The sequence below is a fragment of the Theropithecus gelada genome, chromosome 8 (assembly GCF_003255815.1).
Source record: "Theropithecus gelada isolate Dixy chromosome 8, Tgel_1.0, whole genome shotgun sequence".
Lineage (NCBI taxonomy): Eukaryota > Metazoa > Chordata > Mammalia > Primates > Cercopithecidae > Theropithecus > Theropithecus gelada.
In genome coordinates, this window is record NC_037676.1 from 41,122,706 (window position 1) to 41,264,478 (window position 141,773).

The following is a 141,773-nucleotide window of genomic DNA, read 5'->3' on the forward strand; positions in this document are numbered from 1 at the left end:
GCTGGGATCACAGGCGTGAGCCACCGCGCCCAGCCCCAAGGGATTTTTGTCTTTCCTTTACTGGTGTTATGTATCCAAGCACTGGAACAGTGCCTGGCACATGGTGGCTCACTAAATATTTATGGAATGGTACTTACAAATTTAAAACACAGTGTATGGCACAGTGTTTTATAAATATTAGCAATTCCAAGGTTCACAACCACTTGGCTCCTACTTACCTTTCCAGCCTCATCTCCCTGCACTCTTCCTACCATTCCAGCTCAGTTATACTTAACTTGCTCATCTCCAGAGCCTTCCTCATGTACTTTTTTCTCTGTTCATCTATCCCTGCATTTGAGGGATCCATTCTCATTTTCAGGTTTCAAGGTAGAGGGTCTTCCCTGACTCTAGGTCAGCCATCTCTACAGCACTCCTCCCACCCGCTATGCGTTCCTTATTCATCACACTGCATTGCAGTCCCTTGCTTCTCATTTGTCTTTCCTGCTGGGCCCTGTAACCACAGGGACAATGCCTGTGACAGCAGTCATTGCAGCATCTCCAGCATCAAGCACAGGACGATACCTGGCGGTTTTCGGCAAATGTTAATTCAGTGAATGAATGAGATGCTCACAGCAGCGACTGCATTTCTGCACCTTCGACACACATTATCACGTGTTATCGTATCGTGTGCTGTTCCTTAGGGCATAACAATTGCTAGCATTTTCTAACTCAATCCTCACAACTCTAGGAGGAGGTACTACTATTCACGTCCTTATTTGAGAACTGAGGAACTTGAAGTTTAGAGGAGTTCCTTCTCACCGTCACCCAGGTTTTAAGTGTTGGAGTGGGTTCAAGCCAAGTCCTCTGGCACCAGTGTCCCTAAGCCCAACCAGCGTCACACCATTCTGCCATTTTGCTTCTGGCTTTTCTCCTTAGTTCAAAGTCAGCCAACTGTCTGCCCTTAGCAAGCGTGGAGAGAACCCCCCACCGCACCACCTCAGCAAAGGGCTCGTGTGTGGAGGAGCTGCCACCCACGCTCCATTTCACCAAAGTGAAAACTAATGCCAGGGAGGGCGAACCCCTCATCGGCGAGGTCGCCACTGTCACCAGTGCCCACTGCTGGGTCCAAGGCTGGCGACGCCTCACCGCATCTGGGCCTGACTTCCTGCGACACTGGGGCGACCCCTGGTCCTGACTTCCACTCCACGCCGTCGTGGATCACGACGACTGGGACCACTCAAAAGCGTATCCAAGTCCTGAGGTCTCCAAAGCGGTGGAGAGACCCGTCCAGCCCCTCGCTCCCCGTCTGGGAACTGAGATTCTGGAGGGTAGGCGCCCTGCCGCGGCCCAGTGGGGCTGGGGGCCTCCAGAGTAGGGGTTCAGGGCTCGGCGTCAGAGGCTCCAACGCCAGCCGCGCCGACCTGACCCAGGGCCCGGTACAATAGAGAAGGCGGCTCTTCCCAAAGGCACCGATGGAGCGGAGGGTAGTCGCCGCCCTCAGGATTTATCACCCACGAGGTGCTGTCAGCAACTCCTGCCCGGAAGCCACCCCGCCCCGGCACACACATACTCCAGCGCCCCCTCCAGGAGCACTCCGCAATCACCCGAGCGCAGCGGCCGCCCCAGCCCTTTGTGACTGGATGATTGGGGCCAACCGGCCCGCACTGTCTTCGACCTCCAATCAGAGCTCGGGGCTACAGAGCTGCACCAATCGGAGATGACCGGGGCCTCAACAGGGCCAATCGGGGTACTCGAGCCCGACAACAGGGCAAGCCGCCAACAGCGATCAATCAGAGGGGAGGAGCGGCTCCCAGATGCCCAATCAGCGGCCTTCAGGCGCAGATCGTGGGCGGAGCGGTCGCGAGGCTCCCGGGTCGGCCAATCAGCGGGCGAGCGGCTGCCTCAGCGCGCGCGGTGGGCGGGGCAGGGCCTGTCCGCGCCTAGGAGCGGTGGGCTCTGTGAGCAGCTAGGCAGGGTGAGGAGTAGTGACGACCCCGGGCCTGGGGCGGGGGCAGAAGGGGGCGCGTGAGGGTCGGGGCCGGGATGCGCGGCGCGGGGGCGGGATCTCAGGATACCGCCGGGCGACCTCTCAGGGCTGCGGGACGCGGCAGGGAGAGGTGAGGGGCCGGGTTCAGGGCTCTGGGAGGGGTCTGCTCCGGCGCCGCGGCGGCGGCGGGCGGAGGGGACACTGTTGCCATGGCAGCGCACGTGCGCTCGCTGGCGCGGCCCGGCGCCCCTGCCCTCTTCACCCGGGAACGGGCGTGCCCCTTTAGCCCGGCCCCTGCCCGCCCGCAGCCCCGCGGCCTCCGTCGCCGCCGATTCTGGGCCGGGGCCAGCCCAGGGACCGCCCGCCTGGGCCGCCGCCTCTCCCTTGCATGCCCGGCTGTCCCTCTCTCCCGCCGTCTCGTCCGGCAGCGCTGGGCACCGCAGGCCTCTGCGTTTTGACCACCTGCGCCGGTCCGCGGAATGGCCACATCCTGGGGACTGGCGCCGGAGAGATGCAACCGCCTGAGGGCCTTGGGGTGTCTGTCCCCCCGGGGATTTTTTTTTTTTTTTTGGAGGCGGGGTCTCGCTCTGTTGCCCAGGCTGGTCTGGACCTGAGCTCCAGCGATCTGCCCGCGGAGGCCTCCCTAAGTGCTGGGGTCACAGGTGGGAGCCCCAAGGGATCTTTTTAAAGGCCTCCAGTGTCTTACTGCATTAACAAGTGCCTAAGGAGTGCTCAGAGAACAGATCTGATTGGATGAATAAAGACCCCCAAGAGCAGCTTTCCATTCCTCCCACCTATTCTGGCGGGCAGAAATGGAAAGCGAACCACATATCTAATTGTACGTGTTCTGGTAACCACCTTAAAATAATAAAACAGGTTAAATTAATTTTAATATATTTGAATTAACCCAGGATATCCAAAATATTATTACAACATATAATCAATATTAAATTATTGGTAAGATTTGAAATTTTTTTTTTCATACAAAGCCTTCCAAATTTGTCGTGTGTCTTACACTTACAGCACATCTCAGTTTGCACCAGTTACCTTTCAAGTGGTCGCTGGTCCCACAGTGGCTATCGTATTATTAAGCTGCACATTTCTTGTATATGCGTGAGCTGTTGCCAGAACGTGACATCAAATTCAGTGTTCTTCGAAGCCCTCTTCAAAGAACTCTGATTGTGTTGCAGTCAGGCAACACAAAACATGAGGCACGGTCCTTTTCTTCAAGGAGCTTGCAGTTTGGTTGAGAAAATAGACACCCACAGATTAAGTACTATTTTAAATGGATGCAATTCGGGCGATAGTAAAGAGAACTGGGAGTATATGATTGACCGTCAGATGGCTGATCATTATCCTTTGGAATTCAAGGGAGGGCTATCTTCAGGCTCATGCAGGAGGGGAAGATTGGGCCTGGTCTTGAAAGATGGGTAAGTCTTGGACTGTTGGGAAAAGATGGGGAGGACGTTTTGGTTGAATGGAACTGAATATCGCTGCTTTTGTTTTTAGAGTTGAAAATTTACAGAGTCCTGAGGCTTTCAGACTGAAAAAGGCTTTCTTCTGTCACTGACAATCGCCACCATGATTCATAGTCTTTTCTTGATCAACTCCTCTGGAGACATTTTCCTGGAGAAACACTGGAAGAGTGTGGTCAGCCGTTCTGTTTGTGATTACTTTTTTGAGGCGCAAGAGAGAGCTACTGAGGCAGAAAATGTGCCTCCAGTTATCCCTACCCCTCACCACTATCTCTTAAGTGTTTACCGCCACAAGATCTTTTTTGTGGCTGTGATCCAGACGGAGGTCCCCCCTCTGTTTGTCATTGAGTTTCTTCACCGAGTGGTGGACACATTTCAGGTTCGTGAATGTGAGAAAGTTCATATATGTAAACCGTGAAGTGTCTTTATAGTCCTGTTTCCATTGTATAAAGCCTCCATTAAGAAACTTTAAAAAAAAATCGAAACTCTGGTATTACTCACTTCCTTTCCCATCTGATAAGTTTCTGGTTTCTATTTATTGAATTGGCTGCATACAAAATGACAAATGGAATACTTTTGAACCTCTGGCGTGGGAAAGCCAACCTATTTGTGATGACTGTATATAGCCTTTGTAGCTCTGATTCTACTTTTTGCTCACAAATTAGAGTTTAGGTTGTTTTTGCCTGGTGGTCTTGATCCTATTATCTGCATTGCTTTGAGTTGCATCAGAAAGTGATTGCGTAAAGTTTTAGAAAAGAACAAGTAGAACAAGCTAAGCAATGCTTAATTTAACTGTCCCAGTCGCGTAATTCACGAACCTGTACTAGTTCTTAGGTTTGGGGTGTTTCTTTTTAGCGAGAGAGTGCTACTGATGAGCTCTGCTTGCAAAGATGAGATTGGGAAATCTCATGTGCCTGTAAGAATTTAAGTGAGCCATTTTATGAGGCAGTTTTCATTTTAAGCTTTTTCTTCAGGAATAGATTTTAAGAACTTAGGGAGTGGTGTCTAAGGGAGGTCAGTGATAGCAGGACACAATGCCACTTGCAGCACAGGAGTTTAGACTGCACCGGCCCTGGATTCACACACAGGAACCTTCTCCCAACAGAACCACTCAGCTTCTAACTGTTGTGGTTATATGCATAACTCGAATGAGAAGCAAGGGCCCTTTGGTTTAAGTTCTGTGTCATATGAGGTCTGGAATGAGTCATATGAACACTGGAATTGTGGAATTGGAGAAGAGAATGAGGACTCACATACTATGATAAAAGTTAAAAAGCAAGTCAAAGAGTGATTTCTCTTGTACTCACGTCTAGAACAACTTCCCTTCCCAAGAAAATTAAAATACGTTTTGGGTTTTCCCCTGCAAATACTCTCTGATAGTACTACTATTCCGGAATTTCAATTCTCATGCAGCATACCAGCCCCTTTGCGCAGTGAAAACCTAAGTATGATAAGCCCAGTATGTGGAAGAACTAGAAGAACCCAGGAGTTGTGATCTTAAACCACTGTAACTAGGGCTTGTTATGATTTCTGCATGTGATACTTTACCCATTCTAAGATGAACAGTTCCACTGGTGGAACTGACAGCCGCTTCATATGGCCATACTAATGTAACTTATTACAAGACAGGAAGTGAGAAGAGTTGTTTGATCTAGTTGAAACCATAGAGGAATTTGGGAAAGCAGAGTAAAGGTGCTAATTTGGAAGTCTGAGACTTCAGAGCTTGTCATTTTTGAAGCACTTGTTAAAAGTCAGTGGACATCCTGATTATCAGGTCTTCTCTGACGTGTGTCCTTTCCGGCAACATGATTTTTCCAGGACCGGAATGTGTCAGGAGCAGCCTGGCAATAGAATTGCAGGCTCGCTGGCTGGCTGCAGCACTTGGCCGTATTGCGAGGCTCCTTTCCAGCTGCTTAGTTCACATGATGCCTGGTTTATAAAACCTAGTGGTGTTTTATTTTTTAAAAATAAGTCACTCTTGGGAAGGAAATATGTGACTTTTTTTTCTTTTGAATTCTCATTCAAAATGAGAATTTTTCTCTTAAAAAGAGGAAATCTTTTTGTTTTAGGAATATATTCCTGACTCTTAGGTGACCCGGGTATTGGAATCTTGTAGATAATTGACGTTATCTAATGTAATTTAGACTCTAGTAGAGTCTGTTCAGTTTTGGATATCAAAGAAATGGAAAGATGGTGAAACAACCTGGAAACCATACCTTATCATGAACTGCACAAGTATCTTGAAAGTGTGGCTCTGAGAAGAAAAAAACTGAAGTGAAAACTCATAGTTTTCAAATAATTGCAGGGCTGTTACATACTTGCTCTGTAAAACAGAGCTAGGAGGCAAATTTCAGTTTAGCAAAAGAACGAACTTTGGAATGATCAGAGCTGTTCATGAATAGAATGGACTTTCTCAAACGGGGTAAGTTTTCCTTCATTCTATGAGTTCAGGAGGGTTTCGTGACTCTCTCAGAGGTCCTGTAAAAGACATACTGACATTGCTAGAAGGGAACATTGAATGGCCATGAACATTTCTTGCTAAAGATCACACATTCCATTTTGTAGTGCTTTATAGTTTACAAAGTACATTCATGAGCGTTAGTGCTTAATTAGTCATGCCTAGTTCTTACAGCCCTGTGCCTCCAATGGTGTTATCCTAATTATACCATTAAAGAATCAAGATCAAAATTAGTTAACATGACTTAATCTACAAATGACAAAATTATAATCTAGGTTTTCGGGTTTGAAATCCAGTACTTTCCCACAATCCAGATAATTTAGCATCTAACGGTAGCCTTTTAAATAAAAGGACAGAGTTCTTGGAATCTTAGCATCTTAAAGATGATCCAGAGGGATTTTCAGGTATGCTAGCCTGTCCCCCTCATTTCATTTTTTTCCCCTCTCAACTCTTACTCACTGCATGAATATTAAGAAATAGCACAACAGTAGGGGTAAAGATTTTCATGTACTGTTCTTTGTTATATCAAGTATTGTTTTGTGTAATTCTTTCAAATTCTTGTTCATAAGCATATATAATCAAGATTCAATTTTGTATTCTGTGTATTTTATCAAGTTTAGGAAATTAACCCAAAGACTTAAGTTCCTCTTGTTTGTAGAGGAAGCTAGTAATCACAGTAGTACCATAAGCCAGTCTAGTGCTCTCTACCAAACAGACTGCCTAGGAGAACTATGGTTATGCTGCATTCCCTCATTGTAGAAGAGTAGCACAGTAACACATGGACAGGCCAGATCCTTATTCTCTGTAGGCACATTCTTTTTATTTATTTATTTATTTATTTATTTTACAGTATCTGAGTGATCAATGCATGTATTCTATCTCCATCAGGATTATTTTGGAGTCTGTTCAGAGCCAGTGATCAAAGACAATGTGGTTGTGGTTTATGAGGTATTGGAAGAGATGCTTGACAATGGTTTTCCATTGGCTACCGAGTCGAACATTCTTAAAGAACTCATAAAGCCTCCCACTATCCTTCGAACGGTTGTCAACACCATCACAGGTATGGCAGAGGGGGAAACCGATAGAGAGTGGCCATCCTGCAGCCTGAGTGACTTAGTCCAGTGTCACACATTGTTTTGAGTGTTTGTCTTTGGGGATCTCAGGTGTCCCAGTGTTTTAATTTTGCTCTTTGTAGATTTTTTTTTTTTTTTTTTTGAGACAGAGTCTCCCTCTGTCACCCAGGCTGGAGTGCAGTGGCGTGATCTTGGCTCCCTGCAACCTCTGCCTCCTGGGTCGTAGTGATTCTCCTGCCTCAGCCTCCTGAGTAGCTAGGATTACAGGCATGCACCACCACACCCAGCTAATTTTTGTATTTTTAGTAGAGATGGTGTTTCACTGTGTTGACCAGGCTGATCTTAAACTCCTGACCTCAGGGGATCCACCTGCCTCAGCCTCCCAAAGTTCTGGGATTACAGGCGTGAGCCACCGCACCTGGCCACTCTTGTAAACTGAGTACAACCTGAAATAATATTTTTGCTTTGTGGAAAATACCCTGGTTTTGATGACAAAATGAAATGTTCTTTAAAAATATTTTTTTTCTGATTACAGAAGAAACACATGATTATTGTAGAAACCTCAGAAATACAGAAAAGCACCAAGAATGTAAAAATCACTCTTAATCCCACCACACTTTTAACATATAATATTTTATGAACATTATCCCATGATGATGTCTTGTACATGGTTCTTGTTCTTTTTTTTTCTTTTTCTTTTTTCTTTTTTTTTTTTTTTTGAGATGGCGTCTTGCTGTGTCGCCCAGGCTGGAGTGCAGTGGTGCGATCTCAACTCCCTACAACCTCTGCCTCCCGGGCTCAAGTGATTCTCCTGCCACAGCCTCCCTAGTAGCTGGGATTACAGGCACACGCCACCATGCCCAGCTAATTTTTGTATTCTTTAGTAGAGATGTGGTTTCATCATGTTGACTATGCTGGTCTCGAACGCCTGACCTCAAGTGATCCACCCACCTCCGCCTCCCAAAGTTCTGGGCTTACAGGTGGGAGCTACCACGCCTGGCCTTCATTTTTAATAACTTACAGTTTTCTTTCATGTGTGGACCCAAAGTTTTTCAGTTTTTACTGAATCCCTAATTAAGATGTAACTGATATTTTTGTTCTTTTAAATAATAAAGATTACCATTCTTATACTTGAACATTGGTGTGCACATCTGGATGATTTCTTTTAAGTAGTAGAGGTAGCAATGCTGTGTCAAGGGGCGTATACATTTTAAGTACCATACTGTGTAGCCCTCCAGAAAAGTTAGGCCAATTTATACTTTCAGTAACAATTTCAAAGTGCTATAGTCAAATTGTCATTAATAATTTTTTAGAAACATTGGCAATTTGATAGTTTATTGATATCTTGTATTTACACAGTCATTTTTTGTTATTAAGGAGACTAAAATCTTTTCAAGTATTTATTGACTGTTTTCCCTCTATTGTGAATTACCTTTTCATGTCCTTTGTTCATTTTTTTGTTGTTGAAATGTTTTTCTTTTTTCATATGGATTTAAAATAATCTCTTTTATGGGAGATCTTTATGTCTTTTGATTACTGCATTACAGATATTTTCTTACAATCTGTCACTTGTGATTTAGCTTTGTTCTGGTGTAGTTTAGCCACATTGTAAATGTTTTGATTTAATCAAATTAATCATTCTGTTTCATTAAGGTTTTACATTTTGGGTCTTGTTTAATGCGTAAACGAACATATTCATGGAATTTTACAAACTGATTGAAAAATGCATTTTAAAAGCATAAATATTGCAAGAATAGCCAGGACAGTTTTGAAAAAGAATTACAAAGGGGTTGTTGGGAAGATTTGCCCTGTTAAATATCACTACAGGTTAAGTTTGTATAGTACACAAGACAAATATTCATACAGTAGACATCCTACAAGACCCAAGAGAGTTTTGAAAATAATATTTTTAAAAAGCGGAAAGATAAAATGTGTCCTATAAAATGTAATGTAAGATATATTACAGGTTGAACATCCCAAATCCAAAATCCAGAATGCTCTACAATCCAAAACTTTTTGGACACTGATGTGACACTCAAAGGAAATGCTCATTGGAGGATTTCAGATTTTTGAATTTGGGATGCTCAACTGGTATAATCCAGATATTCCAACATTTTAAAAAATCCAAAATTTGAAACATTTCTGGTCCCGAACATTTCAGATAAAGATTACTCAATCTGTATGAAGTTTGGGTAGTTTTTAAAATTTGGTATTTGTCCAGTAACAGACAGATAGATCACTGGGATAAAAGAGTCCAGAAACCGACTCTTGCTTTTATAGGAATTTGGTGTAGATAGATGTGGTCATTTATCAAATCAGTGGACCAGGGGCCACTTGTTAACTATATTGTGTTAGGACAGTCAGCTTCAATATGGAAAAAATTAAGTCCCTCCACTTCATACTATACACAAAATAAATTCCAGCTAGGTTAAGGAGCTAAACACGAACTTTATAATTATTAGACAAAAGCAGGAGAATGTCTTTTTGATCTCAGAGAAGGGAAGATCTTTTTCAAATGTCTATTCTAGTTAGTTTGTGATTTTATTTTTGGATTTAATTATTTAATCCATTTGAAAATTATTTTGGTGTACAATAATGTTTCTTTCTTCAAAATAGTTATCCTAGCACCACTGTGTAATTTATCCTTTTCCCCTGTTTTAGAATTAACATTTCTATCTTGTCCTGTCATTGTGGATTCTTGGTCTGTTTTCAGGCTTTCTTGCCTTTTCCCTAGACTGCTTTGATTATTATATCTTGATGATACATTTTAATACATAGTTCCTCTTTTTAAGGAAACAAAGTTGGTGGTTTCTTCAGTATTCTGAGTTCATTTTAAGCCTTGAAAGCTTTGTTAGTGCCTAAATCATTTACGAATATTATGAAGTTAGTTAAGCCTGTATCTCACTTTAATCTAGAAAAGGGTATCTAAGAACCACTTTTGAAAAGTTGAAATGGGCCTGACACTTTGGCTCACGCCTGTATCCAATACTTTAGGAGGCCGAGGTGGGAGGATCACTCGAGTACAGGAGTTCGAAACCAGCCTGACCAAGATGGTTTCGAAACCCTGTCTTTACAAAAAAATACAAAAATTAGCCAGGCATGGTGGCGCATGCCTGTGGTCCCAGCTGCTCTGGAGGCTAAGGTGGGAGGATCACTTGCGCCCAGGAGGTCAAGGCTGCAGTGAGTTATGATTGTGTCTGCGAATAGCCACTGCACTCCAGCATGGGCAGCATAGGAAGACCCTATCTCTTAAAAAATTTTGTTTAGCTGGTCACGGTGGCTCACACCTGTAATCCCAGCACTTTGGGAGGCCGAGGCGGGTGGATCACAAGGTCAGGAGTTCAAGACCAGCCTGGCCAACATAGTGAAACCCCGTCTCTACTAAAAATACAAAAATTAGCTGGGCGTGGTGGTGCGTGCCTGTAGTCACAGCTACTCGGGAGGCTGAGTTAGGAGAATTGCTTGAACCCAGAAGGCAGAGGTTGCAGTGAGCCAAGACTATACCACTGCACTCTAGCCTGGGCAATAGAGCAAGACTCTATCTCAAAAGAAATTTTTTTAAAGACAGAAAATAAAAGGATCCAGGTAATGGAAGAAGGAAATAGAATTTAAATTAATGTATTTTATTGTGTCGGTATAAAACCTTTTGAATTAAAAAAAAATTATGCCTGTAAAGGAAAAAACTAGTGAAGGAATTGATCTACAATTCTTAAAGACAGGGAGAGATCAAATTTGTATTCTATTCCTAAGTTTCAGTGTTGGAACTTAGGAATGAGACAGATCATGTTGATATGTACATTTTAATACCTACCATAAATGTACCTAAGAACCTACCTCAGGCTCAAATACTGTTTTTACCCATGAAATTTTTATATCTATATGTAGATTACCAACTCTACTGAAAGCCAATACATTATTTAAACTGTAAGCTATTGTGGAATCTGAGATACTAAGTTCAGGTTACTTTCAAAACCAAAATATGATATCTGTTTCTCAGGTAACTTTTTCTTAAACCTTTATTCTGTTTGAAGAGGCAGACCAGATGGCAACAAGGGGTTTTAAAAATAGACAAAGTTACCCTATATGGAAGTTGGGAAAAATCTCATCTTATGTTTGAAAAATTATTCAATTGAGTGCATGAATAATGGGAGCATAGAAACTTCCAGGGAGGTGTTCTGTGGTATCTAGAGTCAAAATGGTCTTAAAATACAGTAATATTGTCTCAGGAAGCACCAATGTGGGTGACCAACTTCCCACTGGGCAGCTGTCAGTGGTGCCTTGGCGACGGACTGGGGTGAAATACACCAACAATGAGGCCTATTTTGATGTGATTGAAGAGATTGATGCAATTATTGATAAATCAGGTAGGTGCTTTTAATATGTTCTCAGAAATATGAAAATAGAAAGGGGCCTCTTTCATATAATGCTTATAGTTTCAGAATTAACCCCCATTCAAGGTCATGCACTTTAATTTAGTGCCTACTTTGTGCCAGGCAGTGTGCTGGGTACTGGGAATGGACGTTAGTATTATGATGCAGACCAGGATTTATTTCATACTTTCACTTGCTTTATTGGTGAAATAAAAGCAAGTGAAAGTATGAAATAAATCCTGGTCTGCATCATAATACTAACGTCTTGAATAAAAAAGAGAAGTAACAGGCCAGATGCAGTGACTCATGCCTGTAATCCCAGCACTTTGGGAAGCCGAGGCGGGAGGATTGCTTGAGCCCTGGAGTTTAAGACCAGCCTGAGCAATATAGTGAGACCCTGAGCAACATAGTGAGACCCCATCTCTATAAGAAGTGAAAAAAAATAGCTGAGTGTAGTGGTTCATGCCTGTATTCCTAGCTTCGTGAGGGGCTGAGGTGGGAGGATTGCTTGAGCCTGGGAAGTTGAGGTTGCAGTAAGGCCTGATCATGACACTGCACTCCAGCCTGGTCAACAGCAAGACCCTGTTCAAAAAAAAAAAAAAAAAAAAAAAAAGTAGTAACAAATTAACTTTCTTATTGATTAAATTTCCTTCTTGAAAGTGGCTTCCAGTTTTGATGGCAGAACTAAAGTTATAATCACAAAATTCAGGGTGCCGCCTTTTCTGTGTATTCTGAATTAGGTAAATATGAGTAGAAGTCCTAGAGCTTCAGAATTTGTAGAAGCAAGTCATGGTGGTAATGTGCCTGTAGTCCCAACTGTTGGGAGGCTGAGGCGAGAGGATTACTTAAGCCTGGTAGTTGGAGACTGCAATGAGCTATGATTATGCCTGTGAATAACAGCTGCACTCTAGCCTGGGCAACATAGTAAGACCCTGTTTTTAATTAAAAAGAAACCTCTTCACATTAGTGAACTTATTCGTTCAACAGATGCTTATTGAAAACTTGCATCATAGCACAGTGCTAGAGAGTGGGCACTCGATGATGAATAAGACATAGTCTGCAGCTGCAGAAAGCTTAGTTTAGTCTAGTGAGGGAAAGAGGAAGGTAAAAAGGTGGAGCATATGAGAGGTACCCACCCCTGAGCAAAACACAACAGAGAGGTGGAGGTGTTTATGCTTCATCGGTGGAATGAAATGAAGTTATTAAGATGTGTGGATTTGGGAGCAAAGTATGCGCAAACATCACAATATTGAGCAAAAAATCAGATGCATAAGATTATAGACAGTGGGATTACATGTATATGAAGTTTGAAAACAGATGCAATTTAGTCTAAGGTAATAGAAGTCAGAATTTTGGGGATGTGGATTACCTGGGATGGGTAAGAGGGAGCTCTTGGATGCTGAAAATGTTCTGTATCTTGCTGTAGCTAGTATTTGCATAAATGTATATATATTTAAAAATTCATTGAGCTGTACACTTTAAGACTTTTACATTTTACTGTTTTACCTCAACGAAAATGTAAAATATATATGGCCAGATCATGAAGAACCTTGCCTGCCAGTTTAAGGAGGGCAGATGTGAGTGATTGAAGAGTTTTAAGTTGGGGAGTGACTTGATGAGACTTGTAGTTTAGAGCGATGAGTCTGGCTGCTGTGTGAAGAATGGTCTAAAGTGGGGTGGGCCTGAAGGCAGGGAGCAGCTAGGAGGCTGAAATCCAGGCCCAAAACATAGACGTCCATAGTGCAATGAGGACAGAGAAGAATGCACAGACCAGAGAGAGGTGAGTCCTCGAAAAGAGAGGAGCTGATCATTGGCCGGATGTGGGCAGAGGAAGTGGACGTCGTCAGGGATGTGTCTGTGTTTCTGGCTTAGGCAGCAGGATAGATGGTGCCATCACACAGGTGGGGAAATGGGAGCACCGGGTTCAGGGCGTGAGAGAATGGACTCACTTCTGACATGTGCCTCAGTGACATCCAAGTGGAGATGTCCATTAGGCAGGATTGGGGCTGAACTTGAAAAAAGAATAGGTAATAATAGGCTGTAAATGAACATTGAAGCCTTGGGAAGTAGGCAAAATAACCCAGGAGAGTGTGTAAAGTGAAAGAAAATAGAAGTTCAGAACTGAAAAAGCATTTAAGGGATGTACAAAGAAAGAGAACCTGCCGAAGACACGGAGGAAGAGGAGCTGGGAAAATAGGAGGACACCAGGAAAGGTTAGGAGGAAGGGATGTTTGAGAAGGCAGAAGTGATCGACAGTGACACATGCCACAGAGAGGACCTGTAGGATAGAGACCGGGAGTGGCCACTCACTATAGCAGCAGAGCTCACTGGCGACCTTAGGGAGAACAGTTTCTGATAGGAAGTTTTCTGAACTGTTGGCTAAAATAATGGTGCTCTGTTTAATTCTGATACTAGACTGAAAACTCCTTTAGGCTAATAACTACCTCATTAATCTTTTTATCACCATTTCCTCACCATAGTGTCTCATACTTGATAAGCAGTTGTTAAGTGTTCAGAATGATGGATAGATGGATTGTATAAATGAATTGGATGGCTAGACAGAAGGAAAGAAAGGGAGAGAGAGGAAGGGGAGGGAGAGAGGAAAAGAAGGAGGGAGGAGGTAAGTTTGTTGAGAAGGACAGAGAAGGTTTCAGTAATCTGTTCTTTTTGTCTTATTCCTGTCTCAGGCTCCACAATTACTGCCGAGATCCAGGGGGTGATTGATGCCTGTGTCAAGCTGACTGGCATGCCGGATCTTACACTTTCCTTCATGGTAAAATCCTGGGCCAGAGATTGAGTTCTTGGGATGAGAAATTAAATGCTGCTGGAAAGACAGAGCAGTGGGAATGGAATAGAACAAGAAAAAATAATTAGGACAGCCACGAAGCTTGTCTCAGGCTTGAATTTTCTAGAAGTTACCACATGATTTCTGTGTGTGTGGTGTGTGTTTTAATAAAAAACGGCATTTAAATTGCTTTCCTGAAAGCACAGCGGGTGTTTAATGCCCACTTCTTGCTTCTCCTCTCCTGGTGACTGTAGAACCCTAGGTTGTTGGATGATGTCAGCTTCCATCCTTGTGTTCGTTTCAAGCGCTGGGAATCTGAGCGCATCCTCTCCTTCATCCCTCCTGATGGAAACTTCCGCCTGCTGTCTTACCATGTCAGTGCACAGAAGTAAGCAGCTCTTATAATTAAGAATGGAATCTGTGTATGTACATGTATGTGGAAACCATATCTGTAGTGATTAAGAACTCAGGCTCTAGAGTTACCTGGGTTAACATTCCAGCTTCTGTGGTTACTAATTGGGTAATCTCAGGTGAGTTGCTTAACCTCTATGTATCTCTTTTCTCATCTGTAAATTGAAAATAGTAAAAGTTCTGAAGATTGAATAAGAGAATCTGAATAGTGCTTAACACAAAGAAATGCTCATTAAGTTTGCTGTTATTTTTGTTGTTGTTATGTGTCTAAACAAGAACATTATTTTCTCAAATCAGAATCTGGGCATACTGTGTTCAATGTCCCTGATCTAAAAGAAGCATGAAGTTATGCTATGAAAAAGCATAAAATGCAGTGATTTTTGGTCTGGAACATTCTCTTTAATTTGGAATCTAAAGGCTTTTGGAAGCAGTTTTGAATAGTATAAGGTATGCAGACAGAAGAGAGTCAGGAGGCCTCAGAGCCACCAGTCGCTTCCCGTGTAATGTGGAGTGAATCATTTGGGAAAATATCTGAGTGCTTGAGGCTGCAGCCTCTGAAATCAGACTCCCTGGACTTAAACTCTATCTTCAGTCTTAGAACCTTGGGCAAGTTACTTAATCTCAGTTAAGTGTAAGGATATCAGTATTGACCTATAAAATCAGTACCTACTGCATAGTTACAGTAGCAATATCTATTTCATACTTACTGGGAGGATTAAACACGGTAGGGGTTAACTGGATATAAACCATTTAGCATAGTGACTGGCAAACAGGAAGTACTCAGTAAATGTTAGGAACCGTTATTACTTCAGGATTATTCCGTGACTTCTCTGAATCCTTTTCTTCTGTCAAATCATGACAGCCTACCCTACCTTGTGGGGTTTTTGTAAGGACCAGATGAGGTCAGATGAAAGCATCCTAAAAAAATTGTAGAGACAAGAAGATCACTTGAGCCCAAGAGTTTGAGACCAGGCATGGGCAGCATGGCCAAACCCTGCCTCTACCAAAAAAAAAAAAAAAAGAGTAAAAATTAGCAGGGGGCGATGTTGTGTGCCTGTGGTCCCAGCTACTCAGGAGGCAGAGGTGGGAGGATCACTTGAGCCTGGTAGGTCGAGTGCTGCAGTGAGCTATGATCATGCTACTGCACTCCAACCAGGGTGACCGAGCCAGACCCTGTCTCAAAAAAAAAAAAAGAAAAAAAATTATAAAAGGCCCATGAGCTATGAATATTATTCTCCCCAGTGCAAATGATGATTGGTCACATGTTACAAGTTAAAAACAGAGTCATAATGACAGTACATTTTTGTACATTATGCCTTTCTCATAGTAGTATACTCTTTGATTTTGTTTATATTATTCAGAGTCATTAGAAAAGTTAATTTACTTACTAGACAGTATTTTAGCTTTTCAAAAAGAAAAAAATAGATTACTGGGGTTTTTTTTCCTGTTTATTTTTTCAGATAAAAAGTTAGGACACAGTTAAGGGAGAAGAAGCTACTCACAGGCAGAAAGAAGAGAGAACTACCATTTTCCCAGTGCACAAATGAAATGGCTCTTTGTCTCTCATTTCCAGTCTGGTTGCAATCCCAGTGTATGTCAAACATAACATCAGTTTCCGGGACAGTAGTTCCCTTGGACGCTTTGAAATAACGGTGGGACCCAAGCAGACGATGGGGAAGACCATCGAGGGAGTGACTGTCACCAGCCAGATGCCCAAGGGGGTCCTGAACATGAGCCTTACTCCATCACAGGGGACACACACATTCGACCCAGTCACAAAGGTAGGGATGAGCAGGACATCTTGAATTGCTGATGTTAACTTAAGCAGAAACCAGTCTGCAGGCTCTCTGCGTAGAGAGAGACCTTGTTTGGAAGGTGAGATGAATCAAAGGGACCTTGTTTTCTAAACTGCGAGATAACTTAACAGTAACACATAGGATTCTCAATGGAAAGATACTCAGAGGCAGCTTATAATGTTGTGGACAGGTGCCCTGAGTTTAGATCTCAGCCACCTCAAATGCAGGATTCTGCTGTAACTATTTTTTGGAAAGACCGCTTCTCCATTTTTATTTTCTTTGAAGATGCTGTCTTGGGATGTAGGAAAAATAAATCCACAAAAGCCACCAAATTTGAAGGGGACCATGAGTCTTCAGGCTGGAGCTTCCAAACCAGATGAAAATCCCACAATTAACCTGCAGTTTAAGATCCAGCAGTTGGCCATTTCTGGTAAGTGACCCAGAGCTCAAGAGGCTCCAAAGGGAACAAAAATGGCTTTCTGCCACACGGTGCAGGCACCAGGAGACTTTTCTGGGCTTCCTGTTTACAAGGTTTAGTTTCATTACCTGATATGCAATCTTTAGTAACATCTTTTATGGCACATTTCTTGGGAAAATTTACAATCCTTCCTTTGAAGTTGGCATAAGTGACATGAATAAAAGTGCCTGAGACACACTGAGAAAGAAACAGTATTGGTAGAAGAAAGTGTTCACCAGCCATTTTTGGATCATCTTAGGGTTGTTCATTTCAGGTTCCCAAGGTTTTCAGTATAAGAATGCATGTGCATTCTCAGCTATAACTGAAGAGTAATTTCCACTCCTTTCTCCTGATTTCAGAAGACTTTCATGTTTGCTCTTATTTCTATTTTGGAATGACTGGGCCTTTCCAGGTCAGTTCACTATAATCTGTGCTGACCTTAACACGATAGTAATCAGTTCCCACTTTGGGGGCATTTACTATGTTCCAGGCACTGTTTTAAGCTCTTTTCATGTGTTTTCTCTTTTAATCCTTAGAATAACTCTGTGATGTGGAAAGGAGATGATTTTAGCTTTATATGAAGTTTCTGTTTTTCTGTACAAATGGGCCTTATACAATTTAAGTGATTGGAATTCATTTAATGTATAAGCTCTTCCATCTTAAAACGATAAACTATAAAGCTCTATACAGTATAAAATATTTTTGGCTTAGTCTAGTGAGAATACTTAGGAAGCATTCATTTATTATCACTTTCATTGTTAATTCCTTTAGTTATAATTTACTTCACTATTCATTTGTTTTGTTATTAATTCATTTATTCAGTCCAATAATTTGAGAAAAATCATGCAGTGGTCTAATTTTTTCCTTATCCTCATTTCAGTCTGCACATCACTTTGTGCCCTTTCCACTTTAGGGACAGGTCTTCTCATAGGTAGCTTGTCTGTTGGAGCCTTTTTTTTGCTGTATCTGTCCTGAGACTGGAGAATCCATCTGCTCTGCATAAGTGGTTCCCTGTCACAGCTACTTCGGTCCCACTGACCTCAGTGTATTGAAGTGAACAGAAACAGGTGACCTGCTCCTTTTGAATAATTCTCATGTCTATTTTCCCTCTCTCCCTCCTTTCTAGGACTCAAGGTGAATCGTCTGGATATGTATGGAGAAAAGTACAAACCCTTTAAGGGCATAAAATACATGACCAAAGCTGGAAAGTTCCAAGTTCGAACCTGAAGGGAGCATTTGCAGAGGGAATAGTATTGCACACTTTTTCATTTCTTACTTGTCTAAAAGTAAAAAAAAAAAATCAGCCTGTCTCCTAGGTCAGTCCCCTCCTGGACCCACCCGCTCCCTTTTTTCCTTAGCCTTCAGTGCCATGGAACTAATCAAGGGAGGAAAAGGTCACCAGGGAGAACTGGATGGAACTGAAACACAGCAACACCAGTTCTCAAGGACGAGGTGTGTGATGGGGGTAGGAAGCTTGGTGCTTATGTAACCATTTTAAACATGGTTTCTATAGAAAAGACCAGCATTGTTTAGCTTGCTTGGCTTTAATTATCTAAAGCCAATGAAATACTTCTTTGTTGATTTTTAAGGTAGAAAGATTAGAAAAAAAGAAAGATGGGAAGAAAATGAATGTTAGTCAAGGAAAGACCAGTTAAGGATCTGATCTATGAAGGAGAAGAAAGAGGAAAAAGAAGTAAAGGAGTTAGGAGGAGACACTGAAATGAAAGATTGGCAAGAAAAGTGGTCAGACTCTACTTTAAGGAGGGCTGGGAAGGAAAGAGTTGAGTTGGTTTCTTTCTCATTCCTCTACTCATGTAGAAAACACTTGTACTTCTGGAAATGGACTGGAGGCTTTTTAAATCTGAGTCCACTATTGACATGGAAACCCCGGTGAAATCAGATTTTCCCTCGAAGACCATGATGGTATCGGACTAGTTTTCAGACACTGCCTGCCTGTTGCTATCCATCAGCACTTGGTCTCTTGTCTTCAGTGAGAAGGTGACCCGCCTTCTACCCATGGTAGCTGCCTAAAATGCTTCTTTTCTAACCCAAAACAGTTCTACTCAATTCCTTTTACAGAATTCACCAGCCATTTTCCTGTTACCTGATCCTTCCACAGGATTTTTTAAAAGTAGGAGAGTTTCAGAGAAGCCAATCTCATAATCCCCAGTGCAGCCAGGGATTGTGTGTCATCGTACTGGAGTAGAGAGGGCCAACTCTTCCCATGAAGGTGGGCACGGCTGTGAGTGAGTGAGCTCGTATCTCCATTTGTCAGTGGTGGACTGGTACCAGATCCTAACCTTCCCGTTGGTTGGAAACTTTTCCATCTGTTGCCCTAGGAAAAGAGAAAGCTTACCATCGAGGGTGTGGTTGATCCTTGAAGCTGCTTGGAAAAGTTATTTCCTCACAGTCTTTTCTTTTGTACTCTATCATGTATTCATTAATATTTACCAGTCCCATTTCATTCTAAGACAAAACATTTTCCCTAAATCTCTGAATAAAATCAGTGCTATAGGAAGATGGACTGTGTTGATCATGGGTGTAAGCAACCCAGTTTAAGAAACATGGCAACTAAAGGGATACCTCGGGCTTTCTTTCCCAGTGGCTCATTTTTGTCCTAGTTCAGTGTATCTATTACTATTTATATATGTATACAAAAGGTTTTTCGTTTAAGTATAGCTTAAGGAATGATACTGTGCTCTGCTTTGTGCATGGAGAAAAAGGAAGACCCATACTCTCCACACCCTAGAGCTTTTCTCTAAATATTGTGCAAAGTTTTTGCTAGTTTTATCTTCCGACTTTGGGACTAGTTTTTGCTGCAGAGTTGTGTTGCTTTGTGATTTTCCTCTGGGATAAAGTGTACTGGACACAACCGGATGTGTTCCACATTCCATCACTCCACAATTTGTCCTGGAGTGACATACACATCCACCACGGAAAGGGAATCATCTCTGCCCCACAATTCCCGAGTACTTGGAAGCACTTCTCCTGAGGGACCTACAGGATCCTAAGGTTTCCTAGGTCACGGAACAACTAATCTTGGTCCCTGAATATTTCTAGGTTTTTAAGTGCAGCTGTTTTATTTCCTCTAGAACTCATCCTGTTTCAAGGGAAGCACCTAAGAAGATATAGAGTGTTTCTAGAGTAAAGGACCTGCAGGTGTAAGCATAGATGAAATAACTGTCCTGTCACATGTGGTGCAGACCATGGAGTGAAGCAGGCATCGCCACCACCATCCCTGCAGTGTCAGCATAAGCAGTGTAGGGTGTCTCCATCAAGCTGTTCGGTTCCGTGTGTGTTTAACATGTGCAGAAGTAGCTTCTCTGTTTAAGTTTAATAAAGTTGAGTTTCACCAGTCCTCTATGTCCTAAGTGGTTTGTTACCAGAACTAACAATAATGCTATGCCACTCACACCTCAGTAGAAGCAGTGAGTAAGGAACTCATCGACTTGGGAGGATCTTACCGCTTCTGTCCTCTCCAGCCAGCAGACCTAAAGCATGTGTTTCTATCAGTTCTCTGGTCGCATCTGGAAGATAGCGGATACTGATACTAACATCATTTTTAGGGTTGTGCTAGTTATTTTTCACCAGGGTTTTAAAAGACGAAACCGTTGAAACTGCAGGCATTTAGTCTAGCACTTTCCCCATTCTCTTGACCTGCTTCTCTTGTCTTGTTAATTTAGGCTTGAAACAGGGTGTCACGGTACTTGGCATCTTTATTCCAGGACAGGCTTCTTACAAGATAAGGCACTGGGAGCCGATGGTTACGCCACACCTGTAACGATTTTCTGTAAACATCTCATGGCCGTGAAAAGACCTTAAAACTTGTGTGTAGTCGCTGTGAGTGTTCAGTGCCAGCTAGTGCTCCACCCCTTCTCCCTCTCAGCCAGCGTTGACTGCCTCTTTGCCTGTGCTCCTGGTGCTCTGACCCTGGTGGTGGCAGAGGAAGTTGGTTGTATACATGTACTTTTCTCTGTGGCCAGTAGGTGGGGACTCTATGCCATCAGTACTCATTATGTTAATAGTTAGATTTTTTTTTTTTTTTTTTTTTTGAGACGGAGTCTCGCACTGTTGCCCGGGCTGGTGTGCAGTGGAGCGATCTCGGCTCAGTGCAATCTCCACCTCCCGGGTTCAAGCTTTTCTCCTGCCTCAGACTCCTGAGTAGGATTACAGGCGCCCACCACCATGCCCAGCTAAATTTTTTTTTTTTTTGTATTTTTAGTAGAGACAGGGTTTCACTATGTTGGCCAGGCTGGTCTTGAACTCCTGAACTCATGATCTGCCCGCCTCGGCCTCCCAAAGTGCTGGGATTACAGGCATGAGCCCCTGTGCCTGGCAAACTGTTAGAATTTTTAAAAGGAAATTTGACCAGCCTGGCCAACATGACAAAACCCATCTCTACTGAAAAATACAAAAATTAGCGGGCACCTGTAATCCCAGCTACTCGGGAGGCTGAGGCAGGAGAATCGCTTGAACCCGTGAGGTGGAGGTTGCAGTGAGCCGAGATCGCGCCACTGCACTCCAGCCTGGGCAAAAAGAGTGAGACCCCATCTCAAAATAAAATAAATAAAAGGAAATTGAATTTCAAATTCAAACTTCCTCCAAGATCCTAAGTACTGAGGATTGCATGAGTCTTTGGCTTTTGAAGTTAAGTGTAACCAAAAGTTTATGCACTTTTTGATAAACAGACATGACTGTGGCTCTGGGAGGGTACAGTGTCACCATCCGAGTTCCTCTAGGTCTTCACCCAGTAGGAAGAGTTGCACAGGTACCTGGAGATCTTGTTCTCCTGGGCTGTTACCATCTATTTGTTTTATTAACTAGCTGGGAATAATGAGGAGATGATATTTAATTTCCCCTGACACCCGTTCCCGGTAATGATGTGTTGCTCTTTGTGTTTTAGAATTTGCCTCGCTGGGCTGGGGCCCCGTCCCTCAGTCAGGGGCCTCTTCTGAGCAATTGTCTCTATCTAGTCTGTGGTTCCAAGACTGTGTGGGAGGAATGCTGGGGCCTTTTAACCTCCCTTTTCCATCCCCAGGGGCCTCATTGCGTCAGTTCATTTCATTAATCCTGAAGAAGAGCTTGTCCTGCAAAGGGGGAGGGGATGAAATCAGCTGAATTTCTGCCAGAGATTCAGTGGCTGGGGGTTCCTTTGTACTGATCCTCAGTGTTTTTTTTTTTTTTTTTCTTTTTCTTTTTTTTTTTTTTTTTTTTAGACAGAGTCTTGCTCTGTTGCCCAGGCCTTAGTGTAGTGACACAATTTCAGCTCACTGCAACCTCTGCCTCCCGGGCTCAAGTGATTCTCCTGCCTCAGTGTTCCAAGTAGCTGGAGCCACAGGCATGCACCACCGCACCTGGCTAACTTTTGTGTTTTTAGTAGAGTTGGGGTTTCGCCATGTTGGCCAGGCTGGTCTCGAACTCCTGGCCTCAAGTGATCCGCCCACCTCAACCTCCTAAAATGCTCGAATTATAGGCATGAGCCACCGTTCCTGGCCTCAGACAATGTTTTTCTGAAATGACTGAGATACACATCTGTCTAAAAATTGTAGAACATGCAAGTGAGCAGTCTGAAGTCAAGAAATACGTGACTGGGCCGGGCGCGGTGGCTCAAGCCTGTAATCCCAGCACTTTGGGAGGCCGAGGCGGGTGGATCACGAGGTCAGGAGATCGAGACTATCCTGGCTAACATGGTGAAACCCTGTCTCTACTAAAAATACAAAAAATTAGCCGGGCACGGTGGCGGGCGCCTGTAGTCCCAGCTACTTGGGAGGCTGAGGCAGGAGAATGGCGTGAACCCGGGAGGCGGAGCTTGCAGTGAGCCGAGATCACGCCACTGCACTCCAGCCTGGGAGACACAGTGAGACTCCGTCTCAAAAAAACAAAAAAGAAATACGTGACTTAAGTCTCTGTGACCTGCATTTACTTACTGGCCTAGGGACTTCAGCACTTCAGGGATGTCCCCCACTGCCTCCCCCCACCCCAATCAAGCTCTTGGGTGTTAAAGAATCTCTTTCTTTTGTGAGTTTAAAGGTCTTTTCTTCCAAGAACCTCTAAACTGAGCAGTTCTGACAACTCCACCAGAGAGCCCACCTTTCTCCTCTCTGAGGAGCTGTGTCAGCATATCCCCAACAGCAGCATTGCAGCGTCTGATTTATTCTTGGAACTAGGATGTCAGCGAGAACAAAAGCTGCCAGGCAGCAGCCAGGAATAGGGGTTGCATCTCACGAGTAGAAAGTAATCTAAGAGAAGCAGAATGCAGCCTTACTTAGATAACATACTTGTGTGGACTGGTCTAGGGGTTCTTGCTAATGAGCAGAAAATTAAGACAGAATGGGAAACAGATGGCCCAAATACCAGCTTCTAGGCCGAACCAACAGTTGGGATGTTGCTGTGTTAGCAAGGTTGTGCGAGGTTCTTCCTCCCTATCCCCACAACATTCCTCTCCTGCTGTCTGCTCGCTCGCCAGCCACCCTCTGGTTAATTTTCCTAGGGCATGCTTAGTTCCTCACTTCCCTGAGCACAAATCTCCATGGCTGCTGGTTGCCTACAGAATTAAGTCAATTAAGTCCAAAATCAGTTTGGTGTTCAGAGCCCCCAAAATCTAAATTCCAGCCTATGTTCCTCTTCCTGAAGTTCACTTTAGACAAGCTCAACTCCTCATTTCTCCCTGTATTCCCCTCTGTTGGTCCTCTAGATACTCACCTCTCCATGGAGAGTGCCTTTTCCACACCTGTCCACAGTCCACATCTCACCCAGTTATTTTTTTCCTTAAGATTCCCCAAACCCTCTTGCAACTGAGTTCCACTACAAGTCTGCCCTTTTGTGGCCAGCTCCATTGTACCTTAGTACTTCTCTAAATGCCGATCATCCCATCAGACCAAGCATCCCTGTTCCTCCTTTTCCTGTTCCGGAGCACCTAGCCTTGTATGTTACAGGTGTTGTGTACGTGTTGAACGAGTGAAGCAGAATTCCAAATGATTTTAAAATGTGAACATGAATAAACAGTGGGATACAGCATCTATATCAAAACCATTCCACTCTGATTTTGGAAAAACTGTGAAAAATATATCTGAATTTATTAAGTATAGTATAAAACAGGGTTGTGGGCAACAGTAAAAACTAACATGGATTGCTATAAATATGCTAAAGCCTAGTTGTTCAAATGATACAATTCTTTCATGCTACTCTAAAGTTCATAAAGAAAAAGGATTTACACTTTACACTGTACACAAAAGGAATACCTTCCGAGAGCCGGGGAGTGGGTAAAGGGGAAGGAGACTTGATGTCAAGGGTGCTTTTGAGGAACATGACGGGCTGGCCAGCCTGCCCCAACGTTGAGGCCCTGCTGGGCTCTTGTGACTATAAATATACTGTCTGTTTCTAATGCAATCTGTCTTTCCTGAAAGATCTTGTTATGTTTTACTATTGAGACATACTTTTATCTTTGTGGTCCTGTTTCCAAAGCTGCTCACGGTGACAGGTCAGGAGGTTGAGCTTTAGCTGAAAACAGGGTGGCATGGCCACTTTCTGCCCTGGGAGGAGGCATTCCTGGAGAGGCTAGTGTGCATTCATGTCTTCCCATCTGACAGAGCATCCTGCAATCAGACCAACTCCTGAAAACTTCCAAAATGGGAAGTATCTGGGAAAATGCACTCTTCCCTCTCCTATAGGGTCTCCTCCCGCTCCTGCGGTGTGGTGGGTCTGGAGATGTCTGTATAGAGAAGCACTCTGCCTTTGCAGTGTCTTCTGAAGAGGAAGAGGCGGGGTCTCATTTGCTTTTGAGGAGTCGGTTGTTCCTGGTCACGGTTGCATGTTGTCTTGAATCCAGTCTAGGTAGTTGGTGACCTTGGTGTACACACCTGGGACATCCTTCTGTCCACAGCCCAGGCCCCAGCTGATGATGCCCACCAAAGTCATGCGGCCACCATTCAGACACACCAGGGGGCCTCCCGAATCACCCTGCAAAGGAGATAGCAGGTTTAGTGTTTGCAAAAAAAAGCAGACTATCTGGAGAAAGTATGTGCAGCATGAACATTGTATTCTTCAAAATACAGCAAGCCCTTCAATAATATTCCATTCAATGTCATTTCATTATAACATTGACAAGAAAAAAAAAATCAATTCCTGTCTGGGGACACTGTCTGCCTGGGTTTTGTCCGGGTATCCTGGTTTCCTTCCACATCCCAAAGCTTGCACGTTAGGCTGATTGAGGATGTGTCTACATGGGCCCAGTCTGAGTGAGTGTGGGTGTCAGTGGCTCTGCAATAGGTTGGTGGCATCTGTCCAGGGCTGGTCCTGCCTGGTACCCTGAGCTGCCAGGTGGCTCTGGCCACCCCCACCTGAGACCCTGAATTCAAATAAGCAGGTTGGAAAATGAATGAATGAATACAAAGTGTTATAAAGTAAAAATCTGTCTGGTCTATGATAAATACACGAATGAATGATGATAAACTGTGAGGTGTGGAGGCAGTCAGGGAGCCTGCCCTATTTGTGATTGTTTTTGAACTTCATGGTAGTAAGGTGTTCCTTACCATTTTTGCTTTGCAAACATTTATTCCCTGAATTAACCCACCACCATTTTGACTGCCATCACTCACTTATTCTCCAAAAATTGGGTGAATAAATACCATTTGTTTTTATTAACCTTTCTTAAATGTTGTATTTATGTCAATATTGAATGTTAGAAGTGTTTTGGGTCTTTAGAAGTTTGCTGATATTTTTATGACTAGAAATATTGCCACAAGAACTTCACTCTTTTTATCTTTTTTTTTTTTTTTTGAGATGGAGTCTCACTCTGTCACCCACCCAGGCTAGGGTGCAGTGGCGCAATCTCAGCTCATTGTGGCCTCCGCCTCCGGGGTTCAAGCAATTCTTGTGCTTATGGGCATGCGCCACCACACCTGGCTAATTTTTGTTTTTAGTGGAGACAGGGTTTCACCATGTTGGTCAGGCTGGTCTCCTTGGTCAGGTGATCTGCCTGCCTCAGCCTCTCAAAGTGCTGGGATTATAGGGATGAGTCACCGCACCTGACCAACTCTTATTTATATCGATTAGCTGATGGTAAAATTGGTTTTGGAATTAGCTGATGGTAAAATTGGTTTTGTTATACGTCATTTCACTTACAGTTGCAGTTTCTAAGAACCTGTTTTTTCCTGGCATGCTGTTAAGTGGAGACTTACTGAAGAGTGGGAAAATTGTATCTCAGTTATCTTGGTCCTCTGGAGGATTAGGCTGTATCTATTCTGGTAAAGTAGAGTTAATTACTCAAACGTTTCAGGCCTCAAAAACCCTGGCTTGGCTCCACCACCTACTAGCTGAGTGGCCTTAGACTAACCATGGTTTTCTTATCGGTACCATAGAGATAATATTAATACTAACCATAGGGTGGTTATGGCATTCAGTAGAAAAATGCGTGAAAAACAATGGAAGACATCTAGTAAAAGTCTTGGTAATTGTTAGCTGTTCTTATATTAAATTAAAATGATTTGGTTTTGCTTTTAAGCATGCAGATAGATAATGGTTTCACTTTGGTACAACCTTTTTGTTTTTGGAATGTAAGCTGGGTGGTACAGCTGAGGTTTCTGAAGTAACCATTCAAAAAGAAACTAAGTACTGTCAGGGAATCAGAGGGGAAACCGCTGATATGACTGCCTTGCAAAAACAAAGCCCACACATCCTTCAGTGCCAGAGCCTGGCCTCACTTCTCTTTGTATCTCTTCTACTCCCAGCCCCTAAAGAAGAGCTTGGCACACTGCAGACACTGAAATGTCTGAGGAAGATCAATTCCTTGGCTATGTGTAGGTCTTAATACCAGCAGACTGGCCTGTCCTCCCGCACCCCCGTATCTGGCTAATCATGAAATATAAGTACTAATTCTGATAAGGATGCCCACACAAAAGACTCCAAATAGTGTGCTTTCCCAGAGTATTAGGGCTGAATGTGAGTTTTGAAAACTTGTTTCTCGCATCATCTAGATCCTGCTTCCCAATAAGTTGCCTTTCTACCTTCTCCTTCTACAAAGCAGACTCCAATTCTCTAGCACCAACAGAGGCAAACACTTCTTTCTTTCTTTCTTTTTTTTTTTGAGACCGACTTTCGCTCTTGTTGCCTAGGCTGGAGTGCAATGGCGCAATCTCGGCTCACTGCAACCTCTGCCTCCTGGATTCAAGCGATTCTCCTGCCTCAGCCTCTCGAGTAGCTGGGAATACAGGCATGTGCCACCACGCCAGGCTAATTTTGTATTTTTATTAGAGATGGGGTTTCTCCATGTTGGTCAGGCTGGTCTCGAACTCCTGACCTCAGGTGATCCGCCCGCCTTAGCCTCCCAAAGTGCTGGGATTACAGGCGTGAGCCACCACACCAGGCCGTGGCAAACATTTCTTAATTATGTGGCTCTCTCCATCACTTCAACAGTCAGTCAATTGCCTGGGCTGAAAGGAAATCCTGTACAGGTGGAGTTTCTTGTGCAGATCCTGGGGAAATTTCCTGCAGTTTAAAGTTCTTAGGTTTAGGGGACTTTGATCTTCCTCCAGTTGCTTTATTCTCTGAGGCCCTCATCTGGAATCCCCAGGGGTATCGCTAAGAGGAAATCACTCTGGTGATAACTTTTTTTTTCCTTGGTGAAGAACCTGTTGTCCCAGGGGCATTTTCCCCTGGGTTGTGCCCAGCATGGGCGCGCCACTCCTGTTTACCTGGCAGGCGTCGTGCAGGTTCGCCTGGGGCCCGCCGCTCCGAGTGTCTCCAGCACACAGCATGTTGTCGGTGACCGTTCTGTTAAGTAAGTGTTGTGATGTGCAGCGACTGGATGGGTACAGTCTGACGTGAGCCTCCTTCAGCCGCTCCGAATAGAAAGGAGACGCTGAAAGGGGAGAACCGTCATATGGTTTTAGGGAAAGTTATTTATAAACCTTTTAGAAAGAGAAAGCCAAATTTTCCAATAGCTAACATTGATCTAGATTCAACATATATTAGGTCGAATCCTATGACACTGCTGGTATTTTATCGTTTTGACCCACAAAAACAACAGGATTCCGGGACTGAACCCCCAGCCTCTCCCTAGTGGCACTGCTGATGCTTTGGACCAGGCAGGTCCCTGTTGTGGGGGACGGGGACAGTCCTGAGCCCTGCAGTGTGCAGCGTCCCTGGCTGCACTCACTGAAGGCTGGTGTTAACCCTCACCCTGAACTCTAACAACCAAAAATGTCTCCAGACCTCGCCAAACGTTTCCTGGGGGACAAAATCACCCCAGCTGACAACCATTTGTTCAATGGTATCTCATTTAACCCTCCTAATCTAATTAGGGAGATAGTTCTGTCTCCACTTTACCAATGAGGAAACTGAGGCTGGGAACAGTTCAAAATAAAAGTCCATGTCCACGGTCACATAGTTCAGCAAGTGGGATTTGAAATCGGGTCTATGCAACTCCAGCTTCCCAGAACCCACACGCTTAGCTACTGTACTCCACTTCCTACTCAGAACCTTCCCAACACCTGCAGCACTTTGAGGTCTTCATACTGTTGTGTTCTTTCCTGGCCTGCAGTGTCCCTGTGAGGCAGGGACAGCAGAGACAGACCCCCACTTCACAGGGAGACAGGGGACTGGTGTCAGTGCCTGACCTGGGCTGGAACCTCACTCTCCTGACCCCATTTTCCTCTGGTGGACCACAGCTTCCCCTGCTGTCCTGCAGACAGGATGGGGCCGAGACATCCTTCCACTTACAGGCCTCATGCTTGCCGTAGCCGGAGAGCTCACACTCAGTCCAGTCCGGCAGCTGCAGGTCCGCCGGGGGGAGGCACACAGTGCGGACCACGCTGCTCTCCTGTGCACAGTGGGACGAATCTGATTTCAGCTGCAGTAGCGCTGGGAGAGAGAAAGGAGGAGTGAGCGGGCGTGAGGGCCACGTCCCTGGGAGGGGAGGAACACGCAGGAGGGACAGGGGCTGGAGGAGGAGGCCCGTGTGTGTAAACACAGGCGAGTGCATGTGGGTGTGTGGTGTGATCTGAGTGTGAACTGGAGCCGGGAATGACGAGCTCTTGGAGTCGGGAGTGACGAGCTCTTACCAATGTCATTGTCGTAAGTGTCATCATCGAATTCCTTATGGACGATGTATTTTTCTACTTCAAACTTCTGCTCTTCCTCACCAGGGACCACCCGGTATGTTCTGCCCAAGTACACCGTCAGGTGGTGGGGTGGAAACCTGGTGGAGAAACAGCCTTAGAATGCTATTTTTGCTGTGGGATTTCCCCTAAAGGGCTTGGTTTCTAGGCCTTAGAGGGTGGAAAAACCAGCTAGGTTTCCGAGCCCCTACCTCTCCTGGAAGCAGTGGGCGGCGGAGAGAATCCAGCAGGAGCTGATGAGTATGCCCCCGCACAGGAACCGCTCTCCCGGCGACCTCCTGTGCTTGGCAAAGATGGCAGCCTGCCAGGGGTGGGAGGCGATGTCGGCGAAGAGCCCTCCTTTGATGCGAAACTGAGGCTGGCTGTACTGTCTCAGGCCGCAGGTGGCTTCGGAGGAAAGGATGAGGAAGCTGTCAGAACCACAGGCCTCCTGCATGTGTGTAGGTAGAGGGAGGGGGCCGTCTGCGTGGCTGTAAAACCACAACTTTCACTTGGTGGGATCAGCATGCCAAGTGTTGTTCATACATTCTCTTTAGTTCTCACAGCAATGAGTTTCAGGAGGCGGAGACTCCTTTTTTTGCCCAAGGTTGCAGTGGCACCCGGATTAGTTCCCAAGTATGTTTGACTCCAAAACTGGGGATCTGCCATCCTTCATTTCTTCTAATGTTTTCCTACAGCCATTTCCTGGCCTAAGAAATAAAGGATTGCAGCTTCCTTCTGAGGAATGTCTGCTCACTTCTTTTCCATCTGCCCAACCTTACCCATGCTTCAAGGCCCATGTGCAATCCTGCCTCCTCACAAAGCTTTCCTGACGTCCCCGCCCGCTCAGCTCTGAGGAGCTTAGGGGCACGGACCACTGCGGACTCACACTAATGCCCTTGGGTGTGAGTTAGCTGGTGGTCTGTGTCTCATCGTCCCAATTAGACTTGTGTTCCTTGGGGAACATGGTTGATCTGTGTGTTCACAGGAGCTGATTAATAACCTACTCACCAGCCATTTCCAAACTAAAGTTTCATTTTGTAGCAATATGCACCAACTTGAATCTCGTATCTCTCACCCACGTCATGAGCCAGCTCCCCTGTGTGAACTAGGTCAGCAGGAAACGCGGGAGAGCTCACAGTGGAAGTACATGCCTTGGGGTCAGAGGGCATGAAGGCAGGCCCTGGCTTTACCTCCCGGCGCCCAGCAAGCTTGGGCAGGCCACCTGGCGTCTGGGAGACTGCTTCCTACTCAGTGAACTGGAGGTGGGAAGACCACCTCCACCACGCTATTGGACGAATGTGGTGAAGGCACTTTATCATCTAAGGAGCCATGCATGCGAGGCCTCCTCCTCATTCCCCATTACTGTGAGCATCACCAATAGAGGCGTCTAGAGAGAGTTGGGTAGAGCCTACTGACTTCTCAGAGAGGTTGCTGTGTTCTTTTCTTTCTTCTCGCCACTCCCCACCACCCCCATGCATGGGACATGGACACCTGTCCACCCACCATGGCTTCAGTCATGGAAGCCCCCTCCCCACCCAGCCTGGAAGTCTGGTAGGCACACAATCTGCACCAGACAGCCATGGAGGCCTAGAAAGTGGCGAGGAGATGGTGAAGAAGGGAAACCAGGTGCAGGGAGGTGGCCGGGGCCCAGTCCTTACAGCAGGAGGGCACATCACAGTACTCCCATGTCAGCCTGCGGTTCTTCAGCACGTGGCACCAGGGCTTGGCGTCCCCATCAGGATTCCTAAATGATAAGGGAGTTTAACGTTTCCTTTTTATCTTCTTATTTTTTAATTTTTACAGAGATGGGGTCTTGCCATGTTGCCCAGGTTGGTCTTGAACTCGTGGGCTCAAGTGATCCTCCTGCCTCAACCTCCCAAAGTGCTGGGATTACAGGCGTACACCACCAGACCAGGTCAGGAGTTTAAGGTTTTCAATCCCATTTTCAGTCACATCACAGGCCATGTAAGAGTAGGAGACTCAGTAAACCGATGAAAACCACTGAGCTGGGAGGGAGGACGCTGAGTTCATCTTGACTTTGTGGCACACCCCCACCCTAGGAGAACTTCTCTTTAACTTTGTTATGCAATCAGTAATGCAGTGTTCTAATCTCATAGGGTTGTTGGGCAGAACTGTGTGAGCTGTCCTGTTATGGAACTCTTACAAATCGTTGGAATAAAGATGTCATGAGAACAACTGAGGACTAAATGGTTACAAGCCAGGACTCTTTACTTGGGATTTGGGTTGGAAAACTGGCAGACCTTCCTTTTCACAATAAGTGTTATTCTAGCAAGTGAAGAGGTTGGACTAGATAGTATTGATGTGTGTTTCCCACATACTGGGTCTGTCATGTAACTTGAGGCATTGAATCTTCCCCCATCTCACACCCTAATCCCACGTTCTGCCAAAACCTGAACCCCCCGCCCCTGTGCTACCTACCGGCAGTAATTATGTTTGCCCAGGCCCAGTGCCTGGGCATTGGGGTTCTGTGCTGTGTAAACCTTTCCTATCAGGATCATGGAATTCCACGGGAGGCAGGAGGCACCCGATGCGGTGAGGCTGTGGGTGCCACGGTAGGCTAACCCATTCCCAAAGTAGCAGTCACTGTTTCCTAGAAGAAAAGAATTCTCAAACTGAAACAAAAACAAATTCTGAAGCATGCAAGTCGGGGCTGGGGCTTGAAGAAGAGCTGCCGGCCGGGGAAGCTGGAGGCCACTAGCCCGGCACTGAGAAGAGTGTAACACCTCACACTTCCCCTTTTGTTGCCCAGGCTGGAGTGTAATGTGCGATCTCGGCTCACTGCAACTGCCACCTCCTGGGTTCAAGCGATTCTCCTAACTCAGCCTCCCAAGTAGGTGGGGTTACAGGCATGCGCCACCATGCTAGGCTAATTTTGTATTTTTAGTTGAGATGGGGTTTCACCATGTTGGTCAGGCTGGTCTTGAACTCCTGACCTCAGGTGATCCGCCTGCCTCAGCCTCCCAAAGTGCTAGGATTACAGGTGTGAGCCACCGCACCCGGCCTGAGCCTTTTTCCCCTTCTTTGAGTCCTTTTACTTAGAGATGGCAGGGGGGTTTCATCTCCACCGGAAGTGGCTCCCTAGATTGCTGTGTTGAGAGACAGACTGGGGGCATCTTCAGGTTCAGCAGGAAGGCTGCTGCGTTCCATGAGCGGGGACTGTTTCTGGAGCTGCTTTGAAAGCTGGTAGGGGTTTCCTTGTGTACGCTTAACAGGCTGCGGTGAACCAAGGTGCTTCAGTAGGGCTGGGGTGGGAGTTATTTCTCAGACTGTGTCTGCCAGTGTCCTGAGGATCTGATGATGGGCTTGGGAAGGAGGAGGGGATGAGCCGTAGAGTGCTGCCTGTTTTCATCTATTTCCCCCATTTTTCCATTTTTTTCTCCCCACCTGAAACTGACAAAGCGTACTTCTATACATAAATACCATAAATGGAAGGGATTTTCAAGATTATCTAGATCTGCAAGTCCTCATTTAGACCAGATCATGGGGGAAGGGGAGGATGCTTTAGAGTCACCATAAAGTCTTCAGAGTCACAGGCATCACCTGTGGACCTGGGTGCTGAATGCACATAGCTGATGCGTGTTTATATATATCATGTACAAATTTAATATATGTGTGTTTTATATATATATATATATATATACACACACACACACACATACATATTTATGTATTTATTTTGAGACAGGATCCCACTGTCACCCAGGCTGGAGTGCAGTGGCACAATCATTGCTCACCACGGCCTCAATCTCCCGGGCTCAAGCGATCCTCCCACCTCAGGCTCCCAAGCAGCTGGGACCATCGGCATGTGCCACCACACCTTACTAATTTTTGTATTTTTTGTAGAGATGGAGTCTCACTTTGTTGCCTAGGCTGGTCTCAAACTCCTGGGCTCAAGCAGTTCTCCCGCCTCAGCCTCCCAAAGTGCTGGGATTATAGACATGAGCCACTGTGCCTGCCCTAAAAATATTTAGAACTTAAAAAAATATCTTTCATAGTGCTGTGATAAATAATGTAATGATTTGTAAAAGCACCACTGAATTCATAGTACCTTTCTGTAACTTAGGATTTTTTTCTTTCTTTTTTTTTTATTTGAAACAGTTTTTTTATTCCATCGCCCAGGTTGGAGTGCAGTGACATCATCTTGGCTCACTGAAACCTCCACCTCCCAGGCTCAAGCAATTCTCCTGCCTCAGCCTCCTGAGTAGCTGGGACTACAGGTGCCTGCCACCACACCCAGCTAATTTTTGTATTTTTAGTAGACACACAGTTTCATCATGTTGGCCAGGCTGGTCTCAAACTCCTGACCTCAGGTTATCCACCCGCCTCAGCCTTCCAAAGTGCTGGGATTACAGGCATAAGCCACTGTGCCTGGCCTTGTAACTTAATATTTTCTTTGTTCAATTTTGGAAGTTTGTGGGTTTTTTTGTTTGTTTGTTTGTTTGTTTTTGCATTAACAGGTTTGAGAGGGAGCAAAAGAGAGAGAAAGGCCCATTCACCCATTAATCAAAAAAGGGAGAATCTTCATTCATTCTCAAAAGGACTGAAAACCACTGATTCAGCCCCATCCTCTCCTCCATAGTGGAGGAAACTGAGGGTCAGAGTGTGAGGAGATCAGCTCCAGGTCAGACAAATAGCCAGTCAGAGGCCAAGCCCAGGCACAGACCTAAGTCCTGTCTTTCTTCCCTCTGCAACCAAAATGACTCACTCCTGGCCTCCCCTTTCTCCCCTCAGGTGCAGGAGGGCTTTCGGCCTGTCCTCCCAGACTCTCCTCCCCCAGGGACACTCAGGGAAAGGCGGGATGGTTGCCACTTACCCTCAGAGCAGGCGGGGGTGCTGCAGAACTCGGAACTGTACTTCCCCGCCTTAAAGACGTAGCACCAGGGCTTTGAGTCTCGGTCTGGGTTTCTGAAAAATCAGCCAAGGAAAGGGCCAGGGTAGGTCAAAGGTGAAGCCTCTCCTCTAGGACCCAAGGTTTGGTATCCTTTTCTGGAGGAATGGGGAGTGCTTTTTTTTTTTTTTTTTGAGACAGAGTCTCGCTCTTTCTCCCAGGCTGGAGTGCAGCAGCGCATCTCTGCTCACCGCAACCTCTGCTTCCTGGGTTTGGGCATTTCTCCAGCCTCAGCTTCCTGAGTAGCTGGGATTACAGGTGCCCACCACTATGCCCGGCTAATTTTTATATTTTTAGTAGAGACAAGGTTTCACCGTGTTGGCCAGGCTGGTCTTGAACTCCTAACCTCAGGCGATCCACCTGCCTCAGCCTCCCAAAGTGCTGGGATTACAGGCATGAGCCGCTGCGCCCAGCCAGGAGTGCATTTTTGGTTATACACTGGTAGTTGTATCATGTTAGGCAGGAGTATGATTTCGTTCCTGTGTTTACTTGGCGGTGAAGTATGGTTTAAGGAGTTGCATGTGGGTGCCAAGTTGACAAGGCGTGGACTGGAATAGTCTTATGTGTCACTTGGCCAGGCTGTGGCACCCAGTCAGTTAATCAAACATTCATCTAGGAGTTGTGAAAGTGTTTTATAGATGTGGTTAATACCTACAGCCGGCTGACTTTAGAAAAGGAAATTGTCCTAGATAATGTAGTTGGGCCTCATCCAATTACTTAAAGGCCTTAAGAGCAAATATGAGGTTTCCTGAATAAGAAATTCTGCCTTAAGACAGCAGCCTCAGCTCCTGCCTGCATTTCCAGCCTGGCTTACCTACATGTTTCAGACTTGCCAGCCCCCACGATCCTGTCAACCAGTTCCTTAACATAAATGTCTTTCTATCTGGTGTGAAAGGAAAACAAATCTGGGGACCCCAGGGTCAGTGAGCCAAGGGAAATGTCAAGCCAGGAACTATGGCTAACCTGCCTCTCATTTTATTCCTCAATAAGGTAGTTGCAAAGGTTTTTTGTTTGTTTGTTTGTTTGTTTGTTTTTTAATTCCCTACAAGGAAATTCCTTGTGGGCCTGAAGATCTTTATCCTAAAACAGTTCTGTTGACTTTCACCTTGGCATTGTCAATGGATAGCTGATCTTCCCAGGTGCAGGACAGAAAGTCATCCCTCTGCTTACCTGAGACAAATGCATATTTGATTGCTTCCTCTGCCCTATTGTTTATGTAAAAATGCAGATCAACTGAGCCAGACTCAATTGTGTGTTCAGTGAAAAACTGATCAAGGACTCAGAATACAACCTTTTGTCTCTTACCTACCTATGGCCTGGAAGCCCTTGCTTCAAGTTATCCCACCTTTCCAGACCAAACGGATGTACACCTCACACATGCTGATTGATGTCTCATGACTCCCTAAAATGTCTAAAGGCAAGCTGTGCCCTGACCACCTTGGGCACATGTCCTCAGGACCTCATGAGGCTGTGTCACAGGGGTGTCCTTAACCTTGGCAAAATCAACTTTCTAAATTGATTGAGACCTGTCTCAGATACTTTGGGTTCACACACACTCTCTCTCTCTTTCTCTCTCTCCTATCTCTCTATCATCTATCTGTCTGTCATCTATCTATCATCTATCATGTTACATCTACTATCTATCATCTATGTATCTATCATCTATCTAATCTATCATCTATCAATCATCTATTATCTATCAATGTATCACCTATCATCTGTCTATCATCTATCATCTATCCATCTATCATCTATTTATCATCTGTCCATCCATCCATCTATCCATCCATCCATCCATCCATCCATCTATCCTATATTGGTTATGTTTCTTGGGAGAACCCTGACAGATCTGACAGAATCTTTCCCCAGCCATAGCAGCTTCTTACGGGGGGAATCCCTCCTGGGGGATGTGCCCTCACCTGCAGTAGTTGTGGTTCCCCAAGCCCAGCCTGATGGCGTCAGGCCTCCGCCCGCTGTAGGGCTTCTGGGCCAGTGCGCTGCTGTTCCAGTTGGTGCACTCGGCGCCGCTCTCTGCTGTGCTCCATGTGCCTCTGTAGCTGATGCCCTGGTCCTCGTAGCACGTGGCCCTGGTATCTGATGGAAAGCAGGGCACGGATGCCTCGCATGGGAATCCCCTTTCATTCAGCCCTCAGGAGGCTCCCCTCTCTGCCCTGTCATCCCCCAGGCCTGACGCAGGCTGGCTGGGAAGCCATAGGCTGGGCAGTGAGGGTGCCAGCCTGGATCCAGATTCACACCTGGGCTCTGCCTGCTGCCTGGCACTGTGCTTCCCGACCCATGGCAGAAGCGCCTGTGCTGTCCCTGGCCCCCACCCTTGGCCCTGCCATCCGCACCCTACCTTTCCTTCCTGTGGGGGAGAACTGGGGAGGTGGGATTTCAGCTCCTCTCACATGCTCCCACCTACTCACCTATTTCACAGTGCTTCCCAGCAAATCCTTCAGGGCACTGGCACACGAAATCTGAGAAGTACAGGGCCTGCTGGCAGGTGCCGCCATTGAAACACCTTGGCTCGCTGCAACCTGTTGAGTATAAACAGGGAAGCCCCTAATGACAGCCTCCCTCTGTGTGCTCGCGCCATGGTTCCAGGAGCCCTGTCTACCACAATCCACACACACTCAAGTCCCGCAGTGTGCAACACACTACAAATACTGTTCCGCATCCTACAAATACTGTTTTCATCCTGCCTTTGGTTGAAAAAAATCCATGCATAAGTGGACCCTGCAGGTCAGACAAGTGTTGTTCAAGGGTCCCCTGTACTTTCAAAGCAGCTCCAAGGATGATGTGAGTTAAAATATTAAGAATGTGCTCTACGTGCCAGGCACTGTTGCACAGTCTACAAAAATTAGCTAATTTAATCCTCACAGCAAACCATGAAGTGTGTACTGTTATTCCTGCCTCTTTACAGCTGAGGAAACTGAGGCAATTGGGCATTTGCCCAAGGTCACTTGGTCTTGCTCCCTTTTCTGCTTATACCTTCACCTTTGCCTAAGGCCGAACAGGCCTGGAGGCTCCTTTTGAAGATTTGAACTTGCTGGGGACCATGAAGGACAGGGCTCATGAGACTGGACCCCTGACCTCGAAGCCTCAGCTTAAAGTCGATTTGTACTGGGCTTTTCTGTGTTTTTGTTTTTGTTTGTGTTGTGTTGTTTTGTTTTGTTTTAGAGATGGGGGCTTGCCCTGTCACCGAGGCTGAAGTGCAGTGGCACAATCATAGATTACTGCAGCCTCCAACTCCTGGGCTCAAGTGATCCTTTTACCTCAGCCTCCCAAGTAGTTGGGACTACATACCAGGTCTGGCTAATTTTATTTTTTGTAGAGAGAGGGGACTTGCTATGTTGCCCAGATTGGTCTTGAACTCCCGAGCTCCAGTGATCCTCCCACTTTGGCCTCCTAAAGTGCTGGGATCACAGGCATGCGCCACCTCGCAGCCTCAGTACGTACTTTTGACAGGCACTGAGTGGCACTGTGCCCTGCCACTGTTGCACCAGCAGTATTCCACCCGGTTGCTTCTGAGCACGGGGCGCAGCCATGACTGATGTTGCTGGTATATCATCTGCGTTTTCTCATCTCTGCAGATCACTATGAGAAAAGACAGGCCAGCCTCATTAGAGTATGACTCAAGATGAAATGACTTACCACCCTTGGACCTACTGAGAAAACTCCCTCACTTGCTTTCTATAGACTCCATTGCATACTCCCTTATTGAAGAGGCACAACTAGAAGACAAAAAGATAACGAATACTGGCCGGACATGGTGGTTAACGCCTGTAATCCCAGCACTTTGGGAGGCCGAAGTGGGCGGATCACTTGAGGTCAGGAGTTCGGAGACTAGCCTGGCCAACATGGTGAAACCCTGTCTCTACTAAAAATACAAAAATTAGCCAGGCATGGTGGCAGGTGCCTGTAATCCCAGCTACTCAGGAGGCTGAGGCAGGAGAATCGCTTGAACGCAGGAAGTGGAGGTTGCAGTGAGCTGAGATTGCACCACTGCACTCCAGCCTGGGTGACAAAGCAAGACTCCATCTCAAAATAAAATAAAATAAATTTGCATTTCTTTTCTGAGTGCCATTGAGTACCTTCTCATATGATTTATTTATTTATTTATTTATTTAGAGACAAAATCTTACTCTGTCGCCCAGGCTGGAGTGCAGTGGCACGATCTTGGCTCACTGCAACCTCCACCACCTCCCGGGTTCAAGTGATTCTCCTGCCTCAGCCTCCTGAGTAGCTGGGATTACAGGTGCCCGCCACCATGCCTGGCTAATTTTTGTATTTTTGGTAGAGATGGGGTTTCACCATATTGGTCAGGCTGGTCTTGAACTCCTGATCTCAAGTAATCTGCCTGCCTTGGCTTCCCAAAGTGCTGGGATTACAGGCGTGAGCCACCGCGCCCAGCCTAATTTTTTCTTTTTTTCCTTTTTTTAGGGTCTCTGTTACCCAGGCTGGAGTGCAGCGGTGCTATCTTGGCTCACTGCAACCTCTGCCTCCCAGGCTCAAGCAATCTTCCTGCGTCAGCCTCCCAAGTAGCTGGGAGTACAAGTGCACACCACCACACCCAGCTAATTTTTAAAATTTTTTGTAGAGGCGGGGTGGGGTGGGAGAGGCGGCGGGGGGAGTGTCTCACTATGTTGCCCAGGCTGGTCTTAAACTCCTGGGCTCAAGCCATCCTCCTGGATCAGCCTCCCAAAGTGCTGGAGTTACAGATGTGAGCCATTGCACCTGGACTTTTTCTCATTGTAATTAATCAACAAATATATATATGCATAACTGTCTACCAGAGTTTTTGATCCACATAAGTATTACCACACAGAAATGATGCATTTTTGGCCCCAAAGAAAATTGACATTTTAGTTTTTGCAGAAAATGTGCTACTTCTCCAAGTATTTTTGGCATACTGAAAGTAGTTGAAGTACTCCCATTAATATTCTTATGCCATCTTTCTGTTTTCAAGTCAGAATGCCAACTTAAAAAACAACAACTTTACTTTCAGTTAATTAAAGAAGTAGCACGTGCCCACTGTAAGTCAGACCCTTGCTGCTTTTGAGGTCGCTGATGCCAGGATACCCTCGTAGGAAGCAGGAGGCCATCCAACAGTGAAGGCATTAAGAGTCGAGGTGTGACTCACTCCTTTTTTAACACCTTTACAAAGGGTATTGCGGAGTCTTCCAGACTCAAAGGAACTGGGTCGTGAAGGAGGGAAATTGAGGGCCTGGGTTAGTAGTTTTGGACCTGAAGCTGGGCCTCGCATTCCTCAGCCTTCTAGAGTCAACTCTAGGCGTGGACTTAGAGACCCCACCGTGTCTGGGGGTTGCCTGGGTGGGACATTCCGGTTGGGACATCCCAGTTAGATCACCAGAGGGAAATGGATACACAGGGATGTTGTTACCAAAGCCGCTGGCGCCCTGTGGTGGGATCACAGCCTAGGATGAGACCCAGAGCATGGGGCTGGCCTCCGCCGTGACTGCCCTCACCCTGCTGCTGGCAGCTGTGTGGCCCTGGGCAAGCCGCTTGCTCTCTCCTGGGCTCCGCCTTCTGATCTGTATAACCAGGATCTTGGGCTAGTGGCTGGCCCCCGCCCCCCACCAGGTTGTGATCCCTGACAGCCTGGCTCCTTGGGGGGACACCTGTTTCTGCTTCCCTCAGAATCAGAACCCGCCCCGTGGCCGCAGCTGATGGGAGAATGGTGCCGACACAGGCATCTCTGTACAATCATGCTGCAATGGCACTGTCACACCGTAGGCAGGTGGCAGGTGGAAAAAGGCCTCATAGGGCCTGATGCACCCCGCACCCCCGTCCTGCCTCCCACTCCCATGACCCCATGTACCCCTCAGCTTCACCCGACCTTGGTAAGATCTGGCTCCTCTTCTGAATCGGGCGTGGATTTCCTGCCAAGAAACCAGAGGTGGAGGAAGGATCAGCACACGCCAGGTGTACTAAGAGTAAAGATGGCCAACCCAGAAGCCCACAGGAACCTGCCGGCCAGATGCCCCTGCTCAGAGACCCCCTCGGGTAACTGGCCCAAGTGAAAGTCCATCTCCTGCCTTCTAGTCCAATTTTTCCTCTCCTTTCTGACTGGCACTGTCCAGAAGAGCTTTCTGCATGGTGGAAATGTTTTCTGTCTGTGCTGTCCACGACAGACGCGATACAGGGCCACCGAGGGCTTTGAATGTGGCCAGTGGGACTAAGAAACAATGTTTAACTTTAATTCTTTTAAATTTAAACCACTACACATGGTCAGTGGCCACCATATTGGGCAGTGGAGTTGCAGCTGCCTGTCTACTCCACACAGTCACCTGGGCTCTCCCCACTCTAGGGGAGAGGTGTGGCTAGTTTGGACTTCCATGAGGCCCTTTATTGCTAGGCATTTTCAGAGAGCGTGTGTAGCACTTCCATCTCAGCTAGAGAGTAGACACCATGAGGGCAGCTCGCCTCTGCTGTGGCTCATGGCACTTGCATTGCCTTTTTTTTTTTGAGACAGGATCTCAGTTTGTCACCCAGGCTAGAGTGCATTAGCGCAATCATAGCTCACCGAAATCTCAACCTCCTGGGCTTAAGCGATCCTCCCGCCTCAGCCTCCCGAGTAGCTGGGACCACAAGTGCATACCACTACACACCTGACTAATTTTTGAATTTTTTGTAGAGATAGGGTCTCACTATATTGCCCAGGCTGGCCTCAAACTCCTGGGCTCAAGTGATCCTCCCACCTCGGCCTCCCAAAGTGCTGGGATTACAGGCTTGAGCCACCGCGCCTGGCCTTGCATTGTCTTTTATAAATACAGTCCACCTTGTATATCTGCAGGTTCCATGTCTGTGGATTCAACCAAAACAGATGTAAAATATTTGAAAAATTAAAAATAATAATATAAGCTGGGCTTGTGGCTCACACCTGTAACCCCAGAGCTTTGGGAGGCCAAGGCTTAAGCCTAGAGTTTGATGCTGCGTGAGCTATGATTGTGCCATTGCACTCCAGCCTGGGTGACAGAGTGAGACCCTGTCTCCAAAAAATATATAAATAATACAACAATAAAAATAACACAAATTAAAAAATACATTATAACAACTATTTACATAGCATTAATATTATACTAGGTATTATAAGTAATTTAGAGATGATTTAAAGTATACAGGAGGGTGTGTATAGGATATGCAAACTCTGCACCATTTTATATGAGGAACTTGTGTATTTCTGGATTTTGGTATCCTTGGGGGTCCTGGAACAAATACTCCACAGATATGAGGGACAACTGTATTTTATGGATTAATTCAAATACATTCTTTAAAAACAGCGGCAAAAAAAGGCAGGCACAGGCAGGGAGTGGAATTAACTGCTTACTCAGGTCAAAATAAGTGCCTGGGCTCTGCACTGGGCCGAAAATACAGAGTCTGCTGTACCGAAGGGAGTGTGTGCTGTGTGCTCTGCAGCGATGCAGCCCTTGGTCCCTGTGCCTCTCTGCTCCCTGACAGCATTCCCACCCCCGTGGCCCGGATGGATGCAGACTCCTGGAGCCTCCGGAAGCATCGCAGCCTCGAGGGGCAGGACATAGGGATCCGGGACACCCACCTGGCTAGGCGAAGCAAAGACTGCTCCACACAGCAGCAGCACACAGCAGAGCCCTCTCTTCATTGCATTCATGATTGCTTCACAGCGTCCCTTAAATTCTGGAAGAAGAGAAAAAAAGAGCTTGATCACGTGGTGCGAGAAGTCCATGATGGCAACAGAGGAGGAGAAGTCGAAATGTTGTCCTGGCTGGCTTCCTCCAGCGCCAGCCCCGCGGGAGAAACACCAGACATACATCTAGAAGAGGATTCTAGAAACTACGTATTTTGTATTGTTGTAAAATACACATAGCACAAAATTTACCACCTTAACGATGTTAAGTGCACAGTTCAGTGGAATTAAGCATGTCACATTGTGACCACCGATCTCCAGAACTTCTCCATCACCCCCAACTGAAACTCTGTAGCCACCAGAGAGTAACTCCCCATTCCCCATTTCCCCCCAGCAGCCACCCTGCTACTTTCTGTCTGTAGGAATCTGACTGCTCTACATACATCCTAGAATTGGAATCAGACAGTGTTTCTTCTTTTGTGACTGGTTTATTTCACTTTGCAAATGTCTTCAAGGTGTATCCATGCTGTAGCATGTCCTTTTTTTTTTTTTTTCTTTTTTCTTTCTTTCTTTTTTTTGAGACAGGGTCTCGCTCTGTCATCCAGACTGGAGTGCAGTGGCACGAACACGGTTCACTGCAGCCTTGACCCACCAGGCCAGATCCTCCTGCCTCAGCTTCCCAAAGAGCTGGGACTTCAGGCATATGCCACCGTGCCTGGCTGAGAGAGAGAGAGAGAGAGAGAGAGAGACTGTGTGTGTGTGTGTGTGTGTGTGTGTGTGTGTGTGTGTAGAGACAACGTTTCTCAATGTTGTCCAGGCTAGTCTCAAACTCCTAGGCTCAAATGATCCTCCTTCCTCAGCCTTCCAAAGCGCTGGGATCAGGCTTGAGCCACCGCGCCCAGCATTTTTCCTTCCTTTTTAAGGTTGAATAATACTCTACTGTGGGATAGAACACATTTTGTTTATCCATTCATCTGTCAATGCTGGGAGATAATTTTGCCCAGAGATTTCTGTGGGCTGAAGGGCTAGACCATTTCTGAGACTTCTTTGGCAGCCCAGAGACCACAGCACTCTGGCTTGGTTTCCTGGAAGGGCATTCCCGCCCTGGGCCTGACTAGATGGAGCCGCAGTCATGTCCTCCTGGACTTCTGCAGCGGAAGCCGTCGGGATTTTATTGCCAGCACATCATACAGCCAGCCTGCCTTAGACTGCCCAGGTTCCTCCATGCGGGATGGAGCCTACTCCCCTGCCTGAGGGTCTCCCCACAAAGCAGAGGCCCCCAGCCCAACCTCCACCCCTCCCCACCACTCTGCCGAACATCTGTCTCCTTTTCCATAGCCTGCAACAGATCTGGCAATGTGCATATTTGCAGGAAGGAGGGGAGGCATCTGGTGTTTGGTCGGAAGACTCAGATCTTCCTGGACCCCGGAGCCCCAGTTTCCATCTGCTTCTCCCCTGTGATCCTGCCCTTGGCAGCTCAAAGTAGGTTAGTCGGTCGGGTGTTATTTTGTGGTCTGGCGGCCTGCTCCCTCCTTCATCCACAAAAATTGAAGCATGGCATTTCTTTCCCTGACTCATTTCCCTTTGGTCACAACAACTTTAGGTCCCACCCTCCCGCTTCCCCGAGTGTCCTAAGGGCATGGAGGCATGCATAGGGGCTTCCAGGCCTTGCCTTCTTGCCTGGGTCTGGCTCTGGATCTTTGATCATTACTTTCAAAAGAGCTCCCCCGTGGGAGGTGCTGATCACCCTCCTCGCCTTGCTACATTTCATGCCTGACGAATTCTCCCTGGGCTGCTGTGTCAGGCAGAGGGGTGTAGGGAGAGGGAGAGGGAAGCCTGCAGGAGGCTCTGGGTACAGTGATTCCAGTGGGAAAACATGGCCCAGAGGGAGGCTCACGAGCCTGGCACCCTCCCAGCCTCCCTGCACCTATCCCATCACAAGGGAACAGAAGTGCCATCTCCAGCCTTTGCGCCCACAGTGCCCGAGGTCTCCCTGCAGTGCGCTCTTCGGGGATCCCTTTCTCCCTGGGAGGAAGCAGCTGTGCTACTCCCTGGCTCCAGGCAGTTTCAGAGGAAAGGGAGTCAGGAGCCCAGGCCACCCAAAACAGGAGTGCAGGTCAGAAGCCAAGGCCACCCAAAACAGAAGTGTGGGGTGGAATCTTCTCATCACGGAGACTTACTCCAGATCTTCTCTTTCTCAGCTTTCCTCAAACGTCCTGTTTCTCAGAACTTCCCAAAATTCCTCTTAAATTCCCCTTTTTAATTTTATCCCATTACCTAATCTTGTAAAAATAGCTCATGTGAAACTCCCTCCCCATTTCTCCCTGATGTTCATGTATTTCTAGGTTACCCCACTCCTTACTCTTAAGTAAGACCCAAGGATGGTGAGAGCTCCCACTTCACAGGAATTCTGACTGAAACAACAAATGAGTGAGTACAAGGAACTTGACCTTCTTCATTGTGCTGTCCATACCACCCAGCCCTCTCGATAGGGTCCTGCACCCCAGCCTGGGATATCAGTTTGGGTGTTTTTTCCAGATGCCCAGCAAGATACTGTTTTATTTCAAGAACTCAAAGTCCTTCTAAACGGAATGCAATCCCAGATGCCGGGAAACTGCAATGTCAAGAGTGCAGTATGGACATGTTGGCATTGCCTGGGAACATCCCCCTTTCTGGATAACTAGGGGTGGGGGGACCAGATGGAGGAGGAGCACGACCTAGGGCCGGTCCACACACACCACCGGCTGCATCATGTTCAACCCTTTTGCAACTGAACAATCTGAATACGAGATAAGAGAGCAGGAACATATTTTTGTCTTTGCTCCTGAGAGAGTTGGAGACTTGTTTCTTCTCTTCCTTGGCCTCCCTGGACCTTCCTGCACCTTGAGCTGATTCAGTGCAAGTGAATCTCACCCCAGCGGGGCGATAGCTCTGTCTGCATCACGCAGAGGCGATTCGAGCAGCTGGAAAGGCCGAGTGGGGTAAGAGATGACAAAGAAATGAGTCATCCGGCCAGCAGAAAAACAGTGCAGTCTGAAAACAAGAAAGAGAGAAGAGAGGGAGGAAAAATGTGTCCTTGTTTTGCCTTCGCTGAAGAGGTGGGCGTCGAGGTCTGGGGGCAGTGCCGGGATGCAGAGCAGAGTGAAAGCCAGAACCATGGACTCAGACTCGGGACCACAGGGCGTGGCTGGGATGGACTTTGGGCCTCACCGAAGGGAGGTCCACGAGTGCTCTGGCGAGGCCCGGGTGAGAGATGACATTGGCGGAAGGGATGGTAGAAGCCTTCAGAGGCTCATTTTTATAAATAGAAAGAATTCTAATTTTGTTATGTGTTATCTCCCTTTTGCTATATTTGGTAGCTTCTCAGGATCATCAAAGAACTGAAAAAAAAAAGAAAAACAAAAAACGGGCAAATGAGAAGAAGGAAGGAAGGGGGTAGGAAGGGACGCACAGAAAGACAGAAAAGGGAAAAAAAAGAAAGGATAAAAGAAAGGAAGGCCCCAAGGTTGACTGACTTTTGCTGGGCTGGAATCCGGAATCACTATATGAGAGGAGAGGTGGAATGCTGGTCCCCAAGACCCCAAGGCCTAGCCCTGTCAGGCCACCCTAGCACACAAAGTTGATTTTTTTAGATTTGCAAAAGGCTCCCTCTCTGTTGGATGAAGTTCAACAGCCTCAGGGCATGGCAGGTTGACAAAGAATCTGTGCAAATTAGAAAAAACAGAGTCCATGGGTTGGCTGATAGAGTGCAGCCTGGATCTGAAGCATGTGTGTGCAGGCACCTGTGTGTAGGACACAGCCAGCATATCTGTGCTTGGCCGGCCCTGTCTGCTTCTAATCTGCATGTGCGTCCTGCAGAGCAGCTCTGACCTTCCTGCCTGGAAGCCGTGTTTGGTCTGTTGGCTGTAGCAACCGGAGTGACTCTGTTCCCGGGCCCCGCCGAACAACCTGTGAATGATGACTGTTCTCGGGGAAAATAGGAACAATAGTCTGGTAACCAGGAAGTGGGGTACTGTGCTGTAAGCTCCCTTTCCTGGGAGATGTACTGTTTCCCAGAGCCAAGGATGTGTGCCGTTTTGGCTGAGAAATTGATGATCATGCCAACCAGAAAAGTGGTGTTCATTTCTGTGGTGGCCACATGGGGAAATGATGGTCAATGGGCACCAGTGAATAACTGATTCTGGATTGGGCACAGCCCCTGGAAAGGAGGAGGCCAACTGGAAGAGGGACAGGGGAAAGTCGGTGGGGTGCTGTCTCAGCGCCTGTGTATTACTTCTCCCTCTATCTGCCTCTACCAGCCCCATCTTCCCTCCATAAAAACCAGCTCCTAGCAAAGGAACTAATCAGCTTATTCACATAAGATAAAAATGACTGAAAAAAATTAATGTGCTGACCTTCGAAAAAGTATCTATATTTTGACATAAAAGCTACTGCCAGCAATGCAAAACCAAGTGGACTGGATGCTCCAAGGTTGCCTCTGGGGCTGACATCCTGTGGTTTCTGTTCTGCTGTGAGGACATGTGATATAGGGAGTGTCACATGCTGGGTATAAACTGGGAAACTCTTACAAATGGCACTATAGATCTATTGTTTCGATTATATAGGAAAGTGAGGCCTCATGAGGTGGTTCACGCCTGTAACCCCAGCACTTCGAGAGGCCAGGGTGGGAGGATCACTTGAACCCAAGAGTTCGAGATCAGCCTGGGCAACACAGTGAGACTCTGTCTCTATCTATTTTAATACAAAACATTTAAAAAAAAATAGATTATATGGCCAGATGCGGTGGCTCATGCCTGTAATCCCAGCACTTTGGGAGGCCGAGGCAGGTGGATCTCTTGAGGTCAGGGGTTCAAAACAAACCTGGCCAACATGGTGAAACCCCATCTCTCCTAAAAATACAAAAAAATTAGCCGGGCATGGTGGCAGATGACTGTAATCCCAGCCACTCAGGAGGCTGAGAGAGGAGAATCGCTTGAACCCGGGAGGCGGAGGTTGCAGTGAGCCAAGATCATGCTACTGCACTCCAGCCTGGGCGACACAGCAGGACTTCATCTCAAAAAAGATTATATAGAAAAGTGACTTGCAATACAGGAACTGTACACATGTAGTCAATCAATCAAATTGCAAACAGTGCAGTCACTCCAGATGTTAGTGAACTGGAGAATTATAGTCTGTACTCTTGCCAGCAAGAAGAAGGCAGAAACATGAGCAAGCTAGAGGAGGAGGGAAATTGCAAGGAAAACACAAATGTAAATTGATACCATTATCAAATGTTGCACCATGTGCAAAGTTTGCTACATTTGTCTTTGGTCAAGGAGATTCTTAGGTTATTGTTGCTTTGCAAAAGTTCTCTCTGAAAACCTGAGCAAGAGAAAGTCAGTCTCCAAGAGTACCAATACCCTAAAATGACTCACGGGTTTAAAACAACACACTCTCCACTGCCACCATAGCCCAGATGGATGCCAACAATTAAGAAAAGAAATGACCAGGATTCCTTGGACCAGCAAAGGCACGTTTCTAGAGCAGGACGAGAGCCGAAGTGTGATGTTGGGAGAGGAACTAGCCTTGGAAAGGGTGGCGTGCTCCCACGAAAGCATCCCTTTGTTCGGGACAGGAGCTTTGAGCCTGGTAGCTCTCATCTGACTTCTCCAGGCCCTGTGTATTACAGAGGCCATGATCTCAAAATAAAAACCACTTTCAAAAACTACCATCACATAAGTAATTCTTAACTTTTTGAAAAGGTGATTTGCTATAGGCTAAATGGTTATTTTCCCTCTCTTAACAGAACATTTATATCCAGGGGAGAAGAGAGGAAGAGTCTGTTTCTTATCTAATTTCACCAATTCCAATAAGGTGAAGAGAATAGAATCATCTCAGAGCTGCGTGTGGTGGTTTGCATCTGTAGTCCTAGCTACTCAGGAGGCTGAGGCAGGAGGATCACTTGAGGTGAGGAGTTCAAGACCAGCCTAGGCAACATAGCAAGACCCCGTGTCTTCAAAAGAATAGAATCTTTTCCTGGCACACCCTGTCCCCCACCCATCAGAGCAGAATTTTCTCCAAAGCATCTTCCAAATGTAGGCATATGGCCTGTGTCTAAGCTATATGGAATTAAACTCAGAAAAACCTAGAGCAGGCATGCACAGCTGTCATCTCCTCGATGCCCTACCCTCTGCCTGGTAATCCTGGTTATTTGGAGGAGTGGGGAATGTTGGTTTCCGGTCTAGGAAAACAGAAGTCTATCCTGCCTCCTTCCACAATCAAAACAGAAGAAACCCTGTCCTAATAAACTTAGATCATTCTGAAGCAAACACAAGGTCCACCTGGTGAAAACTAAATCAGTCAGTACAATAAAATGTTAACCGCTAAGTCTGCATCTAAACAAGCCCTGAGATCTAAAGTGAATCTAAATGAGTGTCATCTTCCGTGATGGAGGTGGTTCGTTCCTTATGTTCCTTCCACTCCCTAAAGCAAACATCACCACATGGTAATTAAATACTCAATGATTTGACAATTCTCCAGCCAAACTCCACATTTCAACACACTTGAATTAGGAAATACTGATCAGAAACTTTCATTGTATTGTTACATGACTTTACCCACATTTTACTGGCCTTACATGAAAGTAACATTATTGTTGCCTGAGAAATGTACACGGATTAATGCCACTCACTCAACAGGTATTTGAGTAGCTTCCACCTTTCCAGGCACAGAGTTTACAAAACGCTTTCACATCCATTAAGTAATCTGAGGCAATGTTATTACCTCGTTTTTACAGACGGAAGAACTGAACTTCAAAAAAGTGTAAGGGGCTGAGAGCAGTGGCTCACGTCTCTAATCCCAACACTTCGGGAGGCTGAGGAGGGTGGATCATTTGCGTTCAGGAGTTTGAGACCTGCCTGGGCAACATGGCAAAACCCCATCTCAACAAAAAATATAAAAAATTAGTTGGGCATGGTGGTGCATGCCTGTAGTCCCAGCTACTTGGGAGGCTGAGGTGGGAGGATGGCCTTAACCTGGGTGTTTGAGGCGGCAGTGAGCTGTGATCATACCACTGCACTCTAGTTTGGGTGACAGAGCGAGACCCTGTCTCAAAAAAAAAAAAAAAGTATAAGGGTCGTGCTGTATGGTGACACATCCTGTGAGAGTTGGCATCAGGACTCAAGCCCAGGGGACACAGTTCTCTTACCCCAAACCTAACACTCTTTCCACTATTCCTCACTGTCTATGTGACACCGAATTGTAACGTTCTTTTTTTTTTTTTTTTTTTTGAGATAGAGTTTCACTCTGTCGCCCAGGCTGGAGTGCAATGGAGCAATCTCAGCTCACTGCAAACTTTACCTGCTGGGTTCAAGCGATTCTCCTTCTTCAGTCTCCCGAGTAGCTTGGATTACAAGTGCATGCCACCACGCCCAGCTAATTTTTGTATTTTTAGTAGAGACAAGGTTTCGGCATGCTGGCCAGGCTGGTCTCAAACTCCCACCCTCAGGTGATCCGCCTGCCTCAGCCTCCCAAAGTGCTGGGATTACGGGCATGAGCCACCACACCTGGCCATAACGTTCTTAATGTGTTCCACGTGGTATACAACAGCAGAATGCCACAAAGAAGGGGCGTAGTCACTGGATTCTCAACCTGGAAATCTAACTGCATTTATAGTACAGGTCCTGTGTGAGCAACTCACTCTCTCTGAGCCCGTTTCCTGGTTTTTGTCATGGGCTAATCATTTCCGTCTTGCTGAATTGTAAGGTAATTAGAGAAGCAGCAGCAAAGTCCTTCCCCCACACCTGGGTGCACGGCAGGAACGACCTGCACCTACTGTCACGAACATCCTTCTTCAGCAAAAGCACTGAGGCTTCCAGCTTCTCCCTGGAACAGCTTGAAGCTGCTGATGCAGAGGAGATGCCATGCTCCATGGGGTCCTCAGGGATCCCTGTTAATCCTGAATCCTGCTTCCTAGATCATCTGACCACCTGTGTTAGTCTATAACCAATTCTCTGCAGTTGACGTAGAATTTTGTGCCTTCATCTGTGTTCGTAGAACAGTATCAGCAGGAACCATTATTTCCTAAATACAGGGTGGTGTCTTTAATCTGGTTTTTAATCTGCTTTTTTATTTGCCTTTCCCACACCAGGCATGCAGAGGCCACTGTGGACTCCCAGCAGAAGGCAGAACTAGCCGCTGAGATGAGACAGCTGGGACATCAGGCCATCTCTATTGATAAGGCCCATCTGACCAGGCCACACCATGAAAGTCAGAGGCATCACATGAGAGAAATAAGTAAATTGGAGCTTCCCAGAAAAAAACCCGTCCCTTTCTCTCAGTAGCCCAGGTGGTAGACACTGGCTCTTGCTACAACAAGATAAAATACAACAAGTTTCTCTTTTCGGTGAACATGACAGAAAGAGAATAACCAGCAGAAATCAAGTTGACCAGTAGTCTCTCTTTCTTATTTATTTATTTATTTTGAGACAGGGTCTTGCCCTGTCACCCAGACTGGAGTGCAGTGGCGTGATCACAACTCACTGCAGTCTCAACTTCCCGGACTCAAGTGATCCTCCCACCTCAGCTTCTCAAGTAACTGGGACTACAGGTGCATGCCACCATGTCCGGCTAATTTTTTTTTTTTTCATTTTTTTGTAGAGACAGTCTCGCTAGGTTTGGGACCCAGGTTGGTCTCAAACTCCTTGGCTCAAGCAACCCGCCCACCTTGGGCTCCCAAAGTGCTGGGATTACAGGCAGGAGCTGCGCGCCTGGCCTCTGTTAGCTCATCCATACTGGGTTACCAGGTTTAGCATCCCCTACCAGTCCCCGTCCCCTGCCTTCTGGAGACTCAGCTAAAATAAAACTGCCCACATCAAGAGTCTCATCTATGGGACTGGAGAAGCTACAGGGGTGTCCTCCTCCGAGCACCTACCAGACCCCCACCTCTCCCCCGCAGGTCTCAAGCACCCATGTGAGCTGCTTCTCTGTTAAGCACTCACAGACAATGATCTACCCGTGCTATCTATTCACCATCAACGTGTATGGGGCACCAGCTGTGCCCTGGCACAGGCTCTGGCCATGCAAAGACACAGCTCTTATCCTGAAAGAGCTCATAGTTAGGAAGGGGCCTGATGAATAACTAGACACTCAGGGTGCAGCAGAGCAGTGCCATACCACGCAGCAGGCGGGGGATGGGGGTAGGCTTGGAGTGGAATGTGGGGGAGGGTGTCCATCCCAGGCTTGCTGAGGTGGGGGTGGTCAGGCAGGCTTTCTGGAATGCATAACACAGAAGCTGTTCCGGGAACACATGAAGGAGTTAGGCAGACAGCGAAGGGGTCTGCTCCCGACAGAGCACATCCCCACAGCTTAGGCCTGGGCCACAGCAAGCACAGAGCCCCTACCCATCAGCACAGGCCCTGACAGCAGGCAAAGGTGAGAGTCGCCCACGGGCTCTCCTGCCAGGGTGTCCTAGGAGGACGTGTGCTTTGGAATCTCTGAGTGTTCTAAGGATCTAGGGGCCTTTGGAGGAATCCAGCATGGATTCTCTAATGCCTAACTATATGTTAATGGAATATTTGTGACTACATAATAAACACAAAAGGCTCTCAATACATAGGTCTCCTGGTATCCGGGTTCAGCCTAGCCCGGAAGTGATCACTTCAGAGGCTCCAGGTGGAATCAGATCTTCTGATCAATCCTCAAAAAACTTCCCCCAGCCACTGGTGCGTGTGTCAGGAGCATCATGTGGCCACCCATGCGCGTCGGCTGGGCCTGTTGGCCAAGTCGTTGCTGGGTCTTGGCCATTGGTGTGTGCAATTCACAGTGGGGCAGCTGCTGCAGACACCCGGTCATGTAACTTGTATAGGAAGAACAGCTGGCTAGCATTCCCTGGCAGTCATGATCAGCACCACAACTCAGGCAAAGTTGAGTTCAAAAATGTTTCCAAAACACTTGCTGTGTGCCCAGCACCTGTTTCATCTTCACTCTGTCACAGGTGTTATTTTTCAGTGGATCAAGAATTGGGTTTATCTGTCCCTCTATCCCATTCTACAGAAGTTTCCCAAGTGGCATAAATAGAAAATATTTTTTGAATATATAATATGCAAAATATCACTAAGAGGGGCTGGGCACAGTGGCTCTTGCCTGCAATCCCAGCACTTTGTGAAGCCATGGCAAGAGGGTCGCTTGAGGCCAGGAGTTTGAGACCAGCCTGGGCAACAAAGCAAAACCCTGCTTCTACAAAAAAAATTTTGTAATTAGCTGGATGTGGCAGCATGCGCCTGTAGTCCTAGCTACTTGGGAGGCTGAGATGGAGGATCACTTGAGCCCAGGAGTTTGAAGGTTCAGTGACCTGTGATCACGCTGCTGCACTCCAGCCTGGGTGATGGAGTCAGACCTTGTCTCTAAATATATATATATACACACACACACATATACAAACACATATTGCTAAGAGAATGTGCTGTCTTTATATGTAAGTAGAAAACAGCCACTATCAAAAGACCATGTGGCTTGACTTAGGGTTGGAGCAGAGTGGATGAGCTTTAAATTTCTTTCTAGCTCTAATTTTCTTTGAGTCTAAATCATCCTCACTCTTTTACCTGGTTTGATGTGAGACCCACCATATGGTTTTGTGAGCTGGCTGACTAGGATGAGGTTTATAGCCTGACACTATGGACAGAAATTTTCTCCCGTACATACGAAAGAAATGGCCCCAAGAAGGAATGAGCAGAATGCACTGGTCCCTCATTGTCCGTCCCAACAGTCTCGTCAAGGCAGAAGCGGAAGTCACTCAGAGAAAGTAAAAAATGTATTTTGAGACTGCAGATGCGTAATGCCAAATAATCAAAGGAAAACCTGTCTGGGCGTGGTGGCTCACGCCTGTAATCCCAATACTTTGGGAAGCCAAGGCAGGCAGATCACTTAGGGTCAGGTGTTCAAGACCAGCCTGGCCAACATGGTGAAAACTTAGCCCGGTGTGATGGCGGGCACCTGCAATCCTAGCTATTCAGGAGGCAGAGGCGGGAGAATCGCTTGAACCCAGGAGGCAAAGGCTGCGGTGAGCCAAGATCGTGCCACTGCACCCCAGCCTGGGTGACCAAGTGAGACTCTGTCTCAAAAAAAAAAGAAAAGAAACATTGGCCGGGCATGGTGGCTCATGCCTGTAATCCCAGCACTTTGGAGGAGGAGGGCATCACAAGGTCAGGAGTTTGAGACCAGCCTGATCAACATGGTGAAAACTCATCTCTACTAAAAATACAAAAATTAGCCGGGCGTGGTGGCATATGCCTGTAATCCCAGCTGCTCAGGAGGCTGAGGCAGGAAAATTGCTTGAACCATGGAGGTGGAGGTTGCAGTGAGCCGAGATCATGCCACTGCACTCCAACCTGGGCGACAGAGCAAGACTCCATCTCAAAATAAATAAATAAATAAATAAATAAAAATAAAAGGAAAACTTGGCATTTCAACTAAAAACCTAAAGTTGTCCTCACCACCAGATACTCAGTATCACAGAGAAGTAGAAGGATTTTGAATTCCAAGGGGAGCTACATTCACCACCATTGTTTATCAGCCATGTTGCCCCCTCAGCCGTAGGATTGAGAATAATCTTTACATACTCTTTGGAAATCCTGAAGCCAGCACTACTTTTTCCAAATGGAGGAACCCAGCAAAAGGCCCTCTTAGGCTGCTATAAAACCCCGGAGAATGGCGCAAACCCGGGAGGCGGAGCTTGCAGTGAGCTGAGATCCGGCCACTGCACTCCAGCCTGGGCGACAGAGCTAGACTCTGTCTCAAAAAAAAAATAAAAATAAAAATAAAAACCCTTGACCAAAAAAACACCTGTTGGCAGAAGAGTAATAGGCCTCGCCTGAGCTACACAGTAAGTTTTCCCAAATGTGCTTTAGTCCTGGCTACTCACTTACCAAAAAGAAGAAAAAGAAAAACAAAAAAAAAAGAAAGAAAGAAAAAAAGAAAAGCCTTAGATGGTAATGGTGGCTTCAAGTGACACTACCAAGGTATGAAAGGAAAATAAATCTCAAGACCCCCAAATCACTAAGCCAAAGGGAAAAGCCAAGCAGGGAACTGCATGAGGCAAACCTGCCTCCCATTTTATTCCTACATAAGACAGCTACAAAGATAAAAAGCTACATACCTCCGTCACAATTTACCCACAAGGAAACTCCTTGTGGACTTCAAGATCTGTACCCTAAAACAGGTCTGCTGAACTTCACCTTGGCAATGCAAATGGGTGCAGGACAAAGGACAGAACTCAAAGTCATCCCTCTGCTCACCTGAGACAAACACATGTCTGATTGCTTCCTCTGCCCTATTGTTTTTGTAAAAATGAAGATTCAGGCCAGGCATGGTGGCTCATGCCTGTAATCCCAGCACTTCAGGAGGCTGAGGTGGGTGGATCACCTGAGATCAGGAGTTCAAGACCAGTCTGGTCAACATGGTGAAACCCTGTCTCTACTAAAAACACAAAAATTAGCCGGGTGTGGTGGCAGGCGCCTGTAATCCCAGCTACTCAGGAGGCTGAGGCAGGAGAATCACTTAAACCTGGGAAGTGGAGGTTGCACTAGCCAGGATTACGCCATTGCACTCTAGCCTGGGCAACAAGAGTGAAACTCCGTCTCGGAAAAAAAAAAAAGTAGATTCACTGAGCCAACTAAGGCATAAGTGACTCTTCCTCTGCCCCCCCCTCACCTGTAAATTGTGTATTCAGTGAAAGGCTGACAAAGACGCAGAAGAATGATATCTTCTCTTCTCTACCTATGACCTGGAAGCTCCTACTTCCAGTTGTCCTGCCTTTCCAGACCGAACCGGTGCACACTTTACATGCATTGATTGATGTCTCATGTCTCCCTGAAATGTATGAAACCAAGCCGCACCTTGGCCACCTTGGACACACGTCCTCAGGACCTCCGGAGGCTGTGTCACAGGTGTGTTCTTAACACTGGCAAAATAAACTTTCTAAATTGACAGACCTGTCTCAGTTACTTTTGGGTTGACAAAGGAATGCCTGGGCTGTTTGTTGAAATCCTTTGAAATCTACTGGCCACTGACTCTGCTCGGCAATGTCAGGCCCTGGGGGAAATCAAAGCCTCAGTGAACTCAAAAACCAACAAAGGGGAACTGCTATTCCCAGCTACTCCCTGGCTGCCTGGACTGTCCCAGGTCTGTGATGAAGCAGGGGGAGCCACAGACACTGGGAGAATCCGATGCAAGCCATCGTGAAATAAACCGAGCTGGTCTTGGGGAGTTGGGCAGAGAAGGAGCACTTTGGAGACAGGGCAGCTTTCATTTGCTCCTGAGATTTTGATCTTGGGCTTTATCATTTGATCCAGAGCTTGGAGGCTGGTGTCTTTGAGAACATTTTAGGTGGAATAAATGGGTGGGCAGGATGGAGCTATTCATATCTCAATACTCACGGTGTCCCTGCCAGTGCTGGAGTCCGACTCTGCCTGCACAGGAAGCACGCACCCAGCAGCTCAAGCTGACCATGGTGGATTGATTCTAGATCCCAGAATGAGTGTTCTTGCCACAGCAAGTACTGCTAGGAAGTCACCTTTGAGGGAACTCCACCTGACAATGGTATTTGCAGGACCGCTTCCTGGGATTGCAATGCACACACATACACACACACACGACATTTTTTTTGTCATCAAGCAGCTACAGGAGACCACCATATTATTCCCAATTGGCCGCCAAATGCATCCTTGTTACCACACTTCTTTGAGCTTGAGTTTGTCATTAGTTACCTGGGACCTCGGCATGTTTTCCTCTTCCCTCCCTCCCTTCCTCTCTCCCTCCCTGTGAGGTTAAGAAAATAAAGATAATAACAGTGAAAATCTAGAGAACCCCACATGCTTTCTGCAGAGTGCTTTAGGAATAAAAGACATTGATGTTAGTTTTTTCCCCTGTAATTAAAATGTCCTTTAAGGAGGACTACACGCTTGACTGATGCACCCTGGGCAAAAAGCCAGAGGGCCAAACTGACCTGTGGAGACTTGTGGAGGTGGCACCTAGGGAGGAGATCAGAGGCATTTCTCTACCCCACGGGGTAATGTGGGGCGCGAAAGCCACCTGCTTCCCTCTCCCAGCACCTAGCGAATAGTGCTCTGGAAGTAAGGCCCCTCTGCTCCATCCACAGCCTCAGTTCCTTCCTGGGAGTTCATCGGGGGAGGGAGGAAACTGGGGGACCCCAGAGGGCCCTCGCAGCTGTCACAGCCACGTGTCCCAAGGCAGCCGATTTTCCTTTTATTGCCTGCTCATCTTGAGGTGCTCCCACAGCCTATTTGGGGCATTTCAGTATCGTTCTTTTCACCTTCCCCCTTACTCTGCCAGCAGAGGCTCCTCCAATGAATGCAAACTCCCTAGTCTCCCTTCCCCTGACTCCCTCTCACCTCCAAAACACTCCAGCCTATCCCAATCACATGCAAATGCAAACAGACATCTCCCCTCTGGAGTGGATTCTAGCGGATCCTCTAGTTGCCTGAATTACAAAGTTGGTCCGTTGGTTAAAGCATTCCTTCACTGGCTCAGCTTGCTGGAAAGACTTTTAAGAGACAGAAGAGGAGACAGACCCCAACACAGAAACCCGACCTACCGCGGCTTGCTCCTTGCCTTTCCTCGCAGAGGTTTTCTCTCCAGCCCTGGACTCCTGTAGGGTCTCAGCTCTGAGCTCCCTGAACAGCTCCAGCCTCCTTTAAGTTTCCAGGCAGGGGGTGGGGTCGGTGGCCCCGGCTGGGCGGGTTTCTGTGTGGCGGGAGGATGCTCAGTGGACAGGGCCATGAGGGAGCTGGGGCGGGCCTGTTTTTATAAAGCAGGGGGAGGAAGTTCACGGTGGAAGCAGCACAGCCCATCCTGGCTTCAGGCCAGGCTGATTATTCACAGCCCTGATGTCATCGAATCGCAGGAATTTGGAAGTGGGACGGGATCTTAAGATTCATCTTCCTTTAGAGTCTTAGTGTCCAAGACTTAAAAGGGACTTTCAGGACCCTGTGATGACAAGAAGTGTTTATAATTCTAAAGGCACCAGGCTGGGGCTGGGAGTGGGATGTCTTCTGGAATCTGTGGCTGTAGCTCTGGCCTCTCAGGACATGAGAGGTTAAGATTGGAACACTTTGTGTGGTGGCGGGAGCTCAGGGGGGTAGCCACTGAGAAGGCAGGACTAGCCTCTGGCTCACCTGCGGTGGGAGGTGCCCCCATGGGGATTTGCTCCAGTAGGCATCTCAGGCCCAGCTCTGTAATTTTAGGGAGAATCTTTCTCTTCCCTGTAAAGTGCAGGGCTGCAGTAGGTGGCCTCTGGGGAGTTTCTGACTCCAGCATCCCCTCGAGTGGGCCCAGGGAATATACACAGGGCCTTGGGGCCAACATGCCTGAAATTCGATCAAAGCCATCAGCCCTTAAGCCCACAGAAGCCTTTCAGTGTTTGCTTGTAAAATGCCCCTGGAAATAGACAAGCCATTTCCCTTGCTGACACCTTTTCAGATGACTAAGAAATAAAAGCCCTGTGGTGTAGGGGAAAGTCTTAGGTTTAAATCTGGCTGTGCCAGTAACTGGGGTATGACCTCAGTCAAGGTTTTCAACTATGCTGAGCTCTGGCTTTTGCATCTGCAGGTCACGTGAGGATCAGAGAGAAGCCATGCATGTCAGGTCCCTGGCACATCATGGGGCTCAGCAGGAGCATCTATCATCATTGGTTCATGTCTGGCTGAGACCAGACCTTTTAAAAATTAGAGAGAGGTGAAAGAAAGAATGCAGGGAGGGAAGAGAAGTTTGGCAGAGGAAATTGCGGGACGACCAACTATCCAGGAGAGGCCAGATTTCATACATTCTGATCCTAAATATACTCATATGTGTCAAACCATGAGTGCTGAGTTTGAAGTTGAAAGGCACCTAACTGCTTTTCACATTGCTTTCAAACTGCTTTTCCACATTTTTATCAAGCTGCAACCCTGCTGATGGTCATTGTAGAAAAGGGGCACTGGGGGTGGGTCGCCTGCTGAGCGTGGGAGGTAGACCTCCCATGAGCGGCAGCAACTGTGGGTCTGTCTGGTGGGCACGGGGCTGCTTTGCTGCAATGTGGTCTAAGATGGTGAGATGGTCTAAGATGGTGAGGTGGTCTAAGATGGTGAGGTGGTCTAAGATGGTGAGATGGTCTAAGATGGTCAGGTGGTCTAAGATGGTGAGGAGGGAGGCTTTTTTGGGGGGTGGGGCATTGTGGTTCAGCAGGGAGTGCTGGTCAGGAGGACTCTCATTTGAACTCTTGAGAGGATGGTTTTCCACTGAATGGTTGCACTTAAATACTGGAACCCGAACCTCTATGGAAAACAACATGGAGATTTCCCAAGTAACTAAAAATAGGACATCTATTTGACCCAGCAATCCCACTACTGAGTATCTATTAAAAAAAAAAAAAGAATTCATTACATCAAAAAGACACCTGCACTCATGTGTTTATCACACACAATTCATAACAGCACAATTCACAGTAGCAAAGGCACAGAATCAACCTAAGTGTCCATCAATGGAGGACTGGATAAAGAAAATGCACATATACACCAAGGAATATGACAAAGCCATAAAAAACAATAAAGTCTGTCTTTTGGAGCAACATGGATGAAACTGGAGGCCATTATCCTAACTGAAATAACTCAGGAACAGAAAGTGAACAACCACATGCATTCACTTATAAATAGGGGCTAAACAATGGGAGACTGAGAGGAGAGGGTTTGCAGATCATTAGCCGGGGCCCTGAGCTTTGCTGAAATATACCCGAATGATTAAGACCCAGTAATACCCTGCAGCCCTAGAAACTGGGGTATCTGTGTTCCTTCTGAATTGAGATCGGTTTCCCTTGGACAGATTCTGGAGAAGCCTGAGAATGCAGAAGTAGGAGTGGGCAGGCTGATAAGGTGACAGTGGGAGGCTTGATTTTAGTCAAGGGATCACGTCGAGGAAAAGAAAATAATAGAAAAAAGGGAAATAAATCTTGGTGACCTCACATCCTGGGAACATTTTATCAAAGTCCTTCGTTTTCAAAACAGAGAAATAAATCCAGGCCTAGATAACACAGATACAAAGTGGGCACAGGGAAACTGGATGGGGAATTGCTGCAGAGCTTTTCCCAGCCCAGCTGTTTCTGCAGCGGGCGCCTCCTCCGTGGAATGCATGAGTCATGCAGGTGGCAGGGGCAGAGAACAGGGGCTGCTCGGACCCTTCTCACTGGGGCAGGTGGCAGGATGGGCATTTGAAAGAGAGCCATGCTGAGACTCCTTTCAGCTGGGTAAGAAATGACGTGATGTCTCTGGAAACTCAGAGAAAGGAAAAGTAGGCAAGAAACTTATGACAAGCTGGTTTTGGACCAGAAGATGGACATTTTGTGTCTAAACTAAAATTTAATTTTGGTAGTCATCTGGTTTTCCAGGGGATGGGGTAAATGTCATGATGGATCTGAAATCGGTGTTATTGTGCACGCCTTGTCTGGGTCTCAATCTAGACCAGGAATCCCTGACCCCCGGGCCGTGGACTGGTATCTGTCCATGGCCTGTAAGGAACCAGGCTGCACAGCAGAAGGTGAGTGGCTGGAGAGCTAGTGAAGCGTCATCTGTGTTTACAGCCGCTCCCCATCGCTCGCATTACTGCCTGAGCTGCGCCTCCGGTGAGATCAGCAGTGGCACTAGAGTCTCATAGGAGTGCAAACCCTACTGTGAACTGCACATGCGAGGGATCTAGGTTGTGCACTTCTTATAAGAATCTAATGCCTGATGATCTGTCACTGTCTTCTATCACCCCCAGATGGGACTGTCTAGTTGTAAGAAAACAAGCTCAGGGCTCCCACTAATTCTACATTATGCTGAGTCATACCATTATTTCATTATATTTTACAATGTAATAATAATAGAAATAAAGTGCACAATAAATGTAATCCTCTTGAATCATCCCGAAACTATCTCCCCTCCCCCGTCCGTGGAAAAACTATCTTCTACAAAACTGGTCCCTGGTGCAAAAAAGGCTGAAGACCACTGATCTAGACTAGACTCCCATGGTGGTAACAGCACCAGTTGTGTGAATTCCACACAAACAACGAGAAACATAAAACAGGACAAGCTGAAGGCATGGGAAGAACTCTTACAAATCTTATTCTTGTTAAGAGCTGTTCACCAAACTGTAGCAGGAGGTCTTTATTCTTGCAACTCTTTGGTAAGTTTGAGATTGTTTCAAAATATTAAGTTAAAAATTGGATTATTCTCTTGGAGCAGTAATTTTTTGAATATTTAGCCTGCTGACATGCATTTTTAAATCCCCATACAAGATGATGATAGGTATTCAACATTGTTTTGACTATCTAAAAACTGAAAATAACTTAGATGTCAAAAAATAGGGGCCTAGTAGACTAGGACATGTTAGAATAGTGCAATATTGTGTAACCATTGGGATGACTGGTAACATAATTATACCGACATATCAAAATCAGTCATAAAATTGCCTTGCCCAAAAGAAGAAGAAAATAAATTTGTACATGAGCTGTGATATAAATAATGTAGGTCAGGCATTGTCACGCCCATAATCCCAGCCCTTTGGGAGGCTGAGGCAGGCAGACCACTTGAGGTCAGGAGTTCGAGACAAGCCTGGCCAACGTGGTGAAACCCCATTTCTACTAAAAATACAAAAATTAGCCAGTCATGGTGGCGGGCACCTGTAATTCCAGCTACTCGGGAAGCTGAGGCAAGAGAATCACTTGAACCTGGGAGGTGGAGGTTGCAGTGAGCCAAGATTGTGCAACAAAAGTGAGACTCCATCTCAAAAAAAAATAATAATGTAAACACTACATAGATATATGGATAGAGATTAGAAGAGAAAATGAGATGTTGGAGTACTGTCATTATTGGTGAACTGTTTTTCAGTTCCTTTAGTGATGCTTCTAAATGGCTTTCATAAAAGTAGACGTACTGGCTCCACACTGGGTGACCAGCCCAACACTCTCTCTCTGGCCCTGGAAGGGCCTGGTTGTTCATGGAAGCATGTCAGAAGAATAGGAATTTTCCTTATTCCTTATGATGGAGTATCCATGAGTTTATTCAAATTATTTTTGAACATATCTCATTTTCAATCAATTCTTTTGTGGAGTGAGTTGAGTTTCTTAGGTTGGTTTGCAGATTCTTCAACACAGAACTTTCTCTGCTCCTAAATCTACCTCTTTTGAGCCTCCTAACACATCCCACATCCCCAGCTATCAATCTTCAAATAAACACCCCCCCCCCAACCCTGCCCCGAGCTGGTGAATATGCAGACTACTGGAATGAGCCTGCGCCTGGAAGTCAAAAAGTTTCCTTTCTCTCCTCTGAGGTCAGTTGTGCGACTCTGGGCAAGTCCATTTGCCTTTGCTAAGCTATAGGTTCCTTGCGTTTCAGATAAGAGAAGTAAACTCACAGGATTATTATTTGACTCAAATAGGATACCATGGGAAGGAAAACGCTTTGGGACATGCTATTGGTGACTTAGTAAACTGTTTTTTTTTTTTTTTTTTTTTTTGTTTTTTTTTTTTTGAGACGGAGTCTTGCTCTGTGCCCCAGGCTGGAGTGCAGTGGCGCGATCTCGGCTCACTGCAAGCTCCGCCCCCCCGGGTTCACGCCATTCTCCTGCCTCAGCCTCCCAAGTAGCTGGGACTACAGGCGCCCACCACCTCGCCCGGCTAATTTTCTTGTATTTTTAGTAGAGACGGGGTTTCACCGTGTTAGCCAGGATGGTCTTGATCTCCTGACCTCGTGATCCGCCCGTCTCGGCCTCCCAAAGTGCTGGGATTACAGGCTTGAGCCACCGCGCCCGGCCAGTAAACTGTTTTATAAACATTTTTTGTAGCTTTGTTCTTTAGCTATATCCATCCTCAGAAGGAAACAACTTTGCAAGGGAAAGCCTCATACTCTTTTCTCAAAGATGAAGAAAGGAACTTTAAAGAGCCCCTGACTGAAATTTTCTCCAACTGTCTCCTAAGCAACATAAGTCACACACACGAAAAAAAACCAAGGCTACAAAGTTAAGAATTGGAGAATTCTCTCAGAGCAGCAATTTTTTTGACTATTTAGCTGATATGGTTTGGCTCTGTGTCCCCACCCAAATCTCACCTTTAACTGTAATCCCCATAATCCCTGCGTGTCAAGGGCAGGACCAGGTGGAGGTAATTGGATCATGGGGGCGGTTTTCCTCAAGCTGTTCTAGTGATAATGAGTGAGTCTCACGAGTTCTAGTGGTTTTATTATCGTCTGGCATTTCCCCTGCTTGTGCTCATTCTCTCTTCTGCCGCCCTGTGAAGAGGTGCCTTCCTCCATGATTGTAAGTTTCCTGATGGTCTGCCAGCCATGGGGAACTGAGTCCATTAAACCTCTTTTCTTTATAAATTATCCAGTCTCGGGTATTTCTTTACAGCAGCATGAGAACGGACTAATACATTAGCCGAGTAAAATACATTTTTAAAATTCCCATACAAGATAATGATAGGTCTACAACTTTGTTTTGACTGTCTAAAAACTGAAAAACAATAGTAGTTTAAACAAAAAACAATATCACTGCACTAAGTACAAGATAATAACAGGGGAAACTGCGGAGGGAAGAGAAGGGATAATAATATGGGAACTCTGTGCTTCCTGTTCAATTTTTCTGTAAACCCGAAACTGCTCTAAGGAATGTCTATTAATTTAAAAAATATTGACAAGATGCAGTGGTTAACATCTATAATCCAAGCACTTTGGGAGGCCAAGACAGGAGGGTTCGCTTGAGTCCAGAAGTTTGAGACCAGTCTGGGCAACAGAGCAAGACCCTGACTCTGAGAAAATATTTTTTAAAAGTCATTCAGGGCTTGAATCTGGGAGGTGGAGGTTACTGTGAGCTGAGATCGTGCCATTGCACTCCAGGCTGGGCAACAAGAGCGAAACTCCGTCTCAAAAAAAAAAAAAAAGAAGAAGAAGAAGAAGCCATTCAGGAGGCTGAGGCAGGCAGACCACTTTAGCCCAGGATCCCAGGGTTGCAGTGAGCTATGATCATGCCACTGCAGTACAGCCTGGGCAACAGAGCAAGACCCCAAACTCTAAAAATAAAAAAAAGAAAGTACTTGCAAATGAAAAATATTATCATTTCTAATATTATAAAATCATATCTATATTTATGTATGCATATTATACATAAGAATTTAATTTTATTTGCAGAAATATTTGGTCTGTGAGAACATTCACTGCCATCTGCTTATTTACATATCCGAGTATATCATAGCTAATGAATATAGGAATTTTATCACAGTCTTATAATTTTAAGGGTGTCTATGGTCAATCTGTTTGGTAAAATTGAGCTACTCTTTATTTAACTTAATTAATTTTGAGACAGGGTCTCACTCTGTTGCCCAGGCTGAAGTGCAGTGGCATGATCTTGGCTCACTGCAACCTCCACCTCCCCGGTTCAAGTGATTCTCTCACCTCAGTCTCCTGAGTAGCTGGGACTACAGGCACTACTTAGCCATGCCTGGCTAATTTTTTTTTTTTTTTGATAGAGACAGGGTTTCACCATGTCGGCCAGGCTGGTCTCGAACTCCTGAACTCAAGTTATCTGCCTGCCTCAGCCTCCTAAAGTGCTGAGATTACAGGCATGAACAACTGTGCCCAGCCTACTCCCTATTTTAAATGTGCAAACTCTGCAAAGTGGCTGTGCTGAGGCACTTCCAAATGCCACCCGGCTGGTACTGGAGTTCTGGTTTCTGCTCTATGGGTCCTTCTTCTTCTGGACCTGGTGCCACCAACCTTTGCAGCCTCCTATGGAGGATGGTGCTTGTTTCCTTTCAGCCTTTCTGGTCATTTCTTTTCTTGTTTTAAAATAACAACACCAGGTCAGGCGAGGTGGCTCACTCCTGTAATCCCAGCACTTTGGGAGGCCAAGGTGGGAGGATTCCTTGAGCCTAGCGGTTTGAGACCAGCTTGGGCAACATGGTGAGACCCCATCTCTACAAATAATTCAAAAATTAGGTGTGGTGGCACATGCCTGTAGTTCCAGCTACTTAGCTACTTAGGAGGCTGAGGTGGAAGGATCCCTTGAGCCTGAAAAGTTGAGGTTGCAGTGGGCTGTGATCGCATCACTGCACTCCAGCCTGGGAGACAGAGTGAAACCCTGTCTCTAAAACTAAAAAATAAATAAACAAACAAACAAATAACACTGAAAATAACCAAAACCAAGTCAATATGGATAACTCAATTCCTTCTGACCCCAGGGTGACTCCAGAGTCCCAGGCCATGGCTGCGTCTGGGGTGGGCTCCTTTGGGAGAGTGGCCAAAGCCCTACTCACCTCAGTAATGAGATCACTCAGACCTGGGGGCAGGCGCGTTCCAGGAGAGCATGGTGACTTCCGCAGCAGAGGCTCTTGCATCAGTTCTGGTCACCCACGGGAGACTGCATGTGCTCGGGGTGACAGGAACACCACTGTTTACGTGGGACCCACCTCCCGCCATGGCATCACAGGACTCACCGCCCCAGCCTCCTTCCTGAGTCAAGCATTTTTGTCCAGTGAATACAGCTTTGGTGCAGCTTTCCGTAGCTCCTCTCTCCTCCTCGCCAGGGGAAGTGACACATATTTTATAGAGCTGTTCTTTTGCTTCATTCTAACTGTACATTTTTTCCTCTGTGAGGAGTTTGCGCCAATCGAAATGAACTTGAGATCATTTTCCCCCCAGTCTGTCTTTATCTAGGGGCACACGGCTTCCTGTCTGATTTTAGTCACCGATTGGATTGATGGGCTTAATCACATTCCAAATGTCCGTTGTCCTATCTCCCTGTGTGTGCAGGACTGGCTCAGTCTGCAGCTTTTATTAGAAATCAACGGAAGCCACCAGAACACAGAGCCCTGAATGAGCACTATGGACCCGAATCATCCGACCTGAACTCCAATGTAGAAGAAAGCCCCTCTGTACGCACCTGCTGACCTGCCTGTCACCACTCTCACAGCTGTGCCGGGACAATGGCACAGACCCACCCATTCCAAAGTTACCATCTGATATGTGTGGGCTCATGCAGAAAGTATGCTATAATGTGAAGACATAAATCAGATGGAAAAACACATTGATGCCAACTTTTTTTTTTTTTCGAGACAGTCTTGCTCTGTCACCCTGGCTGGAGTGCAATGATGTGATCTCGGCTCACTGCAACCTCTGCCTCCTGAGTTCAAACGATTCTCCTGCCTCACCCTCCTGTGTAGCCCACTACCATGCCCGGCTAATTTTTGTGTTTTTAGTAGATATGGGGTTTCACCATATTGGCCATGCTGGTCTTGAACTCCTGACCTTAGGTGACCCACCCGCCTTGACCACCCAAAGTGCTGGGATACAGGCTTGAGCCACTGTGCCCAATGCCAACTTTTAAAAAATGCACACTCCCTCAAAGGGTTAACAGCACAGGAGAGGTTGTTGCTGAAGGTTTGCAAGGTAATTGCTCTGAAATCATATTAGAAACCAAAGCAGTAGGTGTGCTTCCCCAGTAGAGAGTGTTGACAGGGACTTGGGTTTAGAATAAGAAGGAAAAAGTTTCCAGCATGTCAATGGGCACGGTGGTAATGGTTCACAATGGGTCATTGAGTCTAGGCTGACAGAGGGCAAAGGGCTGAAAGATAGGGAGGTGTAGTGCTGAGGAGCTGTGGAGACTCCAGGAGCAGGAGGCAGGGAGCTGGGAGGGCCATCACACACAGCTGTCCCCCTTAACCACAAGGATGTGTTCCAAGATCCCAATGGATGCCTGAATCCATGAGTAGTACCAAGCACTATATATAAAATGCTCTTCCCTATACATCCATACTTAGGATCAAGGTTAATGTGGCTGGGTGCGGTGGCTCATGCCTGTAATCCCAGCACTTTGGGAGGCCGAGGCAAGTGGATCACTTGAGGTCAGGAGTTCGAGATCAGCCTGGGCAACATGGTAAAACCCTGTCTCTACTAAAAATAAAAAACTTAGCCGGGTGTGGTGGCGTGTACCTGTAGTCCCAGCTACTCAGAAGACTGAGGCATGAGAATAACTTGAATCCAAGAGGCGAAGACTGAAGTGAGCCGAGATCGTGCCATTGCACTCCAGCCTGGGCAACAGAGGGAGACCGTGTCTCAAAAAAAAATTAAAACAAACAAACAAACAAACAAAAATGGTTAATGTATAAATTAGGCGTGGCAACAGACTAACAACAACAACCAACAGTAAAATAGAACAATCATATCAAGGTACTATAATAAAAGTTATGTGACTGTGGTCTCTATATATATACCTCTTTCTCAACTTATTATAGTTCTGAGCTGGGCACGGTGTGGCTCACACCTGTAATCCCAGCACTTTGGGAGGTCAAGGTGAAGGATCGCTTGAAGCCAGGAGTTCAAGATCAGCCTGGGCAACATAGTGAGACCGACCTCATCTTTACAAAAAAATACAGAAAATTAGCCAGGCATGGTGGTTTGCGCCTGTGGTCCAGCTACTTGGGAGGCTGAGGTAAGACGATCTCTGCAGCCCAGGAGGTCAAGGCTGCAGTGAGTGCTATACCACGGGTAGTTACCCTGTGGAAAGTGAAACCACAGATAAGCCAGGGGGGGTCACTCTAACATGGAGCAGAGAAGGAAGCAGTGGTGGGGAAATGAAAGTATTCTGAGTCATCAAGGAAGGTGACAGTGATTCCTGATTCTGCATGGCGTGGCCCTCCAAGTCATCATACCACCACCACAATACCTCAAGGATGGTAAGGATTTGGAGAGAAGAGGGAGAGAGGAAGGAGAATCGAACAAGGAGAAGCAAGAGAATTCCCCAAGAGCCTGCCTTGCAGACCCCAGGTGGGCCTAAGGACCAACTTTGTAAGTGCATCGCCTTTCACAAAACTCCTTCATGCACACCACCACATCTGCTCTTCACGAGTGTCATATCCTGAGAAACAGACAGAGATGGTGTCATACCCAATGCACAGAACACGAAACCAAGGCCCAGAGAGGTCAGGTGACTTGCCTATGGCACAGGTTTGCTCATCGGTACATAAGGGAAACCAACAAGGCCAACCACAGTGGAATCTGGGTTCCAGCCAGGGCGCCATGCACAGAGACACTCCATGCCTTTGGGCCACCTGTCAGCCTCCCAGAAGGCAGCTCAAGTGAGGACGGAGTTTGTTGATGTTTTGTCTGCTGCGCTGCACGCAGAGCCCACACCAGAGGAGAAACACCGATGACAGCATGCTGGCCAGGAGGGATTGCGGTGGCAGTTGCATGTCCCGTGGCTTCCTGGAGCTCAGGCCACCCCTGCAGATGCTGTGGCCGGTCCCCAAGGCAGAGGGGGCAAGTGGGGCTCCTGTCTCCGCAGAACATTCCTGAGACTTTGCATGATATTTCCTCCTGCTTGCTCACTCATGATGGGAACAGAGAACCCTTCCTGAGTCCCACAACTGCTCCACGTCTCCTCTGGGGCCTTCTGTGCCCATCTCCCAGTTAGGAGCCCCCGGCTGAGCACAGGAACCATTGGTCTCAGTGGCTGCAGCCTCCTGGCCAGAGGGCAGGTGCCAATCCAGGAAGCTGCAGCTGCGGTGGCACTTTGCCCTCACAGCAGCCTCCACCCTGCGGGGCCAGGACAGGTGGCCCATTTTCCATCCCCACAGATGCCAAAGGCATCGCCTGGCCAGAGTCTTTAAGTTGTCCCTGCAGATGTTGGCAGCCTCCTGGCCTGCGCCCAGCCACTAGGATGTCAGAGCAGCAGGAGGTTGTGCTCCGGAAGGGCAGAGCTGTCCTGGCTGTGCCACAGGGCCAGGAGGGGAAGCCATTTTCCAGCTGAACGAGGCTGGAGGAGGCCAATGGGGGAACAGGCCCACACGTGGAACACATCTACCCAAAGGCCCTGGCATCCCGCATTAACATCAACATGATCCAGAGGTCAAACCACACCCGAGACCATCTGCCGTGAGCCACTGAGCAAGCCACTTCGCTTCTTGGACCGAGTTTCCGCATCTGTAAAATGGGAATGTGAGCGGGGCACAGTGGCTCCTGCCTATGACCCCAGCACTTTGAGAGGCTGAAGCAGAGGGATCACTTGAGCTCAGGAGTTTGAGACCAGCCTGAGCAACACAGTGAGATCTCATCTCTACAAAACATTTTAGAAAATTAGCCTGGCTTGGTGTCTGCCTGTGCTAACAGTGACTCGAGAGGCTGAGGGTGAGGTGGGAGGATTGTTTGCTTGAGTCCAGGAGGTCGAGGCTGCAGTGAGCCATGTTCATGTGACTGCACTCCAGGCTGGGTGACAGAGCAAGACCCTGTCTCTTAAATAAATAAATAAAACAAAATTAAATAAAATGGGAATGCACCTGACACTATCTACCCTAAAGGGGGTTTAGAGGATCAAAGGAGATTTTGTGCAACATTTCTATAATCAAGCATACATTAAATTATTATTCCCTAATAAGTAACTTTGTAAACTGCACAGACCAGAAAGGAGGATCGGGAGCAGAGAAGGTGGGAAGGAATGCAGCTACCTCTGCAGCTCTGCCTGGGAGCCCAGCTGCATGGGATGTTGTTCAGGCCGCCCTGGGGTCCTCCAGCTGTGCTAGTGGAAGCACTGGGGGTTTAGGGGGTCAACAGTGCAGGGAGCAAAGCACCCAGTGGCTGAACAGCACCATTTCCCTGAAGCACTCCTGCCTCCCCTAAAAAGCAAGTAGTGCCTGACTGCCAAATTCCTATAAACGATTCAAGGTAAAGGAATAAACAAAAATACATCTGAAGTGCTCCTATCCGGCAGCCAGGAGTTGGACAAAAAGTCAAACTCAAGTGTTTATTAATATATTAAGTCACCTACCCTCCCAAGCTGAAAGGAGAATGTGCTTCAGTGGATGGTCCAAACTTCCTCAGTGGTGACAGAAGACATCGAAGGACCAGGGCCCCCTGTTGGTGTGTGCTGGCACGCCCACCGCAGAGAACATTCTGGGAACCCAGGAACCTGCATTCTTATTTCCTGGTGGTTTCAGGTCCCTGGGAGAGGCTGTGTTCCTGAGAGTGACTGCCATTAGCAAACGCATGTCTCTGTGATTCTGTGTGGCTCTCTTGTGCCCCCAACAAGATTATCCAGCATGCAGGGGAGGCCTCTGGGGTCTGGCCTCTTGCTGTAACCAACCGTGACCACTGGCACTCCTGTTGTCAAGGTTTCAAACATTTCACCACCACGGGTTCCCTTGACCTGACTATAATTTTAAAAACAGGCCAGGTGTGGTGACTCCCGGCTACAATCCCAGAGCTTTGGGAGGCGAAGGTGGGAGGATTGCTTGAAGCCAGGAGTTTCAGACCAGCTTGGGCAACATAGCAAGACCCCATCTCTAAAAAAAAAAAAAAAATTTAAAAATTAGCCAGGCATGGTGGCAAACACCTGTAGTCTCAGCTACTCAGGAAGCTGAGGTAGGAGGATTGCTTGAGCCTGGAAGATTGAGGCTGCATTGAGCTATGATTGCTCCACTGCACTCCAGCCTGGGTGACAGAGCAAGACCATGTCTCTTGAAGAAAAAGGGTAGGGAGAGGCGCAGTGGCTCACTCCTGTAATCCCAGCACTTTGAGAGAGTGAGGCAGGAGAATTGCTTGAGCTCAGGAGTTTGAGGCCAGCCTGGGCAACATAGGGAGATCCCGTCTCTACAAAAAAAAAAAAAAAAAGTCTCAGCCAGTTTAATGTCATCATCACTTCCTAAGAAACTGATTTGATCGTTTGTCAAAATCTGACATTTATAAAATCTGACTGTATAACACTTCCTCGGACAGAACTTCTGCCAGGTTTCCCTGCTGTTCTCCTATCCCCAGAGTCCTCTCTCTGGTTCTAGGACGTCCTGGAAGCTGTCCTCAGGAGCACTGTGCCAGGAGGGGAATCTCTCCTGACGGAGCTTTTCCTAATCCAGAGAGGCTGCTTCACATCACAGTTTCACTCTGGTCTACTGATTAGGACCCAGGAAGCCTTGCTTCCATCAAACAGAACCTATGCCTCTAATTCAAGGCACAGGAGGGGCCCTCCCTCCCCTGGGAATGAGAAGGACAAAGATGAAAACACGCATATGATTATGTGCTCAGCCTTCTCCTCCTCAGTGCTGGGTTCTGCTAGGCCAGGTAGCGTGCTGCAGAAGCTAGTGACATTTGTTCTTGGCCCTCAGGACAAATGTCTCAGAAGTCTAGGGAAAGGAGACAGGGAAGTACTAGAGCTGGCGGGTGGAAACACTTTTCTGGGAAGGGCCGGGTGGTGAATAGTGTAGGCTGTACAGGCCGCATGATCTCTGTCGTAACTACACAATTGTGCCCTTGCAGTGTGAAAACAGCCAGGGATTCTATGCAATGAGTGTGGCTGTGTTCTAATAAAATGTTATTTCTAGGCCAGACACAGTGGCTCATGTCTGTAATCCCAGCATTTTGGGAGGCTGAGGCAGGTGGATCACTTGAGGTCAGAAGTTGGAGACCAGCCTGGCCAACATGGTGAAACCCCATCTCTACTAAAAATGCAAAAACTAGCCAGGAGTGCTGTCGCGTGCCTGTAATCCCAGCTACGCAGGAGGCTGAGAGAGGAGAATCACTTAAACCCGGGAGGCGGAGGTTACAGTTAGCTGAGATCGTGCCACTGCATTCCAGCCTGGGTGACAGAGTGAGAGGTTATTTACAAAATCGGGTGGTGATTTGGATTTAGTCCGTAGGCTGTTGTTTGCCACCTTACACTAGAGAGGAGACACACAGGACAGAAGCAGCTCAAAGGAGGGACTGGTCGCTTTTACCGAGCAGGGGGTTAGAATGGGACAGGCTTCGTAAGACAGGCATTGCTGTGCAGACCTGAATAAGGGAAGTAGGCATTTGCCAAGCAGGCTGGGGCGAGGGGCACTGCTGGAAAGGGGGGCATAGGTGGGAGCCCAAGCCCTGCAGCATGGCATCGTGGCGGCCATGGCAGTCTCAGCCCATCAGTGTGGCTGGAGTCGGGGGAGGTGAAAGCCAGAAATTAGGCTAGACAGGGAGGCGGGGCCAGCTCTGAGAGGCACTGTGAGCCACGCTAAGGGCTTTGGTCTTTATCCTCAGGGCAGGGAGAATAGGAACTAATGGAGCCTCTGGGTTTCATCGCTGTTCCAGATAGTTTACATAAATGATTAATGATCTCATTCATTCTCACGAAATTTGATGAGGTGGGTGTTACACATCCCATTTTGCAACAGCAACACTAGCTCAACGTTTACTGCTTTCCCTAAGTGGCAGAGTCCGGTCCAAACCAGATCCTCCAGGAGCTGGACCCCTGCTCTCTCCACAGTGCAGCCTCCAACGGAGCCTGAGACCCAGGACGCTTTTCCTCCCTCATCCTATTGCCAGGAACCACCCCCCTCCTCACCCCACCAGCAGGAAGGGTTCAGAGAATGCCACGATTTCCCAGAGTTGGACCCTGGAACCTAGGGTGGTACAGGGTGGGGACCTCAAGGCGTTGGCCACTCACCCCGGGAAGCTGCCTGGGGATGCAAAAGCCTGGCTCCCTTGGGGAGAAGGGAGTGGAGTGTTTGTCTGCTCTGCTCCCTTCATCCTGGCTGAGACCCACCCGGAGCCCACCCAAGGGGTCGTGGCTCCGCAGCTCTGTGACTGAGGTCACCAGGCGAGAGGAATTCCAGAGATTCCTGCTGAGGCATCAGCCCCAGCTCATCTCCTCTCTGCACCCAGTTTACTCGGTTGCTTAGTTGCAGAACATTTTGGTTCTTTTCATTCCACTCTCTGAAAGTTGGAGCCATTTGCAAGAACAGGTCCCTTTTCCTCTGTCATATGCACCAGGCATTTGGGGAATCCTCACCGAATATCTGTTGAGTTAAACAATTAATACTGAAGTGCATCATTTGTACAAATGCCTTTTATTTACTCCTTCACATTTACTCCACACCAAGCAAGACCTTCTGCCACCATTTTATAGAGATTTATCCTTAAAGAAGTCTGGCTCAGCCAAGTGTGGTGGCTTATACCTGTAATCCAGGCACTTTGGGAGGCCGAAGTGGGTGGGTCACCTGAGGTCATGAGTGTGAGACCAGCCTGGCCAATATGGCGAAACCCTGTCTTTACTAAAAATACAAAATTAGCCAGGCATGGTGGCAGGTGCCTGTAATCCCAGCTACTCGGGAGGCTGAGGCAGGAGAATCGCTTGAGCCCAGAAGGTGGATGTTGCAGTGAGCTGAGATAGCACCACTGCACTCCAGCCTGGGTGACAGACTGAGACTCTCTCTCTCTCTCTCTCTCTCTCTCTATATATATATATATATATATAATTTTAAAAACAGCAAAGAAATCTGGCTCCTTGCAACTCAAAGTGTGGACTTGGGACCAGCAGCAACTGGGAGCTTGTGAGAAATGCAGATTCCCGGGCTCCACCCCAGACCTGCTGAACTAGAAGCTTTATTACAAAAAGATCCTCCAGTGTTTCATGTGCACGTTAAGATCTGAGAAACAATGGAGACGTGACTTTGCACTTGTACCCTGAAATAATCACTAACCCCAATTCCATTCCTTTGATAACTTCTAAAGTGATATTCTTTATATATTCAGAATCAAGTTACATTCCGAGTTCAGAAAACATCATGAGCCCCTACAAATTTCCTCTTCCAAATTCTTCCCCTTGAGTGTACCTGTCCCATCCCTGTTTTTGGCAACAATAATGGTTTTAAGTAGGTAAGAAGGAAGTGAGTAGAAAAATGTTGAAATGACACATTTGAGGGTGACAGCCGAACACCTCGTCTCTGAAATTGCCACTCTGCGTAGGGTGTGTACATCCTGTGCCCTGTTAATTCATTCCTTTGCCAAGTCTTTAGCCATCTAAAGAGAAGATAAGGTGGTTTTTCCAAGGTCACGCACATAGCAGCAGGGATGGGGAGGGGAGAGGGACACGTAAGCCCAGAGGATGCCCTGGTTGTGCCAATGTCCCCGGAAAGACAGGAGAAACCCATGTGCCAGGCCAGTGCCCTCCCTTGCCGTGGCAGGCAGGATTTCTACATTTCTGGCTGCAGCAGCTGCTTCTTCATGGCCACTGCCTGTGGTGGAAGGAAGAATGCCAGCTCCCACATCAGACACCTGTTTTAAATCTTAGTTCCACAATTTACCAGTAGTGTGGCCTTCAGCGAGACACATGCTCTCTGAGCCTGTTCCGACAGGGACAATATTCACTTTGCAGAATAGCTCTGACGACTGAAGAAAACATGTCAGCTGGGCCTGCAGTGTTCAGCTTGTATTAGATGTTATTTCTCAGAGAGGTGCCCCTAGTCATCTCCCAACCACGTGTTGTACACATTGCCACCTCGTTCCACAACCTTCACTGACACTCTGCTACCTGTGGGAAAATGTGCAGACTCTAGAACTCAAGGCCTCCCCGATCTGGTCCCCATCTCACACTTCCAGCCTACTTCTATCCTACTTCTCCTTTAAATGAAGGTGTGCTAACAAATCTGATTTTCTTATTTCTAATTTACATAATTTTTTTTCTAGAAATATATAGACAAGTCCAATGGCGCAGGAATCCCCAACCTCCGGGCCATGGACTGGTGCCAGTCCATGGCCTGTTAGGAACCGGGCCACATAGCAGGAGGTGAGTGGCAGGCCAGCTAGCATTACCACCTGAGCTCTGCTTCCTGTCGGATCAGCAGCAGCATTAGATTCCCACAGGAGTGTGAGCCCTATTGTGAACTGCGCATGTGAGGAATCTAGGTTGTGTGTGTGCTCCTTATCAGAATCTAATGCCTGATGATCTGTCACTGTCTCCCATCACCCCTAGACGGAACTGTCTAGTTGCAGGAAAACAAGTGCAGGGCTCCCACTGATTCTACACATTATGCTGAGTCGTACCATTATTTCATTATATATTACAATGTAATAACAATAGAAATAAAGTGCATAATAAATGTAATCCTCTTATATCTTCCTGAAACCATGCCCCACAACCCTGGTTCATAGAAAAATTGTCTTCTACAAAACCAGTCCCTGGTGCCAAAAAGGTTGGAGAATTCTTCAACGGACTGTTAAGAGTGCTGGTTGAGACTAGGCTCAGTAGCTCACACCTGTAATCCTTTGGGAGGCTGAGGTGGGCGGATCGCTTGAAGTCAGGAGTTCAAGACCAGCCTGATCAAGATGGTGAAACCCCATCTCTACTAAAAATACAAAAATTAGCTGGGCATGGTGGCACATGTCTGTAGTCCCAGCTACTGGGGAGGCTGAGGCAGGAGAATCGCATGAACCCAGGAGGTGGAGGTTGCAGTGAGCAGAGATCACGTCACTGCACTTCAGCCTGGGCAACAGAGTGAAACTCCGTCTCAAAAAAAAAAAAAAAAAAGTGCTGGTTGATTATAGGACTTAAGCCACTTAATTGATGACTTCTCTTATGCCTGCTAGGGAATTTTGGTGTTTTTCTTCATGGACAAATAATATTCTAGGGAATTTTGGTGTTTTTCTTCATGGACAAATAATATTCCTTATTTCCAAATAGCTGTACCTCTTTTTTCTATTAAAATAATCCTAAGGTTATTATTGGTAAAAGCGTATTTAAAGTTTAACCCAAGTTCCATTTAAACAACTATGTCAAAGTGAAGTTGGCCTCTTCCACTATTAATAAATCTTCTCACTATTTTGCAACATAGATGACTTCATTCTGTTAACTGTTAACGTTAGTTATGGGATTTTAAACTGATAAGAGTTGGGTGTATAGTTCCAGTTAATTTTTTATGCTAACTATGTAACTTTTTGTCTTTGCTCACTTTTATTATTACTTTGTTATTTTCTTTTGTTGTTGCTGTTTTTTGTTTTGTTTTGTTTTGTTTTTGTTTTCTTGAGATGGAGTCTAACTCTGTCACCCAGGTCGGAGTACAGTGGCGCAATCTCAGCTCACTGCAACCTCTGCCTCCCAGGTTCAAGCGATTCTCCCGCCTCAGCCTCTCGAGTAGCTGGGATTACAGGCTCATGCCACCATGCCCGGCTAACTTTTGTATTCTTAGTAGAGATGGGGTTTCACCGTATTGGTCAGGCTGGTCCTGAACTCCTGACCTCAGGTGTTCCACCCACCTCGGCCTCCTAAAGTGTTGAGATTACAGGTGTGAGTCACCGCCCCCGGCCTACTTTGTTATTTTCATACAGCACTGTTTCTTTTTTTTCTTTTTAAAAATTTACATCACACAGGTAGTGTGCCGACATCTTGATAAGTTTTGAGGGAGGCACATCCACCCATGATCGTGAAAACTCAACCATCTGCTTATGAGCTACGAAAGGATTACGTAGCACTTCTTCTAGATTCCCAGTGTTGTTCATGTCAATGACTGAATATGAATATTTTGGGAAATGTTAAACACAATTTAATTAGACTTGGGAAAGGACTAGGGTGAATTCAGAGTAATCAGATGTCCCCAAAACTACCCCTAGTAAATTAGTTTCTTGGACTGAGCTATAATTTGATCATCGAAACCTTTTAGCATTCTTACCATGTTCTGACTCATGTCCTTTAGAAGTTCCAATAAAATGCATCATATTATGAATTACAGATTTTTCATTGAGGAGAGAGAGGGGTGGTGTATGAGCACTTTATGGACTGTTTTATTAATTGTCAAATTCTCCTTTGGACTATTTAACCATGGAGACCTTCATTAACATTGTAGTCTAAGCAAGTGAATGTAGCCTGTTGATTTAAATTTAAAGTCTGCGCTTTTCCTAACAGTTTTTTATTTTTTTCTTTTGTGAGATGGAGTCTCACTCTGTCACTCAGGCTGGAGTGCAGTGGTGCAATCTGTGCTCGCTGCAACTTCCGCCTCCCGGGTTCAAGCAATTAACCTGCCTCAGCCTTCCAAGTAGTTGTGATTATAGGTACACGTCACCATGCCAGGCTAACTTTTGTATTTTTACTAGAGACGGTGTTTCACCATGCTGGTCAGGCTGGTCTCAAACTCCTGACCTCATGGTCCTCCCACTTTGGCCTCTCAAAGTGCTGAGATTACAGGTGTGAGCCACTGCACCCAGCCTTCCTAACAGTTTTATAACTACACTTGTACTGACTCTTCTATTCAACCAAGGCTTTGCTAATATGGTGGGCAAATAAGCTGAGGTTATAGGAGAATATCATTTCTAGAAGAGGTTCTCAGAGAGATATTAGCACCACACATTTAATGTTAAGCCATTACTTGCAGTTCTCTGGTAAAAAAATTATTTGTCTGTATTTAGGACAAAGCATGGTGAGATACCTACTTCTCGTCAGGGTCTCGACTTATGTATTCTCTAATATTAAAATCATTTTTGTAATATCACCTACTTACAAACCTAAATGTAATAATTTATTTAGTCAAGAATTATCAACAGATACTAAAACCATCAGGTGAAAGGTTATGGTAAACAGAATATTTTCATGGCACTAAATAATTATGCACAGATTCATTGCGAGTTGCAAAGAGAAAATGTAGTTTTATGATGGAGAGATCTGGCAGTCACCACTTTAATAAGGCAATCAAAATTAGCCTCACAGATAGTGGAACAACCTCACCCAATGTGCCTCCTTATGTGATGCAAAAAGTACACCCTATCATTCATGAACTCTTTCTTGTCCATAATGTTTAATCTGAGTCTATTCAAGGTGGTAAACGTAACCTCCAGGTCCCTGGAAGCAGAGGGGATAGAGAAAAACTTTAAAAAGCCATCAAGAGATCAATTACACAAATCTAGGCAACTTCAACCTGTGTAACATTCCACAAGACAACTTGTCCCAGACTTACCACAAATTCAAGGTCAGCCAGATGCAGTGGCACACACCTGTAACCCTAGCACTTTGGGAGGCCAAGGCTGGAGGGCCACTTGAAGCCGGGAGTTCAAAACCAGCCTGGGCAACATAGTGAGACCCTGTCTCTACAAAAAAATGTTTAAAAATTAAACGGATAGGGCACGGTGGCATGTGCCTGTGGTCCCAGCTACTGCGGAGGCTGAAGTGGGAGGATCGCTTGAGCCTGGGAATTCAAAGTGCAGTGAGCTGCGATCGCACCACTGTACTCTAGCCTGGGTGGCACAGCAAGATCCTGTCTCTAAGAAAGAAGAAAAAAAAATTAAAGTTATGGAGGGGGAAAAAAAGGGCTGGGTGTTTCAGGGCTAGGCTGAAAGGGATGATGGAAGAACACACAACTAGCGCTTGCAAACAATGAAAGCTACAAAAGACATTCCTGGGATCATTTCAGAAATTGGAATACGGTTTGCATGTAGATGATCTTATGGAAATATGATTTGTTCTTACAGGTCTGATAATAGTACTGTGCTTACATAGGAGATTATTCTTAGAAGATTAACACTGGAGGCTGGGAGCAGTGGCCCACACCTGTAATCCCAGCACTTTGAGAAGCCAAGGTGGGCAGATCACCCAAGGTCAGGAGTTTGAGAACAGCCTGGCCAACACGGTAAAACCCTGTCTCTACTAAAAATACAAAAATTAGCCAGGGGTGGTGGCTGGTGCCTGTAATCCCAGCTACTTGGGAGGCTGAGACAGAAGAATCGCTTGAACTTGGGAGGTGGAGGTTGCAGTGAGCCGAGACTACGCCACTGCAGTCTAGCCTGGGTGATGAGAACGAAACTCTGTCTCAAAAAAAAAAAAAAAAAAAGCCGGGTGAGGTGGTGATGCCTGTAGTGCCAGGTTTTTGGGAAGCTGAGGCAGGAGCATTGCTTGAACCCAAGAGGGGGAGGTTGCAATGAGCCGAAATCATGCCACTACACTCTAGCCTGGGTCACAGAGTGAGACTCCATCTCGAAAAAAAAAAGAATATTCACACTGTAATATTTAGGGATGACCTGTCATTCATAATAATTTCTACAGCTTATTTTCAAATGGTATAGCAAAATCTAAACAAACATTTTCTATTTAGCTATCTATCTCTCTCTCATCTGTCCACCTAAGAGACAGGTTGAGAGAGAAAGAATGCACAAATATGATAATATGTCAGCAATTGTTTAATCTGGGTGGAAGGTGTATAGATTTTCATAGTACCATTCTTTCAACTTTTCTGTGTTGGAACCCCTCCCCTTCAAAAATGGAAAAATAGTTTTAGCTTCATTTTTATTTCAGCTGGAGCCATCCATGATTTAGTTGAAACTTAACACTTTGTAAATCTTAAATATACTGTACATTGGTGAGTACTGGTTTAAGTGAATGGTATGAATTCAGTTACTATGCTAGAATGAAATTTACCATTCTGAGGATAGCTTAGTTAAACCCTCAGGTATCACTTGATTTTTCAAAATCACTGCTGATTTCCAGGTGACACAGTCGAACAAGATATGGTGAACTGCCTCATGGTGTGCTTGCTGCCAGGGCCCTTGAGCTTTCGGTGAACGAGGGGCCCTTATGATCAGTGTGCTGATGCTCCCATGCATAGTTCTGCTGACAACTAACAGTGAAGCCAGGCCCAACCTCTATGCTTCTGGGCCTATAAAAGCCCGTCTGTGGGTTTCCATTGCCCGGCTCTCATATAAGCTAAGTTAACTCGGGAAGCTTTTGTGTCCTGTGTCTGTATTATTATTACTTTTTTTGAGACAGAGTCTCACTCTGTTGCCCAAGCTGGAGTGCAGTGGTGGGATCTTGGCTCACTGCAACCTACATCTCCGGGGTTCAAGTGTTTCTCTGCCTCAGCCTCCCGAGTAGCTGGGACTACAGGCACCCGCCACCACACCTGGCTAATTTTTGTATTTTTAGTGGAGACAGGGTTTCATCATGTTAGCCAGGCTGGTCTCAAACTCTTGACCTCAAGTGATCCGCATACCTCGGCCTCCCAAAGTGCTGGGATTACAGGTGTGAGCCTCCATGCCCAGCCTGTGTCGTTATTAAAGCATAAAATCAAGTAGTTTACATAAATGTAAATCCAATTTACAAGTATTATAGGACACATTAGTAACTTAAACATTGTTTATACTTAACAATTAGCCTTCTCATATAGTGTAATAGCTATTGCTGTTGTAGATACTAATCTTCCTTTAGAGGCTTAACAAGATAATAAAAGTAATAGGGTTAGTAATTCAGGGAGGTGGGAGGATTTGTGGTGAATTAATTAGATTAATTTAATTTTATATTTATTTCTACTTTATACTTTTTTTTTTTGAGATGGAATCTTACTCTGTCACCCAGGCTGGAGTGCAGTGGCCTTGGCCTCCCGAAATGCTGGAATTACAGGCATGAGCCACCACACCTGACTACTCACAAACATTAAGTAAACAGCATTTCCAGGTTGCACTTGGCAAGCTGTGATCCTATTTTTCGGTTTCCATGGCCATATCAGGGTTGCAGCATCCTTCATATTTAATAAGATACCATGAATCTTATTAAATATAAGATCACTGGGTGATGGCAAACTGTATCCATATGATTCGTGCACTTTTCTGTTTTTCTGCTAAGGTTACATTAAAATAAAACAAAACAAAAGATATCCAACAGATGAAACCAGTTATGCATGACTACAGATCTATTAGTCATGAATTCGTTGTCATAATGTTTTATTTAAGAGAATGAAGGTTAATTTTGGGTTGCATGATCTTGAAGAAAGACTCAGATACTAGCTGTCTATATTTTAGCCTAGAAATTGCTTTGAACAGTGGCCCAGTGCCAAGAAGAAGGATCCTCGGCCAAGTACCTTGGGGCACATCTGTGGTCCCAGTACTTTGGGAGGCTGAGGCAGGAAGACTGTTTGAGCTCAAGAGTTGGAGACCAGCCTGGGAAACATAGTGAGACTTCACCTCTACTACAAATTTTTTAAAAATTAGCTGGGTTTAGTGACACACGCCTGTAGTCCCAGCTACTCAGAAGGCTGAGGCAGGAGGATCGCTTGAGCCTAGGCAAATTGAGGTTGCAGTGAGCTATGATTGTGCCACTGCACTCCAGCCTGGGTGACAGAGCAAGACACTGTCTTAATTAATTAATTGATATATAAATTTCCTACATTCTATTATAATGATTCCATACAATTAGAGAGCTGTAAATAGTTAATTTAGACCTACCAGTAAAACAGTAATGTTTATGTAGAGGAGGAAAGATCATTTTCTATTATACACAGTTCTTTTTTTTTTTTTTTGAGATGGAGTCTCGTTCTGTTGCCCAGGCTGGAGTGCAGTGGCCGGATCTCAGCTCACTGCAAGCTCCGCCTCCTGGGTTCCCACCATTCTCCTGCCTCAGCCTCCCGAGTAGCTGGGACTACAGGCGCTGCCACCTTGCCCGGCTAGTTTGTATTTTTTAGTAGAGAAGGGGTTTCACTGTGTTAGCCAGGATGGTCTCAATCTCCTGACCTCGTGATCCGCCCGTCTCGGCCTCCCAAAGTGCTGGGATTACAGGCTTGAGCCACCGCGCCCGGCCCCCACAGTTCTTAATTGGAACTGAGAAAATAACTTTTATGTGATGAAAGTGAGCCTTTTAAATTAGCATCCCCAGGCTGTAATCCCAGCACTTTGGGAGGCCTAGGCGGGCAAATCACTTGAGCCCAGAAGTTCAAGAACCAGCACGGCCAACATGGCAAAACTCTACCTCTAATAAATACACCAAAAATTACCTGAGTGTGGTGGCGGATGCCTGCAATCCCAGCTACTCTGGAGGCTGAGGCATGAGAATTGCTTGAACCCAGGAGGCAGAGGTTGCAGGGAGCCCAGATTGCACCACTGCATTGGAGCCTGGGCAACAGAGTGAGACTTTGTTTCAGGAAAAAAAAAAGAAAAAAGAAAAGAAATTATTCAACCCCAGAGAGGCATAAAAATGAGCCAGCAATCATGTCCTGCTCCCCACTGAGCTATGTGTTCATCTATTGAAACTACTTGCTAGTGCCACAAGTAGTGAATTAACCTAAGAATGGTGCACTGCACACTATGACACATACCCTGTACCTTATAACAATATATGGCCAATCACAAATCAGTGCTATTTCTGTAAACAATGAGAATTCTGGACAAGCAACTTTGTATCCCCCTTTTATTGCCTTTAAAAATCCACTTGTAGCCAAGACCAAATGGAGCTTCTATTGGAGGTTGCTTGAGTCTGAGTCCTCCAGGCAGCTGTCCTCACATTGTCTCAAGTAGACTCTTTAAATTATACTTTGTGTCTCAATCCCTTCCTTTTAGGTGGACAGGATAGACCCCTGTAACAAAAGACAGATTACAAGAGAAAAAGAAGCAGATGTTTAATTACATGTGTGCCTCATGTATACATGGGCAATACCTAAAAAATGAGTAAATCCCAGGCGTGAATCACTGCGTCCAGCCACTTTTTAAATTTTAAACATACTGCACACTGGAGAGTACTTGTTTAAGTCAATGATACCATTCACTTAAATTCAGTTGCTAGGATGAAATTTACCATTCTGAGGATAGCTTAGTCAAACCCTCATGTATCATTTGATTTTTAAAAATCACTGCTGATTCCGGGGTGACATGGTCAAACAAGATGTGGTATGCCTTACAGTGTGCTTGCTGCTAAGGCCCTTTAGCTTTTGGTGAACGAGGGGATCTTATGATCAGTGTGCTGACAGCAATCACATTCTACACATTCTACTCCCCCTCTGTTGAGCTATGTATTCATCTCTTGAACCTGTTGCTATTACCACAGGTAGCTATAAATTAACACAACAATGCTATAACAGACACTATAACCCACACTCTCAGTTTAACGATGTATAGCCAATCAATAACTCATGTTGTTTTAATGTAAATTCTTGGTAAACAACTCAGAAACTGCCTCTTCCCTCCCATAAAAATCCACTTGTAATTGCTGCTAAGCAGAGTACGTATTCAGGGCAACTTGAATCTGTGTTCCTGGGTTGCAATCCTCAAGCGTGACTCAAATAAACATTTTACTTGTACTAATTTTGCCACAACTTCTTCCTTTTAGGTTGACACCATAAGGCCAGGAGCCCTTTTGAGCCAGGTACCAAGTCAATTCCTCCAAAAGGCCTTATTAGTTCCTTAAAGTCCTCTTTAGTTCCCAAAAACAGTCAGGTCATATCTGATTCTGTGCACGTTCTTCTCATGTACGGCTCAGTGAAATAATTGGTAATATCACCAGTGTTTCCAGTTGTGTTCTATTATATACAGAACAGATTCTCATTGAACCTATGCAAAAAACTACATTGCCATGAAAATAAGACTGCTTCGTAAGAGTTCTGAATTCCAGATGGAACAGGTAGAGAGAAAAAAATAAATACTTCAATTCTGTTTACAAACGTATAATTTAGCAGATTGCTGTAAATTATAGTTAGCTTAAGAAAAAGAAAAAAAAATTTCCTTAAATCAGGAAAAAACAAAACATTTAAAAAAGCAATGTTTCAAACAAGGAGTCATAAAAATTATAATCAGCCTCCTCAGTTTATTTAGTCCCAGGTAATTAATTCTTGTTTTGCTTTATCTTGGTTAGCAGTTTTAAGAACCCACCAGTTTCATTATCAGAATTCTGGACTGAGGGGCATAAGGCAGAAGAAGAGTCCAAGGCAAGTTTCAGAGCAGGAGTGAAAGTTTATTAAAAAGCTTTAGAGCAGTAATGAAAAGAAAGTACACTTGGAAGAGAGCCATGCGGACATCTTGGAGGTCAAGTGTGGGGTTTGACCTTTTTATTTTTAATTTTTTTTTATATGATGGAGTTTCGCTCTTGACCAGGGTGGAGTGCAATGGCTTGATCTCAGCTCACTGCAGCCTCCACATCCTGGGTTCAAGCAATTCTCCTCCCTCAGCCTCCCAAGTGAGTAGCTGGGATTACAGGTGTACACCACCATGCACGGCTAATTTTGTATTTTTAGTAGAGACAAGGTTTCACCATGTTGGCCAGGCTGGTCTCAAGCTTCTGACCTCAAGTGATCTGCCTGCCTTGGCCTCCCAAAGTGCTAGGATTACAGGTGTGAGCCACCGTGCCCAGCCAGGTTTGACCTTTTGACTTGGGGCTTTATATGTTGGCATACTGCCAGCATCTTGCATTCCTTTTCCAGTGGAATACCCCAAGAAGGTCATATACCAGTTAAACTCTGCCATTTTGCCTCTTAATGTGCATGCTTGAACTCACTCGCCCAACTCCTGAGATCTTATCAGGAAGATGCTGATCACCAGTTTCAGGGTTTCTTTTTAATCTATAGGGAGACTGCCTTTCTTTGGCAGTGGCTGGGACGAATTATTATTTTAGAGAGGCAGTGTGACAACTGCCTGATTGTAACCACCCAAGGGGTTCATCTTGTTCACCTCCTAGAGAGAGCCAATTCATCAACACAGGGGAATTGCAATAGAGAAAGACTAATTCACACAGAGCTGGCTGTGCAGGAGACCGGAGTTTTATTATTACTCAAATCAGTCTCTCCCAGTGAGAGGTGACAACATGCTAGCAGCCCTCCCTCCCTCTCTGTGCCTCCTCAGCCTCCGCGTCCATTCTGGCAGTGCTTGAGGAGCACTTCAGCCCACCACTGCACTGTGGGAGTCCCTCTCTGGGCTGGCGGAGGCCAGAGCCAGCTTCTTCTGCTTGCAAGGAGGTGTGGAGGGAGAGGCATGGGCGAGAACTGGGGCTGCATGCAGCGCTCGCGGGCCAGCGTGAGTTCTGGGTGGGCACGGGTTCGGCGGGCCCCACACTTGGATTGGTCGGCCGGCCAGCACCACTGGCCCCTGGCAGTGAGGGGCTTAGCAGCTGGGTCAGCAGCTGTGGAGGGTGCGCCAGGTCCCCCAGCACTGGTGGCCCACCCACGGGAGTTCTCGCAGGGCCTCAGCCGCCTCCCCGCAGGACAGGGCTGGGGACCTGCAGCCCACCATGCCCGAGCCTCCCCGCCGGTGGGCTCCCACGCTGCCCGAACCTCCCCAACGGGCACCACCCGCTGCTCCATGTGGCGCCTGGTCTCACTGACCACCCAAGGGCTGAGGAGTGCAGGCACGTGGCATGGGACTGGCGGGCAGCTCCGCCCGCAGCCCTGGCATGGGATCCACTAGGTGAAGCCAGCTGGGCTCCTGAGTCTAGTGGGGACTTGGAGAACATTTATGTCTAGCTCAGGGATTCTAAACACACCAATCAGTACCCTGTGTCTAGCTCAAGGTTTGTAAATACACCAATCAGTACTCTGTATCCAGCTAATCTAGTGGGGACTTGGAGAACTTTTCTGTCTAGCACTCTGGGTCTAGCTAAAGGATTGTAAATGCACCCATCAGCAGTCTGTCAAAACGGACCAATCAGCTCTCTGTAAAATGGACCAATCAGCAGGATGTGGGTGGGGCCAGATAAGGGAATAAAAGCAGGCTGCCCAAGACAGCGGAGGCAATCTGGTTGGGTCCCGTTCCCTGGTGTGGAAGCTTTATTCTTTTGCTCTTTGGGTCCGCACTGCCTTTATGAGCTTTAACACTCACGGGGAAGGTCTGTAGCTTCACTCCTGAGGCCAGCAAGACTATGAACCCACCGGGAGAAATGAACAACTCCAGCCGTGCTGCCTTAAGAACTGTAACATTCACTGCGAAGGTCTGCAACTTCACTCCTGAGGCTCAGCGAGACCACAAACCCACCAGAAGGAAGAAACTCCAAACACGTCCGAACATCAGAAGGAACAACCTCCGGACACACGATCTTTAAGAACTGTAACACTCACCATGAGGGTCTGCGGCTTCATTCTTGAAGTCAGTGAGACCAGGAACCCACCAATTTTGGACATACCAGAAGACGGGGAGCAGAGTTTTTAAGGACAACTTGGTGGGTGGGAGGAAGCCAGGAGCCAGGAGAGCTGACTGGTCAGGGATGAAATCATAGGGAGTTGAAGCTGTCTTTCACTGAGTCAGTTCCTAGGTGCGGGCTGCAAGATCAGATGAGTCAGTTTATTGAACTGGGTGGTGCCAGCTGATCCATCAAGTACAGGATCTGCAAAATATCAAGCACTGATCTTAGGAACAGTTTAGGGAGGGTCAGAATCTTGTAGCCTCCAGCTGCATGACTCCTAAACCATAATTTCTACTCTTCTGGCTAGTGTCAGTCCTACAAAGGTAATCTAGTTCCCAGGCAAGAAGCAGATCTGCTTTGGGAAAGGGCTGCTATCATCTTTGTTTTAAACTATAAGCTGTAAACTGAGTTTCTTCCAAAGTTAGTTCAACCTATGCCCAGGAATGAATAAGGGCAGCTTGGAGGTTAGAAGCAAGATGGGGTCGGTTAAGTTAGACCTCTTTCACTGTCTCAGTCATTTTGCAAAGGCAATTCCTGGTGAGGCATGAGGCCTGCTCCTGCCCTGTTTCTGCCTGACTAGCTTCCCACTGTAACAAAAATAAAACAATTAACTATGGATGATGAAATTCTTAAAATGGTCATGATTAAAGATTTTATGAGAGTTCATTATAATGTAATTGATAAGAAAATGTGATTATTTCCGTGATACACATTTTAAGGCAATAATGAAATCACCTTTGCAAAATTAAGACAGGAAGATAAATCTGATGTGTCTGACTGCATTTGTCTGTAGCTGCACAGATTGGCTGTCTGTTCATTCTTGGGCGTGGGCCAAGCTAACTTTGGGAGAAATTTATTTTATACTTTATTTTATTTTATTTTATTTTTTGAGACGGAGTCTCACTCCATCACCCAGGCTGGAGTGCAGTGGTGCAATCTTGGCTCACTGCAACCTCCACTTCCCAAGTTCAAGCAATTCTCATGCCTCAGCCTCCTAAGTAGCTGAGATTACGGGCGTTCACCACCATACCTGATTAATTTTTGTACTTTCAATAGAGATGGGGTTTCACCATGTTGGCAAGGCTGGTCTCGAACTCCTGACCTCAGGTGATACGCTTACCTCGGCCTCCCAAAGTGCTGAGACTACAGGCGTGAGCAATTGTGCTGGCCTATTTTATAGTTTAAATAATGATGGTCCTTCCCCAAAACTGAACTGTTATAAAACTAATGAAAGGCCACCAAGTTAAGAGAAAGAGAAGGGCTCGAATTCCAAATAATTACCTGCCGTTATTCCGGAGGTCATAAGATTTGCAACTTCTCCAATTACTCGTGACGATAACATCGCTACTCTAGAATCTAACGTTGGCTTTTTGATGTCAAAATGTTTTTCTTTTTCTTTTTGATTTTTTTCTTTTTACTTTAGTTACTGTGGATTCTTTCTCCTTCCTTCCTTCTTTCCTTCCTTCCTTCCTTTTCTTTCTTTCTTTGTTTTCTTTCTTTCTTTCTTTCTTTCTTTTTCTTTCTCTTTCTCTTTCTTTCTTTCTTTCTCCTCTTTCTTTCCTTTCCTTTCCTTTCCTTTCCTTTCCTTTCCTTTCCTTTCCTTTCCTTTCCTTTCCTTTCCTTTCCTTTCCTTTCCTTTCCTTTCCTTTTCTTTCCTTTCCTTTCTTTTCCATCTTTCCTTCTTTCTTTCTCTTTCTTTCTCTCTTTTTTGACAGAGTCTTCCTCTGTCGCCCAGGCTGGAGTGCAGTGGCACAATCTCAGCTCACTGCAACCTCTGCTTTCCAGGTTCAAGCGATTCTCGTGCCTCAGTCTCCCAAGTAGCTGGGATTACAGGTGTACACCACCATACCCAGCTAATTTTTTGTATTTTTACTAGAGTCAGGGTTTCTCTATGTTGACCGGGGTGGTCTCAAACTCCTGGCCTCAAGTGATCCACCCACCTTGGTGCCCCATATTGCTGAGATTACAGGCATGAGCCACCGCACATGGCCTGATTGACCTTTTGAGATGACTTTTCAAGTTTTTGCATTTCTGACAACCAGATGGCCCCACCAACCAGTCTTGTGGCCCCCACCTAGGAACTGACTCAGCATAAGAGGACAGCTTCAATTTCCTGTGATTTCATCTCCAACCCAAACAATCAGTATTCCCTCTACTTTACCGGCCTGCCCACCAAACTATCTTTGAAAACCCCCTAACCTGCAAGCGTCTGGGGAGATCGATTTGAGTAATAACTTCATCTCCCACGTGGCATGGCCAGCCTCATGTCAATTAAACTGTCTTTACTGCAATGCCATGGTCTGAGTGACTTGATTTTGTTTGTGTAGTGGGCAGTAAGAACCCATTGGCTCAGCCTGGCCAACATGGTGAAACCCCATCTCCACTAAAAATACAAAATTAGCTAGCCATGGTGGCAGGCGCCTGTTGAGGCAGGAGAATTGCTTGAACCAGGTGGGGGTTGGGGGGCGGAGGTTGCAGTGAGCTGAGATCACATGACTGCACTCCAGCCTGGTGACAGAGTGAGACTCCATCTCAAGAAACAGCAACAACAAAAAACCAAAAAACTAGAATTATGACTGATAGCATTATACCAGGACATAGCATGGAACATTCATATTAATAACATATATCCATACAAAGGAAACTTTTAAAAGATTAAGCATCACTTCTCTCTCTCTCTTTCTTTCTCTCTCTCTCTCTCTCTTTCTTTCTTTTTATTTTTTTTAATATTTAGAGATGGGGTCTTGCCATGTTGCAAAGGGTGGTCTTGAACTCCTGGCCTCAAGCAATCCCCCCACCTTGACCTCCCAAAATGCTGGGATTCCAGGTGTGAGCCACTGTGCCTGGCTACTTCTTTTTCAGTCATGCTTCCTATGTAATTTAACATATCAAATAAGCCTAATTAGTTTAATACCTCTCTGTAAAATCTCAGAGTGAGTTCTAGGTCAAAAAGACTTCATTTAGATTTTAATTTGGGAAAGTTGTCAAAACTGTCAAAACGTTTAAAATTCTTGATTAAAATAAATCAACAGGGGCTGGGTGTAGTGGCTCATGCCTGTAATCCCAGCACTTTGGAAGGCCGAGGCAGATGGATCACCTGAGGCTGGGAGTTTGAGACCAGTGTGACCAACATGGAGAAACCTCGTCTCTACTAAAAATTAGCTGGGCGTGATGACGCATGCCTGTGATCCCAACTACTTTGGAGGCTGAGACGCGAATTGCTTTAACCCAGGAGGTGGAGGTTGCGGTGAGCTGAGATTGTGCCACTGCACTCCAGCCTGGGCAAAAAGAGCGAAACTCCGTCTCTCTCTCACACACACACACAAAGAAATCACAAGTAACTGTGAAACAATACTTAGTTATCCATATAACCAAAGTGAAAAAAAATTTCAAGAGCAAATACAAAAACTAACATAGCTTTTAAAAAATATTTCAAAATTTTAATTTAAAATATTTTTTAAATTAGAGACAAGGTCTCACCATGTTGCCCAGGCTGGTCTTGAGCTCTTGAGCTCAAGCAATCCTTCCACCTCAGCCTCCCGAAGTGCTGAGATTACAGGCATGAACCACCACACCCAGCCAATGTAGTTGTTTTTAAAAAAAAAAAAACACCCCCAATCTTATCTCTTTTATGAGAGAAGGCTGATGTTTTTTGTTTGTTTTTTGAGATAGAGACTCACTGTTGCCCAGGATGGAGTGGAGTGGTGCAATCTCAGCTTACTGCAACCTCCGCCTCCCGGGTTCAAGCAATCCTCCTGCCTTAGCCTCCTGAGTGGCTGGAACTACACGCACCCACCACCATGCCCAGCTAATTTTTGTATTTTTAGTAGAGATAGGGTTTCATCATGTTAGCCAGGCTGGTCTCGAACTCCTGAGCTTAGGTGATCCTGCTACCTTGGCCTCCCAAAGTGCTGGGATTACAGGCATGAGCCACCGTGCCCGGCCTAGTCTTATGATCTCTATTTTAACATTAATACTCATCAGTTGCTCCACCTAAACTCTGAAAGGGAGGGATATAATGGGGCATATCTGACCTCCCTTCCCGTAGTGCCTGGGAATTCAGTTTTTAAGGTTTTTCTAGTGTTCCCTTGGTCAAGAGGGGGCCCATTCAGTTGATGTGGGCCTTAGGATCTTATTTTTAGTTTATACCTTGCCAAACATCGAAGAAAAAATTCTGGACTGACACCCACCCCTACCAGTAAAGGCCAAGTGGGGGACTCTCTCTCTCCCCAGGTTATGATGAGGGGGATCTGCTCCTCTCTTCTGGGGGTTACAGAAGAGCCTGGTGAAGAATATGGACTGGCCAGGTGCAGTAGCTCACACCTGTACTTTGGGAGGCCAAGGCAGGAGGATTGCTTGAATGTAGAAGTTCAACATCATCTTGGGCAACAGAGTAAGACCCCCTTTCTACAAAAATTAGCTAGGTGTGGTAGTGCATGCCTATCGTCCCAGCTACTTCAGAGGCTGAGGTGGGAGGACCACTCGAGCCCAGGAGGTCAAGGTTGCAGTTAGCTGAGATGGTACCACAGCACTTCAGTTTGGGCAACAGAGCAAGGCCCTGTCTCAAAAAAAAAAAAAAAAAAAAAAGAATAAGGACTTTCACCAAGACCCAGGGGTAACAAGGCTACCCCACAACTTAGTATCAGTAGAGACCAAGTGGGGAGCAGTAACTAGGAATTCCAATCCCTGCCAGCCAGAGAAGTGTTAGTGGAAACCATTGTCCCTGCCTAGCAGTAATGAGTCCCCACCCTTGAGAACCAACATTGGCTGAGTGGGGAGTGGGGAGCATGTGAAATCATCTTTGCTGAAATTATGAGAGTGAGAGAAATCTAGCATGGCTGGGTCCATCTTGCTTCTAGTCTTACAGGCTGGCTGTCCTCACTCATTCCTGAGTGCAAGCCAAGCTAGCCATGGGAGGAATTTAGTTTATAGTTTAACTTTAAAGCAAGGATGATAATAGCCCCTCCATAAAACTGACCCCCTCCTTGTTCAGGGACTGAAACAGCCTTTGTAAGACTAATGAAAGTCCACAAGATGAGGATGATGGGAGGGGCCTGAATTTTGCTAAGATGCAAGTGTAGTTAAGTGATAACCAACCATGGTTCCTCAGGTGGCTTTCCTATAATCCTTTACTAGTTGGGAGTCATGGTGCCAGAGGTCACAAGATGTGTGACTTCCCCAATCACTTCTATAGATAACATCCCTGTTGTAGAACCTAAGATTGGTCTTTTGTGGTATTTTTCAGGCTTTTTAATTCTGGGACCAACTGACTCCACCTGGACCTAAGAGTCATGACTCACCCAGTCCTGTGGCCACCACCCAGAGGACTCATTTTCACACCCCTGTGATTTCATCCCCTACCAATCAGCAGCACCCATTCCCTAGCCTCTGCTTGCTAAATTAGCCATAAAATCCCTAGCCTCTGAATTCTTCAGGAGACTTACTTGAGTAATAAACTCCCATCCTTTTGCTTGGCGAGCTTTGCATTAATTAAACTCTTTCTCTACTGCAACACTGCTGTCTCTGTGATTTGGTTTTGTCTGTGCAGAACACAAGAAGAATCCATCTAGTGATTACACCTGGACCTGTACCCCCATCTGACTGTGATGAGGCTGCTCCTCCTCCCCTGCCAGAGTGGTATCAGAGCAAGCAAGCTAAAACACATGCTTTAAGTAAGATCCAGAGACTCATAGTCTAATGCCCCAAATGTCCATGGGTCAATCAAAAGACACTCAACACAGTTCCTTTGACTGGAGTCTTCATGTCAGCAGCCACAGCCATGGGGCCTCTCCTGTGAGCCGGGGGCGACTGTCCTCAAAGCCCAACAGCATGGCCCTCATCCCCCTTCCCATTTCCTTCTTGCTCCCTTTACCTGCCCTCCGGGCCGCTGCCTCTGCCATTCCTCAGGTGGCCTAGCCCGACCTGCTTGGCTCTCCCCACCAGCCCGGCCTAATTTAACATGTTTTTAAATTGGACCTCCTTTATATTGTATTAAGAGTCAGCATCTAAAATTGACAAATTACCAATTTGAGGCCCAACAACAGTGTATTTGTTTTTCCAAAACAAATACTTTCTTTTGAATGGTTTCAAAGAGCCAACCATTTTTGTAAAAGGCGATTTTTATTTATTTATTTATTTTTGAGACAGAGTTTTGCTCTTCTCGTCGAGGCTGGAGTGCAATGGCACAATCTCAGCTCACTGTAACCTCTGCCTCCCAGGTTCAAGTGATTCTCCCACCTCAGCCTCCCAGGTAGCTGGGATTATAGTCACCCACCACCATGTGCAGCTAATTTTTGTATTTTTAGTAGAGACAGGGTTTTGCCATGTTGGCCAGGCTGGTCTTGAACTCCTGACCTTAGGTGATCCACCCACCTCAGCCTCCCAAAGTGTTGGGATTATAGGTGTGAGCCACAGTGCCCAACTGTAAAAGGCAATTTTTAAAAACCATAAATACAAGATTTTAAACTGAATGATGATATGCCTTCCAGGAAAACCTTTTTGAATTTCTGTTTTCCTTTATAACAAACTGATTTTTGGATTCCCAAGTCATTTGCATGTTAACAGAATACTTAAATTTGCTTGTTCTGTACATAAACTATGATACAGCCTCTAGACATAAGAAAATTTGAAAAATTAAAGATGGTTGCACAAGATGCTTTCATAATCAAACATGTGACACCACCTGACAATTTGTTAGCCAAATACTGGTTGTTTTGGTTTTTTTTTTTTTGAGGAATCACTTTGGTTTTTTTTGTTCCCCCATTATTTATAACCTTATTAGAAGTGTTCATTCTTAGCCTGTCTCTTAAGTTTATTTAGAAACAGCAAGTAATTGGGGCCAGGCACGGTGGCTCACTAATCCCAGCACTTTGGGAGGCCGAGGTGGGCAGATCATGAGGTCAGGAGATTGAGACCATCCTGGCTAACACGGTGAAACCCCATCTCTACTAAAAATACAAAAAAATTAGCCAGGCGTGGTGGTGGGCACCTGTAGTCCCAGCTACTCGGGAGGCCGAGGCAGGAGAACGGTCTGAACCCAGGAGGCGGAACTTGCAGTGAGCCGAGATCGCACCACTGCACTCCAGCCTGGGGGACAGAGCGAGACTCTGTCTCAAAAAAAAAAAAAAAAAAAAAAGAAACAGCAAGTAATCTATATTGCCACATACCTTGAAAACAGAATGTGGGCCAGACACTGTGGCTCATGCCTTATAATCCCAGCACTTTGGGAGGCCAAGGCGGGTGGACCACGAGGTCAGGAGTTCAGGAGCCTGGCCAATATGGTGAAACCCCATCTCTACTAAAAATACAAAAATTAGCTGGGCATGGTGGCACGCGCCTTTAGTCCCAGCTACTTGGGAGGCTGAGGCAAAAGAATTGCTTGAACCCGGGAGGCAGAGTTGCAGTGAGCCAAGATCATGCCATTGCACTCCAGCGTGGGTGACAGAGCAAGACTCTGTTCCCACCAAAATATATATATATAGATATATATATAGATATATATATATATATGTATATATAAATAAAATGTGGTACATTTAGGACACCCACAAAATGAATTTTTTCTTATTGCAATTCAACCTTCTTTTCTGTCTGGCTGTGCTAGGAAAACAGATATTACATGATCTTTATCATTTTTGCCATTATAGTCAAATGTTAAAAGAAAAAATCAGATGCTTTTAATCTTTGTTTCCATTGTCTGTCAGGTTGAATTAAGAAGCTACTGGTTTATTGCCAACTGTTGATGCCTTTAGATATGTTGGAATCTTTTTTTTTTTTTCTTTTTCTTTTTCTTTTCTGGTTTTTTTTTTTTTTTTTTTTTTTTTTGCTTAGGAAGGGCCAGTTGAAAATCTGTGGCCCAGGAGGCAGAGAATGTAATACCGTTTTCTGGGGAAAAACTGGTTGGCTACTTGATGTTAATTATGGCACAGTAATAGGAAAAGGCTGTGTCTGTGTTTTTAAGTTTTCTTTATTCTGCTTTTCTGTTGCTGTAAGAGTTTTCTGAAATTTATATTTTAAACTTTTCATACACTTTACTGCTTCTAGTTTCAAAATGTGACATTCTTAATAAGCAAGGAATTTTCCTTTAAAAAAACACTCATCACAGCAAGAACCAGGAAGATCTCAAACTGAATGGAAAAAGACAACAGAGGCCAACGCTGAGATGTTAGAACTATCTGACAAAGATTTTAAAGCAGTCATCCTAAAAATGCTTCAATGAGCAATTACAAACCTACCGAAACAAATGAAAAAATAGAAAGCTTCAACCCTTTGTGGTAGAATAGAGTGGAATTGATAGGCATCTATCAGTCCACCTGCTTATAAGTAGTAGTGGTAAAAGTCATGTTAATGCTGGCAGGAGAACACAAACAGAATAGGTAGAACTGGTTAGTATGGAACTCAAGCTTCAGTTAGATGGTCGAACTAATATCAGAGGAGAGAGATCAGTTAATATGAAAAAGGGTACCCATTTAAAGTAAGCAGATGGCGTGGCGTGGTGGCTCACACCTGTAATCCCAACACTTTGGGAGGCTGAAGCAGGCAGATCACTTGAGGTCAGGAGTTTGAAGTCGGCCTGGCCAACATGGTGAAACCCCATCTCTACTAAAAATACAAAATTTATCCGGGCATGTTGGTGCACGCGTGTAATCCCAGCTACTCAGGAGGCTGACGCACGAGAATCGCCTGAACCCAGGAAGCAGAGGTTGCAGTGAGCTGAGATTGCACCACTGCACTCCAGCCTGGGTGACAAAGCGAGACTCTGTCTCAAAAATAAATAAATAAATAAATAAATAAATAAATAAACATAAGTGAATAAATAAATAAAGTAAGCAGATTACAGCATCATCCCTATGGTTGGGATAAAGATTCCTAGCATTGAAAAATAGGATTTTGAATAGAACTAGTATTGTGGGGTTTAGATGCCATTATTAGCAGAGCTCACCTTATAGCAGTATTTTACACTAAAAGTAAATTAGAGATATTAAGGTGGATGTTGTCAAGTGGATGCATCAAGGAAGTAGGGTCTCTAACCCATAATTAAGGTGTAATGAGAATTCTATGTATGTGGTTGATAGATTAATTGTAGCTAAGTCCTGTAGAGGGTGGGGAGTAGTACTGGTCCACACTATCTTCCGCCACCCTGTACAGCAATGTCCTCCATTTGGCCTGGTCGCTGGTCATTGACCTCACTTGCTGCAGCATCTGCCACTGATGCCTACAGTCCTTCCATGGCCTCTGGCTTGTATAGCCAGTGTCACCTCTGCCCAGTGTCCCCTCATCCATGCTGAGAAGTTGCTGCTGGTGCTCTGAGCCTCCCCCAGTCCCTTCTGATGCTCTACAGGGAGCTGAGGGACACTGGCCCTGGCCACATCCAGTGCCATTTCCACGTGATGGCTGTAGGACCAGACTTTACAGTAATGAGCAGGCCACTTGACGAAGGCCCAGATTGTAACCAAAATGCAGGGTCTATTCTGCTACTTGCAGAATCCAATTCATAAGAGCAAGGTCTGGTATAAAGTGGCTTTTATTCCAAAGCCAGTTTAGGGGAAGAAGTACAGGTTTCCTGGCTTAAGGGTACTGCTTTGCTCTTGGAGCAGAAAGTGGGCACTTTTGAAAGGCAGGGGAGGAGGTGAGCAGGTGGGGGGTGGTCCTCATGCCAGCTTAGTATCTTACCTACTGGGTAGTTGGACTGGCATTTTCATGGGCAGAAATGGGTTGTAAAACTGGCCTAAAACTCTCCAGTGGGGGAGAGAGTTCTGTAGTGGGACTTTGGATTGTAAATCGACTGTTACCTCTTGAGGCAGCCTCGTGGTGGGTGAACGTTCTGCTCGTGTCTAAGCACAATGTTAGATGAATTTGCCCTCTAAGAAATGTCTGATGAAGAGGCAGTAATAGGCTATTATTGCATTTCTAAAGAGCTAAAGTAGGAGGTGGGGAAAAGGAGGAAAAAGAAGAAAGAGAAAAAATAATTAAACTATTTCTTAGAAAAATTGGGGTACCTGGTTACAGATCTGTGTTCTCAGAGCCCCAAAACATCTCTGGAGGTTTTATATCCCACCGCTTTCCTGAGTTTTGGTTAGGATTCATCATTATCTCAACTATTAATTGACATCATGGACAGTAGAAGAATAACTAGTGTAACTTCACATGAAAGTGTTGGTGCTACTGCTTATAGCACTCCATAAAGCCACTTCGGTTTGAAGTTTGGTCAGATGGTAGAATTGAGTTTAATTTAAACAGACAGTATTCACAGGAAGCCAGTTTGTAACTGGTAGTGAGTAGGGTCATGTTGTTCAGAACGTTAAAATAAGGATAAACAGTCCTAGATTCTGGGTTAATCACTTTAAGAGTCTATGTATTTGGACAATCTCATTTATTGGGTCACATAATATTTGAGGTTTTGCAATTGCACATGGTCTAGAATTTTGTTCATATGGAAAAATTAGAATATAGGTAGAAACTGGCTGAACTCAGATGATGTAGGATCATCTAGGCAGGTGTGGATTAATCTACAGCTACCCCATTAGGGAATTCTAATCTAACTCCAAGCCTTTGGAGGAGATGCCCGATTGTCTATACAAACTGCAAAACAAGTTCCTACTATCCTTAGGGTAACTGCTTCTGGAAACCAAGTTTTGGTTCTGTCAATTATATTTATGAACATGTTTCACAAAATGCATTCTTTATTTTATTTGGAAGTTTTGCCATGCTTTGAGGTCACCCACCCAAAATGAGAAAATCCAGGCCCATGTGTTTGTTACACAGGTCAGGTAATTTTATTTGAAAGGATTAATTATTTTTCAATCTTCAGAGTCTTCCAGTCTTACTTGACACAGGGTAGTCAATTATCCTATTTGGGAGAAGAAGATCATGGAACAGAGCCCATTCTGTTTCCCCTTTAGAAAATAAGGGAAGGGGCTTCCCAGGCAGTCCCAGCACTGTGTCATTGATGGAGATGGTTAACAAACAGACACATATGGAGCTATTGGTTATATTTTGGGTAAATAGACCTGATTTAAGTATGCCACATTCCTTTTACTTCTTTTAATCTCCCTTGAGGTATTCCTGTGCTAATTAATAATAATTTGAAAAAGTAATTGAATTTTTTTTTAATTTTTAGAGATGGGATCTTGTTCTGTCACCCAGGCTGGAGTGCACTGGTGCGATCACAGCTCACTGCAGCCTTGACCTCCTGGGCCAACGTGATCCTTCTGACTCAGCCTCCCAATTAGAATTTCATTTTATATGTGAAATTGTTGGCTATCAATAGATTATCTAGCTACATTGGGATGCCGTCTGTAATTGGGTCAGGGTTTAGAAAGACCCAGTGTCCAAACTGACCACACACAAAAGTGCTATTTCCTATGCCCTACCAGGCTGAACTGCACTTCAGTGCTAGCTCTGTACTCTAGTTTATGACCTATGGAAAAAGCTCTTCTAGGGCATTTGAGAGACTGGTCTGAGAGCATGTTGTTGCCAAAATGATTTACTTTCCAAGGGCTTTTGGGCCCTTTCTTTAGAAAGTCTAGTTTGGGCCGGGTGTGGTGGCTCACGCCTGTAATCCTGGCACTTTGGGAGGCCAAGGCAGGAGGATCACGAGGTCAGGAGATCAAGACCATCCTGGTCAACATGGTAAAACCCCATCTCTACTAAAATACAAAAAAAAAAAAAAAAAATTAGCCAGGTGTGGTGGTGCGCACCTATAGTCCCAGCTACTCAGGAGGCTGAGGCAGGGGAATTGCTTGAACCCAGGCGGTGGAGGTTGCAGTTAGCTGAGATCGTGCCACTGCACTCCAGCCTGGTGAAAGAGCAAGACTCTATCTCAAAAATTAAAATAATAATAATATTAATATTAATAATAAAAGAAATTCTAGTTTGATGATTCTTCACGTGTTGGGAATACCTCTCCCTCACGTCTCCAATGACACCGTGAGTTTACAACTTCTGGTGTGATGGAAGCAGAAAATGGGTCAGGACACCTCACTCCCTCAGTTCTGCAAACTGATTGTGTTCACAAAGGCTCATTGACAGGCCCCAGGCCATCTGCCAGCAGCTCCCAGGGAGCCACACAGAAATGTGTTGGAGAAGCCTTTGAGTGGTGGAGAATCACACAGCCAGGCAGAGAGTAATGCAGGTTCTGTCTGAACACACTTGGCATGCATTTGACAGCAAGATAAAGAAAGAGTGAAATCCTGTCTCGAGGGGCTCATCGTTTCATCGTTCTGTAATCATTATAGAATCAAGTACTCTAAAGCTCAGAAAGGAAAGACAGCCCTTAGTTTACAAGACCCAAGAGCCCTTATCTGGAAAATGTACTGAAACACAAACATTCTGGAAAGCAGTTGGGCAAGAACTATTAACAATATTTATATCTGCTTACTTTTTGAAGCAGCCATTTCACCTCTAGGAACTTCTCTGAAACTCTTGACGTGTACAAGGATGTTTACTGCAGATACACGTAAAAGGATGTTTATTGCAGCACTTTTGCAGTAGCCAAAATTGGAAACAACCATAAACAGGGAAATGGTTAATTAAGAAGTGATACATCAATCCAATGGAATATGATCCTGCTGTTAAAAAGAATAAGATCTGATGCAGAGATATTTTCTTTTATGCTTTCTTTATGTTTTGTTTTTTGTTTTGAGACAGGGTCTTGCTCTGTCACCCAGGCTAGAGTGCGGTGGCACAATCACAGCTCACTGCAGCATCAACCTCCCAGGCTCAGGCAATCCTCCCACCTCAACCTCCTGAGCAGCTGGGACTGCAGGGGCATGCCACCGCACCAGGCTAATTTTTGTAGAGACAGGGTCTCGATATGTTGTCCAGGGTGGTCTCAAATTTCTGAGCTCAAGCGATCCACCCCCCTTGGCCTCCCAAAGTGTTGGAATTACAGGTGTGAGTCACAGTGCTCAGCCCAGATATGGTTTCAAGATATAGTACTAAGTGAAAAAAAATTGCAGAAGAGTTTATCTCTGTGAATGGCTTTGTCAGAGTTTCACTTTCTATAAAATGATTCTCTATTGCTCTGGTTCCCTTCTCCCCAAAATACATTGTCTCGCACTTTAAAAAGTATCAAAATGGGAAAGATATGTATAATAAAACTTCTACGTCAGGATCCGGTGAGATTTATCAGGCCCCTAGCACAGATCAGGCATCAAGCGATGCTCACTAAATCTTAGCTCTGCGATATCAGTAAACATCTATGTGCAATGATACCTTCTTGATCTTGTTGCATAAAACTGCAGAATCTCAGGGAGAAGGACCAGGAGAAAACAGCTTCTTAAGCAGCTTTTCCACCCTTTGACTATCCCTACTTGGCAATTTCAAGTTTTCTGTCTAAGGAAATTGGGACTGGTTTCTTACAGCAGCAGTCCCTTAGCTTTTTGGCACCAGGGACCAGTTTCGTGGGAGACAATTTTTCCACGGACCTGGGGTTGGGGTGGGAGTGAGGGGGAACGGTTGTGGGATGAAATTATTCCACCTCAGATCATCAGGCATTAGTTAGATTCCCACAGGGAGCACACAACCTAGATCCCTCATATGTGCAGTTTACAATAGGGTTCCTGCTCCTAGGAGAATCTGAGGCCGCCACTGATCTGACAGGAGGCGGAGCTCAGGCAGCCTAGTGGAGCTATGAGAAGAGGCCACCATCCTTCAGACCCCAGAATGGTAGATTCACTGACAACTTGCACCATGCACCTGTAGAAGCCACAGACACGCCACAAACACTCAATGCCTGCTTGTGAAAGCAGCCGGCAGTCGGAGGGGGTGGGCTTACCCTGCAAAGCCACAGGGGCAGAGCTGCCCAAGGCCATGCATCAGCACATTTTGGATGTGAGACATGGAGTCAAAGGATATTATTTTGGAGCTTTAAGATTTAATGACTGCCCTGCTGGATTTTGGACTTGCGTGAGACCCGTGGCCCCTTGGTTTTGGCCAATTTCTCCCATTTGGAATGGGAAAATTTGCCCAATGCCTGTACCTCTGTATCTAGGAAGTAACTAACTTGCTTTTGACTTTACAGGCTCATAGGCAGAAGGGACTTGCCTAATCTCAGATGAGACTTTGGACTGGAACTTTGGGTTAATACTGGAATGAATTAAGACTCTGAGGGACTGTTGGGAAGACATGATTGGTTTTGAAATGTGAAGGGGCCATGAGATTTGGGAGGGGGCAGGGGCAGAATGATATAGTTAGGTTTTGTGTACCCACCCAAATCTCTTCTTGAATTGTAATCCTCAGGTGTTGAGGGAGAGACCTGGTGGGAGGTGATTGGATCATGGGGGCAGTTTCCCCATACTGTTCCCATGATAGTGAGGGAGTTCTCATGAGATCTGATTGTTTTATAAGTGACAGTTTCCTCTGGGCTTTTCTCTATCTTTCCTGCTGCCTTGTGAAGAAAGTGCCTGCGCTGGGCGTGGTGGCTCATAGTGTAATCCCAGCACTTTGGGAGGCTGAGGCGAGTGGATCACAAGGTCAGGAGCTCGAGACCAGCCTGGCCAACATGGTGAAACTCTGTCTCTACTAAAAATACAAAAATTAGCTGGGCACAGTAATGGGCGCCTATAATTCCAACTACTCAGGAGGCTGAGACAGGAGAATTGCTTGAACCCAGGAGGCGGAGGCTGTAGTGAGCTGAGATCTCGCCACTGCACTCCAGCCTGGGTGACAGAGTGAGAGTCCGTCTCGAAAAAAAAAAACAAACAAAAAAAACTGCCTCCACCAGTAAGTTTCCTGAGGCCTCCCCAGCTATGTGGAACTGTGAATCAATTAAACCTCCTTCATTTATAAATTACTGTCTCAGGTACATCTTACACTTTATAGCAGTGTGAAAATGGACTATTACAGGTGGTAATGCTCACTTGACCACCACTCACCTCCTGGTGTACAGTCTGGTTCCTAACAGGCCACAGACAGGGACCTGTCTTCGGTCCAGGGTTTGGAGACCCCTGTCTTGGAGTATTGATATTACCATTCGTCGTTCTGGCCATTTTTGCCAAGCAGCTGTTCAGTGCATATCAATTGCTGGTGACGTAGAAAGATAGATGTTTTCCAGGAAGCACTGATCTTTACCTCAGAGTCCAACGTTACTGCTCTTTTTACAGAGAGCTTTGATTTTCACGAACATTTTCCATAATGCAATTTGACTTTAATTGGGTGGGTATGCCTCTTTTTAAGAGACCGAAATAACTGGGCGCAGTGGCTCATGCCTCAGCGCTTTGGGAGGCCAAGGCGGGTGGATCATGAAGTCAGGAGTTCAAGACCAGCCTGGCCAACATGGTGAAACCCTGTCTCTACTGAAAATACAAAAAGTGGCCAGGTGTGGTGGCATGCACCTGTAGTCCCAGCCATTCGGGAGGCTGAAGCAGGAGAATCACTTGAACCCAGGAGGCGGAGGTTATAGTGAGCTGAGATCATGCCACTGTACTCCAGTCTGGCAACAGAGACTCTGCCTAAAAAGCAAACAAACAAACAAACAAACAAACAAAAAAAGAGACCCAAATATCCCCTCCAAATTTGAATCACAAAACAGATAAGCAAAGGTGCAAATTTTACAATTGTAAAAGGACTCTAATTTACTGGAAGTTCTTTCAAGAATTCTTTTACACTGGTTCATTTGAAAAGGGATTCACTTTACAAAAATTTGACAATACAACTCTTATTCAACATTTCTTACATAGAACAGGATTTTTTTTTATTGGGCTGGGCATGGTAGCTCACACCTGTAATCCCAGCACTTTGGGAAACCAAGACAGGAGGATTACTTGAGCCCAGGAGTTTGAGACCAGCCTGAGCAACACAGGGAGACGCCATCTCTCCAAAAAAATTGAAAAATTGGCCAGGCATGATGGCCCATGCCTGTGGTCCCAGTTTCTTGGGAGGCCGAGATGGGAGGGTTGCATAAGCCTGGGAGGTCAAGGCTGCGGTTGGCTGTGTTAGTGCCACTGAACTCCAGCCTGGGCGACAGAGCAGGCCCCTGTTTCAAAAAAAAAAAAAAAAAAGACAAAATATCCTTATAATTTATATATGTATGTGTGTGTATATGTGTGTGTGTATGTATATTATTTTTCTATTAACTGGGACTATCTAAGACTAACAAGACCAACAAATTATAAGACTTTTGATTGTACCACGGGAAACCTGACGGCCTTTCTGAGTCTTAGGATGACATGAGAAACCACAAAGCTCTACTAGAAGGCCATGCATTCAAAAAGGCCCTGGAGAGAAATGCAGAGGCTAGTGCAGATCTCAGGGTTGCACTTAACGTCCCTGTGGTCAGGGACAAGTTGCTTCACTGCTCTTCCATTTCCTCATTTGCAATCATGGAAGAAGGATTTTACTCATTGAATTATTTTGAGTATTAAAGAAAACATGTATTATTCTCCAGATGTTAAGACATTATGGGATGGGCACGGTGGCTCACACCTGTCATCCTGGCACTTTAGGAGGTGGAGGTAGGAGGATCACTTGAGCTCAGGAGTTCAAGACTAGCTTGAGCAACACAGTGAGACCTCGTCTTCACTAAAAATAAATAAATAAAAAAAATACGCTGGGCGTGGTGGTGTAACTGCCCAATGAATTCTTCTTGCCCGCTGCCCAGATGGAGCCAATTTATCAAGGCAGGGGAATTGCAGTGGAGAAAGAGTTTAATTCACACAGAGCTGGCTGAATGAAAAACTGGAGTTTTTTTTTTTTTTTTTTTTTTCCTCAAATCAGTCTCCTAGAGCATTTGGGGGCTAGGGTTTTTAAAAGGTAGTTTGAGGAAAGGGGTTGGGGTGACTAGGTAATAAGTGCTTGCTGCTGGTTGGTTGGGAATGCAATCACAGGGGTGTGGGAAATGGTCCTTCTGGGCACTGAGTCACTTCCGGGTGGGGCCACAGGAGCAGTTGGTGGATCCACGTGGAGCCATCCGTATTAGACATGCAAAAAAACCTGAAAAGACATCTCAAAAGGCCAATCATTGGTTCTACAGTAGTGATGTTATCTGCAGGAGTAATTGGGGGAAGTTGCATATTTTGTGACCTTCAGAATAATGGCTGGCAATCATTTACATCTATACCCTAGGAGAATTCAGGATCCTCTATCCTCCTAGCCTGGTGCTCTCTCATTAGTATTATAAAGGCAGTTGAGTTTGGGGAAGGGCTACTATCGTTTAAACTATAAACTAAATGTCTCCCAAAGTTATCTTGTCCTAAGCCCAGGAATAATTAAGGGCAGCCAGAAGGCCAAAGACAGGGTAGGGGATGGTGGTGAGGGGGCTTGGCAAGATCAGATCTTTCCCACTGCCATCATTTTCTCACTGATATGCTTTTTGTAATGGTGGTTTCAGTGGTGTGTGTCTGTAATTCCAGCTAGGAGGCTGAGGCAGGAGGATTGCTAGAACCTGGAAGATCAAGGCTGCAGGGAGCTATGATCACACCACTGTACTCCAGCCTGGGCTGGTTTGTCTCACAAACAAACAAACAAAAAACATATTATGAAGTTACAGTAATTAAAATAGTTCCTAGAGAAACAAATGAAGAGCTGTGTGCAGTGGCTCACGCCTGTTATCCCAGTACGTTGGGAGACCAAGGTGGGCGGATCACTTGAGGTCAGGAACTTAAGACCAGCCTGGCCAACATGGTGAAACCCCACCTCTACTGTTAGAAATACCAAAATTGTTAGAAATAGATAATCAGTGCCACGAAGAAAAGTCAGCACAGAGACAAAAGATATCTCAGCAAGGCCATCTTTACTTTCTGCAGAAAGGGTGCTCAATCGCAGATGGAAAAATGGCGAGAGCACCCTTGAACAAAGGAAAAGCAGACACATTTATTCCTTACGCATTTGGGTCATCCTTACTGCTGTATTCTGCATCCATTGGGTGGAGCAGGACATGACAATCTTAAACTGACACCCAATTTGCTAATACCCTAAAACTTTCCTAAATAGGTAAGTGCAGGGAAGAACAAAGAAGTTGCTTACGAAAGGTTTAAGGAAGCAATAACATTTCCAAATAAGGAAGGAGCATAGGCTGTGAGCTGGAACGTGCCTGTGAGCATGTCCAACAGTTACATAGGATAGGGCTTAACACACGGTTATTAGCACAAAGCCAGGAGGCTTGAAGAAAGTTAGTCTTTAAATGAAACTATTATTTCTAACACTTATGATTTATTCTTTAATAAGAAGGAAAACTTTGAAGAGGAAACTTTTTATTTTCTACATCTACTAAAAATACAAAAATTAGCCAGGCATGGTGGCAGATACCTCTAATCCCAGCTACTACAGAGGCTAAGACAGGAGAATCGCTTGAACCTGGGGCAGAGGTTGCAGTGAGCTGAGATTGAGCCACTGCACTCCAACCCGGGTAATAGAGCAAGACTCTGTCTCAAAAAAAAAAAAAAAAAAGAAAGAAAAGAAAAGAAACAAATGGAGAGATTGTTAGCAGTGACAAATCTATACGGGTTTGCAGCAACCACATTTCTTGCCTCCTCAGAGGAAAGAACTCATCCAAGGGGCATAAGGCAGAGTGAGAGACTGAGGCAAGTTTTAGACCAGGAAGGAAAGGAAGTACACTTGAAGAGGGCCAAGTAGGTGACTTGAGAGATCCAAGTGCACCATTTGAGCTTTGACTTGGGGTCTTATACATGCACCGTGGCCTGCCAGCTCTTAGGAGGGGCCACATGCGCAGTGTGTTTACTGCAGTTGTGTGCATGGTCATGTGGGGCATTCTTCCCTTACCAGTCGAACATTCCTAGAGGAAGGTCATATACCAGTTAAACTCCAGCATTTTGCCTCTTGGTGTGCATGCTTGAGCCCACTTGCCCAACTCCTGAGATCTTAATGTGAAGCTGCCGATCACCAGCTTCAGGTGTTTCTAGCCATTGGGAGACTGCCTTTTCCTGGCACCAGTTGTGACCAATGACTATTTCAGCAAGATGGTCACCTGATATTCCTGGAGTGGTTGTGGTGGGGCTGGGAGGTGGTTTGGGGGAGGTGCTCTCCTGCCCTGCTCATGTCTGCCAAATTACCTACTCTAACAAAATGAGTTAAACAAAATAGAGTCCAAAAATAGATTAAAACAAGTGAGAATGAAGTTTATGATACAAGTGGCATTTCAATGTAGTGAGAAATAAGACACATTTTTAGGGTTTTTTTTTTTCCTCCTGTTTTTTTTTTTTTTTTTTTTTGAAACAGGGTCTGGCTCTGTCACCCAGGCTGGAGTGCAGTTGCCTGTCAAGCTCACTGCAGCCTCGACCTCCCAGGCTCAAGGAAACCTCTCACCTCAGCCTCCTAATGACACAGGAGCTAGAAATAAATTATTTAGGCATTTAGTCAGAGTAAGAGAGTCCTTGGCAAGGTTTCCCTTTTAATAAAAAGCAGTCCCCAAATCATTTCTTTTCAAACAAAGAGCAGCCTGTAAAATAAAGCTGCAGACATAGATAAGCAAGTGAATGCTGGCTGCTGCGCCAATAGGAAAAGGCTGCCTGGAGGCCACGCACGTTCAACATGGAGGCTCCATCTTCCCTTTTCTTTGTCCCTACATATGCAGTAAAAAAGCAGGCAACATGGCACTGGACAGGTAGAGACCCCATCTACTTAATAAAAGATTAGGGTGGGATGGCCAGCTTCTTTGCACTGTGCAAACAGCACACCTGGTCCGACCAATCTCTTGTGCCGTATGTAAATCAGACACCACCTCCTCAAGCTCCTCAATAAATCCCCATGTGTTCCACCACAAAACAGGATGACCCACTCAAGAGTCCCTCTCTCTCTCTGCAGGAGGACAGCTATTCTCTTTCTTTTGCCTATTAAACCTCTGCTCTTAAACTCATTCCTGCGTATGTCTGCATCCTCTATTTCCTTGGTGTAAGGCAATGAACCTCAGGTATTACCCCAGATAAGCAACACCACCTCACTAATAGCTGGGACTACAGGTGCGTGCCACCACACCCAGGTAATTTTTTAAAGTTTTGGTAAAGACCAAGTCTCACTACGTTGATGAGTCTGGTCTTGAACTCCTGCGCTCAAGCAATCCTCCTGCCTTGGCCTCCCAATGTGCTGGGATTACAGGCATGAGCCACTGCACCCAGCCAAGACAGATTTTTAAATAAATGTCTGGAATAATAAGCTAGTCTGCTGGGGAAAAGAAATAGTGCTGAATCCCTTCCTCATTCCTCATACAAAAGGAAATTCCAAATGAATCATTACACCTTAAAAAGTACAAAGGGGTCATTCCTCTACAAACCATAAATTCTCATCCAATGGGTTTTATTTAACCCTATATATTGTGACTTACTTTCCAATCTGACCCTGGTATAACGTGACAAAGAAGAAAGTTAAAATATTTTAACCCAAAACATGTATATTTGCCATGTTTTGAAATGGCCCTGCAAAGCTGTCCTTTATGGGGGAAAATTTGTATCTGTAAAGAATCTCTATTAACAAAGCTAGATCTTTTTCTTCCAGGCCCTCCCAATTCTGAAGAGATTAACTAAGAGTCTAGCACTTTTTAAACATCTGAATAGGAAACATTTATCATCTGTTGTCTCTAAGGGCAGCCATTATAAGACTTCAAAAGAACCTTGGTCTCCACAATCTTTTATTTTAACCTGAACATTTCCTTTCTATCATCGCAGGTCTTTAGACAAATTCAACCAATTTTCAACCTGAAAATGTTTCAATTTACCTATAGCCTGAAAGCCCCTGCTTTCAGTTGTCTTGTCTTTCTGGACCAAACCAATGTATTTCTTAAATGTATTTGATTGATGATGAATACATTTGACATCAATCAAATGTTTGATTTGATCATCAATCAAAGAGTCTGACTCTTCATCGACACTCTGAAGTTAATATGAAGTCAAGCAGCTTCAGCTTTTGCAGCTTCATGAAAAGAGCAGCTTTTGTTCTTAGTGATTTCAAGTCAGAAGGGTTGGAAAAAAATTGGAATGTTAGTTTGAAGAGTCATAACCAGATATTGGAGGAAACTAGAATTGGGGATCCAGTCCAGTTTGCAGGTAAATAACAAAACTTCAAAGACAATGAACAGAACTAGAATCTAATCACGGGTGTGTTTGAAATGCCTGTTCCCTGGTGCCGTAAAGAAATAGTACTTGAACATAAATTTAATTTACTCAGCAAGGCCATTTTTATACTTTCTGCAAAAAGGGTACACTCGCCAGCAGTTTTGCCACAAGAATACACCAAACAAAGGAGACAGAGTCATTTACAACCTGCTGCATTCACCCTACTGCTGTGCCCGGTTTCCACTGGCTGCAACAGGACCTCACATTCTGTATTCTAGCAACTTACAACTTTTTAAAAGAGGCAAAGGCAGAGGAGAACAAAGGAAGGAGGAAGTAACATGTGGAATGCTGAGAAAGGTAAAAACACCTTCAAATAAGGAAGAGGAACAGGCTATGACCAATGCTTGCTTGGACCAGTATAACCATGCCAGGGCAAATATTTAGGCTAAATTGTGGGAGCTAAGAACATAAAGTACATTGATTTCTTTATTACAGTTAGCAGATATTTAAGAACGCTAGCACAGGTCTTTGAATAAATTTTGCTTCTGAGAGAAGTTACTATTTATTCCTAATTAGATGGGGAGGAAAGTCTTTGAAGAGGAACCTCTACTTTACTTTTTACAGATGCATGATAGTTTTTTTACTAAAACAATATTTCTCTCTTTCACCCCCATTTCTTCCAAAGATAGTCACAGTAAAGACTAATTTGCGGCCGGGCGCCGTGGCTCAAGCCTGTAATCCCAGCACTTCGGGAGGCCGAGACGGGCAGATCACGAGGTCAGGGAATCGAGACCATCCTGGCTAACACGGTGAAACCCCGTCTCCACTAAAAAAAAATACAAAAAGCTAGCCGGGCGAGGTGGCGGGCGCCTGTAGTCCCAGCTACTGGGGAGGCTGAGGCAGGAGAATGGCGTAAACCCGGGAGGCGGAGCTTGCAGTGAGCTGAGATCCGGCCACTGCACTCCAGCCTGGGCCCACAGATCAAGACTCCGTCTCAAAAAAAAAAAAAAAAGACTAATTTGCAAAATCAGTCTAGTCTCATTATACTTGCCCTGATTAAGTGCAACAAGAGTAGTGATTAATCATGTAGGCTCTTGGCCACCGCCCCGTCTGGGAAGTGAGGATCACTTCTGCCCGGCCACCTACCGTCTGGGAAGTGAGGATCACCTCTGCCCGGCCACCTACCGTCTGGGAAGTGAGGATCACCTCTGCCCGGCCGCCTACCGTCTGGGAAGTGAGGATCACCTCTGCCCGGCCACCTACCGTCTGGGAAGTGAGGATCACCTCTGCCCGGCCGCCCACTGCCCACCGTCGGCAATGTGAGGAGCGCCTCTGCCTAGCTGCCACCCGTTCAGGATATGAGGAGCGCCTCTGCCCAGCTGCCAACCATCCGGGAAGTGAGGAGCGCCTCTGCCCAGCTGCCCACAGTCTGGGAAGTGAGGAGCGCCTCTGCCCAGCTGCCCACAGTCTGGGAAGTGAGGAGTGCCTCTGCCCAGCTGCCCACAGTCTGGGAAGTGAGGAGTGCCTTTGCCCAGCTGCCCACAGTCTGGGAAGTGAGGAGTGCCTCTGCCCAGCTGCCAACCATCTGGGAAGTGAGGAACCCCTCGGCCAGGCCGCCACCGCGTCTGGGAAGTGAGGAGCGCCCCTGCCTGGCTGCCCACCCTCTGGGAAGTGATGAGGGCCTCTGCCCAGCCGCTGCCCCATCTGGGAAGTGAGGAGCGCCTCTGCCTGGCCACCACCCTGTATGGGAAGTGAGAAGCGCTTCTGCCCAGCCACCCAACTGACTGGGAAGTTAGGAGCGCCTCTGCCTGGCCAACCCATCTGGGAAGTGATGAGGGCCTCTGCCCGGCCGCCCTCCCATTTGGGATGTCAGGAGCGCCACTGCCCAGCTGCCCACCATCTGGGAAGTGAGGAGCGCCACTGCCCAGCCGCCCAACTGTCTGGGAAATAAGGAGCGCCTCTGCCCGGCCACCCCGTCTGGGAAGTAAAGTGCCCCTCTGCCCGGCTGCCCACCGTCTGGGATATGAGGAGTACCCCTGCCCAGCCGCTGCCCCCTCTGGGATATGAGGAGTACCTCTGTCTAGCTGCTGCCCTGTCTGGCAAGTGAAGAGCGCCACTGCCCTGCCGCCACCACATCTGGGAAGTGAGGAGTGCCTCTGTCTGGCTGCTGTGCAACCTTCCAAGTGTGATGTGACAGTCTTGTGTGTGATCTTTTCTGTCTTCCCCAAGTTTGCATTTTTGACATTAAAGTTTACTTTTTAATTAAAAAAAAAAAAAAGGCTCTTTTTAAGTCTGCTTTGCTGGAACTTTTAATAAGGAATCTCAGGTTAGACTTTCCTAGTCTCTCAAGAATACAAAGAGAACTTGTCTGGCTTGTTTCAACTTTGCCTGCAATATCTATAGACTTTGATGAATTATTCTTTTCTTGATGTCCCCAATATACCTGAGGTCTGCCAGGAAGTGACCTTTCTTATTCATCTGTAAGGCAACCACTTAAAGAAACCACATAAGCAAAGCACGAGGTTGGCTTTTTGGCTCCATAAAGTCAACCTTAGTTCCTTAAAACTGTCTGATCATATCTGATTATATGTTCATTTTCATATTTGATATTCCAGTCAACGTCTTAGCAATCAAGGTTTTCAATTGTGTCCCTGTTATAAGGAGACTAGATTCTTACTGAATTTATGAAAATAACTATATAGTGCCAAGCACGGTGGCTCACACCTGTAATCCCAGCACTTTGGGAGGCCGAGGCAGGTGGATCACGAGGTCAGGAGTTCAAGACCAGCCTGGCCAACATAGTGAAACCCCCATCTATACTAAAAATACAAGAAAATTAGCCGGGCATGGTGGCAGGCACCTGTAAGCCCAGGTACTCGGGAGGCTGAGGCAGGAGAATCGCTTGAACCCCAGAGGCGGAAGTTGCAGTGAGCTGAGATTGCACCATTGCACTCCAGCCTGGGCGACAAGTGTGAAACTCCATCTCAAAAAAAAAGAAAAGAAAAGAAAAAGAAAAGAAAAAGAAAGTAACTATATAGTCATGAAAATAAGAATAGCTAGTAAGAGTTTCTGAATTCTACAGGGATCAGGTAGAGAAAAAGGGATAAATGTTTTAATTCTGTTTGCGAAGGTATAATTTACCCAATTGCTGTAAATTTTAGTTAGCTTAAGAAAAAAGAGAAAAACCATTAAAGACCCAGAAATGTCCTAAAACAAGAAGTCCTAAGAATTATAACCATCAGTCGGGCACGGTGTCTCATGCCTGTAATCCCAGCACTTTGGGAGGCTGAGGCAGGTGGATCACCTGAGGGGAGGAGTTTGAAACCAGCCTGGCCAACATAGTGAAACCCCGTCTCTACCAAAAATACAAAAAATTAGTTGTGGGTAGTGGCAGGCACCTATAATCCCAGCTACTCAGGAGGCTGAGGCAGGAGAATCACTTGAACCCAAGAGGCGGAGGTGGCAGTGAGCCAAAATTGCGCCATTGCACTCCAGTCTGGGCAACAAGAGCAAAACTCCATCTCCAAAAAAAATTATAATAATTAAAAAGAATTTTAATCATCATCAGGTCATCTAGTCCAATGTAATTAATTCTTGTTCTGCTTGATCTTTGGTTAGCAATTTCATGAATGAGTCAGTTTTTCCATTAGTGTTCAGGAAGTTCAGCGGTATGATCTTAAAGTCATCAGGAATGTGTACTTGAGTTTTCTCCATGAATCTCCTTAAATACAAATGCACTTTCTTGAGGTTTCTGGGCCTACCAGGAAGTGATTTTTCTTACTCATTAGCACAGTAGCCATGCAAAAAAACCACATAAGCATGGTGGTTCATATTACAGTTGTTTGCAAAAGCTTTTAGGAATGCATCAAAATAAACCAATTAACTGTCTGTGGATGACAAAATACTTTAAATGGCCATGGTTAAAGGATGAGAATTCATTGTAATACAATTGAGAAAAAAATTCAGTTACTTCTGTCACATACATTTTAAGATAATAACTAGAATTATAACTGACACCATTATATCAGGACCCATCAGATCTCTAGGAACTTCACGCAATTTCTGGAACACATTATAACATAAATACATACAAATATAACATAAAGAAGGTTTAGCATCACTTCTTTTTTAACAATGCTTCCCATGTAATTTAACATACCAAATTAATTTAACAAGTTTGTTTTTATAAGAAGAAAGACAAGGCTGGGTACGGTGGCTCACGCCTGTAATCTCAGCACTTTGGGAGGCTGAGGCAGGTGGATTACGAGGTCAACCAATTGAGACCATCTTGGCCAACATGGTGAAACCCCATCTCTACTAAAAATACAAAGATTAGCTGGTTGTGGTGGTGCATGCCTGTAGGCCCAGCTACTCGGGAGGCTGAGGCAGGAGAATCTCTTGAACCCGGAGGCAGAGGTTACAGTGAGCCAAGATTACGCCACTGCACTCCAGCCTGGCAACAGAGTGAGACTCCATCTCAAAAAAAATAAAAAAGAAGGAAGACAAGTCCTTTGTGACTTTTTAGGGGTCTTCAGGAAAATTCCAAAGTTAGTTCAAGGTCAAAGACTTCATGTAGAGTTTGATTTTGCAAAGTTGTCAAAAACGCCAAAAGATGGCTGGGCTCAGTGACTCATGCCTATAATCCCAGCACTTTGGGAAGCCAAGGCAGGAGGATCACCTGAGCCCAGGAGTTCGAGATCAGCCTGGGCAACATAGGAGGAGACCTCATCTCTAAACAAAGTTTTTAAAGGACAGATTTTTTTTAAAAAGGCAAAAGACTAAAGTTTTTGATTAAATAGGATCACAGGTCACTGTAAAACATTACTCAGTTATCCATTTAACCAAAGCACTGGAAAATTTCAGAGGTAATCACAGAAAGGTATATAGATTTTGTATTTTTTAACTTAGCTCTTTTAATAGAGAAGACTGAGTCTTCTTAAGTAATCAAAGACCTGATAAAGACAATATGAAACACAGGAAATTATTCTGATAAGACGCATATTTTTTTCCACCTAAGCAAATTCTAGATTTCCTACACAGATTACATAGACGGTAAAGAAAACCCTTCCATAGTATTTTATCAAGAGAAGTCCAAATAAAACTTTGTAATTTTAAGAGAGAAGATGAAACTCTAGTTTTGGATTGTACTTTTGATATTAAAGCTCATCTTTGAGATCCTTATAATAAATTGATTCAATTTTAGCCAACTTAATCACACAAGAATCTCTCTCTCTTTCTAACTTTCTAAATCTATTCAGGGTTTTTTTGTTTATTTGTTTGTTTGTTTTGAGACAGTCTTGCTATGTTGCCTCAACTGGTCTCAAACTTCTGGGCTCAAGCAATACTCTTGCCTTGGCCTCTTGAGTAGCTACAACTACAGGCATGTGCCATCATGCCTGGCTCCATTCAGTTTTTGTCTTTCTTTTTTTTTTTTTTTTTTTTTTTGAGATGGAGTCTCGCTCTGTCGCCCAGGCTGGATGGAGTGCAGTGGCGTGATCTCCGCTCACTGCAAGCTCCACCTCCTGGGTTCACGCCATTCTCCTGCTTCAGCCTCCCGAGTAGCTAGGACTACAGGCACCCGCCACCACTCCCAGCTAATTTTTTGTATTTTTAGTAGAGACGGGGTTTCACCATGTTAGCCAGGATGGTCTCGATCTCCTGACCTCGTGATCTGCCCACCTTGGCCTCCCAAAGTGCTGGGATTATAGGTGTAAGCCACCATGCCTGGCCTCAATTTTTGTCTTTCATTCATTCTCCTTTTTCATTCTGAAACTGCCTTTATATAAACTCTAAACATGAACCAAATTACTCTCTTTTTTTCTCAACAGAGACACATATTAATGCTTCATGGTTTTTTTTTTTTTTTTTTTTTTTCCTGAGATGGAATCTCTCTCTGTTACCCAGGCTAGAGTATAGTGGCACCATCTCGGCTCAATGCAAGGCTCCACCTTCCAGGTTCAAGTGAGTCTCCTGCCTCAGCCTCCTGAGTAGCTGGGACTACAGGCGCATGCCACCACACCCAGCTAATTTTTTATTTTCAGTAGAGACAGGGTTTTACCATATTGGCCAGGTTCGTCTTGAACTCCTGACCTCAGGTGATTTGCCTGCCTCGGCCTCCCAAAGTGCTGGGATTACAGGCTTGAGCCACCACACCCAACTGCTTCATACTTTATCTTACAGAAATCCCATATCCTATTTTCCTTGCATACAACTTTTGTTCTTTACACTTTCCGGTTTTCACTAGAAACTAAGCAATCATTAAGAAATTAAGCAATCATTAAGAAGTTTCGGCCGGGCGCGGTGGCTCAAGCCTGTAATCCCAGCACTTTGGGAGGCCGAGACGGGCAGATCACGAGGTCAGGAGATCGAGACCATCCTGGCTAACGCGGTGAAACCCCGTCTCTACTAAAAAATACAAAAAACTAGCCGGGCGCGGTGGCCGGCGCCTGTAGTCCCAGCTACTCGGGAGGCTGAGGCAGGAGAATGGCGTAAACCCGGGAGGCGGAGCTTGCAGTGAGCTGAGATCCGGCCACTGCACTCCAGCCTGGGCGACAGAGCGAGACTCCGTCTCAAAAAAAAAAAAAAAAAAAAAAAAAAAAAGAAGTTTCTAGTGTTCACTAGAAATTAAGCAATCATGAACTGTCACACTAGCATTCTGTAGACAGGCAAATTTATGAATATACCGTTTTATAATTTTTAGAAACATATATTTTTTCATAGCAGTTTTTCTTTTTTTCTTTTTTTTTTTCGAGATGGAGTTTCACTCTCGTTGCCCAGGCTGGAGTGCAATGACGCAATTTCGGTTCACTGCAACCTCTGCCTCTCAGGTTCAAGTGATTCTCGTGCCTCAGCCTCCAGAGCAGCTGGGATTACAGACATGCGCCGTATCTGGCTAATTTTGTATTTTTAGTAGAGACAGAGTTTCTCCAGGTTGGTCAGGCTGGTCTCAAACTCCCGACCTAAGGTGATCTGCTCCCCTTGGCCTCCCAAAGTGCTGGGATTACAGGCATGAGCTACCGTGCCCAGCCTGTAGTGCCCAGCCTGTGTCCACAGTTTTTCAGTGTGGCATGGGACATGCTTACTAACACACTCAAACATCTGGAGTCTCTCGTACTAAGAAGCCAAGAGTAGACAGACATATATTCAGCAATTAATGCTTCAATGTTTTATTATATTTGGAAAATATCCAGGTATGCAGTGAATATTTATCGTTTAATTTAACTTAACTTAGCAAAACCCTGAGTATAAGTTACCAAAGAGATTTGGGAAACTATTTTTAGTAGACATGTTATAAACCAAAATCATTGTTAAAAGCTCATTTATATACTTTTATCCTATTTTTATAACTGCCTGACAGGTTCTTCCTGCCTGCTGCACAAACGAAGAGCACGGCATTGCAGTAAAGTAAGAGTTTAATTGGCCGGGCTCAGTGGCTCACGCCTGTAATCCTAGTGCTTTGGGAGGCCAAGGTGGGTGGATTGCCTGAGCTCAGGAGCTCGAGACCACCTGAACAAAACGGCGTAACCCTGTCTCTTCGAAAATACAAAAAATTAGCCAGGCATGGTGGCAGGAGTCTGTAATCCCAGCTACTCGGGAGGCCGAGGCAGGAGAATTGCTTGAACCCCAGAGGTGGAGGTTGCAGTGAGCTGAGATTATGCCACTGCACTCCAGCCTGGGCAAGAGAGTAAGACTCCATCTCACAAAAAAAAAAAAAAAGAGAGAACTGGAGAGAAGATGAGAGAAGGGAAGAGAAACAGGAGCAACAGGAAGGAAGAGGTTCTCGGGGAGCCAGGGTCGGGAGATCTCAAGTTCTCCAAAGAAGCCAATAAAGTCCCGTATTTACTGGCTCAGCAAAACTGCACCAGCCATAGGTAGGTGACAGAGTTGGTTGAGCACATAGACAGCGGGGCTTCAGGAAGGGAGTTTCAGGCGATGGAGACATTCCCATGGGAGCTTCAGGATTAGCTCGACAGAACAGAGACGACTTAAAACAGTAACTCCTACTAGGGTCTGAATATTGGCTTCTAGTCAGGCCAACTTCTGACCATAGAGCTCCTTTAAAAAAAAAGGCTTTCAAGGCTGGGTGCAGTGGCTCATGCCTATAATCCCAGCACTTTGGGAGGCCGAGTTGGGAGGATCAGGAGGTCAGGAGTTTGAGACCGGCCTGACCAATATGGTGAAATCCCATTTTAAATCCTACTTAAAATACAAAAATTAACCGGGAGTGATAGCACATGTCTGTAATCCCAGCTACTCGGGAGGCTGAGGCAGGGGAATCACTTGAACCTGGGAGGCGGAGGTTGCAGTGAGCCGAGAGGCACCACTGCACTCCAGCCTGGGTGACAGAGCGAGACTCCGTCTCAAAACAAAAAAAACCAAAAAAACCCACACAAAACCTATTATCAAATTCTCCTGGGACAAACACTAAGTTTTCCTGGCAATATTGAACTCCTATTTGAATAGTTTTTCTCCTTTTTCTTTTACAGAAAATGTGTACTTAGCAAATGACTGAAGACCAAAGTTATAAGCCTCTTAGGACTTAAAACCAATGAGCCTTTTATGGCTTAACCACAGAAATGAGAGGCCTCTCCAAACAGGATGCAAAGATACAGCCCTTTCCATAGACTAGGGAGCCATTCCCATAGACAGTCAAGGGAGGAAAGTTTTAGATAACACCCGAAGAGCTGGCAATGGTTGGTAGGATATGAGAAAAAGAAAAATCATTTCATCTGGCTAGATGTTATGGCCTACACTGTAATCCCAGCACTTTGGGGGACCGGGGCAGGTGGATCATTTGAGCTCAAGGGTTTGAGACCAGCCTGGGCAACATGGTGAGACCCCACCTCTGCAAAAAAATACAAATATTAGCTCCATGTGCTGATGTACACCTGTAGTCCCAGTTACTCAGGAGGCTGAGATGGGAGGATTGCTTAAACCTGGGGAGGTCGAGGCTGCAGTGAGCCATGATCACGCCACGGCACTCCAGCCTGGGTGACAGTGAGACCCTATTCACCTCCTCTTCCAAGAAATATATTTCATTTGAGGAATGCGAGCCCCTTTAAATTATGAGACCCAGAAAGGCATTTAAAATGTAATACCAGTCACATCCCTCTCCCCCTTGAGTGAAATAATTACCTCTAGCAGCCACTTGCTATGGGGGCTCTAGACTAACTGTCACCAAGTAGCCATAAAATGCCATACACCCTGTAGTTCAACAATGCACAGCCAATCACCAATGTTATTTATAAAAATAACCAAAGTTATTTCTGTAAACCAATGAGAATTCCTGACAAACAACTTTTGTAAATCTCCCTTTCCTGATTTGTTATTTTTTTCCTTTAAAAACTTGAGCCTCTCTTTTGTTGTCTGGAGCAGTCCCCAAGGCAACTTGGAAGTGTGTCCTGGGCTGCAGTCCTCAACTTTGTGCTGATGACCTGTCTTTGAACTAGATTCTGACCATTCAATGATTTTAGGTTGACAGACACTGGTCACAGATGGGATGCAGCCCACGCTTCTCTTTCTGTCTGGTTATATTCCTGGGTGTCCCTGACCTGGTGGTTGGCTGGCCATATTCTGGGGTGTCCCTAGCCTGGCAGTTGGTAGCCAGGACAGGCAGCCTGGATAATCTGGGCGCCCCAGCAGTTGGATAGCCACGCTACGTTTTTAGGACACAAACAGGAAAGCAATAACTGTCCCTGGGAGTGAAAGGATCAATAACCAATGGTTACCCCAAACCACATTTCACCAGAGTCACTGTCCAAAAAAATTAATTCTTACAAATGATTTCTCCTGCTAATGTGAATTTGAGATAGAAGGCACAAAAGAGAAACTTGTACCTTCCTCCCTTGACTGGTACCACACAGATCCAGAAGTGCTACCTACCATATTATTTTGCTTATCTATTTATGTATTTATTTATTTAATTTTTAATTTTTAATTTTTTTTTTTGAGACAGTCTTGCTCTGTTGCCCAGGCTGGAGTACAGTGGCGCAATCTTGGCTCACTGCAAGCTCTGCCTCCTGGCTTCATGCCATTCTCCTGCCTCAGCCTCCTGAGTAACTGGGACTACAGGTGCCCACCACCACACACAGCTGATTTTTTTGAATTTTTAGTAGAGATGGGGTTTCACCTTGTTAGCCAGGATGGTCTCGATCTCCTGACCTCGTGATCTGCCTACCTTGGCCTCCCAAAGTGTTGGGATTACAGGCGTGAGCCACTGCGCTCGGCCTACTTTTTATTTTTTTGAGACAGGGTCTCATGCTCATTGCTGAGGCTGGAGTGCAGTGGTGTAATCACGGCTCACTGCAGCCTCAATTTCCTGGGCTCAAGTGATCCTCCTGCCTCAGCTTCCCAAGTAGTTGGGACTACAAGTGCACACCACCATGCCCGGTTAATTTTTTGTATTTTTAGTAGAGACGGGGACTTGCCATGTTGACCAGGCTGATCTCAAACTCCTAGACTCAAGTGATCCACCAGCCTCGGCCTCCCAAAGTGCTGAGATTACAGGCAGGAGCCACTACACCCGGCTAATTTTTTTGTATTTTTAGTAGCGACAGGGTCTTGCCATCTTGCCCAGGCTGGTCCCACTCCTGGGCTAAAGTGGTCCACCTGCCTTGGCCTCCCAAAATACTGGGATTACAGGTGTGAGCCACCACACCCGGCCGACACTACATTCTTACCCGTTGCCAGATTCTGTCACTTTTCCAGGGATCCCAATTGTAGAGCAGGTAGGGTGTACCAGAGATCCCATCTGGGTCACTAAAACTGTAGGGGCAGAACAATAATTTTCTCTATATCCTTTCTGTGTTCCCGGCTGAGACCTCCTGTAACAAAATGGCAGATTAACAAGAGAAAAACAAACGGAAGTTTAACAACATGTATATTTCAAGTATTCATAGGAGATACCCAGAGAAATGAGTAAAATCTAGAAGGGTGACTTAGAATTCGGACTTAAATACCATCTCCAGGTGAAACAAAGCAAGAACGGTTTTGGGGTGGACAGTTATGGGGTGGTGTCCTGAAAAAGCTTGGTAAGCAAAGCTAAGGTTTGTAGTGCAGATTTATGTTGATGTCTTCTCTAATGATTAGAGTTTCTGGTGAATTAGAGCCACACTTCTCTTCCTGGTATAGGGACAGAGAAACCCTTACACATGGAGATGCGTTTTTCTGTTTGTTTTTTGAGATGGAGTTTCACTTCTGTTGCCTGGGCTAGAATGCAATGGCATGATTTTGGCTCACTGCAAACTCTACCTCCCGGGTTCAAGCGATTCTCCTGCCTCAGTCTCCTGAGGAACTGGGATTACAGGTGCCCGCCACTATGCCTGGCTAATTTTTTGTATTTTTAGTAGAGATGGGGTTTCACCATGTTGGCCAGGCTGGTTTCAAACTCCTGACCTAAGGTGATCCACCCGCCTTGACCTCCCAAAGTCCTGGGATTATAGGTGTGAACCACCATGGCCAGCTGGGTTTTTCTGGTATTTAAGTATATATAGAGAATTATATTTTATTTTAAAATTAATTTTATTTTATTTTTTATAATTAATTATAAAATTTTATTTTTAAATATACATTTTTAAATTAATTAGAGATAAAGTCTTGCTGGTCTCAAATTCCTGATTTCAAGTGACCCTCCTACCTCAGCCTCTCCAGTAGCTGGGACTACAGGCATGACACCACACCCAACTAATATTTTGATTTTTTGGTAGAGATGGGGTCTCCCTATATTGCCCAGGCTAGTCTCAAACTCCTGGGCTCAAGTGATCCTCCTGCCTGGGCTTCCCAATGTGCTAGGATTATAGGCATGAGCCGCTATGCCTGGAAAGAGACGTTTTTTGTTGTTTCTGAGACTATCAGAAAACAGCAGAGAGATGGTTTCTATAGATGTAAATTTCCCTTACAAAAGGGTAGCTTTTACAATATTTAATTTAATTTAATTTTTGAGATGAGTCTCACTCTGTCACCCAGGCTGGAGTGCAGTAGCATGATCTCAGCTCACTGCAGCCTCCGCCTCCCTAGTTCAAGCGACTCTCCAGCCTCAGCCTCCCAAGTAGCTGGGATTACAGGCACCCACCACCATGCCTGGCTAATTTTTGTATTTTTAGTAGAGACAGGGTTTCACCATGTTGGTCAGGCTGGTCTTGAACTCCTGACATCAGGTGATCCACCTGTCTCAGCCTCCCAAAGTGCTGGGACTACAGGTGTGAGCCACCATGCCTGGCCTTAAACTTTTTTTTTTTTTTTTTTTTGAGATGGAGTTTTACTCTTGTCACCTAAGCTGGAGTGCAATGGCGCCATCTCAGTTTACTGCAACCTCTGCCTCCCAGGTTGAAGTGATTCTCCTGCCTCAGCTTCCCGAGTAGCTGGGATTATAGGTGCCTGCCACAATGCCCAGGCAAAAGGGTCATTTTTACTCTGCTTTCAGAGCTGCTTCTTCAGTTGCTGTTTCTCAGAATAATCCGTATGCCAAAAACGCCTATCTTGGGTGGCATATTCCAGTCTCCTACAGTGATCTGGCCTCCCGGATAGTCACCAGCAGACTCCTGCAGAAAGGAAAAGTTGGGACAGGCAGGTAGGAGGGCCAGGCACTAATGACAAGGGGAAGTGCAGAGAGAGGCATGAGCCCAGGAGGGACTGGGGTCTGTAGCTGAGTTGCAACACAGCCCAGGGTTTGGTTAAAGTTCACATCTCCGCTGCCTAGTGACCCTTTCCACCATGCTCCCTCCAAACCAGCTTCTTTTTTTCTTCTGTTCTCTCTTCCTCATTCTTTTTTTTTTTTTTTTTTTGAGACAGAGTCTTGCTCTGTCCCCCAGGCTGGAGTGCAGTGGTGTGATCCCTGCTCACTGCAAGCTCCGCTTCCCAGATTCACACCATTCTTCTGTCTCAGCCTCCGGAGCAGCTGGGACTACAGGCACCTGCCACCATGACCAGCTAATTTTTTGTATTTTTAGTGGAGACGTGGTTTCACTGTGTTAGCCAGGATGGTCTTGATCTCCTGACCTTGCAATCCGCCTGCCTTGGCCTCCCAAAGTGTTGGGATTACAGGCGTGAGCCACCACGCCTAGCCTCTCTTCCTCTTTCTTGGCACAGGCTCTGCAGTCTCAGTGATGAGCGGTCCTTTCGCACCATAGCCCAGCCAGCCTCGTGTTGTTCTGGGGTCACTAAGCCTGGATTTACCCAGTTGGGTCAGTCATTTGGTCACCTCTGGCCTCTGATTCCTCAGACAGGAGAAATCCAGCCCAACCCAGCAGTCTGCCCACACCTTAGAAATTCTCTAGAAAGGATATTAAGAAATTATTACATCAAAAACCTCAATAACTCTTGTACCAACCTAATAAATCAAAATTGGCCTTTATCCTGACCTGGCAGGGGAGAGGCCATGCTCACGAACGTGGTTCTCCCAGAGTGAGGCTTATCCATTGCACTCCAGATGTGCTGACCCCTGCCACTTCCCCAAATGTAGATCTTTTTATTTATTTATTTTTTTGAGACAGAGTCTTGCTCTGTCACCCAGGCTCAAGTGCAGTGGCACGATCTTGGCTCACTACAGCCTCTGTCTCCCAAGTTCAAGTGATTCTGCTGCCTGAGCCTCTTGAGTAGTTGTGATTACAGGCACCCGCCACCATGCCTGGCTAATTTTTGTATTTTTAGTAGAGACAAGGTTTTGCCATGTTGCCCAGGCTGGTCTCAAACTCCTGGCCTCAACTGATCCACTTGCCTTGGCCTCCCAAAGTGCTGGGATTACAGGTGTGAGCCACAGTACCCAGGCCAAATGTGGAATCTTGACCCTATATTTGGTGGTAGTGGAGAACAACCTTCACACTAAAAAGTAAACAAACGGAATTGAACCAAGCAGGGTGGCTCCCATCTGAAATTCCAGCACTTTGGGAGGCCAAGGCAGGAGGACTGCTTGAGCCCAGGAGTTCCAGATCAGCCTGGGCAACATAGTGAGACCCTATCTTTTAAAAAGTAGAGCAAATTAGCTGGGAGTGGTGGCACAGACCTGTGGTCCCAGCTACTGGGGAGGCTGAGGTCGGAGCATCACTTGAACCCAGGACTTCAAGGCTGCATGAGCTATGATCATGCCACTGCACTCCAAGATGGATGACAGAGTAGGACCTAGACTCCAAAAAAAAAAAAAAAAAAAAAAAAAAAAAAAAACGCAAAGGCAGTTAAGAGTTTAGCAAAAGTAGAAGGTCAGAGGCAGAGGTGACTAAAAAACATCCAACTGCCTCAACCACCAGTGCACACTGCCACCTCTGACACCAAGGTCCCGGGGAGAGGGGAGAGGTGAAAGGATAGGGGCCTTGCATTGCAAGGGGAGTGGGGAAGATGTGGAGCTTGGAGCCCATTTCATTTTTTTTTAATTACTATTTTTTGAGACAGAGTTTCACTCTTGTTGCCCAGGCTGGAGTGCAATGGCCTGATCTTGGCTCACCACAACCTCTGCCTCCTGAGTTCAAGTGAGTCTCCTTCCTCAGCCTCCTGAGTAGCTGGGATTACAGGCATGTGCCACTATGCCCGGCAAATTTTCTATTTTTAGTAGAGCCGGGGTTTCTTCATGTTGGTCAGGCTGGTCTCAAACTCCCGACCTCATGTGATCTGCCTGCCTTGGCCTCCCAAAGTGCTGGGATTACAGGCATGAGCTACCACGCCCGGCCCTTTTTTTTCTTTTTTGAGATGGACTCTCGCTCTGTCGCCCAGGCTGGAATGCAGTGGCACAATCAGTAAACTGCAACCTCTGCCTCCCGGGTTCAAGTAATTCTCCTGCCTCAGCCTCCCAAGTAGCTGGGATTACAGGTGCCCACCACCACGCCTGGCTGATTTTTTTGTATTTTTTAAAGTAGAGACGGGGTTTCACCATGTTGCCTAGGCTGGTCTTGAACTCCTGACCTCAGGTGATCCGCCAGTCTCGGCCTCCCAAAGTGCTGGGATTATAGGCGTGAGCCACTGCGCCCAGCCAGAGCCCATTTCACTTGAATCACAGAACAAGAATATCAGCCAACTTCTGGGTTACCGCATTAAAAAAGTAACGCATTAATAACTAATATTCAAAGGGGGCTTCACAAGCATCAGGCTCTGCACTTTTATGTATATTATCTCCATGAGGAGTAGGTTTTATTCACCCCTACTTCATGGAAGAGAAAACTGAGGCTCCGTGAGGGTCAATAAACTGCCTGAGTTCACAAAGCCGAGAAAAGACAGAGCCAGGATTGGAACTCACATCTCTCAAGCTCCAAAGACAATGCATAGCCCAAGGCTAAAGAGTGCTGTTTCACTCTTAGTATTGGCCAGTCTTTGTATTGGCCATGTCTCTCATTCATTTGGTAAAATTTTTATTGAGTACCTATGATGTACCAGGTGCTGGGAATGGAGCAGTGAACAATATCTTTGATCCCATGGGTCAAAAGTAGGCGCTCAGAACCAAGGTAAGCCGAAAAGCATACCTGTTGGTTTCTTAGACATCTACATCCAGCCCATATCCTTTGTCCCGGCCACCACGGCCTGAGGTGGCAGCTGCCCTTTCATGACTTCTTCCTCTTTGGTTTGAATTTACTGGAATAAACACATGTGTGTGTAAAAGCAAAGGGAGCTCAAAAAGTGATTTCCTCCTCCAAGCTCTCTTGTCTCCAGAGAGGGTGACTCAGAGCCCCAAATCGTTGCCTTTTCTTGTTTCTGCCTAAGTTTGAGGCACAACAGCCTGGCTGGCCCTGCTCCTCTCAGTTTCTTGATTGGCCCAAGTCCAGTCACAGAGACAGCAGCTGGCCAATTTCCTTCCCTTCCTCTTCTGCAGCCAGCTCTTCATGGAGCCCAAAGGGTCTGCGGTAAGGTTCATTCTCACCCTCGTCTCCACCAGCCCACCCTCATCTCCCACCAAGGTCCCCAGAACAAGGTCCCCAGAACAAAGAGGATGTGACTTCTTCATATCCTCCGACTAAACTAGTTTCTCCAACTTTTCTGGCAGAGGAGTTTTTGTTTGTTGAAGAAGCAAGTCCTGACCTGTAGAGTCCTTTCTCTGCAGGGCTGGGATAAAACAAAATCAGATGGGTCAAGAAAGAGTTGCTGAAATCGCTGAACCAGAGCTGACTATGGGGGCTGGGGTGCTGGGGAAATCCTCCCCATCCTCTGTGGTCTGCCTTACGGCCTCTTATCTTTCAAGCTGTCTTCTTCTATGATTCAGCCGCAGGTTGTGCAGAAAACAATGATTTCTTCACTCGGAGGAGCTCAGTGTTGCTGCGCTTCATTGCCATCAGGTGAGAGAGCAGAGTCTGATCAGTGGATGACATAAAAGACTGAGTAAGAGGACAGTTATCTTTGACTTACTCTGGGAATAAGATTTCATTTTAAATTTAACAGTGCTCAGAAACCTTATCCTTATCACTAGTACTGTCAGAAGCATTTGAACCAGAGCAACTCCATCTTGAACAGGAGCTGGGTAAAATGAGGCTGAGACCTACTGGGCTGCATTCTCAGATGGTTAAGGCATTCTAAGTCACAGGATGAGATAGGAGGTCAGCACAAGATATAGGTCATAAAGACCCTGCAGATAAAACAGGTTTCAGTAAAGAAGCCGGCTCTAACCCACCAAAACCAAAATGGCCACGAGAGTGACCTCTGGTTGTCCTCACTGTTATACTCCCACCAGCGCCACGACAATTTACAAATGCCATGGTAACGTCAGGAAGTTACCCTATATGGTCTAAAAAAGGGAGGCATGAATAATCCACCCCTTGTTTAGCGTATCATCAAGAAATAAACATAAAAATGGGCAACCAGCAGCCCTCGGGGGCTGCTCTGTCTGCGGAGTAGCCGTTCTGTTATTCCTTTACTTTCTTAATAAACTTGCTTTCACTTTACTGACTCACCCTGAATTCTTTCTTGCACCAGATCCAAGAACCCTCTCTTGGGGTCTGGATCAGGACCCCTTTCCTATAACGGTACTGTACTATGGTACTAATTACTGCAGACCAAATTCGTGTGTGATTTTATATTGCCTGGCCTTTGTCTGTCCTTACTTGATGGCTCTCTGTGGGTCTCAAAAACCCAGTAAGATTCTAAGTGCTTCTGATGAGATCTCATTCCATTGCTTGGATCCCCTGGGTCAGTAATGGCCTGGGCTGAGCTAGGCACTCTGGCTGGTCAGTATTTCTTGATTTCCCTATAGCACAGCTAAATAGCACAGTCAGCCTCAAAGCAGGAAGAAAAAGGGACCTTTTTCTGCTGAATCTGAAAATATCTTTTGTAAACAGTCTGCTCATGTCTCCAGAGGAGGACAGAAACCAGATGCAGGCAGAGATATCTAAACATGTCTTATCTGGATAGAAAATTGAGCTTAAGATAATAAATATCTTGGAATATGATAAAACCCAGAGGCCCCTTCCTGGGCCATGATTAACTGAAGAAAAAAAAGTCTAGTAATACGTGACCTTATCAGAGAGATTTATGTTCCGTTGAAAGCCAAGTTATTTTGAGCTGAGCAAAATGAGGATTCAAATTATAGGAGTGCAGAGTAAACTTTTGGCATATTAGCGGATGTCTCGGTAAGTTTCTCAGGGACAGTGTTTTTCAGAGATGACAGGATTAAAGAGAACTTTTTTATGACGTGGTACTGGAAATAGACTCTCCACAGTGCCCAGCACATACAGATGCTGAATAATTTTTTTTTTTTTTTTTTGAGACGGAGTTTCCCTCATCGCCCAGGCTAGAGTGCAATGGCACGATCTCAGCTCACAGTAACCTCTGCTTTCTGGGTTCAAGAGATTCTCCTACCTCAGCCTCCCAAGTAGCTTGGATTATAGGCACGCACCAGCATGCCCAGCTAATTTTTTTTTTTTTTTTTTTTGTATTTTTAGTAGAGATGGGGTTTCACCATGTCAGCCAGGAAGGTCTTGATCTCCTGACCTCATGATCCACCCACCTCGGCCTCCAAAGTGCTGGCATTACAGGCGTAAGCCACTGTGCCCGGCCTAATTTTTGTATTTTTAGTAGAGACGGGGTTTCACTATGTTGGCCAGGCTAGTCTTGAACTCATGACCTCAGGTGATCTGCCTGCCTCGGCCTCCCAAAATGCTGGGATTACAGGGGTGAGTCACTGCACCCGGCCTAATTTTTTTTTTTTTTTTTTCCGAGATGGAGTCTAGCTCTGTTGCCCATGCTATAGTGCACTGGTGCGATCTCCACTTACTGCAACCTCCAACTCCTGGGTTTGAGCAATTCTTCTGCCTCAGTCTCCCAAGTAGCTGGGATTACAGGCACTCGCCACCACGCCCAGCTAATTTTTGTATTTTTCATAGAGACAGGGTTTCACCATGTTGGCCAGGCTGGTCTCAAATTCCTGACTTCAAGTGATCTGCCTACCTCAGCCTCCCAAAGTGCTGGGATTACAGGCATGAGCCACCTCACCTGGCCAATACATATTTTATTTAAAAAATTTACTTATTAAGCAAACACTTATATTGCATTTAGACAATGCAGGCACTATTCTACTTGTGTTACAACTATTTACTCATGTTCCTGTTGCTTCCAGCCTTGAGGCTGAGCTTGCCATTTAGCTGGGAGTAATCAAGAAATGCCAGGTCAGGAGCGGTGGCTCACACCTGTAATCCCTGCACTTTGGGAGGCCAAGGTGGGAGGATTGCTTTGAGGCCAGGAGTTTGAGCCAACTCTGAGCAACATAGTGAGACCTCGTCTCAACAAAATAAAATTTAAAAATTAGCTGGTCATGGTGGCGTGTGCCTGTAATCCCAGATAGTGGGGAGGCTGAGGTGGGAGGACCCCTTGAACCCAGGAGGTCAAGGCTGCAGTGAGCATCCTGCCACTACACTCCAAAGTGGGCGATAGAGAGAGGCCCTGTCAAGAAAGAAAAAATAAAGAAAAGGAAAGGAAAGGAAGAAAGAAAGGAAAGAAAAGAAAGAAATCGAGCAGCCAGGAAGGGAAGGGGAGGGGAGGAGAAGGGAAGAGAGGGGAGGGGAGGGGAAGGGAGGAAAGGAAAGGAAAGAAGAAAGGAAGGAGAAAGAAAGAGAAAGAGAAAGAAAGAGAGAAAGGAAGGAAGGAAAGGGAAGGGAAGGAAAGAAAAGAAAGAAACTAAGTAGCCAGGACCGGAAGAGAAGGGAAGGGGAGGGGAGGGGAGGGGGGAGGAGGAAGGCAGGCAGGCAGGCATGCATGCAGGAAGGAAGGAAGCAAGGAAAAGAGAGAACGAGAAAGAGAAAGAAAAAGAGAAAGGAGAGGAGAGAAGAGGGGAGGGGAGGAAAGGGAAAGGAAAGAAAGGAAGGAAGAAAGGAGAAAGAAAGAGAGAGGGAGGGGGGAGAAAGAAGGGAAGGGAGGGTAGGGAAGGGAAGGGGAAAGGGAAGGGGAAGGGCAAGGGAGAAAGAAACTAAGTAGCCTGGAAGGGAGGGGAGGGGATGGGAGGGAGGGGAGGGGGAAGGAAGGAAGGAAGGAAGGAAAAGGAAAGGAGAGAGAGAAAGAAAAAGAAAGAAGAGGAGAGGAGAGGGGAGGGGAGGGGAGAGGAGGGGAGGGGAGGGGAGGGGAGGGAAAAGAAACAGAGCAGCCAGCCTGCCTAGCACAGCCCTGGACACCACTGACCCCTATGTTTGGGTTGAGATCCGTCCCTGAGTTAACTTCAACCCCAGGGCTGTCAGGCACTGCTGCTATCAATACCTCATTTGTCCCTCACAACAACTCTGGGGTGGCCTCCTTTCTATGACTTTCTATGAGCCCGCCTGTCCCCCTGCTATTACAGTGAAGCAGATGAAACTGCTGATCTTTGTCACTGATGTTTTGGCTGTTTTCAATTTCCAAAAAAATGACAATTAAATGCAATTCAACCTAATACTGCCTAAATTTTAAAAGAGGAAATAGATGCTCAGAGTGTTTAACAAACCAGCCCCAGTGCCTCAGAGGTAGTCAACAGCAGTATCTGAATTCAAAATCCAGTTTGCCTCCCTCTGAACTTAACATGCTACTTTTAACCACCCATTAAGAACCCGGGAACCAGTTGCTAGGGTTTGAGTATCAGTTCATCTACGTAGCAGCCCTGTGCCTCGGAAATAATAATAATGCAGACCAGGTGCGGTGGCTCACACCTGTAATTCCAACACTTTGGGAGGTCCAGGCGGCTGGATCCCCTTGAGCCCAGGAGTTCGAGACTAGCCTGGGCAACTCAGTGAGTGAGACCCCCGCCACCAGGTATGGCGGCCATGCACCTGTAGTCAGGAGAATCATTTGAGCACAAGAGTTGGAGGCTGCAGTGAGCTGTGATCACACCACTGCACTCCAGCCTGGGTGACAGAACGAAATAATAATAATAATAATAATAATAATAATAATAATAATAATGCAGTATTGTCCAATTTACAGGGTTGCCCTGAGGATTGAGTAAGGAAATCTAAGTTCAGAGATTTAGAACAGAGCCCTGCACTGTGTAAGCACTCTATAGATGTGAGCTATTATTATCATCTTCAGGTTCCTTTGGTAGTTTTTTCCTGCTTGAATAAAATATAGCAACACACACACACACCTCCTTTGTCCACTAATGTAATGCCACAAAACGGAGGAACTCAGCAGGGAGGACATTCTGACTCCAAGCAGAAGGAGATGAACGATGAACCTTAGACTGTGCGCCTCGCGGTTTCCTCCTGTCACTGGGGGTGGGGCTGCAGTTTGGCCCACCAAACTTCTAGGTCTTTTCTTGTTTTTAAGGGGGCGGGGGCTGTCACCTCTGAGGAGTCAGCTGTGATTGATCCTTCTCCACACCCAGCCAAGCACCCCCCACAGACAGGGGAGCGCCCACAGTAGGGCGGGCGGCAAGGGCAGTTCTAGCCAACAGTCCCTAAATCATCCCAGCAGGGGCGCGGGAAATTCCACCGAGGTGAAAGCCTAGGCGGCCGGGTGAGGAAATCCCCATGCCCGGGCCCAGAAACGGCTCCAGGTGGAAGTCACTTGTCTAAAGAGAACAGGGCGTAACGGGGGTCATTTCAGGGCTGTTCTTTTAAATCCGTCAGCACGGTCTGTCCACTTTCCCTCAGTTTATTCTAGAGGCCACACGCCACCCCCGCCCCCGGGAAGTCGCCCGGTTGCGGGTCCCGGGACAGGCCCACCTGGCCCGCGGCGCTCGCAGCATCCGGACCTGGTCAGCCTCGCGCCCCTCGCGGCCACTTTAAGAGCGGCCACGGCCCACGTGCTCAGTGATGTCAGAGCAGGAAGTGTTTGAGGAAGTTGCGCCGCGCTGCCCGCGTTAAGATTCCCGCATTTTAATGTTTTCAGAGGGGTATCAGAGCCCAGGGTTCGGCCGCCCCAGCCCCGCCTCCCCCGCCCCGGGGAGCCCTCCCCCTGCCCCGCGTCCCTGCCGACAGGTGAGTCCCCCTCGCGAGTGCGGCCCGGGTGCCACCTGCAGGCCCCGCCGCTCCGCTGCCTGCAAGGCCCAGAAGACCCCTCTGTGCTGCTGGAAAGTCGCAGCTTGCGGACTGGGGAGCGTTTCACTCGTGCGGATTGGAGTTCGGGAAGCCGGGAGAAACAGCCCTGGCTGGGATGGCTTCTTGGGGGTGGGTGGCTTTGAGGGAAACCTGCGATTTATGGGAACGTTGTAAAGAAACACGTGACCGAGGGGACGCTCAGAAGTAGGTTCTGTCCCTGCCACCTCGGGCAGGCCCGGGCGCCCCTGGTGGAGTCAGCCGGGGATCCCCTCGCTGGGGCAAGGGCGTGGACATCGCCTCCCTCGGTGACTTTCTTCCCTGCCTGATGCCACAGCAACCGGATGGGGGAGGGTGAGAGGGACAAAAGTTTGCCACAAAATTTGGACAAACCAAACACATTGGTTTCTTTACAAAGTAAAAAACCAGTTGTATTTTTCTTCTCTCCCATTCAAGAGCAGTGGTATCTCTTGCCTTCTCCATCTCTTTGAGCTCCATTTTTTTTTCTTAATCCTAACCTTTTTTCCCCATCCCAAATTGCTTACAGAGTTAGCACGACATCAGTATGAGCTGGTCACCTTCCCTGACAACCCAGACATGTGGGGCCTGGGAAATGAAAGAGCGCCTTGGGACAGGGGGATTTGGAAATGTCATCCGATGGCACAATCAGGTAGGCCCTCTGTGCAGCTTGGGAGGGGCGGGAAGCCAGGCTCCCTCCTCACTGCCTCCACCTTCTCTGATCCTACTGGGCCAAGGGCTCACCTTTGGCTTTGGTCATCTTGGGACAGTGAATAGGGGACTGGGAAGAGGGCTTCAGGACTTCTGAGCTGACTCCAGGTTAGTGGTCTCCAAGCTTTATTGACTATGTAACCTAAATAAACAGTAAAAGAAAAGATAAGCTCTTAGTCTGTATTATATATATATATATGGTTACAGTAGAATATCATGTACTAATATATACTGATATATGTTACAAAACATACAGAAATAGGAAAATTTAAAGGTTGAGGATAATTAAATAGTTTAAAATATTTTAATTCCTTGATGCCAGGAGTTCAAGAACAGCCTGGGCAACATAGCAAGACCTCGTCTCTACAAAAAAGTTTTAAAAATTAGGCAGCCAGCTGGGCGTAGTGGCTTACACCTGTAATCTCAGCACTTTGGGAGGCTGAGGCAGGCGGATCACGTGGTCAGGAGATCGAGACCATCTTGGCTAACACTGTGAAACCCCATCTCTACTAAAAATACAAAGAATTAGCCAGGCTTCGTGGGACGTGCCTGTAGTCCCAGCTACTTGGGAGGCTGAGGCAGGAGAATCGCTTGAACCCAGGAGGTGGAGGTTGCAGTGAGCGGAGATTGCGCTGCTGCACTCCAGCCTGGGCAACAGATTGAGACTCCATCTCAAAAAAAAAAAAATTAGGCAGCCATGGTGCATACCTGTAGTCCCACTACATTGGAGGCTGATGTGGGAGGATTTCTTGCCCAGGAGTTTGAGGCTGTAGTGAGCTATGATTGTGCCACTGCACTCTAGCCTGGGTGACAGAGGGAGACCTTGTTTCAAAACCATTTTTTAGAAATTATTTAAAATGTCGGGTACATTGGCTCACGCCTGTAATCCCAGCACTTTGGGAGGCCTAGGAGGGAAGATCACTTGAGGTCAGGAGTTTGAGACCAGCCTGGCCAACATGGTGAAACCTCATCTCTACTAAAAATACAAAATTAGCTGCTGTGGTGGTACGTGCCTGTAACTTCAGCTACTCAGGAGGCTGAGGCAGGAGAATCGCTTGAACCCAGGAGGTGGAGGTTTCAGTGAGCTGAGACAGTGTCACTGCATTCCAGCCTGGGCTACAAAATGAGACCCTGTCTCAAAAAAAAAAAAAAGTATTTATAATATTTGCCAATTATGATGTCTTCCCAGTATTGCACGGTACAAAATAAGCAGATCCACATGAAAGTGAGAATTATTTTAATTTTGTAGAGATGGGGTCTTGCTATGTTGCCCAGGCTTGTCTCGAACTCGCATCCTCAGGCAGTCTTCCCGCCTTTGCCTCCCAAAATGTTGGGATTACAGGCCTGAGCCATGGGACATGGCCTCAGCTGAGGTTTTTTTTTTTATTTTTTGTAGTGATGGTGGTCTCTCAATGTCCAGGCTAGTCTAGAACTCCTGGCCTCAAGTGATCTTCCTGCCTTGGCCTCTCAAAGTGCTGGGATTACAGCCATGAGTCATTGAACCTGGCCTGTTTTTATTTTTAATTGACACATAATAATTGTACATATTTATGGGGGACAGTGTGATATTTTGATACATAATGTGTAATGATCAAATCAGGGTAATTGGCATATTCATCACTTGAAACACTTATCTTTTTTGTTGGAAACAGTCAAAATTCTTTCTTCTGGCTATTTTGAAATACACAATAATTTTTTTTTTTTTTTCCTGGAGATGGAGTCTAGCACTGTTGCCCAGGCTGGAGTGCAGTGGTACGATCTTGGCTCACTGCAACCTCCGCCTCTCGAGTTCAAGTGATTCTCCTGCCTCAGCCTCCTGAGTACCTGGAATTACAGGTGTGCACCACCATGCCCGGCTAATTATTGTATTTTTAGTAGAAATGGGGTTTCACCATGTTGGCTGGGCTGGTCTCGAACTCCTGACCTCAGGTGTTCCGCCCACCTCAGCTGCCCAAAGTGCTTGGAATACAAGCGTGAGCCACTGCGTCCGGCCTGAAATGTATAACAAAGTTTTATTCACTGTAGTCACCCTGTTGTTCTATAGAATACTATAACTTATTCTACCTAACTATAATTTTGTACCCATTAACCAGTCCCTCCCTATTCCCCTCCACACCCCAGCCCCCACACCCTCACCCTTTCCTGCCTCTGGTGACCACTGTTCTACTTTCTACTTCTGTGAGATCAGTTTTTTGTTGTTGTTGTTGTGTTTTTGAGATGGAGTTTTGCTCTTGTCATCCAGGCTGGAGTGCAATGGCGCTATCTTGGCTCACTGCAACCTCTGCCTCCCAGATTCAAGCAATTCTCCTGCCTCAGACTCCCGAGTAGCTGAGATTACAGGTGCCTGCCACCACACCTGGCTAATTTTTGTATTTTTAGTAGAGATGGGGTTTCACCATGTTGGCCAGGCTGGTCTTGAACTCCTGAACTTAGGTGATCCCCCCCCCGCCTCAGCCTCCCAAAGTATTGGGATTACAGGTGTGAACCACCGAGGCTGGCTGAGATCAGTTTTTTTTTTTTTTTTGAGATGGAGTCTCGCTCTGTTGCCTAAGCTGAAGTGCAGTGGCACAATCTCAGCTCACTGCAACCAGCGTATCCTGGGTTCAAGTGATTCTCCAGTCTCAGCCTCCCAAGTAGCTGTGATTACAGCCGTGCACCACCACACCTGGCTAATTTTTGTGTTTTTAGTAGAGATAGGGTTTCACCATGTTGGCCAGGCTGGTCTCGAACTCCTAACTTCAGGCGATCTGCCTGCCTCGGCCTCCCAAAATGCTAGGATTACAGGCATGAGCCACCATGCCTGGCCTTTTTTTTTTTTTTTTTAATTTTTAATTTCTTTGGAGATAGGGTCTCAATCTGTCATCCAGGCTGAGAGCAGTGGTGCCATCATGGGTCACTGCAGCCTTAACCTCCTGGGCTCAAATGATCCTTCTGCCTCAACCTCCTGAGTAGCTGGGACTGCAGGTATGTGTCACCATGCCTGGCTGATTTTTTGGTTTTTTGTAGATAGGAGGTCTCTGTTGCCCAGGCCGGTCTCGAATTCCTGGACACAAGTGATCCTCCCACCTCAGCCTCTCAAAGTGCTGGTAATCCCAGGTGTCAGCCTACTGATTTTAACCAACTGAGATCTGTTTTTTATTAGCTCCCACAGATGAGTGAGAACATGCGGTATTTACCTCTCTGGGCCTGGCTTAATTCCCTTAATGTAATGCCCTCCAGGCTCATCCATGTTGCCACAGATGACAGGACTTCGTTCTTTTTTATGGCTGAATAAGAGAGTCCATTGTGTCTGTGTACCACATTTTCTTTATTCATTTGTTCATTGATGGACATTAGGTTGACATTTAGGTTGATTTCATATTTTGGCCATTGTGAATAGTGCTGCAGTAAACATGAGGGTGCCAATATCTCTTTGATAAACTGATTTCCTTTCCTTTGGATAGATACCCACTAGTGGGATTGCTGGATCATATGGTAATTCTATTTATAGTTTTTCTTTTTTTTTTGAGACGGAGGCTGGTCTCAGGCTCTGTCACCCAGGCTGGAGTGCAGTGACATGATCTCGGCTCACTGCAACCTCCGCCTCCTGGGTTCAAGCAGTTCTCCTGCTTCAGCCTCCAAGTAGCTGGGATTACAGGTGTGTGCCACCACACCCGGCTAATTTTTATGTTTTTAGTAGAGACAGGGTTTTGCCATTTTGGCCAGGCTAGTCTCGAACTCCTGACCTCAGGTGATCTGCCTGCCTCAGCCTCTCAACCTGTTGAAACTAAGGCGTGAGCCACTGCGCTAGCCTTATTTGTAGTTTTTCAAGGAACCGCCATACTATTTTCCATAATGGCTGTGCTAATTTACATTCCCACCAATAGTGTATAGAGTTTCCCTTTCTCCACATCCTTGCCTTCATTTGTTCTTTTTTGTCTTTCTGATAATAGCCATTTTAACTGTGGTGAGATGACATCTCATTGTGGTTTTGATTTGCATTTGTCTGATGATTAGTGATATTGAACATTTTATCATACACTTGTTGACCATCTGTAAGTCTTTGAGAAATTCCTCTTCAAATCATTTGCCCATTTTAAAAATTGGATGATTTATTATTTTGCTGTTGAGTTGTTTGAGTTCCTTGCATATTCTTGATATTAATCCCTTGTTGGATGGATAGTTTGCAAACAATTTCTCCTATTTCATAGGTTGTCTCCACAGGTTCCATAGGTTTACTCTGTTTTTTCTTTTGCTGTGCAGAAGCTTTTTAGTTTGATGTAATCTCATTTGTCTACTTTTGCCTCTGTTAACTGTGCTTATCCATAAAATCTTTTCCCAGACCCTGAAGCACTTCCCATGTTTTCTTTTTTTTTTTTTTTTTTTTTTTTGAGACAGTCTCACGCTCAGCTGAGACAGGTGTGATCTCGGGTCACTGCAGCCTCCATCTCCTGGGTTCAAGCGATTCTCCTGCCTCAGCCTCCTGAGTAGCTGGGATTACAGGCAGCGCCATCATGCCCAGCTAAATTTTTTTTTTTTTTTTGAGACGGAGTCTTGCTCTATCACCCAGGCTGGAGTGTAGTAGTGTGATCTTGGCTCACTGCAAGCTCCGTCTCCCGGGATCATGCCATTCTCCTGCCTCAGCCTCCCGAGTAGCTGGGACTATAGGCACCTGCCACCATGCCTGGCTAATTTTTTATGTATTTTTGGTAGAGATGGGGTTTCACCGTGTTAGCCAGGATGGTCTCGATCTCGTGACCTTGCGATCTGCCCACCTCGGCCTCCCAAAGTGCTAGGATTACAGGCATAAGCCACCACACCTGGCTACACCCAGCTAATTTTTCTTTTTTGTGTGTGTGACGGAGTCACAAACTGTTGCCCAGGCTGGAGTGCGTTGGCGCGATGTCGGCTCACTGCAACCTCCGCCTCCCGGGTTCAAGCGATTTTCCTGCTTCAGCTTCCCAAGTAGTTGGGATTACAGGCACCTGCCACCACACCCGGCTAGTTTTTATATTTTTAGTAGACACGGGGTTTCACCATGCTGTCCAGGCTGGTCTTGAACTCCCAACCTCAGGCAATCCACCCACCTCGGCCTCCCAAAGTGCTGGAATTACAGGCATGAGCCACTGTGCCCAGCCTAGTTTTTGTATTTTTAGTAGAGACAGGGTTTCACCATGTTGGCCATGCTGTTCTCAAACTCTTGACCTCAAGTGATCTGTCCATGTTGGCCTCCCAAAGTGTTGGGATTACAGGCATGAGCCACTAACAGGCGCCTGGCCTGTTATGTACTTTTAAAAAGCCAAAAGCCAGCTTCCTCCTCCTGCTGGCTGAACCCCATGCAGTCTATTTGCACCTGCCTCTCTGTCATTCCTCCCCTTGGCTGCCCCTGGTTCGGGTGCTGAGCCCTCTCGTCGAACAGGCCTCCCTCTCCTCCACGTTCCTCCAGAATGAACTCTAGGCTACCTCCTCCACAAACCTGTTTGGGATGACTTTGTTCCGTGGGAACTGGTTCTCCCGGTGAGTTTCTCCAGGCCGGCTCCTGTGCCGCCCTTCCTGTCTGACGAGAGTAAGTGTCGTCAGGACCCTGCATTCCTGGTCAGCCAGGGTTGGGTCTGGCCTTGGAGTTCCTTCAGTTCTCCCTTAGCAAGTGCCTGACGTTGTATATGTGCTAGGTGCCCCAAATCATCCACTCTGCCAGTCCACAAATATTTATCTAATGTTTATTATGTGTACAGTGGTGATTAAAGCGGACCTTTGGAGAAGGGAAAGAGCCATTAGTCAACTAATTATAAATGTAAGCTCCTAAGTATTATAAAGTGCAAGTTGGGAGAAGGACCCAGTGCACTGAGACCTTTCGTTCGGGTGGGATCAGTCAGTGTCAGAGGAGGTTCCCCAAGGAAGTGGCAGTTGAACTGAGGTCCTAGTAGAAGTCAGCTTGGCAGAGAAGGTGGGAGGAGAGTTCCAGGCCAAGGGAGAGGCTCCTGAGGGCCCCTGTGGAGGGCAGGTGTGGCAAGTGGGCAGGACCGAAGGCCAGTGTGGCCCAAAGGGAGGATGGGGTACAAGTGCCTGGGTGGCTGAGGGTGGACTGTGTAAGTCAGACCCTGTGGCGTTTTTTGGGCAGTTTCAGCTGAAGGGGTTTTGTTTTTATGGAGGAGCTGTGGAACGACGTTAGAGGGAGGTGCTGTGCCCATGGGAACAGATTGGGAGGGCCCAAGCAGTGGGCGGCGTGCTAGGAAAAAATCAGCTCTGGGAAGAAATGCCCTGATCCATAGTGCGCAGCAGTTCTTATGGGGTAGCTACTCCCACCAGGGCTGACTTCAAGCCACCAGCAGTTTAACAGCCCGCTCCGGCCAGATTCCTGAATAGTTAACAACTAGCTTTCGGTGGCTGCTACTACGGTGTCACTGGCACCGTCCCAGTGATGCAGGCAGACCAGGTCTGAATGTTTTGGAGTCGTCCAGGTGAGAGATGGAGAGGGGTGGGCAGACTTAAACGATATTTAGACCTGGTGCGGTGGCTTACGCCTGTAATCCCAGCACTTTGGGAGCAGAGGCAGGCAGATCACCTGAGGTTGGGAGTTCGAGACCAGCCTGACCAACGTAGAGAAACCCTGTCTCTACTAAAAATACAAAATTAGCCAGGTGTGGTGGCGGATGCCTGTAATACCAGCTACTCAGGAGGCTGAGGCAGGAGAATTGCTTGAATCCAGGGGGCGGAGGTTGCAGTGAGCCGAGATCGTGCTACTGCACTCCAGCCTGGGCAACAAGAGCGAAACTCTGTCTAAGAAAAAAAAAAAAGAGAGAGAGAGTGAAGTATATTTAAGGGGTGGAATCAACAGGGCTTAGTGGTGGAGTAGAGGTGGAAGGGAGCAGAAGGAGTGGAGTGCCTGCAGGTCCTCAGTGGATGCCTACCCGTGAGCGGCCCAGGCCAGGAAGCTCTCTACCTTCCTTCCCCATGGGTTCTCCCTAAGTTTGGGAAATCTCTAGGGCTGCTTTGGGTGCTAAGGAGAGGTCTTTGGTCATTGTCCAAGTTCAGAAGATGAGCGTTTGTGTTCTCTGTTGCGGACCCCTCTGTTCACAGCCTCTTAAAAGAAGCAGCTGGGCTATGGTAGTGTTGGTTCCTTAACTCTCATGGTTTTACTCCACATAACAAGTGTGCACTTTCCTGACACTCCATGCACTGTATCTTGTCTGCAGAAGAGGGAATGTTTTAGTTATCACGATAGAAATTACATGAAAAAGCCCCTAAGCATGGGTATCCTCAGTCAGAGAAGTGGCCTGATAATCAGAAGTATCATTTACTGAGAACCTACTATGCGCCAGCATCAAACTACGTATTTATGTGCTTTCTCTCCAGCCCTCACATCTCTAAAAGGAAGTACTGTTGTCTTTGTTCCCATTTTGTAGTTGAGGAGACTGAAGCACAGTCTCTGTGACTCACCCACAGAGGCTGAGCTCGCAAGCAAAGAGGCTAGGATTGGAACCTGCGTCTGTTCGGAACCCAACCTCATGTTTTTCCATTGTGCCTGTGGCCTCTCCGTGGTGGGGACTCGGGGTGGGGCCTCGGTGTTCCTTAGGCTCTCCTTGTTCCCTACAGTCTGAACCTCTTTGAAGCAGGAAGGGGAAAACACTTCTTTACTGGTTTTTTGTTGTTTGTTTTTTGAGACAGGGTCTCCCTCTGTCACCCAGACTGGAGTGCAGTGGCTCGATCAGGGCTCACTGCAGCCTTGAACTCCTAGGGTCAAGGAGTCCTCCCACTTCGGCCTCCTGAGTAGCTGGGACTACAGGCATGAGACCCCATGCCTGGCTAATTTTTTTTTTTTTTTTTTTTGTAGAGATGAGGTCGTTCTATGTTGCCCAGGCTGGTCTTGAACTCCTGGGCTCAAGCAGTCCTCCTGCCTTGGCCTCCCAAAGTGCTGGGATTTCAGGCATGAGCCACTGCGCTTGGTTGAAAAATGCTTCTTTGGAGAACAAAACACTTATAAGTCTCCCTTGTTAGACAAAGAACCCCACATTGAGTGTTTCCCAGGGAGGGAGGGCAGTTAAGCGAGCCCCACCAACCTGCTTCCCCTGTTCTTGTGGTTCTCCTGCCATGCGTGGGCCTCACCATTCCACACTGTGTTGGAACTCGCTAAGACCTCCAGCTCAGGGTCAGCACAAACCGCTTCCCAGTACGGTTTAGACAGGCTGACATTTTCAGTGAGACCTCTGTGAAATACAAAGGAGGAGGAGGAGGAGGTAACCAAGGGCCCCCACGTGGCAACATGGTTTGGGAGTAGGGGTGGGAACACGAGACTCAGTCACACAGACCTGGGTTCAGATCCTGGCTCTGTCAGCATCTTGGCTGTGGGTCCCCACTTTTCGCATGGATGATGGGGATTCCCCAATATTGATCCCCTCATTGCTGGGTCCCCAATATGGCTGGGCAGGAGGTAGGTCAGCTGCCTTCTGGAAGCGACCCAGAGTACCTTGCGATATCGTCATGTTCTGTGTGCACTTGGCTGTGAGGAGGGCCAGGAAGTGCTGCCTGGAGCCCTGTGGAATGCTTGTTGGGGTGGAAGAGGCAGTGTGTGCACTGGATGTTAGAAGGCAGAGTGTTAACAATCCCTTCTATGAAGCAGCACGGACCTGAACTCGCCCCTTCAGGGGACAAGACAAAGCTCACCCCAGCTTATCTCTGTGCTTGGAAGCCTTAAAGCCTCTGCTCCATTCAGTCACTTCTCTAGGGATTTATAGAGCCTGGGCCCAAGCTCTGTCGGGGATACCAGGAAAAAAGGGGCCCTGCCCTTCGTGTGCTTACTCTCTGATCACAGCGATCCAGGGAGCATTCAGGAACGCAGTAAGTGAGTCTAAATCCAAGCACCGAACTGCATGGATAACAATGGCTGCTGTTTCTCCAGGGCATCATATGGCAGCCAAGCTGGGTTCACTGTCTGCATGATCTCTCCTGAATGCTGGGGAAGGGAGGCTTCTTGGGGTGAATGGAGCTTTAGCAGGATCTGGAAAGGAGGTAGACTTTCGAGGGCCTCGCAGGAAAACAGAGGTCGACTCAAGTGGGCAGAGCAGCATCTCCACGGGGCCAGAAAAGAAAGTGAGGCTGTGGTCGTTTATTCCCGGCTCCCTGTGTTCGGATGCTGTGTGTCATTTTAGCTGACATCCCTGGAGTGGATGGACCCATCCCCATCTTATGGATAAGGACCCAGGGCTTATACATGGGCTCCTAATGCACCTTTACCATGCGGTGGGGGAGGGAGTTACACCTGGACCTACTTGTCTCCGGAGCCCGAGCGCCTAGCTCCCATGGGTGAGGCGGGAGGCCACTGTGCCCAGTGGGGGTCTGCACTATAGGGAGTAGGGTGAAGAAGTTATGGCCCTCATAGCATAGAGCAGGCGATGCTGGGGCCCAGGGTGTGTTCAGTCGACTACCTGCTGAGTCAGGTGAAACTGCAGCTGGATGCTGGACCTGTTGGCTTCCAGCTCTGGGTCCTCCTGCCCAGTCTCTCTGCCCCCAGCCTTGTGCCTCCTTTCTGAAGCACTCATCTCAGGAGGTGGGGTCTGAGAAGGAGGAGGAGGTTATTACTAATTGTCCCCGTGTCCACAGTGGCCTGGTTGGATGCTTGCCATGATAACGGGACACTGGGCTTTCTGTGCTAAGGGTCTAAACGTAGCTCTTTGCCTCTGTGAGTTTCCCCTGAGTCATTGAAAGAGGTGAACTTCAGGAAGCTGGGCCAGCCCCTTTTGTTTCTCCCGTGACTGGTCTTCAGCTCGCATCTGCCAGGCACCTTTTAGTCTGAGGATGTGCTTCCCCTCTGCCTTTTTTACACCTTATGACACACATGCTTATACACAAGTTTTATGTTTTCATGCATCAAAGGCAAGGAATTGCAAACTCTGAGGACCTTCATAATCACTACATTCAATCTGGACATACAGGGGAAACTTTCTCCCTTTTCTCAAAATATAGACCAGTTTTCTGTTGTTGTTTTGTGTGTGTTTATTTTTCAAGACAGCGTGTCACTCCAGTAGCCCAGGCTGAAGTGCAGCAGCGCGATCACAGCTCAATGCAGGTCTCACTGTATTGTCCAGACTTGACTTCCCAGGCTCAGGAGATTCTCCCACCTCGGCCTCCCAGGTAGCTAGAACTACAGGCATCTATGACTATGCCTGGCTAGTTTTTAAAAATATTTTTAGTAGAGACAGAGTCTTGCCATGTTGCCCAGGCTGGTCTCAAACCCCTGGGCTCTAGTGATCTACCTGCCTTGGTCTCCCAAAGTGCTGGGATTATAGGCATGAGCCACCACGCCCGGCCACAAAGCAGTTTTGAGTTTTGTCCTTCACGAGGAGTTCACGTACCAGAAGTTGGGTACTGACATGGCTCAGGCCTAGTCTGGGTTTCCACAGAACTAAGCTAAGACTCAGTAGATTCTAGGAAAAATAAAGTAAGCCAACCTTCTTACTTTACATCTGTTCGAATTCCACTGCTAGTGAAGAACAAACTCCCTGGGGTTTCAGAACCGGTGTTCGTAGCCTGCTTCTGTGCTGTTTTAATTGAATTTCGCTTTCTAGAGCAGGCATGTTTTTAATAACAAAGTAATTCTGTTTGCATTTCTGTTTCAAATGAAACATTACTCATGGAAAAACTGGGAATATTTCAGAATACTTCCTAGAGGCAGATGAAGGCCACTGTGTTAGGAAAAGTTTAAGTGTGTCTGTATCTACAGCAGACCTTCCTAGGCCCAGGAAGTTAGGATTTCACCTCAACTCTAGGGCGAAGCTGAGCTGTCTGTGAGTAGAAAGTTAGTTTTGGTCTCTATGCCCAGATATTTAAAGACTTGTTCAGTGTTCACATTGCTGAGTTCAGTCTTTTTAGTTTGCATTTGGATATTTAAGACCAGTTTCAAGCCTTCAGTATCAAAATCTCCTCCTGATTCTGGGTTGGGCCAAGTGACAGCTGTGTATCAGGTCCAGTGTTTGTGTTGGGCAAAAGACTGCAATTATCCAATTTGTAGCTAGACAGATGACCTAAAATCACTTAATAAACTGAGTCATCTAATCTACTTTTTAAATCTGATTATCTGTCCTGTTTCATTTGTGGTAGGTAGAATAATTCCCCCCAACCCCACCAAGAAATCTGCATCCTCATCTCTGAACCTATGACTGGGTGGGGCAGCATGGCAAAAGGAAATTAAGGTTACAGATGAAATTAGGTTTCCTAATCAGCTGACCTGAGATGGGGAGATTGACCTGGCTTCCCTGGGGGTCCCAGTGTAATCTCAAGGGTTCTTAAACGTGGGAGAGGGAGGTAGCAGAGCCAGTGTCAGCTGATGCATGTGAGGAAAATGGCGGGCCATGGCTGACGCCAGGATAGGCTAAGGGGCCACGAGCTGAAGAAAGTGGCGCTTCTAGAAGATGCAGAGGGAAAAGCAGGGAAACAGACTCTCCCCTAGAGCCTCTAGATGGAGCACAGCCTCACCAACATCCTAGCTCTGGCAGACGCACGTCAGGCTTCAGCAGATAGAACTGCAAGGAAATAAGGTGTATTATTTTAAGCCACCAAGTTTGTGGTAATTTGTTACGGCAGCAATAGACAACAAGTGCACTCTTCTGTGTATTGAAGTTAAGTTGCTGCAGATTTTTTGGTATCTTGGTTTAGTCTCAGTCATTCTGAGGTAGCGAACCATGAGTTACAGTCTCTTTGGCTAAACCATTGCTTGGAATACTGTCCATGGAAATGTTGCAGGGTGGATGGAGGTGGATAGATGCTCTTGGCAACGGCACCTCACACTGCAGCGGGGCCATCAGTCTCTGTTTGTGGAACCCTGTGTTCCCCACGTCTAAGCTCCTCTGCAAACTCCGCCTAACTGGAGGCAAGTGTCTGTAGCAGTGTCTCAGTGCTGCTATCACAGAGTAACTGAGAATGCATAATTTATAACAATTTTATTTCTTATAGTCCTAGAGGCTAGGAAGTCCAAGATCAAGGCAGGGTGAAGGCGAAAGGGCAAGATACAAAAAGGGCCAAACTTGTCCTTTCATAACCATCAGTCCCACCTGGGGTACAGAGCCATCAAATTTGTATCTTCATAAACTGAGAAAACAGAAATTGGCCTAACAGGGCCTCTAGGACATCCTTCAAGTGAGCCACAGTAGAGTCTGGTACAGTTCTGAAATCTTCTCCTACTGTTGGGTACCCTGTGCCACACTGCAGGCACGGCTCTTGCCCAGGTGTGTGTGTGGGTTGGGAGTTTTGTGCTGTAGGTACACAGGAGGTGCAGGATGTTGGTGCAGGTCAGCTTGTTTAGCGGTGGCAGGATCGGCTCTCAGGCTGGGGCTCTGGGAGCTGCTGCCTGGGGCAGCTGCTGCCCCGCAGTTGTCCTGGAGACCCCCCATGGCCAAAAGAGGTGACAGTGGTGCAGTGGTGACTCCCTTGTGGCAGCTGGAGTGCCTGAGGCCAGAGCCGCTCTCCCTGCTGCTTGTGCCACAGCCTCAGGGCCTGCCTGTCTCCGGCGTCCCCACTCATGCACCAGGGAGAAGAGGGGAGGCCGCCAGGAGCCAGTGGCTCAGTTCATGATTCGCCAGGTGCAGGAGCCACTGTTGAGGATGCTGCTGGTTACCTGGGTAGAAGTTAAAGCCCATGAAGATGGACAAGTCTATAATTTGACAAAGAGAAGAGAAAACAGCCCATTACTCTGCAGAAAGTAACTCTTTGGCATGTGCACTGAAGGAATTAGCTGTTACAGGAGTATAGTGGAGGGTGAGACCCTCTTGAGTTGGGCAGACTGTGGTGCCCATGCACCTGTGCTGGCAAGTGTAGAGGAGCAGGGCCAAGCGCCAGGGTGGGTGGTGCCATCTGGCTGCAGTGTCGTGGGAGAGCGGCTGGAAATGCAGGTGGGAGCCAATCTCTGCAGGATTTTAAACAGGAGTACTCGGATGACCTGGGTTCCCTGCTCTGCGGGGTTACCAATACCTGCTAGAGGCTTGTTTTCAAGCCTTGAAATATGGGTGTCAGTATTCCCATTTTACAGAAGAAACTGAGTCAGACCAAGTGGTTTACCCAAAGTCACATAGCTAGTAAATGGCACAGTTAGAATTTGAACTAGCCAGTGTTTCATCTGCTATATTATGCTACATTATGCTTGTGTTCTGAAAGGACAAAACTCACATGAAACAATGAAGACACTTAACGTGGTGTTCACTATTAGGCTGAACCACGTGCAGGTGCTATTTTTGTAGGTCAATGTGGTCAATTAGCAGTGTCCCATGGGTCAGCCTAATACAGCAGCAGCCAGGGTTCGGACAGAGAAACCTCTCTGGGCAGGAATGGTCAGCAGAGGTTTCATGGCAGGGCTTGGAATGGAGCAGGGCCTTGAAGCCTCTGTAGTCTCTGGATGGATAGAAATGAGGTGGGAGAGGCTGGGTGTGGTGGCTCACGTCTGTAATCCCAGCACATTGAGAGGGCAAGGCAGGCAGATCACTTGAGGTCAGGAGTTCAAGACCAGCCTCACCAACATGATGAAACCCGTGTCTACTAAAAATACAAAAATTTGCCAGGCATGGTTGCGCATGCCTGTAATCCCAGCTACTCAGGAGGCTGAGGCACAAGAATTATTTGAACACGGGAGGTGGAGGTTGCAGTGAGCTGAGATTGTGCCAGTGCACTTCAGCCTGGGCGACAGAGCAAGGCTCTATCTCAAAAGAAAAAGAAATGAGGCTGGAGTGGTTGGGTGAGAGGTGGGGTGGTAAGGAGACAGCCCGAAGGGCAGGTGCTACGTGGCTGTCGATCGGTGTGTACATGTGACCTCGGAGCACCAGGAGGTGATTGCAGGTGACACCTGAGGGCTGGAGATCCCTCCCATGCAGCAGACAGGGTGGGATTTGGCCTGCAGCTCGCTCTGCTGGTCCCCACTGTGCTGTTTCTGTAGGAAACAGGTGAGCAGATTGCCATCAAGCAGTGCCGGCAGGAGCTCAGCCCCCGGAATCGAGAGCGGTGGTGCCTGGAGATCCAGATCATGAGAAGGTGAGGGCCTTGCGCACCCCAAGGGAAAGCTGGAGCAGCAGCCCCCGGTGTGTCTAGAAAGGAGAGTCTTGCTGGGCACGGTGGCTCACGCCTGTAATCCCAGCACTTTGGGAGGCTGAGGCAGGTGGATCACGAGGTAAGGAGATTGAGACCATCCTGGCTAACACAATGAAACCCCATCTCTACTAAAAATACCAAAAATTAGCCAGGCTTGGTAGTGGGCGCCTGTAGTCTCAGCTACTTGGGTGGCGGAGGCAGGAGAATGATGTGAACCCGGGAGGCGGAGCTTGCAGTGAGCCAGGATCGCGCCACTGCACTCCAGCCTGGGCGACAGAGCGAGACTCCGTCTAATTTAAAAAAAAAAAAAAAAAAAGAGGAGAGTCTTAAATCTCTGCCCCTCCATCAGGGTGCCAGCCCGACAATCTCCACGGTGACTCTGCTGCTTCTAAAGATGCCAGAGGAAGAGCAGCTAAAGTCCACACTGGGCCTTGTCGGGGACTTTTCATCAGTTTCATTATATTAAATAAGTTAACACAGTTACCACAGTGACTTTTCCTTTGTCAGCAAAAAAAAAGCCTT

At 46.3% G+C, this 141,773-nt stretch overlaps 3 protein-coding genes, 1 long non-coding RNA gene, 1 other non-coding gene and 1 pseudogene across 13 annotated transcripts in view; 3 read left to right on the top strand and 3 right to left on the bottom strand.

Annotated features, from left to right (window-relative positions):
- Nucleotides 1-1,785: 1,785 nt before the first annotated feature.
- On the top strand, nt 1,786-20,149 carry AP3M2 (adaptor related protein complex 3 subunit mu 2). Of its 3 annotated transcripts, none has more exons than XM_025394833.1 (10): nt 1,786-1,954; nt 3,338-3,396; nt 3,476-3,820; nt 6,788-6,959; nt 11,199-11,336; nt 14,030-14,115; nt 14,382-14,515; nt 16,112-16,319; nt 16,620-16,764; nt 17,918-20,149. In XM_025394833.1, exons 3-10 carry the CDS (start codon nt 3,548-3,550, stop codon nt 18,016-18,018), a joined length of 1,257 nt encoding a protein of 418 aa, XP_025250618.1. In that variant the 5' UTR covers nt 1,786-1,954; nt 3,338-3,396; nt 3,476-3,547; the 3' UTR covers nt 18,019-20,149. The 3 variants fall into 3 exon arrangements, with proteins under 3 accessions (XP_025250618.1, XP_025250617.1, XP_025250619.1); XM_025394834.1 differs by lacking the exon at nt 3,338-3,396 and adding an exon at nt 17,151-17,203 and having other exon boundaries at nt 1,860-1,954; nt 17,918-18,099; XM_025394832.1 differs by lacking the exon at nt 3,338-3,396 and having other exon boundaries at nt 1,794-1,954.
- Nucleotides 20,150-23,834: 3,685 nt separating this feature from the next.
- On the bottom strand, nt 23,835-56,248 carry PLAT (plasminogen activator, tissue type). Of its 4 annotated transcripts, XM_025393227.1 has the most exons (15): nt 56,019-56,118; nt 55,133-55,136; nt 41,378-41,475; nt 39,659-39,701; nt 37,258-37,395; nt 36,225-36,335; nt 35,718-35,892; nt 33,724-33,815; nt 31,329-31,500; nt 30,548-30,633; nt 29,099-29,294; nt 28,851-28,987; nt 28,510-28,650; nt 27,483-27,649; nt 23,835-24,750 (listed from the first exon to the last, which is right to left on the bottom strand). In XM_025393227.1, exons 3-15 carry the CDS (start codon nt 41,447-41,449, stop codon nt 24,592-24,594), a joined length of 1,689 nt encoding a protein of 562 aa, XP_025249012.1. In that variant the 5' UTR covers nt 41,450-41,475; nt 55,133-55,136; nt 56,019-56,118; the 3' UTR covers nt 23,835-24,591. The 4 variants fall into 4 exon arrangements, with proteins under 4 accessions (XP_025249012.1, XP_025249011.1, XP_025249013.1 ...); XM_025393226.1 differs by lacking the exon at nt 55,133-55,136 and having other exon boundaries at nt 56,016-56,248; XM_025393228.1 differs by lacking the exons at nt 37,258-37,395; nt 55,133-55,136 and having other exon boundaries at nt 56,016-56,248.
- Nucleotides 56,249-74,573: 18,325 nt separating this feature from the next.
- Nucleotides 74,574-74,675, bottom strand: LOC112630903. The gene has a single exon (XR_003121026.1). It is a non-coding gene; the product is annotated as a small nucleolar RNA U13 (small nucleolar RNA).
- Nucleotides 74,676-107,352: 32,677 nt separating this feature from the next.
- On the bottom strand, nt 107,353-126,237 carry LOC112629969. The gene is made up of 3 exons (XR_003120782.1): nt 125,582-126,237; nt 115,749-115,892; nt 107,353-107,547 (listed from the first exon to the last, which is right to left on the bottom strand). It is a non-coding gene; the product is annotated as an uncharacterized LOC112629969 (long non-coding RNA).
- On the top strand, nt 118,420-118,572 carry LOC112630911 (annotated as a pseudogene).
- An 11-nt stretch (nt 126,238-126,248) lies between the features above and the next one.
- IKBKB (inhibitor of nuclear factor kappa B kinase subunit beta) overlaps nt 126,249-141,773 on the top strand; it is a 57,953-nt gene continuing 42,428 nt past the window's right edge. For 2 of the 4 annotated variants that reach the window (XR_003120783.1, XM_025393899.1), the window contains exons 1-3: nt 126,249-126,416; nt 127,021-127,143; nt 141,100-141,194. Coding sequence is in view for 3 of the 4 variants with exons in the window: in XM_025393899.1 (XP_025249684.1) it covers nt 127,039-127,143; nt 141,100-141,194 (200 nt within the window). In the remaining variant the exon portion in view is untranslated. The remainder of the gene's footprint in view (nt 126,417-127,020; nt 127,144-141,099; nt 141,195-141,773) is intronic. The other 2 variants (XM_025393901.1, XM_025393900.1) reach the window with 2 other exon arrangements.

What these genes read in the sequence shown, in the direction of transcription:
- PLAT (XM_025393226.1), bottom strand. Translation starts at nt 41,449, where the DNA reads ATGAATGCAATGAAGAGAGGGCTCTGCTGTGTGCTGCTGCTGTGTGGA. An exon ending in GGCAAACATAATTACTGCCG is followed by an intron (nt 30,634 to 31,328) that starts GTAGGTAGCACA and finishes CTTATCATTTAG; the next exon opens with GAATCCTGATGGGGACGCCA. An exon ending in CTACGGCAAGCATGAGGCCT is followed by an intron (nt 27,650 to 28,509) that starts GTAAGTGGAAGG and finishes CTCCCCTTTCAG; the next exon opens with CGTCTCCTTTCTATTCGGAG.
- AP3M2 (XM_025394833.1), top strand. Translation starts at nt 3,548, where the DNA reads ATGATTCATAGTCTTTTCTTGATCAACTCCTCTGGAGACATTTTCCTG. An exon ending in GAGTGGTGGACACATTTCAG is followed by an intron (nt 3,821 to 6,787) that starts GTTCGTGAATGT and finishes TATCTCCATCAG; the next exon opens with GATTATTTTGGAGTCTGTTC. An exon ending in CCAGCAGTTGGCCATTTCTG is followed by an intron (nt 16,765 to 17,917) that starts GTAAGTGACCCA and finishes CCTCCTTTCTAG; the next exon opens with GACTCAAGGTGAATCGTCTG.